We start from the raw sequence: 144,179 nt of genomic DNA, 5'->3' as shown, positions 1-144,179 counted from the left end.
CTATGATGAAACTGTCTCTCATGAGGACCGCCACAGGAAAGAAAGACCCAGAGTCACCTCTGCCGCAGAAGATAAGTTCATTAGAGTTAACTACACCTCAGATTGCAGCCCAAATAAATGTGTCAGAGTTCAAGTAACAGACACATGACAACATCAACTGTTCAGAGGAGACTACAAGCAAATTGCTGCAAAGAAACCACTACTAAAGGACACCAATATGAATAAGAGACTTGCTTTGGCCAAGAAACACGGACAATGGACATTAGACCGGTGGAAATCTGTCCTTTAGTCTGATGAGTCCATATTTGAGATTTTTGGTTCCAACCGCTGTGTCTTTGTGAGGACGCAGAGTAGGTGAATGGATGATTTCTGCATGTGTGGTTCCCACCGTGAAGCATGGAGGAGGAGGTGTGAGGGTGTGGGGTTGCTTTACTGGTGACACTGTAAATGATTTATTTAGAATTTAAGGCACACTTAACCAGCAGGGCTACCACAGCATTATGCAGCGATATGCCATCCCATCTGGTTTGCTCTTTGTGGGACTATCATTTGTTTTTCAACAGGACAATGACCCAAAACACACCTCCAGCTGAGTAAGGGCTATTTGACCAAGGAGAGTGATGGATTGCTGCATTAGATGACCTGGCCTCCACAATCACCCAACCTCAACCCAATTGAGATGGTTTGGGATGGGTTTGACAACAGAATGAAGGAAAAGCAGCAATCAAGTGCTCAGCATATGTGGGAACGCCTTCAAGTCTGTTGGAAAAGCATTCCAGGTGAAGATGGTTGAGAGAATTTCAAAGAAAAGGGTGACTTCTTTGAAGAATCTCAAATATATTTTGATTTGTTTAAAACTTCTTTGGTTACTACATGTTTCCATATGTGTTATTTCATAGTTTTGAGGTCTTCACTATTATTCTACAATGTAGAAATTCGTAAAAATAACGAAAAACCCTTTAACGAGAAGTTGTGTTCTAACTTTTGACTGGTCCTGTAAGTATTCATTCCCTTTACATTGATGAAGCACTTTTGCAAGCAATTACAGTCTCGAGTCTTCTTGGGTATGATGCTACAAGCTTGGCACACCTGTATTTGGGGAGTTTCTCCCATTGTTGCCTGCAGATCCTCTCAAGCTCTCAGGTTGATGGGTAGTGTCACTGCACAGCTATTTTCAGGTCTCTACAGCGATAGATATTCGATCGGGTTCAAGTCCGGGCTCTGGTTGGGCCACTCAAGGACATTCAGAGACTTGTCCTCATGCCACTCCTGCCTTGTCTTGGCTGTGTGCTTAGGGTCATTGTCCTGTTGGAAGGTGAACCTTCACCCCAGTCTGAGGTCCTGAGCGCTCTAGAACAGGTTTTAACCAAGGATCTCTCTGAACTTTGCTCCGTTCATCTTTTCCTCCATCCTGACTAGTCTCCCAGTCCCTGCCGATGAAAAACATCCCCACAGCATGATGCTGCCACCACCATGCTCCACCATAAGGATGGTGCCATTGAAACAATGTTGCCAATGTCAGAGTGACAGACAGAGGTTCATAAAAAATAATGTGAGATAATATATTGATACTTTTTATAGTGAAAATCAAGTTTATAAATTGCCTGGCTGGGCTGATTAGACAGTGGATTGCTTAGTCAGATAGAACAGAGTAAATAGGCTATTTAATGTCAGATTTAGCCGGTGGTAACTTGTGGAATAGACACCGGCTGGAATGCGGTTTTAACCAATCAGCATTCAGGATTGGACCAACCTGTTGTGTAAATATACATACATATGGGACCCATGTCCTAAAAGTTACACTTTTGAGTCATCTGTCCATAGAACATTATTCCAAGAGTCTTTATGATCATCCATGTGCTTCCAGGTGCTTTTTGTCAAACTTGAGTTGACTTTTTGGACAAGATGGGTCCCATTATGTCTGGCGAAAACCAAACACTGCATTCCACAGTAAGAAACTTATACCAACGGTCAAGCATGGTGATGGATTGGGGATGTTTTGCTGCCTCAGGACCTGGATGACTTGCCTTAATAGAAGGAATGAATTCTGCTTTGTATCATAGAATTTTACAGGAGAATGTCAGGCCATCCATCTGTGAGCTGAAGCGCAGCTGAGTCATGCAGCAAGACAATGATACAAAACACACAATCAAGTCTACATGAAAATGGTTTAAAAAAATAACAAATTTGAAGATGAGGACATGTGAGGCGTCCGTTTCTGGAACTAGACACTAATGTACTTGTCCTCTTGCTCAGTTGTGCACCGGGGCCTCCCACTCCGCTTTCTATTATGGTTAGGGCCAGTTTGTGCTGTTCTGTGGAGGGAGTAGTATACAGCGTTGTATGAGATCTTCAGTTTCTTGGCAATTTCTCACATGGAATAGCCTTCATTTCTCAGAAAAATAATAGACTGACGAGTTTCAGAAGAAAGATCTTTCTAGCCATTCTGAACCTGTAATCGAACCCACAAATGCTGATGCTCCAGATACTCAACTAGTCTAAAGAAGGCCAGTTTTATTGCTTCTTTAAATCAGCACAACAGTTTTCAGCTGTACTAACACAATTGCAAAAGGGTTTTCTAATGATCAACTAGCCTTTTAAAATGTTAAACTTGCATTAGCTAACATAACGTGCCATTGGAACACAGGAGTGCTGGTTGCTGATAATGGGCCTCTGCACGCCTATGTAGATATTCCATAAAGAATCTGCAGTTTCCAGCTACAATAGTCATTTACAACATTAACAATGTCTACACTGTATTTCCGATCAATTTTATGTAATTTTAATGGACAAAAATGTTTGCTTTTCTTTCAAGAACAAGGACATTTCTAACTGACCCCAAACTTTTGAACGGTAGTGTACATGATCATTTGTGCCCACAGAGGTCGCCTTTAATGACATCTGGTATGCAGAACATTTCCAGAACGCTCATAGACACAAGTTCGGAAATGTAGCGATGTTTATCTGGTAGTTTGCCATGGGGCTGAGTGATTATTACAGTCTCTCAGACTCATTTAGGGGGCAGACATTTATCACATTCCACTTGATATTCTGGACAAAATGACAAAATATTCAGGGCCAGAAATTACAATTCTCGTTACTACATAATTGTAATTAGTTCTGCCATCCAATGGGTTGTGCCATTAACATGCTGTTTATTAAACTGAACTGTTTGAACTTGATAACCAAAAAAGGTGCTAGAGGATGGATGGTTTGCTATGTAAAATCCTGCAACCTGATTGTCATGTTTATCCCACACCTTGCTCACCGGCTGGGCCCTGCATACCTAACCTAGAACCAGTGTCGATAAGAGGAGCAGATAGCTATTTAAAATTAAAGAAAAAAATTAAAGAAAACCCATAAAAACTTTTGAACCAGACTAACAATTCAAGACTTGAAGTGAAACAATGGTGAGCACAGCAGTCAATCTGTTTGACCAGATTAGTAAAAGATAACTTTGTCACCAACAGCCAAAATGTGCAGTTTGATCAAGAAGCTACTCCAAGGCTAAGTGGAATGAGGGGGTGGGGGTCGAGTGGGTCGACCGACCACGCTGGTTTGAACACGTTGGAACCTGCGGTCCTCTGAAGAAGCGTTAATGATTAATCCCTTGTTTAAATCCGCCTTATCCCACTTCAAACACTATCAGCTCCTCTGGTTCCACGGAAAAGGGGGAATGCCAGCGGTTGTGAATAGAGATTAGAGAGCCCTGTAAGCGGGCATCATGGGGGTGAACAAACATTGTCTGTTCACCTTCCCTGGGGTTCCTGGGTACAGCGTCTAACTGGAGTGGCAGAGCAAGCGCCAAGTGGTCAGAGACACATGGGTGATTCACTGGGCACTCTGACATGACATCAGAGAGATAGTTAGTCAATCATTCTGTTTGCTTTCTCTGATCCATTGCGACGTCATGTTTGACCTTGCCATAATGTGACTCAGCACTGCGTTGGGGTTTGAGCTCAGTGGAAAGGATCAAATGGGTTCTGCCGAATTAGATTAGACGTCAAAATTACCTCAGGATGAGCTGCACAAACCAACATTGCTGGATATAATTCTTTCTCTAATTAAAGGCAAGTCTGTTACGACCCCTAAGGACATGTGTAAACCTAATCTCATGACAGCCTTATGTTGGCATTATGACAGAGTTCAAACACAGCGTCAGCATGAGTTGAAGGCACTCAAAAGGTAGACAAAAAGCTTCCGCCTGCCCTGTACTGGTTCTCTTTAAACTCCTGTGTGTGTGTTGGGGTGCCTGCTTGCGTGTACATTCTGCTTGTACAGTATGTGTGAGTGTCTCCATGTGTTCAACCTCCACCACTCCTCTGGAGCAGGGAAAGCAGAACACAGGAAGTAGTGTGTAATGACGGGGCCGTTCTGCCTGGCTCCCTCCCTCTTCCTCCTCCTCCACTCGGTATAGTGCCAGCGGAGTCCTGGAGGGTGACTGAGGTTTCCCTGCCCAGAGCCATTTAGCTCATGTCTTTTTAACCCTTAATAGAAACAACATTATAACCGTATCCATGTAGCGATAGGGAGGCAGAGCGGAAGGAGAGGAGAGGAGCGTAGAGAAAAAGAGTCGAAAAGAGGAGAACGGCTATATGCGTCTATGGAACAGCGTCACTTGCAGGTTCTTTCCGTCTCGTCGGGTAGGGTTAAAGGGACATTAAAAAACCACATCAAAAGATCGTTTTCAGATCTCCAAAGTAGTCTTAAGTCAAGATGAGTCATCAGTTTTTTAGATCTCAACCCCAAATTAATTGAGAAGATAAGCACAGGAAATCTGGAAATGAAATGGTGCTTATCTTTACCATTTATTGTGGATTGTGGCATATATAGTAGCTGGGTCTACAAAACAGATGGGTTGGCGCATGGATTTATCATCTCAACAGAATACTACTTTTAAAAAGGTATAAAAACATCTGACAAATTTTGGAGTGTAACTTCACTTTAACTCTATCCAGAGCCAGTACAGTGGTGAAATCACAACCAGAAAGATTTTAGTCTTATGTAAACATAGAGAGCCAGGGATGTGGTCAATTCTATTTAAACTCCAGTAAATTGATCGGAATTCAATTCAGGCCTTGACAATTGCCAATTATAATTTATCAGTTGTCAGTAATTGCCCAAACTTAAACCCATCGAACATGTCTGGAGAGAACTGAAAATAGCTGTGCAGCGAAGCTCCCCATCCAACCTGACAGAGCTTGAGAGGATATATAGAAAAGAATGGGAGAAACTCCCCAAATACAGGTGTGCCAAGCTTGGAGCATCATACCCAAGAAGACTCGAAGCTGTAATCGCTGCCAAAGGCGCTTCAACAAAGTACTGAAAAGGGTCTGATTACTTATGTAAATGTGACATCAGTTTTTTATTTTTAATGCAAACATGTTTTTGCTTTGTCATTATGGGGTATCGTGTGAATATTGATGAGGGAAAAAAACTGTTTAATCAATTTCAGAATAAAGCTTTAATTGAACAAAATGTGGAAAAAGTCGAGGGGTCTGAAAACTTTCCGAATGCACTGTAAAACTAATGGCGGTGTTGAATCATCAATGATACAGAACAATGTGGAAAACCGTTAATAAAGTGTCATGAATACAATGAACTAGTCTCTTATAATCAGATTGTAAATCACTTTGGATAAGAGCGTCTGCTAAATTACTAAAATGGCTTTGGGCTTCCGGCTCCTTTTTTTCTTCCCCCCTCCCGGTTTGGAGGAAGAGGGAGCTGCTTGGAAGAATGTCTCTGGCAGCGCTCCAGGGATTTGCATAAAGCTGGCGGGAAACAGTCCCTCCCTTTGTCAGAACTGTACGGCATGCAGGAATTCTTGCCCAGCTGCTAGTTCCCCCCAGCGCTGGCCTCCTATTGGCTATGTCTTCGCGGGCTTTCTCCTGGACAAGACTGGCACAGTAAAGTACAAGAAGGTCAGCAAGGCCACTGCAACCCTCCTCAATCTTACAGTGCATATACAATAGGAAGCAGCATCGCGCAGTGAAACATTGTAAACCATTCACTTTCAATGGAAGAAAAGTGAAACAAGTAGAGTGGGCAGGGGACCGTCGATCAATGTGAGCATGGATGAGGGAGATCAACAGGCTGGGACTAAAGTTGGGGAAGGCTGAGCTTTATGCAAATCCTCCGCGATATCGCAATGGCGATTGACCAATCAAAGCTTACCATAGCTTCCAGCCCCTACTGGATTTGCTGACAATCGCTGTTGATATGTAGTGTCAACTTTTTAGCACCCACATGAGGGATAGGCTAACGTGGCTAGACGAGTGCCGTTTGTATAGTGTAAACGCTCTGTTACAGTTGAAAACCCTTGCAAGATTACGCAAGCACTGGGACAGAAAGAAAGAAAAACAAAGATATACCCAGTCTGGAATTTATTCAAAGGCTGGCAGCATATAGAGTCCTTTCAATTCTTTGTTTTTAACAAATTCTGTCTCTTTTTGCATTTTGGTCCACATTAAAAAGAGTCATAGGGCTATAACTGCCACGGTTGAGTCATGGATGTGTTTGACAGTCAGAGAAAAGCAGGTACAGCAGGTACAGCATGATCTGTGACCCGATTAGCAGCATGACATGGTCACTTTTCAGCCGGACAGCCCCAGTAGCAGGCTGACAGCTCTTTAGGCTATGTGAATTCTCCGGCTGTATATCAGTGACTTTGTACCACAAAGTAACGCAGACAGAAACAAAACACCCCCAGACTAACATTGACGGCATCTAGTGGCTAAGACAAGACATGACACCAAAACCACACATTCCTTTATAAACATACTTTTACTGTGTTGTCCACTCTTTTTAGAGTCTCCCTAAAATCTAAGAAAACAGATATTTCAATGGGCACACATTGGAGCTATTTTATGCAGGGGACATGGCAGAGCATATTTTCAGCTCTGTTTCAAGAGGAAAACCCCTCAGATGGCTTGGAGCAACACAATGTGGCCAGTTACCATGGTGAGAGGGTGAACAGGCTGGCAGAGATTTGGCGGGAAAGTGCCAGCACAAAGTGTTGCCTTTGTTTACTTTGTTTTTGGACTGGAGGAGCCCAGAACGGTTTCCGTCCTGGTTTGTTCAGTCCACTGAACATAACTCCGTTTTATCTGGTTGAGGAGACGTGGCCCGCCTCAATCATTTTTTTAGCATAAATCTCTTTTATTAGGCCTTATGTCATTATAGCGCTCGTGAAAAATGTTTTATTGCGCCATTGTGTGTCACGAAGTGAATGACTCTTGAAATGGTTCATCTTGTTTTAGCTAACTTCATGAACTCCTCCTTTGTCACACTGGATAAAGTCCAAGACAGACTAACTCCCTATCAGTCAAACATATGACTGACTCACATATATCAGAACAAAACATTTTACAAATGGGAAATGTGCTTACAGTGAAAACAAACAGCAGGGTACTCAAAAGAAATAAGGCGAATTATATGTGCTCTGGGCCGACTCCAATGCAATCAGATCCTGATAAGTGTTGTAAACACTTTGAGAACATAAATGTTGAACAGGCAGAACTGGCAGAGATCTTTTCATTGACTTAAAATACCAACTACCCCTCAGGTAAAATGACTGACAAAAAGCATGACAAACCACTGTTGGAGACAAACGGGCTGCTGAATTCTACTGCATAGTAAATTGGAGGCAACATTTCTAGCTAACATAAATTCAGATTATTGGGCTCTCTCTGACATCCTTGCCCTTCCTTTCCCAACATCTTAACTGATCCAATCTGGGCCACAGTCACTCTATCATCAATTATGGCTCACAGTGTGTATCGCTGCCAAGGCTTCTTCCAGTAAGAGGGTTAGCTTGCTCATCTGTTCCATCTGATCTGAGGTTGCTAGTGACTGTGCCATGACAAAGACAAGGATGACAACAGAAACCAAAATAGCCTCGTCCGTTGCTTCCCTGTCCCAGTTAAGTTTATTCAGAAGTAAAATAAACATGGATTTTAAAATCTACTGGAATATACTCACAATAAAACATCAGTTGATATCACAGACAGGCCTACACAGAGGAATAAGGGGAGGTGGGGGGTCATTTGGACAATAAAGAGTCACAACAGAAGAATTTGATGACTGTGGTTTTCAGACCATGCCCGTCTGACTCATCACACACAGAGAGGAGGGGGGGCTTGTCACCTCCCGACCCAGCTAACAACAAATGTTCAGACAACTTTAGAGAACATTCCATTAAGAGTCTCATTAGGTAATTAACGTTTTTATAGGAATGTTCCTGTGATGCGCAAGGATGTTTCCAAGAGACCGTTCCCTTAATGTCAAATAGAACTTACCCAGAATGTGGTTGCCATGTTCTCAGAATTTAAGACATTTTATTGGACGTTGCAAGAACCCTTACGTGTCCAGTTTTCTGACGGTTAGGAGAATATTCCATCAACGTCCCACCAAACACAAACAGGACACAGTTGCCATGGTGACGAATCTGTAGCGAGGGCCAGCCAATGAGAGCATACAGGTCGCAGTGGTGGGTAGTATATGGGGCTTTGGTGAGAAAACGGATGGCACTGATAGACTACATCCAGTTTGCTGAGTAGAGTGTTGGAGGCTATTTTGTAAATTACATCGCTGATGTCAAAGATAGGTAGGATCGTCAGTTTTACGAGGGTATGTTTGGCAGCAAGAGTGAATGAGGCTTTGTTTGCAAAATAGGAAGCCGATTCTAGATTTAATTTTGGATTGGAGATTAATGTGAGTCTGGAAGGAGAGTTTACAGTCTAACCAGACACCTAGGGATTTGTAGTTGTCCGTATATTCTACGTCGAACCGTCCAGAGTAGTGATGCTAGTCGGGGGGGCGGGAGCGGGCAGCAATCAATTGAAGAGCATGCATTTAGTTTTATTTGCATTTAAAAGCAGTTGGAGGCCACGGAAGGAGTGTTGTATGGCATTGAAGCTCGTCTGGAGGTTTGTTAACACAGTGTCCAAAGAAGGGTCAGAAGTATACAGCCCAAGAATTAAACCCTGTGGCACCCCCATAAAGACTGCTAGCGGTCCGGACAACAGGCCCTCTGATTTGACACACGGAATACTATCTAAGAGGTAGTTGGTGAACCAGGCAAGGCAGTCATTTGAGAAACCAAGGCTATTGAGTCTGCCGATAAGAATTTGGTGATTGACAGAGCTGAAAGCCTTGGCCAGGTCGATGAAGACGACTGCACAGTACTGTCTTTTATCGATGGCGGTTATGATATCGTTTAGGTCTTTGAGCGTAGCTGAGGTGCACCCATGACCAGCTCGGAAACCAGATTGCATGGTGGAGAAGGTACGGTGGGATTCGAAATTGTCGGCGATCTGTTTGTTAACTTGGCTTTCAAAGATTTTAGAAAGGCAGTGCAGGATGGATATAGGTCTATAACAGTTTGGGTCTAGAGTGTCTCCCCCTTAGAAGAGGGGGGTGACCGCGGCAGCTTTACAATCTTTGGGGATCTCAGATGATTCGAAAGAGAGGCTGAACAGGCTAGTAATAGGGGTTGCAACAATATCGGCTGAAAAGTTTAGAAAGAGAGGGTCCAGATTGCCTAGCCCAGTTTATTTGTAGGGATCCAGATTTTGCAGCTCTTTCAGAATATTATCTGTCTGGATTTGGGTGAAGGAGAAGTGGCCAGCTGTGGAAAAATGCTTATTGAAATGATCGATTATCATAGATTTATTGGTGGTGACAGTGTTTCCTAGCCTCAGTGCAGTGGGAAGTTGGGTGCTATTATTCTCCATGCACTTTGCAGTGGCCCAAAACTTTTTGGAATTAGTGCTACAGGATGCAAATTTCTGTTTGAAAAAGCTAGCCTTAGCTTTCCTAACTGACTGTGTATATTGTTTCCTGACTTCCATGAAAAGTTGCATATCGCAGGGGCTATTCGATGCTAATGCAGTACGCCACGGGTTGTTTCTGTGCTGGTCAAGGGCAGTCAAGTCTGGGGTGAACCAAGGGCTATATCTGTTCTTAGTTCAATTTTTTTTGGATGGGGCATGCTTATTTAAGATGGTGAGGAAAGCACCTTTAAAGAGCAACCAGGCATCCTCTACTGACGGGATGAGGTCAATGTCCTTCCAGGATACCCAGGCCAGGTCGATTAGAAAGGCCTGCTCGCTGAAGTGTTTTAGGGGGCGTTCAACAGTGATCAGGGGTGGTCGTTTGACCGCAGACCCATTACGGATGAAGGCAATGATGGCTGAGATCCTGGTTGAAGACAGCAGAGGTGTATTGTTGTATTTGGGGATTGAAATTTCAGGATTTTTGGTGGCCTTTGTCATGACGTTGGCCTGTGGGTAAGGTTTATGACTCCCCCATAAATACCTTTCTCCCTTCCCTCTCTCTCTGAATACTGAAGGACTCTTGAATAGCCTTTGTTAAACAGAGTCTGGGAACATAAAACAAGTGGGGGAAAGGAACCATTTTTCGGTAATAGAACCAGTTGAAAATATGCGTTGGTACTTAATGAATATGATGTCAGTTTGGTTGTCATCTGAGACATTATGACCGTGGACAGAACGACAAACTGTATCTGGGAAAGTCTACGCATTCTAGTTATCAGATTCACATGGAATTGTTGTGCAATTTAAATGTTTAAATTTGACACTATTTGTGAAAAGATTCAATGTAATTTTAGCTTCCAAATGAGAGATCTGGGTTTTCATAAAGTTAGAGCTCTGCTCAATCAGTGGCCCGCCCCTGTTAAGAGACATTGGTTATAAACTATGAAACACACCCTTCTCTCCCTCCACTATATAAGCCCTTGACAAAAATGTAACCATCTGTTCCGAGGATGGTAGGACAACATTCCATACGTTGAAAAGGACTAACATGTCAACTACAGAACTAAGCCAACCTCAGTGTGAGCTTTGTTTGCGAATGGTATGAACTCATATTCACTACAGAAGTGATACCTCCTAGCCGTTGAGTTAGCAGCGGCTAGGAGCTGTAAATTTGGGCTAGGAAAGGACGGACAGAGTATCCCCTCTACCAAACAAAGATGACACTACAACGTATCCCGGGCACCAACAGAGAAACTCTTCAAAGGACAAAGGACTCTGTTGGGCAACACGGTCTTCCATCTATCACCAACCTATTGAAGCGCAGCTCAGAGTAAATATTTACTGCATTATCCTTTTCCAAATGGGCGGTAATTTAGAATGCATAAGATTCTGTATTTACGATAGAGTAGCTGCCTACGGCCCGATAGAGACATAGCTTCTCCCTTTGTTCCTCAAGTCTTCCCGCTCTTTCACTCAAACCCAACCCCCGTTCTTTGTGTAACCAGCTGTCATATCTGTTCCATCCGCAAGCAACGTTTCCTTTATGACATAATTTGTAATCAATGTATGATTCATTCTGTGTATACAGTGGGCCAAAAAAGTATTTAGTCAGCCACCAATTGTGCAAGTTCTCCCACTTAAAAATATGAGAGAGGCCTGTAATTTTCATCATAGGTACACTTCAACTATGACAGACATAATTAGAAAAAAAAATCCAGAAAATCACATTGTAGGTCTTTTTATGAATTTATTTGCAAATTATGGTGGAAAATTAGTATTTGGTCACCTAAAAACAAGCAAGATTTCTGGCTGTCACAGACCTGTAACTTCTTTAAGAGGCTCCTCTGTCCTCCACTCGTTACCTGTATTAATGGCACCTGTTTGAACTTATCAGTATAAAAGACACCTGTCCACAACCTCAAACAGTCACACTCCAAACTCCACTATGGCCAAGACCAAAGAGCTGTCAAAGGACACCAGAAACAAAATTGTAGACCTGCACCAGGCTGGGAAGACTGAATCTGCAATAGGTAAACAGCTTGGTTTGAAGAAATCAACTGTGGGAGCAATTATTAGGAAATGGAAGACATACAAGACCACTGATAATCTCCCTCGATCTGGGGCTCCACGCAAGATCTCACCCCGTGGGGTCAAAATGATCACAAGAACGGTGAGCAAAAATCCCAGAACCACACGGGGGGACCTAGTGAATGACCTGGAGAGAGCTGGGACCAAAGTAACAAAGCCTACCATCAGTAACACACTACGCCGCCAGGGACTCAAATCCTGTAGTGACAGATGTGTCCCCCTGCTTAAGCCAGTACATGTCCAGGCCCGTCTGAAGTTTGCTAGAGAGCATTTGGATGATCCAGAAGAAGATTGGGAGAATGTCATATGGTCAGATGAAACCAAAATAGAACTTTTTGGTAAAAACTCAACTCGTCGTGTTTGGAGGACAAAGAATGCTGAGTTGCATCCAAAGAACACCATACCTACTGTGAAGCATGGGGGTGGAAACATCATGCTTTGGGGCTGTTTTTCTGCAAAGGGACCAGGACAACTGATCCGTGTAAAGGAAAGAATGAATGGGGCCATGTATCGTGAGATTTTGAGTGAAAACCTCCTTCCATCAGCAAGGGCATTGAAGATGAAACGTGGCTGGGTCTTTCAGCATGACAATGATCCCAAACACACCGCCCGGGCAATGAAGGAGTGGCTTCGGAAGAAGCATTTCAAGGTCCTGGAGTGGCCTAGCCAGTCTCCAGATTTCAACCCAACAGAAAATCTTTGGAGGGAGTTGAAAGTCCTTGTTGCCCAGCAACAGCCGCAAAACATCACTGCTCTAGAGGAGATCTGCATGGAGGAATGGGCCAAAATACCAGCAACAGTGTGTGAAAACCTTGTAAAGACTTACAGAAAACGTTTGACCTCTGTCCATTGCCAACAAAGGGTATATAACAAAGTATTGAGATAAACTTTTGTTATTGACCAAATACTTATTTTCCACCATAATTTGAAAATAAATTCATAAAAAAATCGTACAATGTGATTTTCTGGATTTAAAAAAATTGTCTGTCATAGTTGAAGTGTACCTATTATGAAAATCACAGGCCTCTCTCATCTTTTTAAGTGGGATAACTTGCACAATTGGTGGCTGACTAAATACTTTTTTGCCCCAATGTATATGGTCTCACTGTCAAGATCCAATTGCCATTTTGAAAACAGAGTGCAGAGGGTTTTGCTAGACATTATGCAAAGCTCTTTCAGAGAATCACATTTCCTGATATGAGACTATATTGTATCCTTTAAAAACCATAAAGGCTTTTAGGTGGGAACTTTGACACCTCCAGTCATAATGAAGTTATGTTCAGGTGTGACAGAAATGATGATATTTATTCTGACCTCAGATTACACGGTCGCATGGTCATTCTGCAATCCAGGTAATCTTTCCAAAAACCATAGAATATTCAGAAATATATTAAATCCACATTTTGCACTGAGGAGTTCCCTCGACATTTTAGCTGCCAGACATTTTGCATTTCCCAACATCTTAGCAGGAACTAGTAGTTTCGATGAGTGTAGAAGTAGATGACAGCGCATCACACAGTGCAGCCAAAACAACGATCTACACACATATAAGAGCCCTTTCTCACTCGATACAAAATGTGGATTTAATATATTTCTGAATATTCTATGGTTTTTGGAGACCCACGTGCAACTGGACACAAGACATTTCTAAGATACACTATTCAAGATCCTAAATGGCCTGGCTCCCCCTCCCTCCACTCAGGATTTTTGTTAAACATAAAACCCAAACATATGGCAGATCCACAAGGTCTGCCATGAGAGGTGACTATAGTTCCCTTAAGGAAAAACACCTTTAGTAAATCCGTTTTCTCTGTGAGAGCATCTCATATCTGGAATACACTGCCATCAGACACATAACTACTTCCGGCGCCGACAGAGATGGCTGCCTCGCTTCGCATTCCTAGGAAACTATGCAGTTTTTTGTTTTTTTTACATTAGTACCCCAGGTCATCTTAGGTTTCATTACATACAGTCGAGAAGAACTACTGAATATAAGATCAGCGTCAACTCACCATCAGTACGACCAAGAATAAGATTTTCACGAAGCGGATCCTGTGTTCTGCCTTTCAACCAGGACAACGGAATGGATCCCAGCCGGCGACCCAAAAAAACGACTCCGTAAAAGAGGGAAACGAGGCAGTCTTCTGGTCAGACTCCGGAGACGGGAACATCGTGCACCACTCCCTAGCATTCTTCTCGCCAATGTCCAGTCTCTTGACAACAAGGTTGATGAAATCCGAGCAAGGGTAGCATTCCAGAGGGACATCAGAGACTGTAACGTTCTTTGCTTCACAGAAACATGGCTCAGTGGAGAGACGCTATCGGAGGCGGTGCAGCCAGCGGGTTTCTCCACGCATCGCGCCGACAGAAACAAACATCTTTCTGGTAAGAAGAGGGGCGGGGGCGTATGCCTTATGGCTAACGAGACGTGGTGTGATCACAGAAATATACAGGAAGTCAAATCCTTCTGTTCACCTGATTTAGAATTCCTCACAATCAAATGTTGACCGCATTATCTACCAAGAGAATTCTCTTCGATTATAATCACAGCTGTATATATTCCCCCCCAAGCAGACACATCGATGGCTCTGATGGAACTTTATTTGATACTTTGCAAACTGGAATCTATACATCCTGAGGCTGCATTCATTGTAGCTGGGGATTTTAACAAGGCTAATCTGAAAACAAGACTCCCTAAATTGTATCAGCATATCGATTGCGCAACTAGGGCTGAAAAAACCTTGGATCATTGTTACTCTAACTTCCGCGACGCATATAAGGCCCTGCCCCGCCCTCCTTTCGGAAAAGCTGACCATGACTCCATTTTGCTGATCCCTGCCTACAGACAGAAACTAAAACAAGAAGCTCCCACGCTGAGGTCTGTCCAACGCTGGTCCGACCAAGCTGATTCCACACTCCAAGACTGCTTCCATCACGTGGACTGGGATATGTTTCGTATTGCGTGAGATAACAACATTGACGAATATGCCGATTCGGTGTGCGAGTTCATTAGAACGTGGTTTGAAGATGTCGTTCCCATAGCAACGATTAAAACATTCCCTAACCAGAAACCGTGGATTGATGGCAGCATTCGCATGAAACTGAAAGCGCGAACCACTGCTTTTAATCAGGGCAAGGTGACTGGTAACATGACCGAATACAAACAGTGCAGCTATTCCCTCCGCAAGGCTATCAAACAAGCTAAGCGTCAGTATAGAGACAAAGTAGAATCTCAATTCAACGGCTCAGACGCAAGAGGTATGTGGCAGGGTCTACAGTCAATCACGGACTACAAGAAGAAAACCAGCCCAGTCACGGACCAGGATGTCTTGCTCCCAGGCAGACTAAATAACTTTTTGCCCGCTTTGAGGACAATACAGTGCCACTGACACGGCCTGCAACGAAAACATGCGGACTCTCCTTCACTGCAGCCGAGGTGAGTAAAACATTTAAACGTGTTAACCCTCGCAAGGCTGCAGGCCCAGACGGCATCCCCAGCCGCGCCCTCAGAGCATGCGCAGACCAGCTGGCCGGTGTGTTCACGGACATATTCAATCAATCCCTATACCAGTCTGCTGTTCCCACATGCTTCAAGAGGGCCACCATTGTTCCTGTTCCCAAGAAAGCTAAGGTAACTGAGCTAAACGACTACCACTAACTTCTACAGATGCACAATCGAGAGCATCCTGGCGGGCTGTATCACCGCCTGGTACGGCAACTGCTCCGCCCACAACCGTAAGGCTCTCCAGAGGGTAGTGAGGTCTGCACAATGCATCACCGGGGGCAAACTACCTGCCCTCCAGGACACCTACACCACCCGATGTTACAGGAAGGCCATAAAGATCATCAAGGACAACAACCACCCGAGCCACTGCCTGTTCACCCCGCTATCATCCAGAAGGCGAGGTCAGTACAGGTGCATCAAAGCTGGGACCGAGAGACTGAAAAACAGCTTCTATCTCAAGGCCATCAGACTGTTAAACAGCCACCACTAACATTGAGTGGCTGCTGCCAACACACTGACTCAACTCCAGCAACTTTAATAATGGGAATTGATGGGAAATGTAAAATATATCACTAGCCACTTTAAACAATGCTACCTAATATAATGTTTACATACCCTACATTATTCATCTCATATGTATACGTATATACTGTACTCTATATCATCTACTGCATCCTTATGTAATACATGTATCACTAGCCACTTTAACTATGCCACTTTGTTTACATACTCATCTCATATGTATATACTGTACTCGATACCATCTACTGTATCTTGCCTAAGCTGCTCTGTACCATCACTCATTCATATATCTTTATGTACATATTCTTTATCCCCTTACACTGTGTATAAGACAGTAGTTTTTTGTTGTTGGAATTGTTAGTTAGATTACTTGTTGGATTATTACTGCATTGTCGGAACTAGAAGCACAAGCATTTCGCTACACTCGCATTAACATCTGCTAACCATGTGTATGTGACAAATAAAATTTGATTTGATTTGAACTGCACCACATATCACACTTTCACAAAATGCATGAAGACATGGCTAAAGGTCAATCAGATTTGTGAACATAATCCCAAACTGTGTATTGCCACTTTCCATGTTGTCTGTAGCTTGTGAGGTGTGGAAACACTTTGTTGCTTTTATGAATTTTGTCTAGCTGCTTTTTGTTCTATGTTGCTCTGTCTGTATGCTACATCTTGCTAGTCCTATGTTGCTCTGCGTGTGCTCACTGCTCAATGATGGTCTGTATTGTAATTGTTTTTAATAACCTGCCCAGTGACTGCGGTTGAAAATTAGCCGGCACTTTTACTGAAACATTGATTAATGTGCACCGTCCCTGTAAAAATAAAATTAACTCAAACTTTACCTAATCGAGAATGAACAAAGTATAGCCAAGAACAGGTTAGCTGAAAAAAATCATTGCGAGGCTTTCCATTGGCTAATTTGTTATGGTATGGAGCATCACATACTTGATTGGGAGATGGGAAACATACTGTACAATAATGTTGAGTAAATCAGCTACTGTGAGGATTTCTGAGACATCAGTCACAATAAATTAACAGATGCACTGGCCACAAGAAACTCAATATGCTGCCAATACAACACTACCCACTGACAATACAATGACACACACACACACCACATTTAGTCATAGCATAATACAGTGCCTGGTGCTCAGAGAGAGCTGAATCACAAGTCAAACAAATAAGGACTAATGTTGTTGGAGTAACACAAATCGGAGTTTGCGTCAGTAGCATTACACGAGTGAGTTAGAGAGAGAAGGAAGGAAAATGCGTTGCCTTCCCGGTTCTGGTGGGGATCTGGAGGAAAGTTCAGAGCCTGTAGCTTTCTCTGCGTGCCTGTGGTTAGGACAGCAGAGGGACTGGGAAGAGAGTATAGATCAGAAACCAAGGGTGTCAGAGTTGACTCACTCTAGGCCGGAGTTGACATGCACAGGCCCACAACAAGGGAGTGACCACACACTGAGTCACCTCTGTTATTAACTTTTTATGGCTGCAGGGGCAGTATTGAGTAGCTTGGATGAAAAGGTGTCCATTGTAAACGGCCAGATCCTCAGTCTCAGTTGCTAATATATGCATATTAATATTAGTATTGGATAGAAAACACTCTAAACTTTAGAGTCTAAAGTTTCCAAAACTGTCAAAATATTGTCTGTGAGTATAACAGAACTGATATTGCAGGCGAAACCCTGAGGAAAATCAAAGCAGGAAGTGGCTTCTATTTTGAAAACTCCATGTTCCATAGCCTCCCCTTGCTCCATTTAAAGGGATATGAACCAGATTCCTTTTCCTATCGCTTCCTCAAGGTGTCAGTCTTCAGACATAATTTCAGGCTTTTATTTTGAAAAAGGAGCCAGAACGATAACATTGTGTCAAGTGGTCACATGAGTTTTGCTCGCGCAACAGAGTTTGGATAGGTATTGCTTTTCCCTCTCCTACTGTGAAAGACATTTGCGGTTGATATATTATCGATTATATATTTTAAAAACAACCTGAGGATTGATTATAAAAAACGTTTGACATGTTTCTGTGGACAATATGGAAACTATTTGGAATTTGTCTGCGTTGTTGTGACCGCTCTTTCCTGTGGATTTCTTAACATAACGCGACAAACCAACTGCGGTATTTTGGATCTAAAAATAATCTTTATGGAACAAAAGGAACATTTGTTGTGTAACTGGGAGTCTCGTGAGTGAAAAGATCCGAAGATCAAAGGTAAATGATTAATTTGATTGCTTTTCTGATTTTCGTGACCGAGCTACCTGATGCTAAGTGTACTTAACGTTTTATAGTGCGATCGATAAACTTACAAACGCTTGGATTGCTTTCGCTGTAAAGCATAATTTCAAAATCTGACACGACAGCAGGATTAACAAAAGGCTAACTTGTGGTTTCCTATATTGCACTTGTGATTTCATGAATATAAATATTTATAGTAATATTTATTGTATGTAGCGCTACGCTATTCAGCGGTTGTTGATGACACTTATCCCGATATCGGGATTGGAGCCATAACAAGTTCTTAAGCAGCTCCAAGAGTAGCAGGCAGTGAGAGCACTTCATCCCCACTTTTACAACTGCAGGGAAAGGGAGGAATGTACCTGGCAAGCGATCAGTTATCATCAAACAGAAACTGACTTCAGAGTGGGTGGAGGGAGAGGAAGGGAACGATCTGCAGTGATTTCGCTCAGATTTGACAAACTGATACCCTTTAAAACAGTGGTTCCAAAACTGTTGGGATCAAACCTGCAAAATGTTCTCTCCGCCAACAAGAGGGGTGTGAACAGTTTGTGTTATGAACAGTGCTTGTGCCCATAGAAATAGATGGGGAGGGCGAGATGTTCCCCATGCTGTCTGTCATCTGCCTGGTATGGATTAAATCGTGATTCATCCGTAGAGCACACTTCTCCAGCCTGCCAGTGGTCATCGAAGTTGAGCATTTGCACACTGAAGTTGGTTAAGACACCAAACAGCAGTCAGGTCAAGACCTTGGTGAGGCCGACAAGCATGCAGATGAGCTTCCCCGAGACAGTTTGTGTAGAAATTCTTCGGTTGTGCAAACCCACAGTTTCATCAACTGTCTGGGTGACTTGTCTCAGACGTTCCCGGAGGTGAAGAAGTTCCTGGGCTGGCATGATTACACGTGATCTGTGGTTGTAAGGCCAGTTGGATGTACTGCCAAATTCTATAAAATGACGTTGGAGGAGGCTTATGGTAGAGAAATGAACATTCAATTCTCTAGCAACAGCTCTGGTGGACATTCCTACAGTCAGCATGCCAATTGCATTGTGTTGTGTGAAAACTGCACATTTTAGAGTGGCCTTGTATTGTCCCCAGCACAAGGTGCACCTGTGTAATGATCATGCTGTTTAATCAGCTTCTTGATATGTCACACCCGAAACGTGGATTGATTATTTTTTGCAAAGGAGAAATGCTCACTAACAGGGATGTAACATTTGTACACAAAACTTGAGAGAAATACGCTTTTTGTGCTTAAGGAAATTATATATTTTTCAGGTTATGAAACATGGGACCAACACTGTGCATGCCGCTTTTATATTTTTCTTCAGTATATATATATATATTCACGAATTGGGTGTGGGAATTGATAAACATTTGACATTTACATTTTGATAATATAGCAGACGCACTTATCAGACGACAGAAGACAATCTTGGCCAAAAGTTGAGAATGACACAAATAATAATATCCAAAGTTTGCTGCTTCAGTGTCTTTAGATATTTTTGTCAGATGTTACTATGGAATACTGAAGTATAATTACGAGCATTTCAAGTGTCAAAGGATTTTATTGCCCCTTCTTTTTCAAGACCTCTGCAATCCGCCCTGTCAATTAACTTCTGGGCCACATCCTGATGGCAGCCCATTCTTGCAGAATCAATGCTTGGAGTTCATCAGAATTTGCGTGTTTTTTTTGTCCACCCTCCTCTTGAGGATTAACCACAAGTTCTAAATGGGATTAAGGTCCTGGGAGTTTCCTCGCTATAGACCCAAAATATTTATGTTTTGTTCCCCGAGCCACTTAGTTATCACTTTTGCCTTATGGCAAGGTGCTCCATCATGCTGGAAAAGGCATTGTTCGTCAAACTGTTCCTGGATGGTTGGGAGAAGTTGCTCTCGGAGGATGTGTTGGTACCATTTTTTATTCATGGCTGTGTTCTTAGGCAAAATTGTGAGTGAATCCACTCCCTTGGCTGAGAAGAAACCCCACACATGAATGGTCTCAGGATGCTTTATTGTTGGCATGACACAGGACTGATGGTAGCGCTCACCTTGTCTTCTCAGGACAAGCTTTTTTCCAGATGCCCCAAACAATCGGAAAGGGGATTCATCAGAGAAACTGACTTTACCCCCAGTCCTCAGCAGTACAATCCCTGTACCTTTTGCAGAATATCAGTCTGTCCCTGATGTTTTTCCTGGGGAGAAGTGGCTTCTTTGCTGCCCTTCTTGACACCAGGCCATCCTCCAAAAGTCTTTGCCTCACTGTGCGTGCAGATGCACTCACACCTGCCTGCTGCCATTCCTGAGCAAGCTCTGTACTGGTGGTGCCCCGATCCCGCAGCTGAATCAACTTTAGAAGACGGTCCTGGCGCATGCTGAACTTTCTTGGGCGCCCTGAAGCCTTCTTCACAACAATTTAACCGCTCCCCTTGAAGTTCTTGATGATCCGATAAAAAGTGTATTTAGGTGCAATCTTACTGGCAGGAATATCCTTGCCTGTGAAGCCATTTCTGTGCAAAGCAATGATGACGGCACGTGTTTCCTTGCAGGTAACCATGGTTGACAGAGGAAGAACAATGATTCCAAGCACCACCCGCCTTTTGAAGCTTCCAGTCTGTTATTCAAACTCAATCAGCATGCCAGAGTGATCTCCAGCCTTGTCCTCGTCAACACTCACACCTGTGTTAACGAGAAAATCACTGACATGATGTCAGCTGGTCCTTTGGTGGCAGGGCTGAAATGCAGTGGAAATGTTTTTTGGGGGATTCAGTTCATTTGCATGGTAAAGAGGGGCTTTGAAATTAATTGCAATTCCTCTGATCACTCTTCATAACATTCTGGAGTATATGCAAATTGCCATCATACAAACTGAGGCAGCAGACTTTGTGAAAATTAATATTTGTTTGTCATTCTCAAAACTTTTGGCCACGACTGTAGTGAGTGCATACATTTTTTTGTACTGGTCCCATGTGGGAATCAAACCCACAACCCTGGCATTGCAAGCGCCATGCTCCACCAACTGAGCTACACAGTACCAACAAATAGGGCACCGACAGCTCTTAGTCAGCTAACTAGCTATTTTTTGCTTTAATTTACATTCATGTATCACATTTCAGAATGATTTCCTTTTACATGTATTACTTTTGTATTTATGTTTTGCTTTAAAATCATTATTTTTGTTCATAGTACTGTTTTTCTCAACTTCAGAAGTTTGCTTAATATTAATAGCACGAAAGTAATTCCATATACTGTGCTAGTTTACATGTTTGCCAATGGTGGTGTGGTGCCCCCCAGTGGCCAGAGTAAGAATACTCATGAGTCATGCAGCAGTGCAATAGCCGTGCAATAGCCGTGCAATCCTGCAATAGCTGTGCAATCCCACTCTTATTACCTGCAGTCACTGTGCAGTGCCTTCTGCTTAGTCACTATTAATATCTAGTGTGTCAGTGTGTGAGAATGTGTGTGTGAGAGTGGATAAGAGTGAGTCTGTGTGTATGAATCAATGAGGGTGTGACGGGGATGATTCATTACCTTAACCCATTCAATGTATAATTTACGTTAGTACACTTGTTCTCTGCGCTTAATGGACAAATTTGAATAAATGTTTTAAATTGTTTGTCTACAATGTCTTTTACACATTTCATGAGTCAAGTCCTGTGAATACATGATCAGATCTTAATAAAATGTTGGTATATACTGTAAATTGTCCAGACCAATATATACCCTGAGTACACCTAACATTAGAAACACCTTCACCCCAAGGATGTTGAAAGCGTTCCACACGGATGCTGGCCCATGTTGACTCCAATGCTTCCCACAGTTGTGTCAAGTTGGCTGGATGCATTTTGGGTGGTGGACCGTTCTTGATACACACGGGAAACTGTTGTGTGAAAAACCCAGCCGCATTGCAGTTCTTGACACAAACTGGAGAGCCTGGCACCTACTACCATACCCCGTTCAAAAGGCACTTAAATATTTTGTCTAGCCCACTCACGCTCTGAATGGCCCACATGCACAATCCATGTCTCAAGGCTTAAAAACCCTTCTTTAACCTGTCTCCTCCCCTTCATCTACACTGATTGAAGTGGATTTAACAAGTGACATCAATAAGGGATCATAGCTTGCACCTGGTCAGTCTGTCATTGAAAGAGCAGGTGTTGTTAATGTTTTGTATCCTAAGTGTATATATTTAAACAATATCTAAATAAATCCACACACACCCCTAGATCACATGGAGTATAAGCAAATCCAATGGAGACTGGACAGTCATTCTAGAGAATTTTCCCGCTTTCTCAGATCTTAAAAACATGTTCACATCTTAATTGTTGGTGTATAGATTCTCCGGACCAATATATAAATATAAAAAACGATATCTAAATAAATCCACACTCTCACACCTAGTGTTCTGTATATGCAGTATAAGCAAATCCATTTGATCCATTTTTTTTCTCTCTCAGATCTTAAGAAAGCCATCACACAGCTTTGTTTACTGTACATACCACTTCTGTAAACAGAAGTTCTTCCACTTTTGAGATAAACAAACAAGCCAATGAGCAACTTTTTGAACGCATTTGTATTTTAAAACCCACATTTATTTTAATATAAGGCTTCAGCATCATTACACAGATGCAATTGTGACATTTGGCGATTTACATTGTACGCTTTTACAAGAGATCAACTCCCTTTACAGAACAGGATGGACAGGAGGAGGGTTGATCAGTTGGAGCTCTATGGGGCAGTTTGGGGTCAAGGTGGGGGGTCAAAGCTTCTAGTCAACACTCACCAAGTCTCAGTCTCTCACACACTGCCGGTGAGTGGCCAACAGTCTATGTCCCAAATGGAACCCTATTCCCGATAGTGCACTAGTTTTGACCAGGGCCCATGGTAGTGCACAAAATAGGGAATAGTGTGCCATTTGGGACTCAGACATAGTGTAGCTGAAGCCAAGGTCAAAGAAAGGAATTGGAAACTGCTTTTTAGAACAGGATACTGCCCTTCACTCTTGCTGATTGTCAGGGTTTGGAGTGGGACTGCAGCAATGTTTGAGAAAACTTATAACTTCATTTAATCTCCGTAGTCTACATAAACATAACTTGGATAATTTATTTCACTCAAACAAACAAAATAAATCTGAGTTCTTCTAGTGGAACACAAATCTTATCGGATTACATACAATTAACCCAACAGAGAAAGGGAACAGTCAGTTCAGCTGCCCCATAATTTTACTATCCCAGACCTACTTTGGGGTTAGGGAGATATGCACGCTGTACTGTAATTACCATTTGGAACCTTGAACTTAAAGCTGTGGCTCAAATGTAGCCTGATATTGCTTCAAATTTGCTCGAGTCAGGAGTTGTGTTGTTGTATAAGCCTATTCTGTAACAAAGTCCTCGATTACAGAGGCCATTGTAGTTTCTCTGGGGGACGGGGGTTACCCCCGGCAACATGAAGAGGCCAGAGAAGAGGTGGGAGTGCGCACAATGGCTAAACCGGCCAATGGGGTCATTCGATGCGTGATGAGTGGTGTCAGGTAAATGGGCCTCCTACACAAACCGGGAGGGAATGAGAGAATAACCCAGTCCAGCTGGGTGCGGAGTCCCGTTTAATATCGGGGAAGAGGCATATGCACTTAGCGGCGTCGTCGCTACTCAAAGTAGCTTCTCTGGTTTCATCGCCCTCTCTATACAGTACGACTAAGGGGATATTTTTAAGAACGAGTAGCTATGTGTAATGGCTAGAAGGCCCAAAACCCCACACATTTAAAGTGGTTCAGTTAAGAAAAAGACAATGGTAAACAAGTTCTAAATACAGTGTCATTTTACTCATTTGCCTTTTATCAAATTATTTCACAACCCCACCCCTCAAAATGCTGTGATTAACAGGGTGCATGAGTGGCACAGCGGTCTAAGGCACTACATCTTAGTGCAAGAGATGTCACTACAGACCCTGGTTCGATTCCAGGATGTATCCCAACCGGCCGTGATTGGGAGTCCCATAGCGCGGTGCACAACTGGCCCAGTGTGGTCCGGGTTAGGGTTTGGCTGGGGTAGGCTGTCAATGTAAATAACTATTTGTTCTTAACTGACTTGCCTGGTTAAATAATAATTGATATGGGGCTCACATTCCAGAAGGATCCCAAAACCACTATAACCTGCAAAACTATTGTCACTGCAGAAACAGCGAGTCTCCTCACGACTTCTATGGTCTGTCCCTTAGTTGATTCGACAGCTTGCATGGTCAGTAACAGTTATTATAAAATCCCTAATATGGCCAGTGAGTGCATCATGTGTAAGTGCAGTAAGTCGGGGGGCGAGGAGGCAGTGCAGGCTGGGATTGGTATGTCACAATAGCACCACATGTTCATAGTAAAAGAGCCGATTTCCCTGAAATAATGCATAAAAACTTGAACATTAACCAGAACTCCAACCTCAGGAAGGTAGGGAGGATACCTATCACTTATGGGGAACAGGGTGATCAGTTGAAAAACTATCCCACATACATCACTAAATCAATGTGCTTGGCAATGTGAAGAAAGTGTTAAAACACATTAGAGCAGGGATTAAGAGCATTGCAGTCCTCCTTGCCCCCCTACACAACGGTGGCTTTACTTTCCAGCTCAAGGTTATGGTACAGTGGTCCTGACCCCTGCTATCAAAAGCCCCACAAAGCCTTTCGTTGACCCTGTGACCCCTCTCTGCCCTTCGGTGCAAGCTTCTGATTGGCTCAAACACTGGTACAGTCAACCTCCATCATGAGAAGCCTGTCACCTTCGCCACAAAGGTGAAGCATGTGTGTTTATAAATAGCAAAGTCAGCTCAAAGCATTTAAAGCCACGGTGGACCTACACTATATGGAGAGTGATTGAGCTTACTTGATCACATCTTGAATGAGATGCAGACTAGAACGGTATATAGGTCTAGTTATGAGTCTTTATTTTCCTCTAGGGGATCATTCATTACACATCCACTGTTTCAGTCTTTGTCATTGACACTGATTAATAATAAAAATACAATAAAGATTTCCGTATAGCACGCTAATATATACATATGTATGGGTTTTTATTGGTTCCAACCATACAGGTGATAAGACTAATAAGTAAGCAAGGCATTTTCCCCTCAACAATATAGAAACATAAGACTTATCATTTATGCGCTCAAATTCTTGTATATAGCCAACACGCATCCTTGTACAGTATGTATAAAAATCTTAAATTACAGAGCGATAAAGAGGCCACATTCATCTACGAGTCCCTCTGAGGGATATTATAACAATCTGTTTAAAACAGTGCTACTGGACATTTGATTGGAGAGAGGGAAACCTTTTACACGAGACAAAATGTCCAAAAAGGAAACATCCTTTCTTTTCTCAGGAGAAATGTAATCAAAACGGGGCTAAAAGAAAAGCAAGAATCGTAAAACAAAACGATGACAGCCTACACTGGTAGGGAAGGGCTCATTTGAATTGGTTGGGCAGGAGGATGAAGGGGGCAGAGCGGTCGTTGGTCAGAGTCCGACGCAGTTTCACTCCCCGGATCATGGTGACCATGTGACCTCCACCACCCGAGGGCTCATCTGCGTCCTGGGTGTCTGGGGCGGCAGGGGGCTGCTGGGGGGGAGGGCAGTGGCCGCTTTCTACCAGCTGGTTGCCAGTCCCAGATGCGTTGTACTGTTGCGGGAGATGAGACTGCCGCTGACACTGTTGCTGCTGCTGCTTTTGATATTGGAGCTTCTGCTGTTGCGGTTGTGGTGTCTGCTGGTACTGCTGTTGTTGTAACTGTTGCTGCTGCTGTAGTTGTTGTTGCTGCTGGAACTGTTGCTGTAGTTGAAACTGCTGTTGTGTCTGGGCTGCTGGTTGCAACTGTTGTGTCTGGGGTGGCTGGAACTGCTGCTGCTGCTGGTTGTACTGTAGGTGCTGGTACTGCTTCTGCTGCTGCTGGTGCAGGGTGTACTGCTGCTGCTTGCTCAGCTGGTACAGCTGCTCTGAGCTGCCCACGGGCACTGGCGCCTGGCCCGGGATCAGAGAGTAGTAGGGCGACGTGGATGATGAGTGGTGCGAGGGCATGGCGCTCAGGCTCTGGGTGGAAGTGCACAGACTGTGCTTGGCGAGGACCAACTCGTGGTCCACCGTTCTGCTCATGACAATCACGCCCTTCCCCACACTGCTCTCTGGAGGCCCCACGTTCTCGCCGCTCCCGCTCTTCCCCCCTCCACCACCGTTGCCTCCACCTACACCTCCCCCCAAGGCTTTGAAGGGAACCTGGGGGGTGCAGATAGGGATAGGTACGCCGCCACTGATGGTGCCACGGCGGTAGGTGGGCTTGGATGAGGGCTTGCGGCGGATGGTGGCAGTGTGCATCTGGCACAGGCCCAGCGGCTCGGGGTCAGCGAGCAGGCTGACGGTCGAGGCGGGCCGCTTGCTCTGGAACATCTTGCGGTACTGCAGGCTGAGGTCGCTGTTGCGCGGGATGGTGGAGGACTTGTCGAAGTCGGGCGGGCTGTGGTGCAACTCCTCGCCCCCGTGCAGGGAGATGTAGTCGTAGTCTGGTGGGTGGAGAAGGAGGGAGAGAGGGATGGATAAAGGAGGGGTGAGGGACAAGAGTAAGACTGTGGTTACTTAGAGCTGAGGAACACAACACATTTCTTTCCTAACTGAAATAAAACATGGTAGGAAAGGAGAAGCTTTGCCTGGGGTGGAAAATCTGACCTGATGCATTCCATTAAAACCAAAAGCAAGAATGTTCCATGGCACAAAGTTTCTCTATACCAAAGTTTATCTTTTTAGCATGTCAGACAGAATTGAATACTTGGTGTAGTCAGTGAGAATCAGACATGGAAAATGTATCAGAGAACCCCAGAAACTAAGACTCCAGATTTGCCCCAAACATAATAACCGAACTATGTCTGTCCCCCAAATGGCACTCTATTTCCCGGGCTCTGGTCAAAAGTAGGGCACTATGTAGGGAATAGGGTGACATTTGGTACACAGGCTGTGTCTCAATGCTGAATCACTGCCCAGTTGAGAAAAAAACAGACTTATCTGAGGAGGAAAAAATGATTAGGGTGTGTGTGGTAATGGAGTGAGTCAGCACAGAGCGGTGACCTGTTATCAGCTGATGATGGTAAACCCACAATTACCTGCCGGTTGCACATACACAAACAAAGACAAAGGAGCGTGTGCTTGTATACCCAATCACTCACACACACACTCAATTGATCTCATAATAACGCAAGAATCATCCCCTCCGATTACATCAAGGTTCTCACACCCACGCACACACAAAACACTCGGCGCTAATGCTCTCCTTTTACTAGCAAAAAGGCCATTGATGTGATGGGAATTCACACAGCACAGATGTCACACTAAATCACTGTGAAGGTCTCTAATTTGACTTGTGAGGAACAGAGGGGGGAAAATCTAAAACAGTAACGGATAAGAAACCTACCATAAAGAGTCGGTTCTTTCTTTACAGCTGAAAAAGAATATAGGATTGCGTTTAACTTGTATACAAATAAAAAGAGCACATTTTCTTTGATCTAAACATGATGTAGTGGGGAGGTGCTTCACAAAGTGACAGTCCAGCACCACAATGCTTTGAGAGGGACCAAACTGGAGTAGAACAACCTTCTCGGGTTGCAGGCTGATATGCTATGTATGGCTTTACATCTCGGCATACAGACTTTTGATCCCACAAACAGGTGGGGTGAGGTGATGTGTGGAGAGAGGTCAAATTCAGACTTGGTTTTCAGGTAGCACTGCAGAAAAAAGCACATTATCCTACCATAGGCTACTTGCACAAACTGGTGTTGTGATAATGCTGTTGAAACAGGCATATGGATTGGGCAGAAGTGTAGACGTCATTCTGTTGTGATAGTGAAATAACTGATGGATACATGCCGCATACTGCAAGACAATCACAGATGTACAGACACACAGACAGATCCAAGCAAACAGACCCAAAAGCACAAATCATGACACACAACCAATAAGACAAGCATGCTGTATAAGATCCCTAACACAGAGACGTAGCTAGAAAAGCAGACAGTGCTGTGACCATGGGGGGATAGTAGGTTTGCGTCCCAAATGGCATCCTTCCCTACAGTGCCTGTTCAAAGGTAGTGCACTAGGTAGCTAATAGGGTGACAATTTGGTCACAACCTAGGAGGGGTGTGGTGGGGGGTTTGGTGAGTGGAAGTCACTACTAACCGTGGGAGGGAATGGTGTCCTCGGAACAGGAGGGCGTGGTGGTCTGCGTGCTGTAGCCACTAGAGCAGTGGAGGGAGTCGCGACTGGTGTGGGGGGCCTCCGAGTTGAGCCCACCGCTCAGGGTCAGGGCCAGCTATGAAAGGGAGTGTAACAGAGAGGGTGGAGTGCGGAAGGGAGGGAGGGATAGTGAGGAAGGGAGAGAATGAAACAGCGTGAGGGGAAGGTGGGAGGGAGAGATATTTGTTGGGGGAGGGGGAGATGTTTATAGCGGAAGAGAATCCTTCCTCAACCTCTTGGCCTCTGCTGCCCCCTGTCAGCTGAACACTAAGAATACACCCTGAAATAGCTCTCGAACTATACTGATCAAAAATATAAATACAACATGAAGGAATTTAAATGATTATACTGAGTTACAGTTCATAGAAGGAAATAAATAAATTAGGCCCTAATTTATGGATTTCACATGATTGGGCAGGGGCGCAGCCATAGGTGGGCCTGGAAGGGCATAGGCCCACCCACTGGGGAGCCAGGCCCAGCCAACCAGCCGGATGTGGAGGTACTGGGCTGGCGTGGTTACACATGGTCTGCGGTTGTGAGTACTGCCAAATTCTATAAAATGACGTTGGAGGCAGCTTATGGTAGAGAAATTAACATTAAATTATCTGGCAACAGCTCTGGTGGACATTCCTGCAGTCAGCATGCCAATTGCACTCTCCCTCAAAACTTGAGACCTCTGTGGCATTGTGTTGTGTGATAAAACTGCACATTTTAGAGTGGCCTTTTAATGTCCCCAGCACAAGGTGCACCTGTGTAATGATGTTTAATCAGCTTCTTGACATGCCACATCTGTCAGGTGGATGGATTATCTTGGAAAAGAAGAAATGCTCACTAACAGGGATGGACATTTCTGGGATATTATATTTCAGCTCATGAAACATGGTAACCAACACTTTACAAGCAGAGTTTATATTTTTGTTCAGTATAGATACAAGAAAATGTAACGTCATAGTAAAACCGGTACATGCAATTATGCTGTTACCACTTATTTAAGCTCTAACAATTTTCTTGGAAAACAAAATTAGGTCATTTATTTTATTTTATTTATTTAACCAGGCAAGTCATTAAGAACAAATTCTTATTTCCAATGATGGCCTACTAAATGTTACTGCCTATATTTAATGTTAGATAACTTTTTGCTATATATTTAGCCTGGAGTAATGCCTATGTAATGCAAAGTGTTGCCATCATTTCCTTGTGGAAATATTTCTTAAGTTATCGTACAATCAATGAATTATTAATGGGTTACAAGAAGGTTGGTTTGTATGTCAATGATTCAGAAACGGTGGAACATACTGCACCAGTGCTTATTTGAATTAATCATTGACCACATATCAAAGTACAAACTGATAAGCATTCTGTGTGTGTGTGTCCGTTTGTGTGTGCTACCTTTCCGGATGTGGACATGGTGCGCGCTCTCTCTCCGTGCTGTGTGTAGGCGTTGTGTGGAGGGGGCATGGCCGTGCCATTCTCTGTGCCCGGCCCGATCTGCCCCGACCACGGCCCGCTCAACTCCTGAAACAAATACCAACAATATCACATTGTGCCACTGCCCACAGATTATATATATTCTATACATATTCTATATATAGATACACCATTAAGTACAAGACACATTCTATAATCACTGTTGGATAATTAGATACAGACACTGTTACACGGTATACCGAAAGTTCGGTACTTTTTCAAAACTAGAACATTTGAGTTACTTTCGGTACTTCTGTGAAATGTGTCTGACAGATCAAGTCTATCAGAGCAGCCGATGTCCCCTATAGCGCAAGTGCAGTGCACCATGCCTGCTCCCCTTAGCCTGCACTGGGAGTCTGGGCAGCATCATGTTAGCTCCCCACTCATGCTGCACAGAAGTTAACATACTTGAATAATGTGAACACGGAATGTAGAAATACAGGCTAGAATGCTTTACAATGCAACAGATAAGGGTAGCTTCCAGCTTTGGCTAGCTTTCCTTGCTAGCTATTCCAAGACGGCAGACTGAACACAGTAGTGCAGATTGCCTCGAGATAAACACGTAATATTCAATATCTGTAAATTAGGCTATATAATAGCACTTCATATTCCCGTGGGTAATAACATTCAATCTGGATAACAAAACAAATCATAAGGCGTGAGAAATGTATTGGCACATATTACAAAAGCAAGCAACACTCAAACAAGACAGAGAGTAAAAAAGGGGAATCAATCTCCAAAAGATAAAGCGACTCCGACGGACAGAGACGATTTATGCTTTCCCGCCACCGGGACTGGTAAGGGTGGAAAGCAATCTGTTAAATGACAAACTGGGCCTACTTGAATTAGTCAGTAAGGATATAAAGAAGTTGAAGGCGAGCCTCGAGATGAGTGACGAAAAAGCTGTGACAATGGAGAAATAAACAGACAAGTTAAAAAGGGTAGTCAATAAGATTGAAACAGACATTAGTGAATTTAAAAAGGAGAAGCCTTAGACATACAGACTAGATCTATGAGAGAAAATCAAGTACCGGTATTCAAGAAAGAGAAGGAGATGTTCCTGAAAGAGTAGCGAAGGAATTCTTTCTTACAGCGCTTCAAATCCCACTCGATGCTGTGGATAAAATCCAACTCGAACATGTACACTGTTTAGGACAGAGATATGAGCGCCCAAGTTCTGTACCCAATCTTCAAGAAGAATAGATTAAAAGGGAAGCGTGTAGCTCTCGTAATCGATAAACTGTATATTGACAACCAAATGTTCCGAGACACAAAGACCACTCCATGGCTGTTCTAAAAATTACAGTCCTCATAGAGGAGTGAAATGGAACACCCAATACTAGCCATGGAAAGGATTGTAATAATAACGTAAAAAAATACCATTCATGATAGGGAATGTTGTAAAATAATTATTTCACTTTCCATTTATAGTATTTTATAAATGGAGAAAACGGCATTAGAAGAAAGGATAACACATCTCCAAATATAACGAACTGGAACACAAAATGACTCAATCAACATGGTGGAGATAAAAACATAGCAAACAGAAGACATAGAAGGCACAGTATGTGGGTATGTATTGTGATGGAAGGTGTGGTGTGTGTTTTTGCGTTTGGAAAAGTGTGGCGTTAAGTGAGTGAAAAAGGAAAACTGTTGCATATCCCAGAACTAATGTGTGTCTGTGAGCAGGGGTTGCGAGATAGCTTCGCATTTTGTGCAGAGGGATATACATTTTAAAATAAATTATAAATTGAATTTCTTGGTCCTATCATGATGAAACGGTCCCCAACCCTAGACACCCATCTGAGCGACCAATCTAAAGTCCTTATCTGTTTAATGGCTTACCGTAAGTTGCCTATATGCAGCCAAAACAGAAAGAGGAATACAGAGACTTACGAGAGCAGCACTGCCCCCTCAATACTCTGAGCCTGCCTGGCAGGGTTGGTCCTACAAAGCCAGAGTGTGTGTTTCAGGGGAACGTGGTGGATCTGATCTCCATCACCTGGACTTGACAATGGTTAATCAAATCCCCCCATTTTTGCGCAATCGTGCACACTTTCTCAAACAGCTGTAACTGTACATACATTCGTAAATCAAGTCCTTGCTTTAGTTGGGATGTAACAACCGTTGAGCATCTGAGCTAACGGTTGATTGTGGGGGAAAGGGGTTGAGTGTGTAAGAGTATATATATATATAAAAAACTTTTACATTACCGTGTAGTTTATCAATAAAATGGTCTGATGGTGATGTGGACATACTCGGTATACACATCCCAAAATAAATAAATTATCTCACTCCAATACATTTTTATAGAAAGTTAGCAAAAATAGATATGATCTTGCTGCCATGTAAATACCTGTTTATTTGTGGAAAATCACCCAGATGAACTATTTAGTCATATCCCAGTTTACCTATTTGCTTATGGTCTTGCCTACACCTAGAAAACAGTTATTTAAATTAAAATTGATTTGGAACGGCATGCCAGACAAAATTGCCAGGCCTATTTATAATGACTATGAATTCAGAGGGCAGAAATGATTAAATATTAAAGCATTAGACTGCTCACTAAAGGCTTCAGTCATACAAGAGCTATACTTGAATCCTAACGGGTTCTCTAGCAAATGAATAAGAATGTCTCACCCCATGTTCAAGAATGGCCTTTTTCCCTTTATTCAAAGGAAAGAAAATCTCCAAAATATATTTATTTTTAAAACAAGCCATGGAAAGTTGATTGCAATTTCAATTTAATCCACCAGAAAAAAAAACAGAACAAAGAATACAACAAATATTGTGGTTGAACTCAAATATACTAATAGAAGAAAAACATATATACCTTAAATAGGACTGGTGTAGTTGTCACACATGCAGCTAACAACTATATGGAAATGTCTGCTCTACCCAAAATTACAACCAACTAATTGCAGCATTACCGCAAAAATGGAAGAGGAAAGTGGAAGGGGGAAAAAGTAGGGAACTTGTCTGTCAGCCCTGTATTAAAGACCATAATTGGTTAAAGAAAATCGTGATAAACAAAAAAGTATACCAGTTTCATTTAAGGACCCCAAAATTTACAGCTGTGCCATATAGATTGCAAAATAGTTAGGAAGAGATTTTCGACCTACCGATTCCATGGCACATGGTTTATGAATTTAATGCAAAACGTCACCGGATTCAAAACTTTGAATTTTTTTTAATTATACAAACTTCTTGCAACAATGTTATATAAACTCAGCAAAAAATAAACATTATCTCAGTGTCAACCGTGTTAATATTCAGCTAAATTAACATGTGTAGATATTTGTATGAACATAAGATTATGGCAACCATGGCATGGAATTCATGACAGGGAGAATTGTCCACCATGCATGATGATGTATACGGGTAAAATAGTCTAGCTAGCTACATTTCCAGATTATACACATTTCTAATTTTGACAGAAAGTGATTTCATTTCAAGCTAAAGTGTCTGGCTGGCTCCCTAGCTAATGTTACGTGTATGATATTATTTGCATCCCAGAGATGTTTGCTTGGGTAGTTAGAGGCTAATGTTAGCTAGCTAACATTGAACCTAGTTGGTTAGCTCCCAGCAGATTCATGCAGGGCGTGGTAATGTTATGAGTTGGCACTATGTTCATTGTTGTTTAACTAGCTAATGTTACGTGTATGATCTTACACATTGTTTACCTAGCTAGGTTCATTCTTTCCTAGCTAGCTATATGTCTTAAGCTAAAGTGTACTGTTAGCTAGCTAGCGAACATTAGCTGGATAGCTCCCTAGTGGACGTTATTATTAATTTCCAAGAGCTGTTTGCTTTTCTAGTTAGAGCCTAATGTTAGCTAGCTAACATTGAACCTGGATGGTTAGCTCCCAGCACTGTGGCCTTGTTGGCACTTTGTTCATTGTTTAACTAGCTAACGTTAGCTGGCTGGCTTGTTAGCAAATGTGACGTGTATGATATTATTCATAACCCAGATCCGCTTGCTTGGCTAGTTAGAGACTAATGTCAGCTAGCTAACATTGAACCTGATTGGTTAGCGCCCAGCAGATTCATGCAGGGTAGTAACAACATGATTTGGCACTATGTTCATTGTTGTTTAACTAGCTAACATTAGCTGGCTTGCTAGCTAACGTTACGTGATGTGTATGATCTTACACGTGGTTTACCTATTTAACATATGTAGCTAGCTTGCAAGCTAACAAAAGACTCCACTATGCAAGTAACCATTTTGGGTGCATTCGTAAATTCAGTCCGAGTATGCCAGAGTGCAGAATAACAGAAGAATTTACAAACGCACAACACCCGTTGAATATGGCCGGTGTGGAAAAAAACATAATGAAATTGTTGCCAGCTGAGCTGGTTAGGCTGTTTTCATGTTATCCAGAGGTAAACAAATCATCCGCCAGAGCGTCAAGTGTGCGCTCTGAACGCCCCGAGAGCGAAACGAGATGGGTGGGGCTAAAGCTTTAAGAGGGTGTGAACGATGCTGAATGGGTGTAGACAAAGAATAGCTCTTCACTAGGTACCAAAACATTCAAAAAAGGCAATTTTCTCAAAAGTGAGTTTACACATTTTTCAACTTTCAAAGCAGAATTACTTTCCCATTGCTCCTCAAAAATGCAGTGTGTGCTATTGTTGCTTTACTTTTATCTAATGTAAAAAACACCATTTCAAATTTTGCTACATTCAACCGATTTGAGCCGGTTGGTCACATTTGAGTGTTATGAAATAAATGTGAACTATACCTGACAAGTATGAGTGGTTTAGGTTAATTTCCCATCCTTTGCAGGCTCTGCGCATTTGCTGATCTACTGTTAGCTGATGTTTATTTTGCAAGCTACCGGTAGAAACTGTGTACAGTTGGCTAAACATATTGGAAAGTTAACCGAATTATACTGTTTTCTTCAACCAACAGTTTTACCTAGCCTACGTTGGTTTAACCATGATTGCTGCTGACAGACATGATAGGCTACATTGACTAATGGACCAAATCAAATTGGCTAGCTAGCAAATAACAGACCCCTTCAATACTGCTAGAAAACAAGTTAACTTTCAGGGGATAAACTAGATGGCTATATCCAAATATTGCTTGATTTGTTTGCCATCTTTAGTGGTGATGACAGTAGTCCGATTAACAACTTGCCAATGTCAAGATCTTTCCAAAAGCCACATTCTATTATAAATACATACACATTTAAGACAGCTCATGCAAAAATAAAACAAGCAGTGGCCTGTTTGATGTGACAGAAGTGAAAGTCATTTTGACAATAAATAATATGGAACAGAGGTGAACATATCCGGGCAGGCCGGCAGGGCCACTTAACACTGAATGAACAGGATGTAGACACAAGGAAGAGCACTGGGAAGGGCAGCGAGACTATCACAGGGACTGGAGGAAGTTAGAGGCACTAAATACTATATATACATAGCACTATATACACAAAGTTATGTGGACACCCTTTCAAATTAGTCGAATTGGCTATTTCAGCCACCCCCGTTGCTAACAGGCGTATAAAATTGGGTGCTGTTATTGTGAAGTGGAAATATCTAGGAGCAACAACAGCTCAGCCGCGAAGTGGTAGGCTACACAAGCTCACAGAACGGGACCGCTGATGCGGGTAAAAATGGTCTGTCCTCGGTTGAAACACTCACTACCAAGTTCCAAACTGCCTCTGGAAGCAATGTCAGCACAATAATTATTAGTCGTGAGCTTCATGAAATAGGTTTCCATGGCCGAGCAGCTGCACACAAGCCTAAGATCACCATGGGCAATGCCACGCGTCGGGTGGAGTGGTGTAAAGCTCGATGCCATTGGACTCTGGAGCAGTGGAAACACGTTCTCTGGAGTGACAAATCATGCTTCACCATCTGGCAGTCCAACGGACAAATCTGGGTTTGGCGGATGCCAGGAGAACGCTACCAGCCTCAATGCATAGTGCAAACTGTAAAGTTTGGTGGAAGAAGAATAATGATGATCTGGGGCTGGATTTCATGGTTAAGGCTGGGGCCCTTAGTTCCAGTGAAGGGACATCTTAAAGCTACAACATACAATGGCATTCTAGACGATTGTGTGCTTCCAACTTTGTGGCAACAGTTTGGTAAAGCCCTTTCCTGTTTTAGCATGACAACACCCATGTACGCAAAGCGAGGTCCATACAGAAATGGTTTGTCGAGATTGGTAATGAAGAACTTGACTGTCCTGCACAGAGCCCTGACCTCAACTCCATCAAACACCTTTGGGATGAATTGGAACGCAGACTGTGAGCCAGGCCAAATCCCCCAACATTAGTGTCCCACACAATCACACATCCTCCTCCATGCTTCACGGTGGGAACCACACATGCGGAGATGATCGTTCACTTACTCTGCGTCTCACAAAGACACGGCAGTTGAAACCAAAAATCTCAAATTTGGACTCATCAGACCAAAAGGACAGATTTCCACTGGTTGAATGTCCATTGCTTGTGTTTCTTGGCCCAAGCAAGTCTCTTCTTATTGTTGGTGTCCTTTAGTAGTGGTTTCATTGCAGCAATTCGACAATGAAGGCCTGATTCACGCATTCTCCTCTGAACAGTTGATGTTGAGATGTGTCTGTTATTTGAACTCTGTCAAGCAGATTTTCCTGTGGCGTTTCTCATGAGCCAGTTTCATCATAGAGCTTGATGGTTTTTGCGACTGCACTTGAAGAAACTTTCAAAGTTCTAGAAATGACTGACCTTCATGTCTTAAAGTAATGATGGAATGGCGTTTCTCTTTGCTTATTTGAGCTGTTCTTGCCATAATATGGATTTGATCTTTTAACAAATAGGGCTATCTTCTGTATACCACCCCTACCTTGTCACAACACAACTGATTGGTCCAACTGCATTAAGGAAGGAAATAAATTCCACAAATTGACTTTGAACAAGGCACACCTGTTAATTTAAATGCATTCCCGGTGACTACCTTATGAAGCTGCTTGAGAAAATGCCAAGAGTGTACAAAGTTGTCATCAAGGCAAAGGGTGGCTATTTGAAGAATCTCAAATATATTTGATATGTTTAACACTTCTTGGGTTACTACATGATTCCATATGTGTTATTACAGAGTTGATGTCTTCAATATTATTCTACAATGTAGAAATAGAAAAAATGAAGAAAAATCCTTGAATGAGTAGGTGTGTCTTTTGACTGGTACTGTACACATACACAAATATACACATATACAGATGAAGTCTGAAGTTTACATACATTTAGATTGGAGTCATTATAACTCGCTTTTTAAACACTCCACAAATTTCTTGTTAACAAACTATAGTTTTGGCAAGTCGGTTAGGACAACTACCTTGTGCATGACAAGTCATTTTTCCAACAATTGTTTACAGACAGATTATTTCACTTATAATTCACTGTATCACAATTCCAGAGGGTCAGAAGTTTACATACACTAAGTTGACTGGCCTCAAGGCCTACCTTCAAACTCAGTGCCTCTTTGCTTGACATCATGAGAAAATCAGAAGAAATCAGCCAATAAAAAAAATTGGAGACCTCAACAAGTCTGGTTCATCCTTGGGAGCCATTTCCAAACAAGTATAAACACCATGGGACCACGCAGCCGTCATACCGCTCAGGAAGGAGACGCATTCTGTCTCCTAGAGATGAACGTACTTTGGTGCAATAAGTGCAAATCAATCCCAGAACAACGGCAAAGGACCTTGTGAAGATGCTGGAGGAAACAGGTACCAAAGTATCTATATCCACAGTAACACAAATCATATATCGACATAACCTGAAAGGCTGCTCAGCAAGGAAGAAGCCACTGCTCCAAAACCGCCATAACAAAGCAAGACTACAGTTTGCTGCACACTGCACACGTGGACAAAGATCGTAGTTTTGGAGACATGTCCTCTGGTTTGATGAAACAGAAATATAACTGTTTTGCAATAATGACCATCATTTAATTTGAAGGAAAAAGTGGGAGGCTTGCAAGCCAAAGAACACCATCCCAACCGTGAAGCACGGGGGTGGCAGCATCATGTTGTGGGGGTGCTTTGCTGCAGGAGGGAATGGTGCACTTCACAAAATAGATGGCACCATGAGGAGGAAACTTACGTGGATATATTGAAGCAACATCTCAAGACATCAGTCAGGAAGTTAAAGCTTGGTCGCAAATGGGTCTTCCAAATGGACAATGACCCCAAGCATACTTCCAAAGTTGTGGCAAAATGGCTGAAGGACAACAAAGTCAAGGTATTGGAGTGTACGTAAACTTCCGACTTCAACTGTATATAAACACACACACACACACACACACATAGAATTACTATATTAGCACAGTAGCTATTATACAGTCAACTGTTACTGTTCTAGGAGCAATGGCTTTTAGACCTTCAGGAGGCAGCTAGTAGGGTTATAGAGAACTTCAAGTTGATCATTTTACTTTTCCAGTGGGCAGCAGGTCAAAGTAAGGACTAATAGTAAATTATCCAAAGCTGTTTATCTCCCTCTCACACAGATATAGTACTCTCACAGATACAGTACTCTCACATACCCACACAGTAACAGACAGACACTGGATACATTCATTTGACACAACTGGACAAATACAGACAACACACATAATGCACACACACGTTTACATGGGGGCCATGAGTGGGGGTTTACGCCACAGTGGGTATACAGGGGGCCAGTAAGGGGGTGTGTGTTCTCACAGTGGTGTCTCTGTGGCTGGTTTGGCTGGCAGAGCGGACATGGGTGCGGTGGGCACCAGAGCGGGCGGAGATGGTTGGCGAGTTGCCCTCGCTGAGGGAGCGCGCAGTACCGTCCCAGCCCTCAAAGCGTGCCAACGGACTGGGCGAGCGGCGCTACCCACGAAGGGACGACGGGAGGAGGGATAGAGAGAAAATGGTTTGTGTTTCAAGCAGCGGAAGTTGTAAAGGGTACTGCATAACTCAGGTTGAGGGAGGGGGCCAGACAGAGCAACGTCTTTCTTTTATACTGTTTACTGGGGTTTAGATAAAACAGTACTCAAGTTAAGGGCAATAGTTTGAACTTTAAATGTAAGAATGATTTAATATACTATGCTGCAGTGGACTGAAGTTTTCTTTCAAATTTGTTGAAATCAAGCCCCCTGGGCGAAAGTGCAGCAATGGGGTGAGATTATGATTGATGCATTTGAAAAATTCAGCAGCCAAAAGAATAAAGGGCACATAGGAGCATTTCAAAATGGATAAAGTCAGTCAGTCTTACCTGTGCTGGGTCCATGGAGGGCAGGCAAAGGTGAATGCTGTCCACCGAGGTAGCGATGGAGTCCAGAGAGGGGACGTACCTAATAGAGTTGTAGTTACTGAGAGAGTGAGAAAGTTTGTGGAAGAGAAATAAATCATATTAATGAAAAAGGTAATAAGAGAAATAGAAAAGGAGAGAAAGACAACAAGTCATACAAACCTGGCACCATTACATCTGAAATGGAGCCAAGCGACAGACAGTGTGTGAACAAACTTCAGAAAAAAATGTAAACTATTTTTTTTTAAGGAACTCAGTCCAGCTTTCAACTTACTCTTGAAAGTTGTAATAGTAGAATGCACAAGGTTCAATCTCGAAATGTAGTGCATCATCAGTTTTCCTCGTCATGTCAGTCATTGCATACCATTGCATACCCCCCGAACGCACGACTTCTATTTCTATGTGCACAAGCACTGTTCATGACAAATTGTTCACCTCTCGTTGGTGGAGAGAATTTTGCAGGGTTAAACTTATTTCCTGCCATTCTACACATTTTGTCATTGGGTGCAAAGAAAATGTTGCAGTTTTAAAGCACATTTTCTTGCAAATCTATACATTTTGCCATGTTTAATGTGTATTCATGTGATATTTGAGTGATACAATTTACAACAATAACTATGGACAGATTATTTATTTTTTGAATCATTAACTGACATGGGCTAGTTGATCTGAAGTTCTAAAGAGTTATAAATAGCTAAGGTATGCAATGACTAACATGACAAGAGGAAGTGGGGCCCTGAGTGAAAAAGTTAACCCTGAAGGAGCTGCAAAGCAAAGCTCCACAGCAGAGATTGGAGTATCTGTCCATAGGACCACTTTAAGCCATACACTCCACAAGGCTGGTTTATGGAAGAGTGACCAGAAAAAAGCCATTGCTTAAAGAACACAATTAAGCGAACACATTTGCCAAAAGGCATGCGGGAGACTCCCCAAACATATGGAAGAAGGTACTCTGGTCAGATGTGACTAAAATTGAGCTTTTGGAAATCAAGGAAAATGTTATGTCTGGCGCAAATCCAACACCTCTTCACACGAGAACACCATCCCCACAGTGAAGCATGGTGGTGGCAGCATCATGCTGTGGGGATGTTTTTTCATCGGCAGGGACTGGGAAACTGGTCAGAATTGAAGGAATGATGGACAGCTCTATATACTATGAAATTCTTGAGGGAAACCTGTTCCACTCTTCCAGAGATTTGAGACCGGGATGGAGGTTCACCTTCCAGCAGGACAATGACCAGGAGCATACTGCTAAAGCAACACGAGTGGTTTAGGGAAACATTTAAATGTCTTGGAATGGCCTAGTTAAAGCCCAGACCTCAATCCAATTGAGAATCTGTGGTATGACTTAAAGATTGCTGTACACCAGTGGTACCCATCCGACTCGAAGGAGCTGGAGCAGTTTTGTCTTGAAGAATGGGCAAAAATCCCAGTGTCTAAATGTGCCAAGCTTATAGAGACATACCCCAAGAGACTTCCAGCTGTAATAGCTGCAAAAGGTGGTTCTATAAAGTATTGACTTTGTTTCACAAGAAAACATATTTTGCATCTTCAAAGTGGTAGGCATGTTGTGTAAATCAAATGATACAAACCCCCAACAATTCCAGGTTGTAAGGCAACAAAATAGGAATAATGCCAAGGGTAGTGAATACTTTTGCAAGACACTGTAGTTCTGTTCTGTTTCATGTTAATGAAGAGTAGCTGCTGCTTTTGCAACAGCTAATGGGGATCCTAATAAAATACCATCCTCTGACATGTAATGAACAATTTCTTCTGAAATTAACTTATTGAGTCGGTGGATAACTGATGTATTGGAAACTGCACACAGACACCGTGGTCCTTTTTTCTGATATAAAGAGATGCACATTTTGATGTGTCTTACTACATTGTATGTTTTCTGGTTAATGTATTTTTGAAATTGTACGTTAGGTTGTCTAGTCATAACATTCAGATTCAGTAGATGGTGTAGAATACAGTATACACACATATGAGTAGTGTAGGATATGTAAACATTATATAAAGTGACGTTATTTAAAGGTTATTTAAAGTGACTAGTGATACCTTTATTAAGTCTATTTAAGTGGCCAGAGATTTGAGTCTATGTTGGCAGCAGCTATGTTAGTGGGAAACTGGTTAGTGATGTTAAACAGCCATCACTATGTTAGTGATGGCTGTTTAACAGTCTGATGGCCTTGAGATAGAAGCTTTTTCCGTCTCTTGGTCCCAGCTTTGACGCAACTGTACTGACATCGCCTTCTGGATGATAGCGCGGTGAACAGGCTGTGGCTCGGGTGGTTGTTGTCCTTGGTGATCTTTTTTCCTTCCTGTGACATCGGGTGCTGTAGGTGTCCTGGAGGGCAGGTAGTTTGCCCCCGGGGATGTGTTGTGCAGACCGCACTACCCTCTGGAGAGCCCTGCGGTTGTGGGCGCGGTAAGCCAATTGGATGGGGTCTAGGGTATCAGGTAGGGTGGAGGTGATATGATCCTTGACTCGTCTCTCAAAGCACTTCATGATGACAGAAGTGAGTGCTACAGGGCGATAGTTATTTAGTTCAGTTACCTTAGCTTTCTTGGGAACAGGAACATCTTGAAGCATGCGGGGACAACAGACTGGGCTAGGGATGATGTCTGTAAACACACCAGCCAGCTGTTCTATGCATGCTCTGAGGACGTGGCTAGGGATGCCGTCTGGGCCGGTAGCCTTGTGAGGGTTAACAAGTTTTAAATGTTTTATTCACGTTGGCCACGGAGGAGGAGAGCCCACAGGCTTTGTTAGCGGGCCGTGTCAGTGGCACTGCATTGTCCTCAAAGTGTGCAAAGAAGTTATTTAGTTTGTCTGGAAGCAAGACGATGTCCTCGACGGGGCTGGTTTTCTTTTTGTAATCTGTGATTGACTGTAGACCCTGACACATTTGTCTCATGTTTGAGCTTTTGAATTGTGACTCTACTTTGTCTCTATACTGATGCTTTGCTTGTGTGATTGCCTTGCGGAGGGAATAGCTGCACTGTTTGTATTTGGTCATGTTTCCGGTTGCCTTGCCATGATTAAAAGCGGTGGTTCGCACTTTCAGTTTTGCGCCAATGTTGCCATCAATCCACGGTTTCTTGTTAGGTAAGGTTTTAATGGCCTGCATTTGCCTCATGCAGGGCGACGCAGCAGAACACATCTTCATCGATCCAGAGCATCTCAAACATGCTCAATGGGTGACATGTCAAGTGAGTATGCAGGCCATGGAAGAACTGGGACATTTTCAGCTTCCAAGAATTGTGTTCAGATCCTTGCAACATGGGCCGTGCATTAGCATGCTAAAACACGAGGTGATTGCAGCAGATGAATGGCAATGATGAATCACAGTATCTGTCCATTCAACTGGCCATAGATAAAATGCAATTGTGTTCTATGCCTGCCCATACCATAACCCCACAATGGGGCACACGTTGACATCAGGAAACCACTCTCCCACACAATGCTATACAACGCTGTCTGCCATCTGCCCTGTACAGTAGAAACCGGGATTCATCCGTGAAGAGCACACTTCTCTAGTGTGCCAGTGGCAATAAAAGGTGAGCATTTGCCCACTGAAGTCGTTGAGGACAACGAGCACACAGATGAGCTTCCGGTTGGACGTACTGCCAGATTCCCAAATGACATTGAAGGCGGCTTATGGTAGAGAAATTAACATTCAATTATCTGGTAACAGCTCTGGTGGACATACCTGCAGTCAGCATGCCAATTGTAAGCTCCCTCAAAACTTGAGACATCTGTGTCATTGTGTTGTGTGACAAACCTGCACATTTTAGAGAGAGGACTTTTATTGTCCCCCAGCACAAGGTGTACCTGTATAATTATCATGCTGTTTAATCAGCTTCTTGATATGCCACACTATCAGGTGGAAGGATTATCTTGGCAAGGAGAAATGTGCACTAACAGGGATGTACATTTCTGGGATCTTTTATTTGAGCTCATGAAACACTTTACATGTTGAGTTAATATTTTGCTCAGTGCACAAGTCAGAAGTATGATGAAGATATAAAGCGGGGACTCTAGCAAGCCCCATTAATAAAGCCTCTTCTTCTTTTGTAGCTCCCAAGGCAGCACCCTGAATACCATGTTGACAGAGGTATGCAGTCACACTCATCATGTTTTGCAGTTAGGTGTAGTTTTGCAGTTAGGTAATGTTCCAAATGGCACCCTATTCCCTATATAGTACACTACTTTCGGCCCATGGGGCTCTGGTCAAAAATACTGCACTATGTAGGTAGAAGGGTGCCATTTGGGACACATACTAAATCAAACTGTGTGAATCCAATCATGGACTTTGGTGTACTGGCCATGCAAATAGCTAAAAGTAGAAGGCCTGGTTTGAATGTGTAAATGATCTGCTACATCAACACACTGCAGGTCTTGAGCCTAGTAGTAGTTTTGAGCAACATTTGACTGCTTAAGTGGAAACTGAGCTCTGCCAGTGGAGAGTTGTCAGAACAGACTGTAGTGGAAACTACCGCTCTAAATGACTATCCCAAACAGGCTGGACCAATGAGGGCTGTGGTGTGTGTGTATGCGTGCTTGTATGAGTTCCAAAGAGAGGACTGCAAAGCCAAGTTGACAGGAAACCCACTAAGCCAACTCAACCTCAAACTGTTGCAATTTTTTATACTGTAGTTTGATACTTACTGTACATTATAGAGGTCTTGTTGACACCTTTAGCTAACCAAAGAGCGTAATGAATGTCATACATCATCAATTACAATAGCAATACATATAATCACATTCAAATAAACTTTGACTCCTACTTAGCTGTGTTTAGGTGCTTTGGACAAGGGTTCGGATGAGGTACACTTTGGAGTTTTATTTGAAGAGTACCCCATGAAGACTGGAGATCTAAGCCTAGTCATTCTCCCACTTGCCTGCTCACCCTTCTACCCTCTCTATGATGGAGGAAGTCATCCACCCACCCTCCCTACCCCAATCAGCTCCTGGGGGACGTGCGTTTTGGCTGTGGCATGGACGACCAGTATACCCCTCCCGCCACCATGGGATACACACACACACATTCCCCTCTTATACACACCGGAACATGTGTTTGAGTCTGCACACAGTAGAGGCTTGCTGCAGACATCCTGAGTGAGATGAAGCCAAGTGTGTGTGTGTGCTCCATGCATGCGTGTGTGTGTCATCCCAGGCCATTCCATGGTAAGCAGACAGGACACATGGGTGACAGACTGTCTGCAGCCGCCACGCCCCACTATTCTTCCCTTCCCTTGGCTCCACTTCACATGTCCCCTCGGAACTTTACTCAGTCACCTGCTCTCTTTATCATCCCTCCCCTATCTCCCCCTCCTTCATCCCTCTCCAAGGCTGCGTTCCAAATGGCACACTATTCCCTACACACTGCACTACTTTTGACTTGGCTCTGGCCAAAAGTAGTGCAGTATTTAGGGAATAGGGTGCCATTTAGGGATCAAATGTTTAACTAAACCCTATTACGGGAGCACACTTCCTGAGCTGGCTCCAGTCAGTGGAACTGTGATAGCACAGACACACTGAACTTCACTTATCTGCTCCTACTATCCATTTGATCCAGTTTCTCTTCCTGCACCGCCCCAATTTGGTAAGCTCTCTAAATATCAAGACGGCCCCCATGCAGTGTCAAAGGCAGGGACTTTGGTGTGAAGCAGTGTGCGTATGTGTGCCCATACTTAGTACCTGAGTACTTAGTGTAGTGTGTGTGTACACAAGTGTTGGTAAGTTTGTGTATGAGTAAGAATGTGTGAGTACGTGTGTGTGATTTGTGTTTTTGCGTGTGTGTGTGTTTAGCTACCTGCTGATGCTGCTCTTGCGGGACAGCGTGTTGCTGGGGGAGGCAGGGGGCGTCTGGTAACTGTAGCTGTATTCAGATCCCTTCAGATCCAAGATCACCTGATGAGTGGGGAGAAAAAAATAATGTGTGAGAATGAGTACATGGAACAGTGGGAATATCTAACACTGTGTGTGTGTGTGTGTGTGTGTATGTGTGCAAGTATGTGGTTAAGTGTATTTGGGAAGGTATATTGATGTCTCTGTGTGTGGTGCGAACAAGTGTGTGTGTGTGTGTGTATCATCCAGCTTACCTGTTCGCTGGCGAGGGGCAGTTTGCTGGGCTCGGCCGTCAGGCTGCTCAGGTCTTCTAGGATGGTCTGCAGGTGGGTCACTTCTCCCAGCATGCTAATCTCATGATTCTATACACACATAACCACAGATCAGACACACACAACCAATCCATAACCACAGATCCCAGACACAACTATCAGTTACAAATAGCCCCTAGTAACAAGGCTTGGGCGGTATATCAGGGTAATTGGTTTTTCAATACCGTCAAAACTATTACTTTCAAGTTTTTCCAATACATGTGTATATTTGTAGCTATTTATTTAGTAAATACCAGCAGTCAACTTGTGCAATACGTTAGGAGATAAAGCAGATCACGTTATTTTGCATTTTGAAGCTTACTTAGTTCCCCAGAACAGTTGAGCCAGTCACATATTTGTAAATAAGACAAGGAGACAAAGCGGGAGCAGGTGAGTCCAGCTGCGTATTGACACGGGTGACGTTTTATATTGAAAGTGACTTTTTTTGCTTCAATAGAGTGATCCGGGTGGTGCAACTATACTTTTCCTTCACAGAACGTACATCACTGCAAGACATTCAGCTGAAAATATCTTAATTTTCATCAGATGACAACAGAAGTGCAAAGCTATTTCACTGGCAGCCACACAAGTAAATGAGCTTACAATGAAAAAGCAAGGTCTGCTTGACAAAAATGATACATGGCCATCACATTTCTCCTCCCTCATCTTCATCTGCCCTAGTCCATTCAGGAGACCAGGTAATCTGTTTACAAATTGTATCATTAGACGGTTCTACAGCTGTTTTTTTCCATGGAACTCCATAGGCCAGTATAGCTGACCTAAGCTGAAGATGAAAAAAAGAGTTACCTGGTGATATAAATGCTTCTTATAGTTCCTGGAATGTCCTTATACCATTACATCGCCAAGGGCATGGATTCCACATTTGGACCATTGGGGCGACGTGAAAGGCAGTCCTCCAGATCGCAAGGCATTATTGTTAAATATTGGAGTCTGGGCGTGCGATTAAGTTTCCCAGTTGCATAGTTTTTTTACATTTTATGCCAAACAGATTTTGTGAGAGCAATAATAGGGCCAAAGCATAATTTACATAGTTTGAGATAGATCAATGAACATCACTTCTTCCAGGGCAATGGGAGCCACCATATTTCTCAATTCTCCGCCAGGGAGCGGAAGAGTTGTGTCTAAACCAATTTATACATTCGGCGAAATAAAGCTTGGAAATATAATTAAGAGTTTGGAACGGATAGCCCTCCAGCATCTTTCCCTCTGAGTAAATGTGTTAATTTATTCTGGGATCTCTTACCTTTCTATTTACATTCTGAACATTCACTGTGGAGTTTATCCCAATAGCCGGAAGGGGGAGACATAGGAAGCATTGAGCTCACAAAATTTAACCAAGGCAATATATTAACTTTCACAATAGAAATTCTGCCGGGTTAGAGCGACTGGAATGTTAAGCCATCTACTGTGGTCTGATTGAATTGATTTGAGCGATCTGTTTAAGTTTTGGGCAATGGTTTTATCTCAAATAAATATATTGATTCCTACATTTTTAAAATGGGAAATGATTGGGATTACATAAGAAGAGATGGGGTCCTGTGCTGGGTTCTTAAGGGGGAGTAGGGCAGATTTATTTAAAAATGTGAAATGGAGCTGAATTTGTCTATAATCTTCAAAGCATTCGGGAGAGATTGAGATACAGTGTCTAGATGAAGTAAGATATCGTCGGCGAATAATGAGATGACGTGATCCATATAATTTAGAGATATTGGTGTAATTTCTTTCAAATTGTAGCACCCATTCTCCCTCAGGAGGTTGAAAGGATTTGGCATGGCCCCTCAGAACTTTTACAGCAGCACCATCGAGAGCATGGTTGTATCACTGTACTGGTTGTATCACTGTCTGGTAACTACACTGCCCTCGACCGGAAGGCCCTACAGAGTGTGTCGCGGGCAGCCCAGCACATCACTGAGGGTAAGTTCCCAGGATGTACATGGCAGGCAGTGTCGGAGAAAGTCCACCAAATATTGCCAGGCTCCAGCCACCCGAGAAATTGCCAGACTCCATGCTCTCGTCTGGCAGGCGGTACCAGTGTATCAAGGCTCAGAACAACAGACTCCTAAACAGTTTCTATCCCCTGACCATAAGACTGTTAAATGGCTAACAGCTACTGCTCTCCCACAGTCTATCCCCAGTCTACCCACTAAGACAGCTTACACATGTTTTTTTTCTCTCTCTTATTTTTCTATTTTGATGTTGGGAAGGACTTGCAAGTTAAGCATTTCAATGTACTTGTGCATATGACAAAACTTAAAATACTGTCTACGTCACAAATGGAAGCCTATTCCCTACATAGGGCTCTCGTCAAAAGTAGTGCGCTATGTGGAACTGAGGCCTTGAGGCACTGACCGTCCAATCACCATCAAACATTGCCAGATTCACTCAAAATAGACTCTCATGTCAACAGCGTAAACAGTGTTGAACTTGCATGGTGTTACATCATGGGGTTCTGGGGCCTCCAACTTGTTCCAATCACTTAAACAGAAGCCAGAGACTTTTTATATGAAAATGGATCAACTTCAGCAGCTGAGCGTTCCAACTAGATCCTTGGGCCAGTCTAGGCCTAGGTAGTACTGACTGAGTCAGGGTCAGATGAGAGTATAAAGCCCTCATACACACAGTTTTCGCATGAATCATAAAGACTGATTCTGGATTATAATAATATCCACACCAAAAATACATATTTGGCATGGACACTGATTCTAGATGAGAGGATAACCCCAGCGCAGGTTTGATGTGAATACTGACTGATTCCGGATCAGATGAGACTATAACTAACTCATGAACACATATTTGTCATGAACATAGACTGATTGTAGATCAGATCATAATGATAATATTATTATAACCTACTCACCAGCACAGGTTTGAGCATGCTGACAAAGGCACAGTAACGGCCCCTCTCTTCGATGAGCGCCCGGCATACAGCCCTCTTCTCAGTCTCCTCCAGCACAGCATAGCGCACGTTCACCTCCTGCAGGGCGCTGTCCAGCTGCCCGCGCACCTCGTCCTTTCCTAGGGAAACACAGGGGGGAACCAAAGTTGACAGGCAGAGCAGACTGGCAAAATAACAGGCAAACAAAGCCAGCGGGCTGGTATAGCAAGTTAACAAAACTCAGGGTACAAAAACGATGCCCGAAACACGTTTGTTGAGGGGTGTGCATTTACGTGATAATGCACGAGAAGACAGTGTTTGGAGGATATCCTGGCACAGGTGTTGCTAGGCCCGAAACCATGTCGAGGGCAGGGAAACAGTGCCAATATATCCTTCAAACAACGGCTTCAAGGGCATTATCACTTTTATACAACTGGTTACCAATATATCCAAATAATGATTCACATTTTAATTAAAAAAGTTATTTTGATGAATTTATTAATACCATTTCATCCTTCCAAGAGATATAGTCCCGACACAAATCTAGGGTTGCTGGTCGTTCGTTCAATTGGGTCCGTTTCCAGAGACGCGACCCAGTCTTTTTGTTCTGTATCTATGGACGCGACCCAGTCGTTCGTTCTAAATGTTCTACTGCCATACTGTTAGGCAACGTTCTCATCGCTTGCTAGCTTGCCAACTACGGCTAATTTACGGTCATGTCAAACAGTGCAGCCAGAATAACGGCAAAGTAGCTGCATTTGCATTAGTTTAAACTGTTTTCTAGTGACATTTAACAATGAGCTAATGATGCGTGATTTCACCTGGCATAGAAAATGTGCTCTCTTGTCAGGACACTGTTGTTCAGAGGAACTAGCCAACAACACAGTTAACACAATCACTTCAAACTGAAGCTGGAAAGACTCCAAACTAGCAGCATTTCGTGTTCCCTGTTTGACATGGTATCCATAAAAATGTGGCCTATTCAGGATTTTGACTGGCAGAGAAAAGCTGCCTGCCTGTCTCGTTCAGACTCCTACACTTTCATTACTATGGAACAGCTGGAGATATAATTCTGTATTGAAACGGAGACAGACAGCAAGGTTTATACAAGTCTCTGCTATTGAAAACCAATTGCTAGTCTAAAAAAAAGGGAGATCATGTCTAGATGCTTTATCAAATTAAATCACATTTTATTTGTCAAATGTGCCGAATACAACAGGTGTAGTAGACCTTACAGTGAAATGCTTACTTACAAGTCCTTAAATAGCCAACAACGCAGTTATGAGAAATACGTGTTAAGTAAAACATAAAAGTAACAAATAATTAAAGAGGAGCAGTAAAATAATAATAGCGAGGATATATAGAGGGGGTACTGGTAGAGTCAATGGGCAGGGGGCACCGGTTAGTCGAGATGATATGTACATGTACAGTAGGTTGAGCTAAAGTGACTATGCATAGATTATAAACAGAATAGCAGCAGTTTAAAAGAGGGGGGCAATGCAAATAGTCTTGGTTACCAATTGATTAACTGTTCAGGAGCCTCTTGGACCTAGACTTGGCACTCCTGTACCGCTTGCTGTGTGGTAGTAGAGAGAACAGTCTATGACTAGAGTGCCTGGAGTGACAATTTGTAGGGGGTTATACCGCCTGGTAGAGGTCCTGGATGGTAGGAAGCTTGGCCCCAGTGATGTACTGGGCCGTAAGCACTACTTTCTGTAGTGCATACTGTACTGCATTGCGGTCGGAGGCCGAGCAGTTGCCATACCAGGCAGTGATGCAACCAGTCAGGATGCTCTCGATGGTGTCGCTGTAGAACTTTGAGAGTCTGAGGACCCATGCCAAATCTTTTCAGTCTCCTGAGGGGGAATAGGTTCTATTGTGCGCTCTTCACAACTGTCTTGGTGTGTTTGGACCATGATAGTTTGTTGATGTGGACCAAGAAACTTGAAGCTCTCAACCTGCTCCACTACAGCCCCGTCGATGAGAATGGGGGCGTGCTCGGTCCTCCTTTTCCTGTAGTCCATAATAATCTCCTTTGTCTTGATCAGTGGATATCAAGTTTATGAATTGTCTGGCTGGGCTGATGAGACAGTGGACTGTGCAGTGAGATGGGACAGAGTAAAACAGGCATTTCAACATCATCGCTTTAGCCAGTGGTAACTTGTGGAATAGACACCAGCTGGAATGCAGTTTTAACCAATCAGCATCCAGAATTAGGCCCACCCATTGTATAATCTATACATTTAATGAATAATGTACAAATATTTTGAGATCAACTTTCCTCTTAGTATCCGATTCAAATTGCTGGTCAGAGGTGTCTGTTATTTATCCCAAAACCTTTGAAGAGAAATTCAGACCGTGATTGAGAAACTAAAAATACATAAGCTTGAGATAGCCAAAGCATAGTACCTGCTATTGCATACTTTTGCCACAAGAAAGCAGTATAACCTTGAAAATCACTTTGTTTTGAATATCCTGTGTTTTCTTTACACTGAGCATACAACACATTGAGAACACCTGCTCTTTCCATGACAGACCTACCAAGTGAAAGCAATGATCCCTTATTGATGTCACTTGTTAAATCCACTTCAAATCAGTGTAGATGAAGGGGAGGAGACAGGTTAAATAAGGATTTTTAAGCCTGGAGAAAATTGAGACATGGATTGTGCATGTGGGCCATTCAGAGGGTGAATGGGCTAAGACAAAATATTTAAGTGCCATTTGAATGGGGTATGGTAGTAGTTGCCAGGTGCACCGGTTCTAGTCAAAAACTGCAACGCTGCTGGGATTTTCACACTCAACAGTTTACAGTGTGATTCAAGACTGGTCCACCACCCAAAAGTCCTCCAGCCAACTTGACACAACTGTGGGAAGCATTGGAGTCAACATTTACCAACATGCCTGTGGAACACATTCAACACCTTGTAGAGTCCATGCCCCAACACCAATAAGGATGGAGCACCTATGTAACAGGATACTACATAAGATACCACTCCTCTCCTCTTCAACTGTTGTGTCAGTGTGCTGCTCTCTGGGAAGATGCATGCTGCAGGCCTGTCGAGAGCAGGAGATGAACCGGAGTGAAGGCCAATGGCGAGCAGCAAAACAGATGTGTGTGTTGACAAACGCTATGTGGTATGCAGGGGTCTATAAAGAGACTCTAGAGGGCACGTGACTGCCTACTCATTTGTGTCCAGCTGCTATGACAACAGATTCCACATACAATTGGCTGTCCGGAAGAAAGGGAAATACAAAAGCTGTTGGAAAGAGGGATCCTAAGTCCCTATATAGTGCACAACTTTGACCACCATCATGATCCCTGATTTCCTATTATGTGCTATAGTACCCAAAGCAGACAGCTCACAAGCCCTACACCCTCCAATAATCCTCTCAAAGACCAAGGAAATGGGTTCCAAATATAAAACGCAAATGCGCTGGATCTAACGTTTCCAAAACACACACTTCTTTCTAAATCTTGGTTGTAGTCACTGATATTTTCACTGTTAGACTGGTAAAATAGGCAAGGGTGAAGGTGCAAGGTCAGATCAGATATGTTTTTGAGAGTTAACGGAATAAAAGACACCTCCATTTTACATTCGAATCATTTTGCAGATGCTCTTATTCAGAACAAATTACAGTTAGTGCATTCATCTTAGGATGGCTCGGTGGATAACCACATATCACAGGCATAGCAAGTACACTTTTCCTCAATAAAGTAGCTTTCAGCAAAGTCGGAGCTAGAAAGTGGGGAGAGGGATTGAGGTGAGAAGGGATTATTTAGGATACTCTAAAAAGGAGGTAGGGTTTCAGGTGCTTTCGGGAAGATGGGTTGCGAATCTGCGGTCCTAAATTCAGGGGGAAGCTGGTTCCACCAGGGTGTCAGAACGGAGGAGAGCTTGGACTGGGCTGAGTGGGAGCTGGGATGGGAGGGCCAAGAGACCAGAGATGGCAGAACGGAGTGCTTCAGTTGGAGTGTAGGGTTTGAGCATAGCCTGAAGGTAGGGTCGGGGCAGTTCCTCTTGCTGCTCTGTAGGCAAGCCCCATGGTCTTGTAGTGGATGCGAGCTTCAACTGGAAGCCAGTGGAGTGTCCGGAGGAGCGCGGTGACATGGGAGAATTTACTACGGTTGAAAACTAGGCGGGCTGCAGTATTCTCTATTAGTTGCAGGGATTTGATGGCACAAGCAGGGAGCCCAGCCAACAGCAAGTTGCAGTAGTCCAGACCGGAGATGACAAGTGCCTGGATTAGGACCTGCACCGCTTCCTGTGTGAGGTAGAGTCGTACTATACAGATGTTGTAGAGCATGAACCTGCAGGAGCGAGTCACTGCTTTGAAGTTGCCCTGAATGACAGGGTGTTGTCCAGCATGAATCCAAGGTTCTTTGCACTCTCAAAACCGTGATGGAGAGATCTTTGAGCGGGCAGGCCTTCCCTAGGAAGAAGAGCAGCTCTGTCTTGTCAAGGTTGAGCTTGAGATGGTTGACCAACATCCAAGCTGAGACATCTGCCAGGCATGGAGAGATGCATGTCGCCACCTGGATGTCAGAAGGGGGAAGGAGAAAAGTAGTTGAGTGTCATCCGCATTGCAATGATAGGATATGATGGAGATGAGTGACTTGGTGCCTAGAACCGAGCCCTGGGCGACACCTCTTGCGAGAATATGTGGTGTAGACAGATCCTCTCCACGGCACCTTATATGGAGCGGCCTACCGGGTAGGATGCAATCCAAGAGTGTGCACAGCCCTGAGAGGGTGGAGAGGAGGGTCTGAAGGTTCACGGTATCAAAGGCAGGGGATAGGTCTAGGAGGATGAGAAGAGAGGAGAAAGACTCAACTTTGGCAGCGCTGAGAGCCTCTGTAATACAGAATAGAGCAGTCATGGTTGAGTGAACTCTCTTGAAGACTAACTGGTTAGGGTCAAGAAGATTTGTTTTTGCCCTCAGAACAGAGACCGCACTCTCAAGTGTTTTGGAAAGAAAAGAAAGGGATACAGGTCTATAGTTTTTGACGTCAGATGCGCAGAGTGTTTGTTTCTTGAGGAGCGGAGCGACTCGGGCCATTTTGAAGTCAGAGGGGACACAGCCAGTGGTCTGTTGATAAGGGAAGTGAGGAATGGGAGGTCTCCAGAGATGGTCTGGAGAAGGGTGGAGGATGGGATGTGGTTGAGTCGCAGAATTTCTTCTGGAGAGAGAGAAAAAAAAAGTCAAGGAGTAGGGCAGTTCTGTATGAGTGAGACCAGTGGACTCAATAGGCTGAGAGAATGAGGAGCGGATGTCAACCTTCTTTTCAAAGTGATTGACAAAGTCATCCACAGAGAGAGAGGAGAGGGGGTGGAGGATTAAGGAGGGAGAAGAGTTTCCTAGGGCTAGAGGCAGAAGCTTGAAATTTAGAGTGATAGAAAGTGGCTTTAGTAGCAGATACAGTGGAAGAGAAGGTAGAGCGGTGGGAGTGAAAGGATGATCGGTCCTCCAGAAGTTTAATTTTCCTCCATTTTCGCTTAGCTACCCCGCAGCCCTGTCCTGTAAGCTCGCAAAGAGTCACCGAGCAGGAGGGGAGGGCTGAGCCCGCTGGAGGAAAGGTGACAGTGCGAGTCATATGATGCGGAAAGACAGGAGAGTAGGGTTAAATAGGCAGAATCAGGAGAAGGATAGAGATAGAGATGAGAATTGTGACTGCGCATGACCCACTGGGCATGGAATTCAAATGAGCAGATGGACAGGTGAGAAAGGGAGATAATAGAAAATCTCCAGTTTGGAGAAATGAGGAACCCTGTGCCACCATCACAACCACCAGATGCTCTTGGACTATGAGAGAAAATGTAGCCAGATGAAGAGAGTGCAGCAGTGTTCTCTGGGGAGATCCATGTCTCCGTGAGGGCCAAAATGTCAAGGGACTGAAGGGAAACACAGGCTGAGAAACTCAGGCTTATTTACCGCAGATCAGCAGTTCCAAATGCTGCCAGAGACCCCTAATTCCACAGGGGTTGTGCGTGCAGGGTACACTAAATTTGAAGGGTTGCCGCTAACGGGTGGGGAGCGTTTGTAAAGCCTACAGGGAGAAGGGCGAAACAGGTATAGAAAACACACATTTGCCAAATAACTAGGTAAGATACTCAATTGAGAGAGTGGTGTGGAGCCTTCCTCTATTTTCTTCCTCAAATAACTCTGCAGAATAGTCTTTGTTTCGGTGACGGTCTTAGTTTTGCCAACGAGCCCTCCACTGACACAACCGCCACTTACAGCTGCAGCTGAGAAACCAGGTCAGACTGAAATATTAACCCTAATTGCTAAATGCCTAGCATAGGTTGAGAGCACACCTCCATGTACTAATTGCCTGGAGAAGAGAAATCACTCGCCCTCCAATACAGCGACTGATTACCAAAACAAGTCACAAATTGCCCTGCTCCTTGATCCTGGTTGATGTGTCAACAACTATCTGCAAATGATGAGCAGTCAGCAGTTCACACACCAAGTAGTAGGCTACTGGGAAGACAGGCCGCACTTAAAGTAGATGGCCCTAGCTAGCATAAAGACAGTACTAGACAACAGATGATACTTATCACTCCTGGAGATATCAGTAGTCCTCCAGCTATAAAATGAAACACACGCCTAACGTCCCCGACACCCTCTCTGTACTTCGTAGCTCTGACAGAGCAGCGCAAATGGCTAGGTCATGTTCATTGGGGCATAGAGCAGAAAACATTGAGACATTTCTGTTTCACAACGGAAAGTGAAAATGTGCCTTTCTTATTGGGCAAGTCCAGGTAAGTCACTTCCACGTTTAAATCTGTTTTATTCCGTTTGGTGCATAATGAACACGACCCTGTTAATGGGAGGCAGGATAGCACTTATTAGCCAAACACAGAAGAAATCCAGGTTCTGATCCGATTTAAGACTTTAAAAAGGACCTTCGGGCCAACCAGTTGTCAGGTGAGGAGAGATTTGGCCATCATATGACGCCGCCTTCTGAGAGAGGGAAGGGAAAATAATACCTCTTCCTCTCTCCACTTTCCAGCCACGCCATCCAAAACAAAGTATTCTGAATCTCTCCTCCCGTTTCTCTTTTGTTCAAATAAGAAACAGCTTTCGGCTGCAGATACCTGGTCTGCGTCCCAAACTGCACCCTATATGTGACCCGTTTCAGGAAACTAGGCATATGTCATGGGTCACTACTTCATAGGGGAGCCGTTTCAATGTAAACTTTTTTACTATTTTTTTTTAAAATCAAGGGCTGGACATCCCGAGAAATCAAATCAAATGTATTTATATAGCCCTTCGTACAGAAAGCAATGCACGTGTAGAAGCACAGATGAGTTTGGATTGGTCTGCCATATAGCACGCTTCTGTCTATTTGAGCTGGTCAGTATGTGTAGGTAATCTTGTCGAACATAGTTTTTTTTTTAAATGTATCGCATAGTAAAACTTAGCAAAATCCATTTCAATAGAATGGCACTGCAACAACTGTATCAGAGCACTCTCGTCTGAGTGTACCAGAGCGCAGAATAACTTATGAATTTACAAACGCTCAACACCAGTTGAATATGGCCGGTGTCAGTAAACATTGGCAAAAAAGCATAATTAAATTGTTGCCAGGAGCACAGTTACTGGATAACATGAAAACAGCCTAACCAGCTCTTCTAGAGCGAGAAAAATGGTCAGAGTTTGTGTGAGGGCTAAAGCTTAAGATGATTCTTATGGCACACGGTATGAACCAGAATGAACAGGCAAAGCAACCTGTACAAACAAAACGGAGACAGAGGAAGTCTTATTTAATTGAAAGTGTTTGCAATCTGCCGTGAAGCATTCATCCATGTATACTGGTAAGAGTCCAGCTACAGATATTATACGTTTCTAATTTTGTCAGAAAGTTTATTTAATTGCAAGTTAAAGCTAACTGTTAGTTAGCTGACGTTAGATGGCTGGCTCGCTAGCTAACATTACGTTTATGATCTGTGTGTAGTAATGTTCTCAGAATGCCATTTCGCATTGCTAGTTATAGCCTAATGTTAGCTAGCTAACTAACATTGAACCTGTTTGGTTAACTATAGCTAGCTATGACAATTTGTTTGTATTGCTCGTACTCTATGGATTGAGATTATGGTTCGTTGTTTAGCTAGTTAGCTATATGTCTAAACAAAAGACCAAGTGAAAGCTTTATGTTAGCTAGCTGATGATCTGACAGTGATTACGGCTATGTATTGTATACTAATGCTAAAATATTTGTATCTGGAATTTCAGCATCAGTAGAACACGCCCATCTCTCCTCCACCAGTCAAACAAGAAAAATGGTCTAATGCCTCCCATCAAAAAGGGGGGGCTCCTGAGTGGCGCAGCGGTCTAGCGGTGTCACAGCAGTCCCTGGTTCAAATCCAGGCTGCATCACATCCGACTGTGATTGGGAGTTCCATAGGGCGGCGCACAATTGGCCCAGCGTCATCCAGGTTTGGCTGGGGTAGGCAGTCATTGCGAATAAGAATGTTTTTAACTTACTTGCCTAGTTAAATAAAAAGAGAGCTGGCCCAAGCAAGCACAGGTTACACCTGAAGTATGAGGACTTGCAGCAAGTGGTGAACTTCAACAACTACGCAGAGGATAGTGCAATAGTATTACCAGGACGCCACCCTGGACACAAACACTTGGTGGAAAGCTGCCGCCATCCCATGTGACAAAAGCAGTATCAGTGTGGTGTGTCTACAAGGAATCGATGACAACACTTGGTAAGAAAAGCAGAACAACACGTTTTGATTATTTAATTGACCTCCAACATGATTGGCACTGAGATTGCTTGTGGAGGATAGTTCGGTGCTGGTGGAAAGCTATGGCTGGCAACAACACCTGACTCCGTACTTCAGACTGCTGCCACAGTTCAAGCAGTACCAGCACTTCAGCTGAGTATCATTTTCATTGTACAAGGTTATTCTTCTTATCTAAACTTGGGAGGTGAATTGATGTTGTGCAACGCTGTAATGTCTTAATTTTCTGTTTGTTATTTCCTGTTTAACAACTGATGCTCTGGAGCTGTTGTCGCCAAGGAGCGTTCAGACTCAGTCGGGACCAGGTTTCAGCTGCTGCACAACGCTGACATCATTCCTCCCATAGATGGTCTGCCTGTACAAGCACCACCTGGAATGGACACAGCTAGAAAAATCTTCTTGAGATCATCATGAAGTTTTGCGAAAAAGAGGCTATGGACATCGCACCAAAGTCAAGGGCAGGACAGAAACAGGCTCTCCGAATACAGATTACCCATGTTCATGCGTGGTTCGGATGGACCAGTCATCAGCATTATCTGCAGTGCCTTTATTCAAATGACTCTCTCCTAACACACATGCAATTCATTGCTGCCATAATTTTTTTTATGCTGCTGCTCACCCACGTTGCCTCTGATCATATGCATATAACTTCCCCATCTATCACTGATATTGTTCTTGTACATACTGTATATTTAATTTATATTGACACTATCTTTCTGATATTTCTACTATGCATGTAACCATTTCGCTGTACTGATTACACCTTCTGTAGAGACCCATCCACTTAACCTCTCCAGGGTATGTGGGCTAGCGTCCCACCTGACCAACATCCAGTGAGATTGCAGAGCCCCAAATTCAAATACAGAAATACTAATTATAAAAATTCAGAAAGGACACAACTATTTTACATAGGTTTAAAGATGAACTTCTTGTGAATCCAACCACGGTGTCAGATTTTAAAAAATGCTTTACGGCGAAAGCATACCTTACAATTATTTGAGAACATAGCCCAGCAGACAAATCATTACAAACAGTAACCAGTAGAAGAGTTACACAAGTCAGAAACAGAGATAAAATTAATCAATTACTTTTGATGATCTTAATATGGATTGCACTCAGAAGACATTCATTTATTCAATAAATGTTCCTTTTGTTTGATAAAGTCTCTTCATATCCAAAAACCTCAGTTTTCTTCAGTAATCCACAGGCTCAAACGCAGTCACAACAGGCAGACAAAGAATCCAAATTGTATCTGTAAAATTCATAGAAACATGTCAAACGATGTTTATATTCAATCTTCAGGTTGTTTTTAGCCTAAATAATCAATCATATTTCAACCGGACAATAACGTTGTCAATATAAAAAGGTAAACAGGGCACTCTCTTGGTCGCGCGCATGAAAAAGCTCTGACCCGGCAGGGTCCACTCATTCCGACTGCTCTTACTTCCTCATTTTTCAGAATACAAGCCTGAAACAATTTCTAAAGACTGTTGACATCTAGTGGAAGGCATATGAACTGCAATTTGAGTCCTAAGCCAATGGATACTGTAATGGCATTGAATAGAAAACTACAAACAAAATAAATCCTACTTCTTGAATGGATTTTTCAGGTTTTTACCTGCCAAATCAGTTCTGTTATACTCACAGACATTATTTTAACAGTTTTGGAAACTTTAGTGTTTTCTATCCAAATCTACTAATTATATGCATATCCTATCTTCTGGGCCTGAGAAGGCAGTTTAATTTGGGCATGCTGTTCATCCAAAATTCCAAATGCTGCCCCCTACCCTAGAGAAGTTAACAAGATGTGGCTGGAGCTTATATAGCATTTCTTTCACATGACCCATCAATTTAGACAAGTGTGTCTGGATAAGCGTCATTAATATTTGCAACATATATATTTTTTTATCTAGACACTTTGTTTACCTGGAATTTTTCCTTATTGTAGGCTACTACTTTTAGTCTTACTAAAATACTCACTGTTAAGCACATGACGTCACATGTGAATCCTTAACAAGATGGGTGAGGCTGGCTTAAGAGGGTGAACAATGCTGAATGGGTGTAGAAAAGGAGGACTCTCCAGTAGGTACCAAAACATTCAAAGGCCATTTTCTCAAAATTGAGGTTACAACAACGGGAAAGCAGAATTCCTTTGTTACTCAAAAATTCAGTGTATGATATACCATTTTGTAGCCGTGTCTCTGCTTTTATCCAATGTAAAAAAACACAATTTCAAATCTTGCTACATAAGACTGAATCACGGTGGTCGGTCACATATACAGAAGTGCACTACTTTTGACCAGAGCCGTAGTGCACTACATAGGGAATGGGGTGCCATTTGGGAGGCAGAACTGGGCTTTTCGGAGTGCAAGCTTTTGAAAATAAAATGACACTGGGAATGCGTTTCCAACATTCCAATGTGTAGAGGAAAACACGGAAGCTGGGTGCAAGAGGCAACGGGGCCAGACGGTATTGTGTTCTCAGAGCATGCGCAGAACAGATGGCAGGCATATTTAGTTATTTTCAACCGCTCCTTGTCCCAGTCTGTAATCTCCATGTCTTAAACTGACCACCATCATTCCTGTTCCCATGAACACTAAGGCTTCCTGCCACAATGACTACTGCCCTGTAGCACTCACATCTGTAATCCTGAAGTGCTTTGAAAGGCTGGTTATGCCACATCAACTTGAATATCCCAGACCCAATTCAATTTGCATACCGCCCCAACAGATTCATGAGACGACACAATCTCAATTGCAGTCCACACTGCCCTCAACCAACTAGATAAGAGGAATACCTGTGATAATGCTGTTCATTGACTACATGTCAACGTTAAACAATATTTGCCTCTCCAAGCTCGTCACAAAGCTTAGGACCCTGGGACTGAACCCCTCCCTATGTAACTGGATCCTGGACTTCCTGACAGGCCGACCCGAGGTGGTGAGGATAGGCAACATCCCCTCTACCACACTGACCATTAACACAGGGACCCTACAGGGGTGTGTGCTTAGTCCCCCTCTTATACTCCCTGTTCACCCATGACTGATTGGCAAAATACGACTCCAACATCAAGTTTGCTGACGACGCGACAACGACTGATCACCTGCGATGACAAGACAACCACAGGGAGGTGGTCAGTGTGGTGTTGGGACAACAACCACTCCCTCAACGTCAGTATGAACAGGGAGCTGGCAAGCACTCAAGGCTACACTGGTTGAGGTCTCCCAGTATTATGACTGGTGCATCTGGGTGTTTTTGCTGGCAAGCATGATACTGGGAGACCTCAACCATGCTTGCCAGCAAAAACACCCAGACACACCAGTCATAATACTAGGAGACCTCAACCAGTGTAGCCTTGAGTGCTTGCCAGGCTTCTGCCAAATCGTCGTAGGCAACAACAGGATGGGGAATATTTTGGGCAAGTGCTATGTCAACATCAGACTCCTACACCACCCGTTTTAAACCACCGATCTCCAACTCTGACCACAACGCTATCCAGATCACCCCTGTCTACAGGACAAAGCAGACCAGTGAGAAAGACAGAGTGTGATGCTAGGTGCATTTGCTGTTTTGTAATGAGGGACATAGGTAACAGTCAAACTCCCTTGGGAGATGATGATCTAAGAGTAAGGTACAGAACCTCCATCCATTTGGACAGCAGGTAGCCTAGTGGTTACAAGTGGAGCTGCAGTGGAGCAGGACGAGAGCTTCAAGTTCCTTGTTTTCCAAATCATTCACAGCCTTGTGATTCACTGTGGCTGAGCTCCCTGCTACCCAAACCATAGACTTGTCTCTACTTTAACACAGCAAGCGGTACATCAAGTTTGACACCAACAGGCTCCTGAACAGCTTCTATCCCCAAGCCTAAATTAATTTATGAATTTGCTTCTTACAATTATTGATAAGCATTCACCTGTTAAGAAACCAACTTAAAATTATTAAGGCTCCATGGATTACTGAGGATTTGAAACATTTTATGGTTGGAAGAGTGGCTAATAAGTCTGGCTGCACATCTGACTGGCTGTCTTACTGCAAATTGAGAATTTATGGGACTAAACTCAACAAAAAGAATAAACTGTATATGAAGCCAAGATCAATGATGTAAAGAATGGAAAAACAGAGCACTTTAAATTAAATTATGGGCAGAAAGACAAATTCAACACCATCTTTTCATCAAATCAGATGGCTGATTCATCACAAAACCATTTGATGTTGCCAATTATTTTAACGATTACTTAATTGGCAAATTTAGGCAGGAAATGCCAACAACGAACAGTGAGCCATTGTACTCATGCATAAAACATTTAAATAATGAAAGAAAAACATTAAGTTGTAATTTTGTTAGTGTGGGAGAGGTGGAAAAATAATTGTTATTGATCAATAATGACACCTGGCATTGACAACTTAGATGGAAAGCTACTGAGGATGGTAGCTGACTTTATAGCCACTCCTGTCATATCTTTAATCTGAGCCAAGAGGAAAGGCTTTGTCCTCAGGCCTGGAGGGAAGCCAGTCATTCCACTACCAAAGTGTTTTTTTGACACTACACAAAGCAAGTCCTGCAGGCTCTCCTTTTATCTTATCTTGATTATTGTCCAGTCATATGGTCAAGTGTTGCAAAGACAGACCTAGTTAAGCTGCAGCTGGTCCAGAACAGAGCGCACGACTTTCTCTTTATTGTCATCAGATGGCTAATATTAATACTATGCATGCCATTCTCTCTTGGCTAAGTTGAGTAAAGACCACATTACTTCTTGTTTTTATAAGAAACATTAATTTCTTGGAAATTCCAAATTGTTTGCGTAGTCAACTGACACAGTACTGACACACACATTTACCCACCAGACATGCCACCAGGGGTCTTTTCACAGTCACCAGGTCCAGAACCAGGTCCAGAACAAATTCAAAGAAACAGTATTATACAGTATTATTACAGTATTATACAGAGCCATGAGTGTATAGAACTTCGATCTCATATAGAGCAAGTGAACAGCAAACCAAATAAACCTAATAAAGCAACACCATGTGACCTACTGGTTGTGTGTATTTACTTATTTTATTTCCCCTTTATTTAACCAGGTAGGCAAGTTGAGAACAAGTTCTCATTTGCAACTGCAACCTGGCCAAGATAAAGCACAGCAGTTCAACACATACAACAACACAGAGTTACACATGGAGTAAAACAAAACAGTCAATAACAATAGAAAAAAAGAAAACAAAAAGTCTATATACAGTGTATGTACTGACATGTATGTGTAATTGATGCACGCACACACGTTAATGTTTTTGAAATGTAAATTGTAAAGTCTTTTGTCTGTCTTTTTCATAATGTGTCGGACCCCAGTAAGACAAGCTGTCGCCATTGCCATCGGCTAATGGGGATCTCAATAATCAAATCAGTCTCCCAAATTGTGAGTGAGGTATTTCAGACATAATTATGCACCATAGCGGTATTTTAAATATTCATGCAGAATTAAACCGATGACACCATCAGTTGATTGAACCTGCTGTCCAATCTAAAAATGAACGGAGTCATGTTTTGTAGCAATTATTGTGGCATGTGTGTTTTGCCGATTGCACCATCACGCTAGCAGCGAGTAGATATGATTGCCCTTGTTCATTAGAAACATCGTTAAGACAAGTCTAATGGCTCTATCTGCCATGACATTACAGGCTATCTAGGTTGACTCATTTTCCATGGCTGTGTAAAGACTACAGCCTGATGGGAGCCCTACTTCCTTGTCCAATTGTGTTCCCACCCTCACTCAAAGTTAGGCTTTTCAAAAAGCTGGCGGTACTAGTTTTTACAGGGTCACGGGAGCTATGTTACTGTGCAATGTCTGTCTGAGATTGCTAAATAATTACAGTGGCTGCTTTTTCCAAGAAGAGTATACACTGAAGAAGAGTTGAGACAGTGAGAATAAGAATTGTGAGACCAGCAAGCAGCGGCCGCTACAACCGCCGCTCCTGAACCTGGGGAGCCACAGTCAGACGCCGACTGGTGGTGAGCACCTATGCGGGTTCTGTACAGCCACGCCAACAGAAGAGGAATGTCTGTGCTGCAACAAATTCGACCGCGGACTGTTCTTACTGGAGAAGTTCACTTCAGACACCATGGATCATGTGTGTGTGACAGACCATCGAAGTTTATACGCACAGATAGAGGGGTGCTGGAGACATTCTTCAGAACCTCCAAGTTCAAGTGGCGGTGGCAGCCAACACAATTTGAACCAGGAGGGCAAATGACAAATGAGTAAGTGGCTTTGCTGTCAGTAGATGGCTAGCAATATAAGCTCTCTTTTTACAAGTCAGTGTTGTTCAGTACAACTTTGATAGAGTCGGCCATAATGGGGCTTGCTAGTACCACAAGCCAAGCTAGCTAGCTTTGTTTGCTATACCCAAAATGTACTATAGCCTAATTTTAAAGCTAGCGAGCAAGCTTAGCTAGTCCGGTAGCTAGCTTAGTTAGCCTCCAATATTTTGACGACTCATAACTAATAACGTAAACTCACTTTTGTACATCGCCTTGGTCCGTACAATTTACCTTCTTTTTGCGCCCAAAAAACGTAATACTTCCAGATCAACTGCAATATCAATACCATTGTAAAGTACAATTTCTCCCCTTTCAAACTAAATTAATGATGAGACCTTCATGATGCCCATCTCTGCATAATTCAAGGTGGCAATGATCTCCGCCGGGTCTTTTTTTATTTTTATTTTTAAATGTCATTTGGTGAGGGAAGGCTACGAAGTTGAAATTCATTCAATTGAAATTAATTCACTAGGACCTAATCTACGGACTCTCAGCGCACTCGTTACAATAGGCTAGATGTTATATCATCCAGACAGTTCCCTTTTGAAACAACCTGGTTTAAATCTCCTCTCCCAGATGAACATCATGGCACTGGTCTTCGGGCTATAAAGAGAGGACCTTCTAAACCAGGGGTCTCAAACTCACGGCCTGCAGGTCAAAAGCAGACCGCAAGCCAATTTAAAGCGGCCCGTGGTTGGCCCTGGCTGTAAACCAAGGTCGTGGCTAAGGAAGCTAGTTTGGTTAGAGGAGCAAAGAGATTAGAGAGCGGTTAAAGGGCACCCTGACCCAGCTGATGTACATCTCACCCTCATGGCTCATTCAGACACATGGCCTATTTCTACAAGAGGAATGACGCTGGAGTTCAAGAGTCAGGGCTAAACATTGTTGGATTTTATTGCGCTTCTCTTTTTTAACTTCAAAAGGACAGTAGTTAACTAGTCAGTGTGTCTTTAAACATTGCATGTGACAGAGACTCATCCTAGAAAGACAAAGCCTTGAACTATAACGTGGCCTTCCTTAAATGGACACTTAACTTTATTTCTATCGCTTTGACAGTGAGTCTTGGCTGTTGCTGGTGGGGTCATTTGCTGAAGCTCGCCTGACCATTAGCCTCTTTTTCCAGAGAAGCGCTCCGTTTCAACGCCCCTCAATTAATCCTTTTTAGGGCTAGGCAGGGAGCGAGAGATGTACACTGCCAAGAAGAATCATGGGACCAACAGACTAACCACGCTACCGAGAGAGAAGACACAAAATGCAAGAAACAGTAAAAAAAAGCACAGGGAAGGCAATAAGTATTCATTCAGTTCAGGCGTGATGGTGATCATATCAGCCGGCCTTGAGTTGTCAAACACCTTCGGACTTCAGAGGAGTTAGAATCAAGCATTGTGAGGGTTTGTGGGTTCAGGGTAGAGGTCTTCAACTTGGGCCCGTTCCAAAATGGACCTGGGGCTTTCCCACCCGGATCCGATATGCATAATTTAGAGATAGATAGACACATCCCGAAAGGACCGGAGGACAACTAGACCCATTCCATTAAGACCTGGTAGGTTCTCGACTCGGTCCGATCAGAGTGAGGGAACCAGCAGAAAAGGAATTTAAGTGGATAATGCACAAGGAGGGAGAGGGGCCATACTGTGAGCGAGGCTGTAGCAGCAAAATGTGGAGAAATTAAAGTGCCGTGAATACTTTCTGAAGGCACTAGTTTGCCATCCCTCGCTGCCACCCCTTGTGGCACTGGTGCCATAACTTTTTCAGTGGGTGGCACCAGCCCATGATTTGGTCACACCCCCACGCAATAGAAAACATTTGTTATCATCTTATAAAGTAATTCACAGTGCTTAAATTAGAGGTAATAGACTACTGAGACTGCATTCAAAAAATAACATGTCTATGCAGGAATGCTTGATTCAAGATTTTGTTGCTACCTAATCCAGTGATTGTCATTAATAGTTGGTTGTTATATGACTGAATTTTCTGAATATTGTTGTTTGTTCAATACAGATGAATTTGCCTACCTATTGTGCACTAATATCATAAGGTAATTTATTTGGGGCTAATAACCCTACCAGAGTAAGAGAAAACTCAAAACATATTAGCTAGATTGCTAACTTTAAACATAATACCCACTGCTGGTAGCTATGTATTGATTTAAAAGTAAGTTCAATGTGCTAAAAAAAAAAAAAAAAAACAGTTTTGGCTACCTAGGCCAGTGGATCCCAACTGATGGCCTTGAGAATCTCAGGTGTGCCGTAAAACTTTTCCTCATTTTGATAATTTTTTTGAACACACTTCTAAATGTGACCTGTGGAATGCCCATGGAATTTTATCTTGGGAGCACTAGTGCTGGTCAGATAATACAGATGTAACCATGTTCCATTTAATGTATCGTTGTTTCAAGTCTAGTATGCTCAGGCTGTTACATTTATCATTTGAGGGGCGCGCATCACAAGCAAAGTCATTTGTATAATTTGACTTGGTCTGTGGAAATCATTAGCACAGGCAAGTCTGATTAGGCTTAGCCAGAGTCATTTACTTCTTATGGATCTAGGCTTAGCTACACCACAGCCTCTGCCATAGAAACAAACAGAGCATGGCTTTGGGTCTGTGGTTGTACCTTTCCAATGCAGAAAACCACTCGTCTGTAAAGACTTATTTTAACGGAGCTATATTTTCTTTCCGTATCTCAAAGCCATATCAAATACACTACATATACAAAACTATGTGGACACCCCTTTTCCTTTCAACGTGGCACCGTCATGGGATGCCACCTTTCCAACAAGTCAGTTCGTCAAATTTCTGCCCTGCTGGAGCTGTCCCGGTCAACTGAAAGTACGGCTATTGTAAAGTGGAAATGTCTAGGAGCAACAACAGATCAATCGCGAAGTGGTAGGCCACACAAGCTCTCTGGAGTGATGAATCACGCTTCACCATCTGGTAGTCCGAGGTCTTAGAGAAAATAAATGTTACGTGGTGGTACAAATATTCCAGAAGGGGGGCCCATTTCAAACGTAACCAGGATGTAAGTTATTGCAAAAAAATAAAAAATACCTGCCATAATAGCTGGTATTTGACAATAAAACTGTTATGCAACAGATAAATGTATGACATTTGGTACAAACACCCCTCAGAGGATATGAACAAATCCTAGAAGCAGTGGTCATTGCAAACTTAACCAGGAAGCAGAATTCTAAATGGCCCTAGTCATGTTTAAAATAGCTCATTAAGTGACATTTTCATAGAATAACATAACATTAAGTAATAATACATAAGGTGTAAACCTTGAAGCGGCAATCAGAAGTTGAAACCAAGTGTCTTCCACGCCCGTTTCAGTAAAAAAGCGGGATGGGGCTGGATGCAAGGACTGACCATACATGATACAAAAATGTAAGTTTTAACAATGTTTTGAGGCTGTACTTTTACTTTGTTTGCAAACATTGGAGTAAAACAAGCTTATATTTTGGGTTCTGATGGGGTATGACAGTTGAACTTGAGGCATTCATCAGTTTTATTCTCCAAGAATCAAAAATAGATGTAGCAGATTGATTAGTGGAGAAAAAGACTTTGCGCCCTGGTTGACATGTTCTATCACAATGGCATAATGCAGTGCATGATAATCCAGCATCGTGGCATCGACCCTTCCGAAATCAGAGGGGCAACCTTTGGCAGCCTTTAGAGTGTCCTTAAAGATGTCCAGGAATAAACTGTTTTAGCCCCTCCAAATATTTCTGGTGAAGGTGGATTCTATGGTTTTCAGACTTGTTGACCAAATGCTTGTTTGGTACACTGCTCGGTTTGAATGTTGCAGCAGTGCAGCCTGTGTTGTGGGGAGGGATGAGGGGGTGTTCTCCATTGAGAATGGCCTCTTGGAGAAGAGATACTTTCTCAAATTATTGACAATGTGAAAGTGGACAAAATCCAGACCAAGGGGTTGCAATGGTTCAGCTGCACAAAGGCAGTAACCTCTCGAAATAACTTCCATGCCTTTAATAACCTCTTAAGACTAGGGGGCAGTATTTTAATTTTTGGAAAAATAACGTTCCCAAAGTAAACAGGCTATTTCTCGGGACAAGATGCTAGAATATGCATATAATTGACAGCATAGGAAAGAAATCTCCAAAGTTTCCAAAACTGTAAAAATATTGTCTGTCAGTATAACAGAACTGATATTGCAGGTGAAAGCCTGAGAAAAATCCAATCAGGAAGTTAATCTTATTTTGAAACCTCTGCGTTCCTATGCCTCCCTATTGAGCATTGAAAGGGATATCAATCAGATTCCTTTTTCTATGGCTTCCCTAATGTGTCTACAGTCACAAGACATAGTTTCAGGCTTTTATTTTGAAAAATTAGCGTGAACGACAACATTGCGTCAGTGGTCAGCTGGTGGCTCTCCGAGTGCTTTGTGTGTAATAGACAAAAGGCGGCCATTGCTCCTCTCGCTCCTACTAAGAAGCCAATTGTCCCGGTTGATATGTTATCGAATAGATATTTGAAAAACACCTTGAGGATTGATTATAAAAAATGTTTGCCATGTTTGTCGATATTATGGATCCAATTTGGAATATTTTTCGGCATTTGTTATTGACCAAATACTTATTTTCCACCATATTTTGCAAATAAATTCGTTAATAATCCTACAATGTGATTTTCTGGATTTTTTTTCTCATTTTGTCTGTCATAGTTTAAGTGTACCTATGCTGAAAATTACAGGCCTCATCTTTTTAAGTGGGAGAACTTGCACAATTGGTGGTTGACTAAATACTTTTTTGCCCCACTGTACATATGAGATGAGTAATGCAAGATATGTAAACATTATTAAAGTGACATTATTAGTGACTAGTGTTCCATTTATTAAAGTGGCCAATGATATCAAGTCTGTAGGTAGGCAGCTGCCTCCCTCCCTTAACAAAAGCTGTTTTTCAATCTCTCTGTCCCAGCATTCATGCACCTGTACTGATCTCACCTTATGGATGGAAGCAGGGTATACAGGTAGTGGCTCGGGTGGTTGTTGTCCTTGATGATCTTCTTGCCCTTCCTGTGTGATCGGTGTTGTAGGTGTCCTGGGGGGGCAGATGGTTTACCCCCCGGTGATGCGTTGTGCAGACCGCACCACCCTCTGGAGAGCCCTGTGGTTGTGGGAAATGCAGTTGCTGTACCAGGCGGTGATACAGCCCGACAAGACGCTCTCAATGGTGCACCTGTAAAAGCGTGAGGGTTTTCGGTAACAAGCCACATTTTTTCAGCCTCCTGAGGTTGAAGAGGCGCTGTTGCGCCTTCTTCAGCACAGTGTGTGCATGGACCATTTCAGTTTGCCGGTGATATGTACACGAGGAACTTAAAACTTTCCCCCTTCTCCACTACTGTCCCGTTGATGTGGATAGGGGGGTGCTCTCTTTGCTGTTTCCTGAAGTAAACAATCATCTCTTTTGTTGACATTGAAAGGTTACTTTCCTGACACCACACGCCAAGGGCCCTCACCTCCTCCCTGTAAAAATATTGTCTGTCAGTATAACAGAACTGATATTGCAGGCGAAAGCCTGAGAAAAATCCAATCAGGAAGTGAATCTTATTTTGAAACCTCTGCGTTCCTATGCCTCCCTATTGAGCATTGAAAGGGATATCAATCAGATTCCTTTTTCTATGGCTTCCCTAATGTGTCTACAGTCACAAGACATAGTGTCTCATCGTTGTTGGTAATCAAGCCTACCACTGTAGTGTCATCTGCAAACTTGATGATTGAGTTGGAGGCGTACATAGCCACGCAGTCGTGGGTGAACAGGGAGTACAGGAGAGGGCTGAGAACGCACCCTTGTGGGTCCCCAGTGTTGAGGATCAGCGGAGTGGAGATTGTTTCCTACCTTCACCACCTGAAGTGGCCCGTCAGGAAGTCCAGGACACAGTTGCACAAGGTGGGGTTGAGACCAAGGGTCTCAATCTTAATGATGAGTTGAGGGTACTATGGTGTTGAATGCTGAGCTGTAGTCAATGAACAGCATTCTTAGATAGGTATTCCTCTTATCCAGATGGGATAGGGCAGTGTGCAGTGTGATGGCGATTGCGTCGTCTGTGGACCTATTGGGGTGGTAAGCAAAATGGAGTGGGTCTAGGGTGTCAGGTAAGGTAGAGGTGATATGATCCTTGACTAGTCTCTCAAAGCACTTCATGATGACAGAAGTGAGTGCTATAGGGCAAAAGTCATTTAGTTCAGTTACCTTGGCCACCATTGTTCCTGTCCCAAGAAAGCTATCTTGAAGCATGTGGGGACAGCAGACTGGGATAGGGATTGATTGAATATGTCCATAATCACACCAGCCAGCTGGTCTGAGCATGCACTGGAGACGCGGCTAGGATCGGCAGCCTTGCGAGGGTTAACACGTTTAAATGTTATACTCATGTCGGCCAAGGAGAGGCCACACTCTTCGGTAGCGGGCTGTGTTGTGTTGTGTCGAGGACACTGCATTGTCCTCAAAGCGCGCAAAGAAGTTGTTTAATTTGTCTGGGAGCATGATGTCGATGTCCACGACAGGGCTGGTTTTCTTTTCGTAATCCGTGATTGTCTGTAGACCCTGCCACAAACGTCTTGTGTTTGAGCCGTTGAATTGCATCTCCACTTTGTCTCTATACTGATGCATTGCTTGTTTGATTGCCTTGCGGAGGGAATAACTACACAGTTAGTATTCAGCCATGTTTCCGGTCGCCTTGCCATGATTAAATGCGGTGGTACGTGCTTTCAGTTATGCGCAAATGCTGCCATCAATCCACAGTGTCTGGATAGGGAAGGTTTTAATAGTCACTGTGGGTACAACATCTCCTATACACTTCCTTATAAACTCGCTCACCGAGTCAGTGTATACATCAATGTTATTGTCTGAGGCTACCCAGAACATATGGATTGAAGCAATCTTGAAGCGTGGAATTTGATTGGTCAGACCAGTGTTGGATAGACCTAAGCACGGACGCTTCCGGTTTTAGTTTCTGCCTATAGGATGGGAGCAACAAGATGGAGTCATGGTCAGATTTGCCAAAAGCAGGGCGGTGGAGGGCCTCGTATGCATCGCTTTGGAAAAGTCGTAATGCTGGTAAGTGCTGACATCCAATAGTTCTTCCCGGCTGCATGTAAAAACACTTAAGGTTTTCTGGACTAACAATGTATGAAACAATACATAAAAACATTGTACAGTTTCCTAAGGACTTGAAGCAAAGTTTTTTCAACTGGTGCTCAGGTTAAGCATTTACAGTGCCAGGGTGCCAAAGACTAATGTTTCAACACAGCCCAAAATCTCTAGTTCTTTGTTCAATAGACAAAAATTGTTATTCTGTCAAATTCAAGAACAATGTTCTAGAATTTGTTGTAGAATATTGTAAAAGCCTATATTAGAATGACCATCTCCAGTTAAAAGTAATTCTGTAAATTACCAATGTCCTCAATAAATTAGCTAGATAATGTACCGTGCGCACCTTCAGAAACAATTCACACCCTCACATTTTGTTGTGTTACAGCCTGAATTAAAAATTAAATTGCTAATCAAAGTGGAATCTTTTTTGAAACGTTGAAAGAGTCAATAAGTCTTCAACACCTTTCTTATGGAAAGCCTAAATAAGTTCAGGAGTAAAAATGTGCTTAGCAAGTCCCACAAGTGGTATGGACTCACTCTGTATGCAATAGTGTTAAACATGATTTTTGAATGACTACCTCATCTCTGTACACCACACATATAATTATCTGTAAGGTCCTTCAGTTGAGCAGTGAATTTCAAACACAGATTCAATCACAAAGACCAGGGAGGTTTTCCAACACCTCGCAAAAAATGGTATCTACTGGTAGATTGGCAAAAAAAAGCAGAAATTGAGTATCCCTTTGAGTTTGGTGAAGTAATTAATTACACTTTGGATGGTGTATCAAGTCACTACAAAGATACAGGCATCCTTCCAAACTCCGTTGCCGGAGAGGAAGGAAACCGCTCTGGGATTTCACCATGTGGCCAATGGTGACTTTAAAACAGTTATAGTTTAATGGCTATGATAGGAGAAAACTGAGGATGGATCAATTTAATCAATTTTGAATTCAGGCCGTAACACAACAAAATGTGGAATAAGTCAAGTGGTATGAATACTTTCTGAAGGCAACATCTAGGCATTTTTTATTTTTAAGCTTGATAACATATTTTTAACCTTTCAAAATCCATTTGTTAAGGTGAATCATGTAGTAGTTAAAAACATGTTTTTGAATGGTTTACATGTAGATGTTTGGTGTTGTAAGGCCATTTTTGCTACTTTATGCAGGTTTACTTATGGAATATAATGGTACATTGATAAATACTGGTCCATTAGTCACAAATACACAAGATTTGTATTGTATATGGCAACAAATTCAACAGTAATATCACCTTTCCAAAATCGGATTCAGTATCGGCGGCCATATTGGAGAATGTAAAAAGCAAAATGAGTGCGTGCCAGTTTTGGGCACCTCTTCTAATATCAATTAATACATTACAAAGAGAAGCACTACAAAATGTGATGCTTTAATACACTACGTAACGGTTTCTTCACTTTTTGACATTAAGGCCCCAGAATACAGTTTGACCAAATCATGGTTTTAGTAGCCAAAAATATTTTGAAGTTTGGAGTGAGATTAGCTTGTAGAATGTGCAGCTCGTATCTATGCAACCAATACAAACTTTACTCATCCAAGTCACACGGTTAATAAAATGTGACTAAATGGTCGCAGTCTGGAGCCCTGGGTATCCATATATTCATATGCTAGTACTGCTTTGCGATACCAATAACTTTCTCAGTCGTCATGGTGTGGTCTTGTAGAGCAACACTTGAGGAATGAACAAAGACTTCAATTCTCAAAGAAGACTGAAGCTCAATTCATAGTTCAGAGCTGCAGATCTGCGAGTCTTGACATCATTACTGGCTATGCATTTAAAAGTCATAACGGGGAGGTGGATTATCACGTTTAAGCTTTTTGCTAACTAACAAGGTAAGATTGTTGTTATTGTCATAGAATTTTACATCTGGGAAAAATGTATTTATCTTTACAGCCTCTCACTACGGAGACCTCAGCTAGAGCTACACAACCATAACCTGGCTGAAACGATACCATGTACGGAAGAGGAACATTGAAGGTGTGGTGAGATGGATTGGCGAAGAGGGGCACCGTAACAGCTGCGGGTGTGGACAAACCACATTGTCTCCTTTCACAAAGCCAGCTGTGTTAAGGTAACCTGAACCTCGATAATGACTATTCCAGTGCTCACTGCTGAGAATCACACTTTCTATTTAGGTGTAATCCCCCCCCAAACACTTAGGCCACATTGCCAAGGGTGTTGTGACACTCTCTCCCAGGTAAGAGACATCACACATTAGAGAGTTAGAAACAGACACCCTTACCTTTCTTAACCTTCTTCTGCAGCTTGATTGTATCTGAGGATTTCTTCTTTATGTCTGCTCTGGCCTTCTTGTATTCTGCATTGGGAAGCAATGAGGAGATTATGTCTCAGTGAACTGAGTCGGATAACTCAGACTTGTCATAATTGTATGTATGTATGCCTATTTGTGTATGTACGGTCTCCTACCTTTGGCATGGTCCTTGTCCAACTGACTGGCCACCTTCTTCCACTCCTCAATCTTCAGCTCCAGGGGGTTGATCAGGGTATCTGTTAGTGCCCTACAGTGGAAGCCAATAGACCAGCCGTTACATTACAGTGAAAAATACAGAATCTTCTACAGACTGGTTGATACGATACAACTTCTGAATTATCAATGGAAACAAAGCGGAGCTTTTTTCAGGTCGATGACCGATCCATCTACGTAATTGTTATTGATAGGCGGGTGGTCATAAACTAGATAAACCAGGTCATCAAAATTGGGAAGCAAAGCAATTAGACTGAGCATAGTCTCAGGTAGGCGGTGAACTCCCATCTTCACATTCCCGACATAACTATGTCATGAAGCCTGAGCTGATCAGCCATGACAGGTTAGCACACAATGTGTTTAAACTTGTGAGATGGCACGGTTAACACTTTCACATCACTGCGTCCAACACACAGGGTGACTGGTGAAAATTAGGCCAAGCTGATGACGATAAGAAATCTTAGTAATAAATCTTATAGGTTAAATCAGAAGTCTGTTCGTTTCCCTTCCCTCTACTGTCTAACGGCCTATTCAGAGCTGAGCCCCTATCTGGGTTGGGCCTATGTACAGTAAAGGTCAATGGGATCATTGGGATTTTGGTGTCAGTCCTTGTTAATTTCAACTGAGGCTGGGCGGTCAATGAGTTGACATTGTGTAATCCATTCAAATAAAGACAATTAACCATGTCTAATGGAAATTAGAGGGAGAAATAAGAAAATATGTAACGAGACACTGCCAGGACTTACACCAAAACCTAAATCTGCAACAGTGTTTAAAAATTTCACTTCAGGTGTAGTGAGCCTCGTTAAATAAAAAATAAAAATGAAGAGTGAAAAAGAAAAGCTAGCAAATTATCCTAAAGTAGCAGCTCAGAAGAGGGGGAAAGTAGGCTGCAGCCTGGGCTAGCGTATAGGCACACCCTTTTCACAGTACCATCTTGACCCGAACCATACTCTGCTGGCTCTGATATTTTATTTCACATTGTCAATTCCGGGCATGGTTCCAGCAACTATGGTTAATGTGTAATCAGGCCAGCTCAGCAGAGCTTGGCCCGGCTTAGTACCGTGCAAACGGTACCAGAGCAACAATCCAATCTCTCATCCATCCACAGCCGAAGTACCATTATAGCCATGTCTCAGGCTTCGAGAGAGCACTGGCTGTAGTACAATCAATTCTCAGGTGATTTAGAGCTGGAAAAAATGTTAATTTGTCTGTCTCATCAGTGTACTGAGAGCAACAGAAGGGACCCTAAGCAGAGCCTGAATGGATTTGCTGGGGCTGAAGTATGTAGGGGAAATTGGGTTCAGGATAGAAGGGGAGCGTGAGACGAGCCTGCTGTTATCCACTTGGGTTTTAATTGCAGAGTTAGCCAGGGTCATAATCCTAGAAAGGGACAGCGCGCTGTGGTTTCTGGAGGAATGCCCGATATAATGCCTTCAGAAAGGATTCACACTCCCTGATTTTTTAAATTTAATGTGTTACAGCCAGAGTTTAAAATTGATTTAAATGAGATGTCATCACTGGCCCACACACACACACTATCTTCATATGTTCAAAGTGGAATTATGTCGTTTTTTTATTAAATGTTTTGAGTCAATAAGTATTGAACCCCTTTCTTATGGCAAGCCTAAATAAGTGCAGGAGTAAAAATTTGCAATAGTGTTTAACATAACTATTGAATGACTACCTCATATCTCTGTACCCCACACATGTAAAGCCTTTCAGTTGAGCAGTGAATTTCTAACACAGATTCAACCACAAAGACCAGGGAGTTTTTTCCCAATGCCTCAAAGGGCATCCATTGGTAGATAAAAAAAATATAAAAGTAAAAATAAATAAAAAGCAGGCATTAAATATCTCTGAGCACAGTGAAGTTAATTACACTGGATGGTATGCATCAATACACCCAGTTACTACAAAGATACAGGCGTCCTTCCTAACTCAGTTGCCAGAGGAAGTGCTTTATTCGCATGACGTTTTAGATGTCCAAGAGAGAATTACATGGCTAAGTTGAGAGACAAGGAAGCCCAGCTAGCTTAGCTAGCCTATAGCCTCAAACGGAGGATGCTAACAAACATTTTCAACGCTGCAGGATTTGAGTTAATTTTGCTTTATGACAATGTGGAAAGCCTGAACTTTCAATGTAGCAACTGTTTGCTTTCAGAGGACTATAGGGGCGAAGTAGCTACTCTTAGCAAAAAAAGTAGCGAACTTACACAAGCTATTGGGAATTTACGCCCGCCTATCTTTTCCTCTCTCTTCGACCCCAGTAGCCGGACGCCTCTCTGGCCTGATGGAAGTGTCGCCACCGTGCCTCTGCATGGATCCTTCCCTTCCTTGAAGAATGGAGTTAATAGGATGCTCCTGTCCTGGATGACTTGGTCGAAGTTCCTGCTCTCAGTCCTACAAACTAGCCATAGAGATATGTCTCTCGCCATGGACGTCGAACACAGCTGGGGCCTCCTCTGTGAAGGTAAGCCCGGACACAGACGAGAAACAGCTTCACCGCACTGGATCCAGAGGTTCCGGAGCCTTTTCCCCTGGGGGCTTTTGATTTGAGATCGGATCCAGCGGTACCTGCGCCTTTGTCCTCTATTCTGTCTCCATCTCTGGTGGCTTCTACCTCGGGTTCAGATCTTCAGAGCTCACCCCCTCATTAGGACAGTGAGGCTGTCTTAAGACTCTGGCACATTCCTCATCCACAATGGATACTAGAGCTGTCTCAGGTCCATTGGGCCCCACCGCCCTTCAGTCATCAAGGGGTTTATGAAACCCCTGGAGGCGAAAGAACGGCTGGACCTCCTCAGCAATTGCACCAGCAGCTCAAGTGTAAGAAAAATCTTGATTCCCGGGGCAAAAACCCTGTGCAATCCTGGAGCATGACTACAAGACATTACAGGGATGCTTCCGACTGTTCTGTGACAGCTGCCGGGAGCTGACGCTGTCGTAGTCCATGTGGGGTCAAACGTCATTAAGAGGGCTAGCTCGGAACAGCTGAAAATGAATTTTAAAGAACTGATTCTAGCTCTGAAAGATTCCAGAAAGTGGCCAATTATTTGAGGTCCGGTACCATCGTTGGGCCGCAGGTGTGAAGGATTCAGCAGGCTACTGGCATTTTACACCTGACTAAAATATAGCTCTTTTTGAATAACTTCTATGGGAAACTTTGACACCTTCTGGAAACAGAAAATGCTCTACAGGAATAACGGAGTATATCAAAATAATCTTGGCTCCTGAATTTGATAGCCCAGTTTAGATAATCCCGACCATTGTGTCACTGCATTGTCATACTGCTGTAGCAAATGTATATTATCCCATGGGCGTTGGCAGTCACAATATAAGTAACCTAATTTATGTCCCTCTAACTCCCTTGAATGCCTTTGTCATTCCTACAGCTAATGTATACAGCAATCATGTGCCTATGAACCAGATTTATACTGTTAGCACTGAGGTGGTGTGCACTAGTAGAAAGTCCACTGTGTGCAGCTATCACTGCACTATCAACTCAAAAATAAATAAATATATAAACATAACACTGTCATGTCTTCTTCTGATAAGCTTCCCAGTAAGGCAATAAAAACAATCAAGCATTGCAGAAAAGTGCAAAAAAATAGCCCACATTGAACAAGGTGCCTGAAATCAATAACTTGCTAGTAACAGATGAAATTCATATTCTGTCTCTCCCCGAAACCCGCTTAGATAATACAGTGGTAGCAATACATGGTTATAACATCACAGAAAGCGGTGTTGCGATCTATATTCAGAGCCACATTCCTGATAGGATATGTTAAATAGTGTTGAAGTAATTTGGCTACAGGTTCACCTGCCTCACCTAAAGCCCATTCTGTCTGGGAAGCTGCTATAGACCACCAAGTGCTAACAGTCAGAATCTGTGCAATGTGTGAGAAATGCATTATAATGTATGCGATATCAACAGAGGGGAATATTTTCTGGGTGACCTTAATATTGACTTGCTTTTCTCAAGCTGCCCACTCAAGAAAAAGCTTAAAAATGTAACCAGTGCCTGCAACCTGGTTCAGGTTATCAGTCAACCTACCAGGGTATTTACAAACAGCACATGAATGAAATGTATTGATCACATCTGTAGCAAAATGTGAAATTGTATTTTTTTAAATTTTTACATTGGATAAAAGTAGAGACTCAGAGACACAAAATGTTATATCAGACACTGCATTTTTGAGGAACAATGGGATAGTAATTCTTTGAAAGTCGATAAACTTGTAACCTCACTTTTGAGAAAATGGCCTTTTGAATGTTTTGGTACCTACTGGAGAGCTCTTCTTTGTCTACGCCCATTCAGCATCGTTCACACCCTCACCCTAAGCTTTAGCCCCAACCATCTTGTTTAGGTATCGAAGCGCACTTAACGCTCTTGCCGATGATTTGTTTATCTCTGGATAGCATGAAAACAGCCTACCCAGCTCTGTTGACAACAATTTAATTACGCTTTTTTGTAGACTTTTACTGACATAACTTTGCACACACACTGGACTCTACCCACACACTTACAATAACCCCACCACACACACACACACACACACACTGACGCCACACTTTCTCACTTGCCACATACGCTGCTGCTAGTCACTTTACCCTTACCTACATACACTACATAATCAAAAGTCAGTGGACACCAGCTCGATGAACATCTCATTCCAAAACCATAGGCATTAATATGGAGTTGGTCCCCCCTTTGCTGATATAACAGCCTGCACTCTTCTGGGAAGGCTTTCCACTAGATGTTGGAAGGTATTTTCTTCCATTAAGCCACAAGAGCATTAGTTGGGCGATTAGACCTGACTCTCGGTCGCAATTCCAATTCACCCCAAAGGTGTTCGATGAGGTTGAGGTCAGGGCTCTGTGCAGGCCAGTCAAGTTCTTCCACACTAATCTAGACAATTTCTGTATGGACTGAACTTTGTGCACATGGGCATTGTCAAGCTGAAACAGGAAGGGCCTTCCCCTAACTGTTGCCACAAAGTTGGAAGCACAGAAACATCTAGAATGGCATTGTATGCTCTACTAGCGGGCCTAACCCCAACCATGAGAAAACAACCCCAGATCATTATTCCTCCTCCACTAAACTTTAAATTTGGCACTAAGCATTCAGACACGTAGCATCAATCTGGCATCTGCCAAACCAGATTGTCCGTCGGACAGCCAGATGGTGAAGCGTGATTCATCACTCTAGAGAACGTGTTTCAACTGTTCCAGAGTCCAATGGCGGCAAGCTTTACTACACCTCTCCAACCGACGCTTGGCTTTGCGCATGGCGTTCATAGGCTGTGTAGGGCTGCTCAGCCACGGAAACCCCTATCATGAAGCTACCGACAAACAGTTATTGTGCTGACGTTGCTTCCAGAAGCAGTTTGGTAACTCAGTAGTGAGTGTTGCAACCGAGGATAGACAATTTTTACACGCTACGCTCTTCCACACTCACAGTCCCATTCTGTGAGCTTGTGTTGCCTACCATGTCATGGCTGAGCCGTTGTTGCTCCTAGACGTTTCCACTTCACATTAACTGCACTTAAAGTTGACAAACTGACTTGTTGGAAATGTGGTATACTATGATGGTGTCACATTGAAAGTCACTGAGCTCTTCAGTAAGGCCATTCCACTGCCAATGTTTGTCTATGGCGATTGCATGGCAGTGTGCTTGATTTTATACACGTATAAGTAACAGGTATAGCTGAAATAGCCAAATCCACAAATTTGAAGGGGTGTCCACAGACTTCTGTACATATATAATGTAGCTACCTCAATTACCTCATACCCCTGCACATCGACTCGGTACTGGTACTCCCTGTACAGTGTATTCGGAAAGTATTCAGACCTCTTGACATTGTCAACAATTTGTTACGTTACAGCATTATTCTAAAATGGACTAAATAAAAAGCCCTCAATGTACACACATTAACCCATAATGACAAAGTGAAAGAAGTTGACATTTTTTCAAATGTATTGAAATACCTTATTTACATAGTATTAAGACAATTTGCTATGAGACTCAAAATTGAGCTCAGGTGTATCCTGTTCACACTGATCATCCTTGATGTTTCTACAATTTGATTGGAATCTACCTGTGCTAAATTCATTTGATTGGACATGATTTGGAAAAGCAGACACCTGTCTATATAAAGGCCCCACAGTTGACAGTGCATGTCAGAGCAAAAACCAAGCCATGAGGTCAAATAAATAGTCCATAGCGCTCCAAGACAGGATTGTGTTGAGGCACAAATTTGGGAAAGGGTACCAAAACATTTCAGCAGCATTGAAGGTCCCAAAGAACAGTGGCCCCCATCATTCTTAAATCAGCCAAACTGAGCAATCGGGGGAGAAGGGCCTTGGTCAGGGAGGTGACAAAGAACGTGATGGTCACTCAGACAGAGCTCTAGAGTTCCTCTGTGCAGATGGGAGAACCTTCCAGAAGGGCAACCATCTCTGCAGAACTACACCAAATCAGGCCTTTATGGTAGAGTGGCCAGACAGAAGCCACTCCTCAGTAAAAAAGGCACATGGCAGCCCACTTAGAGTTCTCCAAAAGGCACCTAAAGACTCTCAGACCATGAAAAACAAGATTCTCTGGTCTGAGGAAACTTGGAGGAAACTTGGCACCATCCCTACTGTGAAGCATGATGGCAGCAGCATCATGCAGTGGGGATATTTTTCAGGGATAGGGACTGGGAGACAAGTCAGGATGAAGGTAAATATGAATGGCACAAAGCACAAAGTGATCCTCAGACTGGGGCAAAAGTTCACCTTCCAACATGACAATGACCATAAGCACACAGCCAAGACAATGCAGGAGTGGCTTCGGGACAAGTCTCTGAATGTCCATGAGTGGCCCAGCCAGAGCCTGGACTTGAAGCCAATCTAACATCTCTGGAGGGACCTGAAAATAGCTGTGCAGCAGCACTCCCCCTCCAACCTGACAGAGCTTGAGAGGATCTGCAGGGAACAATGGGAGAAACTCATGTGCCAAAATTGCAGTGTCATACCCAAGAAGACTCAAGGCTATAATCACTGCCAAAAGAGCTTCAACAAAGTCATGAATAAAGGGTCTGAATACTTACAGTACCAGTCAAAAGTCTGGACACACCTACTCATTCAAGGGTTTTTCTTAATTTTTACTATTTTCTACATTAATAGAATAATAGTGAATACATCAAAACTATGAAATAACACATGGAATCATGTAGTAAGCAAAAAAGTGTTAAAAAAATAGTTCTTGTTTTGTTTTTCTACAAAGTAGCTATCCTTTGCCTTGACGGCTTTGAAACTCTCATTCTCTCAACCAGCTTCACCTAGAATGCTTTTCCAACTGTCTTGAAGGAGTTTGCGTACATGCTGAGCACTTGTTGGCTGCTTTTCCTTCCCTCTGCAGTTCAACTCATCCCAAACCACCTCAATTGGCTTGAGGTTGGGTGATTGTGGAGGCCAGGTCATCTGATGTAGCACTCCATCACTCTCCTTGGTCAAATAGCCCTTACGCAGCCTGGAAGTGTGTTTTGGATCATTGTCCTGTTGAAAAACAAATGAGTGGGACTAAGCCCAAACCAGATCGGATGGCATATCGGTGCAGAATGCTGTGGTAGCCATGCTGGTTAATTGTGCCTTGAATTTAAAAAATTATAATTTTAGTGTCACCAGAAAAGCAGCCCCAGACCATCACACCACCTCCTCCATGCGTCATGGTGGGAACCACACATGCAGAGATCATCTGTTCTCCTACACTGTGTCTCACAAAGACACTACAGTTAGAGCCTCAAATTTGGACTAATCAGAACAAAAGGGCAGATTTCCACCTGTCTAATGTCCATTGCTTGTGTTTCTTGGCCCAAGCAAGTCTCTTCTTATTATTGGTGTCCAATAATAAGTTGTGTAGTGCTTTCTTTGCAGCAATTCGACCATGAAGGCCTGAATCACGCATTCTCCTCTGAACTGTTGATGTGTCTGTTACTTGAACTTTGTGAAGCATTTATTTGGGCTGCAATCTGAGGTGCAGTTAACGAATGAACGTATCCTCTGCAGCAGAGGTAACTCTGGGTCTTCCTTGCATGTGGCGGTCCTCAAGAGAACCAGTTTCATCATAGCGCTGGATGGCTTATGTGACTGCACTTTGAGAAACATTCAAAGTTCTTGACATTTTCCGGACTGACTGACCTTCATGTCTTAAAGAAATGATGGCCTGTCGTTTCTCTTTGCTTATTTGAGCTGTTCTTGCCATAATATGGACTTTAACCAAATAGGGCTATATTGTGTACCACCCCTACCTTGTCACAACACAACTGATTGGCTCAAATGCATTAAGGAAAGAAATTCCACAGATGAACTTTTAACAAGGCGCACCTGTTAATTGAAAAGCATTGCAGCTGACTATCTCATGAAGCTGGTTGAGAGAATGCCAACAGTGTACAAAGCTGTCATCAAGGCAAAGGGTGGCTACTTTGAAGAATCTCAAATATATTTTGATTTGTTTAACACTTTTTTTGGATACTAAATTATTCCATAGTTGAGATGTCTTCACTATTATTCGACAATGTAGAAAACAGTAAAAATAACAAAAACCCTGGAATGAGTAGGTGTGTCTAAACATTTGACTACTGAACATCAGTCACAGGCTTCATTACTGCATGTAAGTGTGATATTTCAGTTTTCTATTTTTAATACATCTGCCAAAATGTCTAAAAAACAGCTTTTGCTTTGTCATTATGGGGTATTGTGTGTAGACTGATGAGGAAAACAAAATATTGAATCCAGTTGAAAATAAGGCTGTAATGTAACAATGTGGGAAAATTTAAAGGTTCTGTATACTTCCTGAATGCACTGTATAAAGTAATGTTATTTCTACAGTGGTTTGCGAAAATATTCTCCCCCCTTGGCATTTTTCCTATTTTGTTGCCTTACAACCTTAAATTAAAATAGATTTGGGGGGGGGGTTGTATAATTTGATTTACACACAACATGCCTACCACTTTGAAGATGCAAAAATGTTTTTTTATTGTGAAACAAACAAGAAACAAGACAAAACTGAAAACTTGAGCGTGTATAACTATTCCCCCCAAAGTCAATACTTTGTAGAGCCACCTTTTGTAGCAATTACAGCTGCATGTCTCTTGGGGTATGTCTCTATAAGCTTGGCACATCTTGCAACTGGAATTTTTGCCCATTCTTCAAGGCAAAACTGCCAAGAATTTCCCTGTATTTAGCAACATCCACCATTCTGACCAGTTTCCCAGTCCCTGCCGATGAAAGGTGTTCTCAGGGTGATGAGGTGTTGGGTTTGCTCCAGACATAACGTTTTCCTTCATGGCCAAAAATATACATTTGTCTCATCTGACCAGAATACCTTTTTCCATACGGTTGAGTAGTCTCCCACATGTGGAGCGTTGCAGCTCCTTCAGGGTTATCTTTGGTCTCTTTGTTGCATCTCTGATTAATGCCCTCCTTACCTGGTCTGTGAGTTTTGGTGGGCGGCCCTCTTGGCACATTTGTTGTGTTGCCATATTATTTCATTTTTAATTAATGGACATGATGCTGCTCAGTGGGATGTTCAAAGATTCTGGTATTTTTTTTATAACCCAACCCTGATCTGTACTTCTTCACAACCTTGTCCCAGACCAGTCTGGAGAGCTCCTTGGTCTTCATGGTGCCGCTTGCTTGGTGGTGCCCCTTGCTTAGTGGTGTTGCAGATTCTGGGGTATTTCAGAACAGGTGTATACAGTTGAAGTTGGAATTTTACATACACCTTAGCCAAATACATTTAAACTCACTTTCACAATTCCTGACATTTAATCCAAGTAAAAAAATCCCTGTTTTAAGTCAGTTAGGATCACCACTTAATTTTAAGAATGTGATATGTCAAAATAGAGAGTGATTTATTTCAGCTTTTATTTCTTTCATCACATTCCCAGTGGGTCAAAAGTTCACATACACTCAATTAGTATTTGGTAGCATTGCCTTTAAATTGTGTAACTTAGGTCAAACGTTTCGGGTAGCCTTCCACAAGCATCCCACAATAAGTTGGGTGAATTTTGGCCCATTCCTCCTGACAGAGCTGGTGTAATGAGTCAGCTGTGTAGGCTTCCTTGCTCACACACTATTTTTCAGTTCTACACAAACATTTTCTATGGGATTGAGGTCAGGGCTTTGTGATGGCCACTCCCAATACCTTGACTTTGTTGTCCTTAAGCCATTTGCCACAACTTTGGAAGTATGCTTGGGGTCATTGTCATTTTGGAAGACCCATTTGCAACCAAGCTTTAACTTCCTGACTGAGATGTTGCTTCAACATAATCTTCCTTCCTCATGACGCCATCTATTTTGTGAAGTGCACCAGTCCCTCCTGCAGCAAAGCACCCCACAACATGATGCCACCACCGTGCGTCACAGTTGGGATGGTGTTCTTCAGCTTGCAAGACTACCAAACATAACAATGGTCATTATGGCAAAACAGTTCTATTTTTGTTTAATCAGACCAGAGGACATTTCTCCAAAAAGTACGATCTTTGTCCCCATGTGCAGTTGCAAACCGTAGTCTGGCTTTTTTTAATGCCGGTTTTGGAGCAGTGGCTTCTTCCTTGCTAAGCGGCATTTCAGGTTATGTCGATATAGGACTCGTTTTACTGTGGATATAGATACTTTTGTACCCGTTTCCTCCAGCATCTTCACAAGGTCCTTTGCTGTTCTGGGATTGATTTGACCTTTTCGCACCAAAGTACGTTCATCTCTAGGAGACAGAAAGAGTCTCCTTCCTGAGCGGTATGACAGCTGCGTGGTCCCATGGTGTTTATACTTGTGTACTATTGTTTGTACAGATGAACGTGGTACCTTCAGGCACTTGGAAATTGCTCCCAAGGATGAACCAGACTTGTGGTCTACAATCTTTTTTCTGAGGTCTTCGCTGATTTCTTTTGATTTTCCCATGATGTCAGGCAAAGAGGCACTGAATTTGAAGGTAGGCCTCAAAATATATCTACAGGTACACCTCCAATTGACTCAAATGATGTCAATTAGCCTATCAGAAGCTTCTAAAGCCATTACATCATTTTCTGGAATTTTCCAAGCTGTTTAAAGTCAGTCAACTTAGTGAATGTACACTTCTGACCCACTGGAATTGTGATACAGTGAATAAGTGAAATAATCTGTCTGTAAACAATTGTTGTAAAAATTACTTGGTGTCATGCACAAAGTAGATGTCCTAATCGACTTGCCAAAACTATAGTTTACTAACAAGAAATTTGTGAAGTGGTTGAAAAACGAGTTAATGACTACAACCTAAGTGTATGCAAACTTCTGACTTCAATTGTTTATACTGAGATCATGTGACAAATCCTGTGACACTTAAATAAAGTGTGTGCAATCGAACTCATTCTGTAACTTCTGAAACTTCTGAAGGTAATTGGTTGCACCAAATCTTATTTAGGTGCTTCATAGCAAAGCGGGTGAATGAATACATATGCACGCAGCACTTTTCCGTTGAATTTTTTGCACTTCACCAATTTGGACTATTTTGTCCATGTCCATTACATGAAATCCAAATGAAAATCAATTTCAATTAAATTACAGGCTGCAATGCAACAAAATAGGACAAAAGGGGAATGAATACTTTTGCACGGCACTGTATACTCCCTATACATAGCAATGTTAGTTTTACTCTTTATTGATATTTGTTATTCAATGTCACTATGTCAATTGTTTTATTTTATCTTTAACTCTGCATTTTTTGAAAAATAACTAAGTAAGCATTTCACTTTTAGTCTGCAGCTGTTTGTCTACGAAGCATGTGACAAATAAAATTTGATTTGGTCTGAAATGTTAAAGATGGCACTATTACGCACTAACCGCATATGAAAGATCTCAAACAAATAGGAAACTGACATTGGAGGTGTTTTGCTTTGCCCCAAGACTGTTGTAATACCCAATCAATGTCTTCCAGAAACCATGATTCACAGTTCCATTACTTACGTGGTGAAGAGCTTCAGTTTGGACTCGATGCTTCTGTGCCTCATGCACATTCTCGTCAAGGCTGAGCCAATCTCTTTTGTCGCCCCTGGAAAACAATGGAACAAAAGACAATAAACATATCAATTATTAACAAACCTTGACAACAACAATGCCATATCACAAGTGTGTTGAAGCAAGGAAAGCTAAGCATGGACTCAAATGACAAACCCATTTAAGAAGAATCCACAGCTTTTTCTATGCCATCATGGTCTTACAAAAGCTTCAAATGTTTATTTGCAATGTGCACAGGATACAACAGTGAGAGATCTTTCCCAACAAGGCAGCGATGATGATAATCAAAATAAAAGATACCGTGATAACAACACATAAAAACCACACAGGAACTATGACGCGATTTAGAAACACGAGAATGAGTATATACAGGTCAATGCCTGTACCTAATTCAATGTGAAGGGGTACCAGAATGGTTGAGGTGGGTTTATACATTTGGGTGGGTTTATAAGTGACTGGTAGTAGGATCTAACTGTAAACAGCTGAAAAGTGAATGGTAGCAGGAGTATAAAAATACTTTGTTAATGTCAGGGCTCTAAAGAGCCACAATTTTACTTGAAAATGTGTCTAAATATACACACAGTTGAAGTCGGAAGTTTACATACACGTAGGTTGGAGTCAATAAACTCGTTTTTCAACCACCACACACATTTCTTGTTAACAAACTATAGTTTAGGCAAGTCGGTAAGGACATCTACTTGACACAATCCTGCAGGTGAAGAAGCTGGATATGGAGATCCTGGGCTGGTGCGGTTTAATATAGTCTACAATTATTAGGCCGATTGGACGTTCTCTAAAATGACCTTGGCAGAAACATGAACATTCAATTCTCTGGCAACAGCTCTGCCAATTGCACACTACCTCAAAATTTGAGACATCTGTGGCATTGTGTTGTGTGACAAAACTACACATTTTAGAGTGGCCTTACATTGTCCCCAGCACAAGGTGCACCTGTGTAATGATCATGCCATTTAAATCAGCTTCTTGATATTCCACACCCGTCAGGTGGATGGATAGTCCTGGCAAAGGAGAAATGCTCACTAAACAGGGAAAAAACTATATTGTGCACAACATTTGAGGAAAAATAAGCTTTTAGTGCTTATGGAACATTTCTAGGATCTTCTATTTCAGCTCATTAAACATGGGACCGACACTTTACATGTTACCTTTTATATTTTTTGTTCAGTGTATATTCTGCCCTATGGGACAAACAAAAATCTATTTCCTTAAACCACTGCTGAGATATAAATGGTCACACTGCAAATTGAACATCAAATTATGACCTAGTATGTCTTCCTTGCATCATTAGGATGAGTCCAGTTTAATGATGAAAGCAAGCAACCCTGTTGTCAGTTTTCATTGCAGCAGCATCAGGTCCCCCTCTAGACTACTCATTAGGAGGTTAAAGACTCCAGCTATTAGCTCAATCAACCATATGTTTTTTTGACAGCTACATAAAAGAAAAATAAGAGGCTTGAGTGAGTGACAGACTTTCACTTCAATTGCTTGTCATATCAAGCTTAGACTTTCTGGACATCATTATCTAAGATATCCATTGAAGAAATCAGACAAATGGATGCTGCAAATAAAATGTGGTCCTGCTAACAAAACTGTTGCAGGCTAGATAAGTCTGGAAGCGGTCCACTGCAGCACTTAAAATACATTGGGTAAAATGGCACATCAAACATTTCACAGCACCAGATCTATTTCTGCAGGGGGCTGTTGTGATGTATAGAGCGAGAGAAATCACACAGGACCCAGTGTGGCTTATCCAGCCCAGCCCTAAACCCCAGAGCCCTTGACCTGTGCCTCTAACAAATAGGCCATTGTAGCATCCTGTCACTGAATACAGAGCACTTCCTATGAGACGGCCCAGCTCACCAAGCTGAAAGAGAAGATAATACCCCTTTCTGTGATAGATTAAAACAGTGTGTGTGTGAGATGAGGGACAAGGCAAGAGGACAGCGATTCTCCACAATCCCGAGTGGTGATATTCCTCCCTCCACCCTACCCTGGGCAGGACTGTGTCCATAGAAATAGAATTTTGAAAGTTATACATTTTGAAAACTTGATTGCTGACATGCAAAACATTTTGGGACTATATCAACAATGGAATAATGAAACAAATACCAGAAGACAGTTTTGGTGTGGAATTAGCTTTTAAAAGGGGAACGGACAGCATTTGAACTACTTTGCAGATATGAAAGAAACAGAATCATAATATCAGTCAAAAATATCAAAATCCCTGTTTGTGCTTCAAAACCAACTTCATAAGTTTTAAAAATAGGTTCTATTTGACTCAACATTCCATGATGTATAGTAAGGCATTGTTGGCAGAATAGATGGATGCTGTTCAATGCATGATTAATATAATTCACCAATACATTTCTTGGTAGTCCAAAATATATTGCTATCAGGTCATTTACGGCTGGCCTGGTTCATTGCTGCCGCCACCCAATAGGGATGGCACGGTTTCAGTTTCAATGACTCAATGTTTTTAACAAAAACAAACAATTTAAAGTCTGGGAATGCAATACAATGAAACTAGCAAGGGCAATAATCACAAGTCTGTCATAGCATGGCTAATAGGCAAGCACACACATAATGAGTCAACAGTTGAGTCATCTACTTTATGAAATTGCAACCTGATGCACACGCATCAGTGAATTCAACTTAACTTGCACTACTTTGTTGTGTCCCGTTTACAGCGCGCAATGGAAGGAAAGTGGACAGACATGCCACTGCTAGTTAGGCTACTAAAACGTTGCAGTCTGGCTTTGGTTTTTATAGCTTTACAAGGAATAACCCCAAAACAAAACACCATGCAAAGGAGAAACATGTAGGCCTATTGCAGCAATATTTGCGCAGTAGCCTAGGCTGGCTACTCAACTACAACATGTTGAGTGCACCATACAGCAATGCTGCATTCAACCGCACCGGTGACCCATTCAATGCAACAAAAAACATGTTTTTTAATTATTTGGATACTTTTTGATTAGGGTTGCAGCATATTATGCACATCTGCAAGCATAGCAGCAAAGGATGGACAAATATTATCTATTTTGTTTTAATATTTTAATGCTACATACACAGCATCCTATGTACAGAAGTGAACAGAGTCATTTTTCTAAAACAATAGCCAGTTTGGGTCACAGTCGCAAATATTTTTGTAAAAACCAAGGCTATGTCTGGCCAGCGAATTCCTTGTGTTTTTTCAATATGACACTCCTGGGCTAGAGTATCTATGTTGCTAGCTCTTTATTTAGCAAGCTAAAAACACAGAGCAGAACGTTAGCTAGCTGCTGCGGGATGTCATTTGTTTTTGGCTACAGATGCACGTTTCATTTGGTTAGTTAGCAAGACATTTGAATCGCTTCGCTAACTAGCTGTGCTGAACAGTCAGCATATCTCAGAAGTCAATCAAATGGTTTTGGCATCGATCAAATGGGTGGGCAGGCACGATCCCATTCAGTTGTCAAAACGTGGGTTGAGACTGAACAAGTTTGAGAGAGTTTATCTAATGTCCCCTAGTTAGACTTTACCTCGTCTGGCTAGCATTAGCTGTTGATGTGCATAGGCAACAGAGAGAGTTTGTTTGATCAATAGGACTGTGGAGTAGGTGAACGTTGGGAGCCGGCTCGCATATAATAAGAGCCAAATCTCTCTCTTTTTTTTTAAATATATATATATATATATATATGAATAATCAAAAGATTTAAACGAGTAGAATTAACGAACCAATGAACCAAAAGACGCGTGAGGGAGGGCCGAGCCAACTCACTCACAGTCACACACTTAGCAGCCGAGGAGAGGAAGGACAGCTGTGAAAACAGTAGCATTTGGATGCATTTTAACCTCTTGAAACTAGGGGGCACTATTTTTATTTTTGGAAAAATAATGTTCCCAAAGTAAACCGCCTATTTCTCAGGACCAGATGCTAGAATATGCATATAATTGACAGATTAGGATAGAAAACACTAAAGTTTCCAAAACTGTCAAAATATTGTCTGTGAGTATAACAGAACTGGTATTGCAGGCGAAACCCTGAGGAAAATCCAATCAGGAAGTGCGTCTTATTTTGAAACCGTTGTTTTCCTATTCACCCCTATTGGCCATTGAAAGGGATATCAACCAGATTCCTTTTTCTACGTATTCCCTAAGGTGTCTACAGTATTTTGACGTAGTTTCACGCCTTTATGTTGAAGAATGAGCGTAAACGACTACATTGCGTAAGTGACCAGCTGAGGGCTGTGAGTGATTCTTGCGGAAAAGACAGAGGTAGTCATTTTTCCTCTCGCTCCTACTGAAAAGTCAATTGTCCCGGTTGATATATTATCGAATAGATATTTGAAAAACACCTTGAGGATTGATTATAAAAAACGTTTGCCATGTTTCTGTCGATATTATGGATATGTGACCGCTATTTCCGGTGGATTTCTGAACATAACGTGACCAACAAACGGAGGTATTTTGGGTATAAAAATTATCTTGATGGAACAAAAGGAACATTTGCTGTCTAACTGGGAGTCTCGTGAGTGAAAACATCCGAAGCTCAAAGGTAAACGGTTCATTTGATTGCTTTTCTGATTTTCGTGACCAAGCTTCCTGCTGCTAGCTGGACATAATGCTATGTTAGGCTATCGATAAACTTACACAAACGCGTGTCTTGCTTTGGCTGTAAAGCATAATTTCAAAATCTGAGATGACAGGGGGATTAACAAAAGGCTAAAAGCTGTGTTTCACTATATTTCACTTGTGATTTCATGAATATTTTCTAGTGAAATGTTTTGACCGTTGCGCTATGCTAATTAGTGTAGTTGATGACAATTCTCCCGGATCCAGGATGGGTAGTTCCAAGAGGTTAATAATGTAGACAATGTTAGAGCACAGTGTAGAATCTCTTACATGTCACTTCATTGAAGATTTTTCTATGTCTAGGTGTCTTCTGGACTGCTTTGAGCTAAGCGACAGACACCTCAGAGAACTTGGCAGAGGAACTGTTGAGTGGCAAGTAGATGGAAAAGTGGTCTGTTGTGTTAGCGACAATGCAGCTAACAATCAAAGCCACGAAAATGTTAAAATGGACCCATCATCCATGTCTTGCCCACACAATCAACCTGATCATAAGAGATGCTCTGAATGTTATGAAGCCCACTGTGGACAATGTGAAAGCAGCTGTGGAATACTTCCAAAGGAGCAAAGTAGGTGCTGAAAAACTCAAGTCTACACAACGCCGGATGGGGATGCCTGAGCTGAGGCCTAAACAAGACTGCACTACAAGGTGGAATTCAACATTTTATATGTTGAAGCGGTTTCTTGAGTCAAAAGGATGCCATCATCTCTACCCTGGCCATTGTCAATGCACCTGTTGATGCTCTGACCCAAGAGGAGTGGGAGGTGGTGGTGGAGGTGTGCAGTTCTGGAACCCTTTGAGCAGGTCACTGTGGAGATAGGTACAGTAAGCAGTTATTACTACATCATTATTTAATCCAGTATTATATATGAGCAGTGATGAGAATGAAGTATCAGTAGACAAAAACATGAACCTGAACTAATACGTTACTGTTCTCTTTTCAGCTATGCGACAGCCTAAAAAATGATACTCATGTGCAAGGGTCTGCAGCGAATCATAGCCAGCCGACAGAGAGAAGCAAATGTAACCACAGGACATGTGACAGAGTTGATGGACACCCTGTTCATCAACGGACAGGAAGTTACACAGAATGGAATATAATCACGTGCTATCAGAAACCGCTGCACTTGACCCCAGGTTTAGGAAGTTAGCCTTCAGTGATGCCAGAGTGATTGATGAGGCTCTTGAAGAATAAACTCAGAGGCAGGGAGGGACAGCCCCAGCAGTCAGCTGGCTCAGACACCAGGAAGAAGAGGGATCAGATGGAGTAGAAGCACCAGCAGTAGTGCCACAAACATCTGCTGTTTGGATGCTGTTTGAAGAGAGAGCAACTGGGGATGCAGCATGAAGGAATCCCTCAGTAGATGCTATAAATGGAGGTCCGATCCTATTTGGAGGAGTCCCTCCAAAGATCTGCAGCTCCTCTGAGCTGGTGGAAGAACAAGGCCTCTGTCTACCTACGGCTTACTAAAGTCATGTCAGGGAGACTCTGCATAGTGGCCACATCCGTTCCCTCTGAGGGTCTTCTCGAAAACGGGACAAATAATTACTGAGAGAAGAAACCGAATCAGCCACTCGAAAGTGAGGCAGCTTGCATTTCTGAATGCAAATCTCTCATAAAAGCAAAATATGGTCAGCATTGCTGTGTGCTGCTGGTTATAACATGGCAATGAAGGAGAGAAGAGAGGGACCAGTCTAACGTTTTAAGTGGAATGCTGCAGTTTTGCACATTATTTATTTTTCTTTGATATGGTGCAATATTATATTATGTTGTTCAGATTGTATTAGTTTTGAATTGTTACATTTATATGCACTTTGTTTATATACATTTAAAAGTTATGTTTAAATGCAAATTTTTTCATAATAAACCAAAGCATTTTTAAATACATTGTGGTTAAGGTAGAGTATGATTTCATTTAATAATTTAATTAGAATGGTGTTAAAACAAAATCATAGTCAAACTATCGCAAACTGTTTGACATGAAAAAAAAATACAATACATATATTTTTTTTAAAGTGCCATTTGGGAGCCAAAAGAGCAGTCTCTTTTTGGTGAGCTGAGCCGTATGAGCCAGCTCACTGAAAAGAGCCGGAATGCCCATCACTACTGTGAAGTTCCCAAATGTAAGAGGACTACAGTGGTATTTACATAAATCCATTCAGGTGCATTTTCTGGCTTTTGGCAGATGCATTCTAATGATCTAAAGTCACACTGTTGCTACTGCCTAGAAACACACAGTCCAGTAAAAAGTGAATGATGGCAGGCCCGTGTGGCAAATGTCTTATTTGCATATAGGCCTACTGTAGCTCTGATTGGCTATGGTGTACCAGTCTGCGTAGACTCCAGTCTTGGACAAGACAGGTGTTTTTATTAGGTTTTATTTAGCGCAGTGTCTATTAAATTTTCCAAACGCACTGCAGTTTTTCCACTCTATATTGCTATAGAATATTCACAAATGTCTTACTCTACGTCATTCCAAAACATGGCCATAGAATATCTTAGTACAAGTAGTCTTGTCAGAGTATATTTTTTTAACAATTTAAAAAAGGGCAATTTTTCCTGAGGGGTATATATAGTCCTCTGTATGAATGTGTCCCAGTCATCCCAACTCTAATCCCTGCTAATGCTGGATCACCTGGGCCTCTTGCTGGCTCACTAAGGCAATTAGTAGCCCTCCACACAGCCTCCACTGGCCACCCCCATCAGAGAGGTATGGATTATGACAACCAAACAGACCCTCCTTAGTTTACCCACGCCAACTTTCACAACAAGGCAGGCTGGCAACATTTGCAAAGGTTAAAATGGGTGCACATGAACTCTATGATCTTGTGAGATATTTGTTACGTCAGACAAACAGTATGATAAAGTAGCGTGTTACGTTCCCCAGCAGGAAAACTAAAAATGTTGCTCAAACAGAAGCAGGAACTAACAAAGAGTCACTGATCAACAAACAAACCAGGTGGGGTTTTAGGAGGGGCTCCCGAAAGACACTCATGGGGGTGTCAACTGAATGTCGACTATAGCAACAACTACTAGAACCTAAAAATTCAATCATGGGGGTGTCTTTTTAGGTTCTAGTAGTTGTTGCTCGTCGACATTCAGTTGACACCCCCATGAGTGTCTTTCGGGAGCCCCTAAGAGGTAAACAAAAGAAAAACAAACTTAAAGACAGGAGGCAAATCAAAAAGTTGGAGCAAAACAAAAATCACATGAAGGATTGTTTGTCTAGAACTAAAAATAGGGAGCACCAACTAAAGGTGTTAACCCTCATCTAGCAAGACAACTGGAGCATTGGGCCAGCCACTTAAATAGCACCTGGGCCAGCACAGGTGAAACACCTTCCCACTAATTAGATGGCAACCAGCACAGGTCTAAAAACCCAAACCTGTAACAAGCGCAAATGTGAACGCTTTTTTTGACCAGGCCTACTTATCATTCAAATTCTCCTAAGACCATGCGTTGCAGCTTTGGTCGACAAATGGTAATACCCATAGCATCATAGCAATGCAATTTGCCACAGGTGGCACTTTATAGGACATTGAAAGTTTGTTTAATTTGAAACTCTCCTGGGAAAAAAAGGATCAGTGCTCAGAGAAATCAACACCAGCAGAAGGAGACAGTATTGCTACAGTCACTTAAGTATTCCCTGGTCTTCAGTGTATTTTATTCAAGTCTGGGAGATCACATTGGATTTCTTACAGAGGTCTGTGAGTGAACCTGGGCATCGGCACAACATAAGCAAATTAGTTAATTGCTGGGGAAAACAGTTTGCTCTGTGAAATCACATCAAGGTAATCCGGCGCCATCAAACTGAGGACGTGCATGACAAAAGACACTTGTTTGAGGAGAGAAGCAGACGTTTTGACAAACCAGTGCTGCAGTCAAAACATCTGTTTGTTTTGGCTGGTAGGACAGTGCTGAGGTAAAAAGTTCACTCAGGGTTAAGGAACCAACTGAATGAAGTCCAGAAACAGACAGACTTCTGCAATAACCTAAACAGAGATGCCACTGGACTTCAAACTGCCTACATTCGATGCTGACATTTTACCCAAAACAGTGAGGGTTGCAAAACAAGCACAAAACACAGATAGGCCCATTCTCTGCACATCAAGTCTACGGTCTCTAAATGCCCATGTGTATGTGTTTCCGGTGGGGTGAACAGTGTCCCATTCATTAACTAATTATGTGCGAATGTGACAGTGCAGTTCACAGGTTCATTTTGCACTTGGCCGAAATGCTTTGCACTCAGAAACATGTTACTAGAGCTGAGCCGATAAAAACGGAAATTATTGTGAAGACAGAACCAGCCACTTATAGAGGACATTTGACTGATCTTGATAATTACAATAGGTAGCCTACACTAGAGAAATGTGAAATTTAAATGTAAATCTGCAAATATAGGCGATTGCCAACAGGACAATTGATAGCTACGACATTCCAATTAATAGTTAGTACTTTTAAGGATAATACTACAAAGTAAAGAGGTGTACATTAACATATATATTTATTGTTAGTGATAATTCAGTCAATTTATCGTGATAAGGATTTGTCTATCGCACAGATGTACACCTCACCAATTGTGTGGGAGCACTCAGTCCTCAGTACTAGAGAATATGAGGATGCAAATTACCTACTGAGAAACAAACATTTGAATTTGACACTTAAAAATGCCTTAATTGTTGAATACACTTGGTGTGGGTTTGAAGTTTGAGGATGAGCAGAGGCTAGCCTGGTGGGTAGGGAGTGACGTGCACACTAAAACACCGACTAAGCTAAGTAGCAAGACTCAGGTACTACGGTGTCAGTAATATCAGTCAGTGTATCGTCGCACACATCTTATGCTAACAGACAATTCCAATAGTTCATGTTCTTCCTTCTTCCTCTAGTTTAGTTCTAATGTAGTGGTGCGTCGGCCTACCTGTAGAAAGCGATGGATAAACAGACAGCCTGCTGTTGGGACCGTACAACACCATATGTTCTTATACCATCAGCATCCTTTAGCTCAACATCGAAATGTGCTTTTGAATCATGTGGAAATTCTCAATGCATGACTTATCTAAAATGGTGACATTGGATTTCATCAGGTTTCTCAGGTTTATTATACACAGATGATTCACATCCTTGCACTAATTTGTGTTACTTTGTCTGTTTGATCCCTTTGTTTGAGCGTTGTTTGAAAAGCCTCTCAAATCAAATTTTATTGGTCACATACAAGTGTTTAGCAGATGTTTTTGCAGGTGTAGTGAAATGTGCGTGTTTCTAGCTCCGCCAGTGCAATAATATCTTACAAGTAATATCTGACAATTTCACAACAAATACACACAAATCTAAGTAAAGGAATTAAGAACATATAAATAATGGACGAACAATGTCAGAGAGGCATTGTAGAATAGAAGAGTATATACACACACATGAGTAATGCAAAATATGTCAACATTATTAACGTGACTAGTGTTCCATTTATTAAAAGTGGCCAGTGATTTCAAGTCTACATACAGTTGAAGTTGAAAGTTTACATCCACTTAGGTTAGTCATTAACTCGTTTTTCAACCACTCCACAAATTTCTTGTTAACAAACTATAGTTTTGGCAAGTCAGTTAGGACATCTACTTTGTGCATGACAAGTAATTTTTAAAACAATTGTTTACAGACAGATTATTTCACTGTATCATAATTCCAGTTGGTCAGAAGTGTAAATACACGGAGTTGACTGCCTTTAGCTTCACTAGGGTAGGGGACAGCATTCGGAATTTTGGATGAAAAGCGTGCCCAAATTAAACGGCCTGCTACTCAGGCCCAGAAGATAGGATATGCATATAATTAATAGATTTGGAGTTAAAATAATGTCTGAGTATAACAGAACTGATTAGGCAGGCGAAAACCCGAGGAAAATCCAACCAGGAAGTACTATTATTTTGAAAGGCCGTTTTTCCATTGAAAGCCTATCCACCATACAAAGACTCAGTTCACGAGCTCTATGGCTTCTTCAACATGTGACCAGTCTTTAGGCATCGTTTCAGGCTTTTACTCTGAAAAATGAGGGAGATACAGCACTCTCAATCAGTGGCCTGTGGAAATTTCCATTCATCAGCCATGAGTCTGATCGTGAACACGCCTTTCTTGTTTCTCCTTTCCTATTGACAAAGCTTTTGTCCATTTGAAATATTGATTATTTATGACAAAAACAACCAGAGGATTGATTTTAAACATCGTTTGGCATGTTTCTATTAACTTAGTTATTTTTAAAAACTTTGTCTGGAATAAGTGCACGCGCCTTCTGCATTCGGATTACTGGACAAAAACGCACAAACGAAAAGGAGTTTTTTGGTTATAAAGAGGACATTATCGAACACTTGTCTATTACGGAGACCTGGGAGTGCCACCAGATGAAAATCAAAAGGTAAGTGATTAATTTTAATGCTATTTCTGACTTTGAATCCTCTGCTTGCTTGGAAAATGGCTGTATGGGTTGCTGTGGCAAGGAGCTGACCTAACAATCGCAAAGTGTGCTTTCGCCGGAAAGCATTTTTGAAATCTGACTCAGCGGTTGCATTAAGGAGAAGTTTATCTATAATTCCATGCTTAACACTTGTATCATTTATCAAAGTTTATGATGAGTATTACTGTTATTTGATGTGACTCTATGCAATTTGTTTGTTTGAGACGATGCATGTCTGACCATAACGCTCCAGTGTAAACTGAGATTTTTGGATAGAAATATCAACTTTATCGAAAAAAAACATACGTGTATTGTGTAACGTGAATTCCTATGAGTGCCATTTGATGAAGATCGAAGGTTAGTGATTACATTTTCTCTATGGTGAATAATACCTGTATGTTTGAGGAATTTTAATTATGGGATTTCTGATGTTTTGAATTTGGCGCCCTGCAATTTCACTGGCTGTTGTCGAGGTGGGATGCTAGCGTCCCACTTGTACCAGAGAGGTTAAACAGCTTGGAAAATTCCAGAAAATGTAATGACTTTAGAAGCTTCTCATAGGCTAGTTGACAACATTTGAGTCAATTGGAGGTGTACCTGTGGATGTATTTCGAGGCCTACCTTCAAATTCAGTGCTTGACTCTTTGCTTGACATCATGGGAAAATGAAAAGGAATCTGCCAAGACCTCAGAAAAAAAAATTGTAGACCTCCACAAGTCTGGTTCATCCTTGGGAGCAATTTCCAAACGCCTGAAGGTACAACATTCATCTGTACAAACAATAGTAAGCAAGTAAAAACACCATGGGACAGCCGCCATACCGCTCAGTAAAGAGACGCGTTCTGTATTTTGGTGCGAAAGGTCAAATCAATCCCTGAACAACAGCAAAGGACCTTGTGAAGATGGAGGAAACGGATACAAAAGTATCTATATCCACAGTAAAACGAGGCCAATATCGATATAACCTGAAAGGCCGCTCAGCAAGGAATAAGCCACGGCTCTAAAACCCCCATAAAAATAAGACTACGGTTTGCAACTGCACATGGGGACAAAGATCATACTTTTTGGAGAAATGTCCTCTGGTATGATGAAACAGAAATACAACTGTTTGGCCATAATGACCATTGTTATGTTTGGAGGACGAAGGGGGTGGCTTGCAAGCCAAAGAACACCATCCCAAGCGTGAAGAACGGTGGTGGCAGCATCATGTTGTGGGGGTGCTTTGCTGCAGGAGGGACTGGTGCACTTCACAAAATAGATGGCGTCAAGAGGAGGGACAATTATGTGGATATATTGAAGCAAGTGTCAGGAAGTTAAAGCTTGGTCACAAATGGGTCTTCCAAATGGACAATGACCCCAAGCATACTTCCAAAGTTGTGGAAAAAGGGCTTAAGGACAACAAAGTCAAGGTATTGGAGTGGGCATCACAAAGCCCTGACCTCAATCCTATAGAAGATGGTGTGGGCAGAACTGAAAAGGTGTGTGTGACCAAGGAGGCCTACAAACCTGGCTCAGTTACAGTACATCAGCTCTGTCAGGAGGAATTGGCTAAAATTCACCCAACTTATTGTGGGAAGCTTGTGGAATGCTACCTGAAACATTTGACCCAAGTTAAACAATTTAAAGGCAATGCTACCAAATACTAATTGAGTGTATGTAAACTTCTGACCCACTGGGAATGTGATGAAAGAAATAAAAGCTGAAATAAATCTCTACTATTATTCTGACATTTCACATTCTTAAAATAAAAGTGGTGATCCTAACAGATCTAAAATAGGGTATTTTTTACCAGGATTAAATGACAGGAATTGTGAAACTGAGTTTAAATGTATTTGGCTAAGGTGTATGTAAACTTCTGACTTAAACTGTGTATAGGCAGCAGCCGCTCTGTGGTAGTGATGGCTAATTAACAGTCTGATGGCTTTGAGATAGAAGCTGTTTTTCCAGTCTCTTGGTCCCAGCTTTGATGCACCTGTACTGACCTCACCTTCTGGATGATAACGGGGTGAACAGGCAGTGGCTCGGTGGTTGTTGTCCTTGATATTTTTGGCCTTCCTGTGACAGCGGGTGCTGTAGGTGTCCTTGAGGGCAGGTAGTTTGCCCCCGGTGATGCGTTGGGCAGACCGCACCACCCTCTGGAGAGCCTTGCGGTTGCAGGCGGTGCAATACCAGGCAGTGATACAGCCCGACAGCATGCTCTCATCTGTAAAAGTGTGTGAGGGTTTTAGGTGACAAGCTAAATATCTTCAGCCTCCTGAGGTTGAAGAGGCGCTGTTGCGCCTTCACTACACTGTGTGGGTGGACCATTTCAGTTTGTCAATGATGTGTACGCCAAGGAACTTGAAGCTTTCCACATTCTACACTACTGTCCTGTTGATGTGGATAGTGGGGTGCTGCTCCCTCTGCTGTTTCCTTAAGTCCACGATCATCTCCTGTTTTGTTGACGTTGAGGATATTTTCCTGGCAACACACTCCCAGAGCCCTCACGTCATTGTTGGTATTCAATGAATACCACTGTTGTGTCTGTAAACTAATGATTGGAGTTGGAGGCGTGCGTGGCCATGCAGTCATGGGTGAACAGGGAGTACAGGAGGGGGCTGGGCACGCACGCTTGTGGGGCCCCAGGGTTGAGGATTAGCGAAGTGGAGGTGTTGTTTCCTAACTTCACCACCTGGGGTGGCCCGTCAGTAAGTCCAGGACCCAGTTGCACAGGTTGGGGTACAGACCCAGGGCATCGAGCTTATGGTGAGCTTGGAGGATAATATGGTGGTGAATGCAGAGCTATGGAATGAACAACATTCTTACAAAGGTATTCCCCTTGTCCAGATGGGATAGCGCAATGTGCATTGAGATGGCGTTCTATTGGGGTGGTAAGCAAATTGGAGTGTCAGGTAAGGTAGAGGTGATATGATCCTTGACGAGTCTCTCAAAGCACTTCATGATGACAGAAGCGAGAGTCATTTAGTTCAGTTACCTTTGCTTTCTTGGATACAGGAACATAGGTGGACATCTTGAAGCATGTGGGGACAGCAGACTGAGATTGAATATGCCCATAAACACAACAGCCAGCTGGTCTGTGCATGCTCGGAGGACGCGGCTAAGGATGCCGTCTGAGCCAGCAGCCTTGCGAGGGTTAAATATCTTACTCACATCGGCCACGGAGGAGAGCCCACAGTCCTTGGTAGCGGGCCTCTGATGAGTTCGATGGGGAAAACGCTGTCATAATGTATATTGTGGCATACTTGCTCTAGTGTAGTGCAAGTTGGCAGACAGACACCAAGTCGACAACACCCTTCTTTAACATTGGGGCTGTAGTGAGAAAGGAATGAGCACATGTCCAAGAAATGCCCTCCAGATGGTGTATGAAAGCATTTGAAGTGACAACTTAACTAATTCCCAATGTTGCAACTGTCTGCAAAACACATGGAAAAATACACAGTATGGGATACAGAGCTTGACAACGGGAGGTTTCTCTTACAATAGCCCCACAACAGGGTGGGTGAAATTAGAGCCAGCCCCCTCTTCCAAAAGGGGGAGGAGTCGAGTGTAAACCACAAGGGTTTGGTGCTGGATTAGGGGAGGCCTGATTTGGGTGTGTCTGCAACTGTGGGGGCAGGAAAACAGCGCAGGACGGAACAGGTTGGTAAAGTAATGCTTTGACTGCAACCTGGCAACAGGTGATGAGTGCATAGTTAACGAGAGGAAAGATGGAGAAAGAGGAGATGCCGATTCCTTCATAAAGGTTGCACATGTCCTAACACCTAGGACCTAGGCAGTGAGGTGTATGGCCAAGCCTTGTTATTGGGGGGAAGCTAAGCACTTCATCCAACTGGCATACATCAACATTACTCAGTCAGACAAGCCCTGGGGCACGATGGGTGTAGCCCTGCACTTGGAGCAGTTGGGGAGGGGATAGGCTACACCACTCACACCTGAGTCACGCTGCACAATAGCATAGGAATGGTACCTGCAGCACAGTCCAGACATGTCAGGTCCTGTGTCTAAATTGAGAGTGGTGGTGGAGAATAAAGATACTGCAACAAGAGATGTGTTGCATTTGAAATGTTAAGGGTTCAAGTAACTTTTAGCAGTATTTAAAGCTACATTGGACTCTTAAAATGGTTTAATACTGAGACGCAAATAGTTATACAAGACCCTTTATCAGTCCTGCAATTAGACAATTAAATGAATCATTTTCTATTCAGATCTGCCAGTCAAGCTTTAAGAGCGAGGCACCTCTTGTTCCAGTCAGTGTGAACTGTGATCAAATAAGTCGTGGGCCAGGTTCTGTGTGTCATTCTTCATTCACTCCCAGATGCATATTCTGTGAGTCAAATTGAATAGCCCTGACATTTCTTAAATAAGCCTCTCCATAGAGCATAAATATACATGTATTACCTTCGGGACACAATTCACAATTACATAAATATTCACAATTACATAAATATATTAAACACAAATAGGTTACAAATAATACTTGCATTAGTGAAACCAAATACTCCCAAGGTTGTCTATATTGAATCCTAGTTTGGGAAACACAATTATGGTACTTCAGAGTGGTTATATAAAACATAGCCAGGCTTAAAAAAAATTGGTAAAATCAGTTTTTGAACCATAACACTCAAGTCATACAGACAAAAATGAACAATGGGTTTTTACTGACTTGTGCTTGACGTGTCCTCCATTTAAACATTTTCTCAATTGTTCCCTGAGGTATTAACAGTGATAAGGGGCTGGGCTGATATGGATTGAGGGGTAATAACAGAGGATGAGTCCCAAATGGCTCCCTATTCCCTACATATTCAAGCATGTCTCAAAATAAGTCTATAAAATATTGCAGCACTACAATTACAACTAAATACTTGTGTCTTTATAAAAATAATTCCCTCCAGGTGCTCGAAAATAAAGTGAGTTTCAAAACTGACTCTGGGCAGTTCTGGGATGACAGAACCACTGCAAATAAATAAAATGTAAAAAAGCTAAATTAGGCTAATGCAACAGACGTGCCCATTCATCTTAACATTTTCATAGTTTAATTTCTTCATTATAAGCTCAACAATGGGCACATGGCTGTAGGCTACGTGTGAATGTTCCAAAATGCAATTAGCAGGAAAAAAATTCAAAAGCGCACCGCAGGCACGAGCGGTTTAATGTGACAGAGATTAAATCTTCCCTGTCTTTTGAAAGGATATTTTAAAGACGCACCAACTAGCATGGGTTACTAACAGGACAACGATTATGCCTTTGGCTGCTGGACAATAAGATAGTGGATTTGAAAATCACTAGAACATGAGAAAATATGCCAAAATTCTGCTTTAGTTATTTTAATGTTGTTTCGATCGAGGCCTTTTGGGCCTTCATTTGAAATCACTAAATGTCTCCCTCAGTCATTTTATGTAGATACGTTTTTAAAAGAGGCAACAAAAAAAAGTCACTTGAGTGCATGTGGCCTAGTTCTTTAGGACATGACTCAGGAGAACAATCTCCTGGCCGTAATGCACCATCTCACCCATTTACGTAAGATTTGTGAAAGGGTCCAAATGAAAAGGGTATGTTCAAGAAATCAACTTATTCCAAGGAAAGAAAACGTTTCCAACAATTTAATTTCTTTCCAATTTCCTTCGTCATATCGCCATAAGGCATAGAGAGAGCATTTCTGTCAGTGTGTTCAACACAGCATTTCATTCGCGCAGCCCTGGCCTAACCAATATTACGAGACATGCAAGACTGAGCTGCGACAGAAGGGAGAGGTAGGCTAGTCTGTAGCTCCAACCATATTTTCCCCTCAAACTGTTCCTTTCTTTTTCATACAAGATTCATGTCGGTAAAAAAAAGCTAATTGTATTTTTTTTAAAGTGGAATTGCATTTTCTCCTGCGTGGGTACACATCTACACTACATAGTCAGAAGTATGTGGACACCCATTCAAATGAGTGGATTTGTCTATTTCAGCCACACCCGTTTCTGACAGGTGTATAAAATCGAGCACAGCCATGCAATCTCCATAGACAACCATTGGCAGTAGAATGGCCCGTAATGAAGAGCTCCGTGACTTTCAACGTGGCACAGTCATAGGATGCCACCTTTCTAACAAGTAAGTTTGTCAAATTTCTGCCCTGCTAGAGCAGTTTCGGGTCAACTGTAAGTGCCGTTACTGTGAAGTGTAAAAGTCTCGGAGCAACAACTGTTCAGCCACGAAGTGGCAGGCAACACAAGCACACAGAACGGGGAAAAAAAGAGTCTGTCCTCGTTTACAACACTCAGTACCGAGTTCCAAACTGACTCCGGAAGCAACGTCCGCCAAAGAACTGTTCATTGAGAATCTTCATGAATTGGGTATCCATGGCTGAGCAGCTGTACACAAGCCTAAGGTTGCAAGCATCGACTGGAGTGTTGGAAAGCTTGTCGCTATTGGTCGCTGGAGCACTGGAAACGCATTCTCTGGAGTGATGAATCACACTTCGCCATCTGGCAGTCCAACGGACAAATCTGGGGTCGGAGGAGGAATAATGGTCTGGGGCTGTTATTCATGGTTCGGGTAGGCCCCTTAGTTCCAGTGAAGAAAAATCTTAACGCAACAGCATATGATGACATTCTAGACGATTCTGTGCTTCCAACTTTGTGTCAACAGTTTGGGGAAGGTCCTTTTCTGTTTCACTATGACAATGCCACAATGCACAAAGTTCGGTCCATACATAAATGGTTTGTCGATCGGTGTGGAAGAACTTGACTAGGTTGCTGAGCCCTGACCTCAACTCCATTTAACAAGTTTGGGATGAATTGGAACGCCGACTGTGACCCAGGCCTAACACCCCAACATCAATCCCTGACCTCACTAATGCTCGTGGCTGAATGGAAGCAAGTCCTCGCAGCAATGTTCCAAAATCTAGTGGAAAGCCTTCCCAGAAGAGTGGAGGCTGTTATAGCAGCAAACGGGGGAGCAACTCAATATTAATGCCCATGATTTTGGAATGAGGTGTTAACGTGCAGGTGTTCACACTGGAAATGATCTCAAATGAGCACAAGAAATGCAGAACGTTTAAATTAACTGTATAAAACAATCAGAATGGAGAAAGACCCATTAAAATGACTTAGAATGTATGTGCTGCCACCCTAGGGTCACACACACACACTACTCAAAGCAAATGTAGAACTTATTTTTCAATAACAAAATACTGTCCACTTTTTTTATTTTTTATTCCGTGGTATGATGTTTTGACCATATCGCCCAGCCATAACAGCCGCTGCTAAGCTAAATAAATAGGGAAAATACTCAGCCATAAGAACTTGAAGTGTGACCTGGCTGGAAGAGACCCGATGTGTTTCCTTTTGAAGAAGGCAACCAAAGTAAATTGAAAACCAAACTATGAGACTGCACATGGCCACAATCACTTTGAAGCAAAATCTTCGATGGGTAGATCCCGATTCAGGGGGCATCTTCAATGGAAGACGGAATTAACGTAAGCTAATTCTAAATAAAACTTAGCATCATCAGCAAAGCACAATTACACCTCCTCCTCCATGCATCATGGTGGGAACCACACATTGTGGAGCTCATCCGTACACACACTCTGCGTCTCACAAAATGTGAACTTATTTGCCTACCATCAGACATTCCTTGTCTGTCCCCTGGTCGACATCTAAAATGGCACGCTACACCCGATTAATTATAGTGCACAAATTTTGATCAGGGCCCACAGGGCTGTTTACAGGTAGTGCACTTGATAAGGAATAGGGTGCCATTGTGGATACACATCACCAGGTTGACCTGACACGACACTTAGGTGTGGCAAGGAAGTGATTTGGATATTTAGTATGAGATTATCAGGTCCAGCACCTGTGACAGACACATCTCAGAGGACAGAGACACTGAATCAACTAGCTAGATAGATATCTAAAAAAAATATTATACTTCATTTTGAATTTGAATCTCAATTGATATAGATTGATCTAGCGTGTAAACTAAAACAAGATTTTAAAAAATATTTAAGCTGAATATTAACAATTTATGAAGATGGACACATCTTGATATTTTGTCATGTTTACAAAGTATCTCTAGTGCATATAGTATCTACAAAAGAGTGTGAGACATCTTTCTTAATTTAGCTTTATCAGGTGTTTTTTGTATGCTTTGTGATTCTAACTAGGCTGCCCACCTAGTTGACGGCACTCAGCGTTTCACATATTTTTCAAACGGTAAAAACATGTCTTTAACAGAGTAATACCTAACACCCTATTGGAGTGGTTACATAATTATTTTATGTGCATATACAGTTGAAGTCAGAATTTTACATACACCTTAGCCAAATACATTTAAACTCAGTTTCACAATTCCTGACATTTAATCCTAGTAAAAATTCCCCATTTTAGGTCAGTTAGGATCACCACTTTATTTTAAGAATGTGAAATGTCAGAATAATAGTAGAGTGATTTATTTTAGCTTTTATTTATTTCATCACATCCCCAGTGGGTCAGAAGTTTACAAACAATTTAAAGGCAATACTAATTGAGTGTAACTTGGGTCAAACAGTTTGGGTAGCATTCCACAAGCTTCCCACAATAAGCTGGGTGAATTTTGGCCCATTCCTTCTGAGAGAGCTGGTATAACGGAGTCAGGTTTTAGGCCTCCTTGCTTGCACATGCTTTTTCAGTTCTGCCCACACATTTTCTATGGGATTGAGGTCAGGGCTTTGTGATGGCCACTCCAATACCTTGACTTTGTTATCTTTAAACCATTTTGCCACAACTTTGGAGGTATGCTTGGGGTCATTGTCCATTTGGAAGACCCATTTGCGACCAAGCTTTAACTTCCTGACTGATGTCTTGGTGTTTATACTTGCGTACTATTGTTTGTACAGATGAACGTGATACCTTCAGGCACTTGGAAATTGCTCCCAAGGAGGAACCAGACTTGTGGAGGTCTACAAGAGGCCCTGAGTTTGAAGGTAGACCTTGAAATACATCCACAGGTACACCTCCAATTGACTCAAATGATGTCAATTAGCCTATCAGAAACTTCTAAAGCCATGACATCATTTTCTGGAATTTTCCAAGCTGTTTAAAAAGGCACAGTCAACTTAGTGTATGTACACTTCTGACCCACTGGAATTGTGATATGGTGAATTATAAGTGAAATAATCTGTCTGTAAACAATTGTTGGAAAAATGACTTGTGTCATGCAAAGTAATGTCCTAACCGACTTGCCAAAACTATAGTTTGTTAACAAGAAATTTGTGGAGTGGTCGAAAAACGAGTTAATGACTAACCTAAGTGGATGTAAACTTCCGACTTCAACTGAAACATCTGAAATATTGTATGAAAGTAAACTAAGTGATGAAAAGTTGCAAATTGGGATATTATTTTTGGACGATATGTATCGTTTTTACAATATCGCAATTTTGTTTGTACCAAAATTTCCCTTCCTAACTTGTTCTCCGTATTTCTAAATAATGAGCAAATTTGTTTTCAGCACTTATGACTGATTAAAACTTCTCATATTTCTCTTGTCCCTCTGCAGCAGACATACGGTAAGCAGTATATAATCGCAATACATATAGAATCATGAGAATTGTGAGAGTCACAAAACATATCAGCACCAAAGCATTGTGAGATCGTATAGTGAGGTCCCTGGCAATTACCAGCCCTATAAAGTCATGTGAATAAATGGTTACAAGCAGTAAATGGGCAAAAGCGTCAGACAGTGGAAATGACCCAATGCAACCACATTAGCAAGCTAAAAAATAAGCTAGGTCGGCATCAGATTAGAGGGGCTGTGGAAGCTCCTGCTGTGTGCAAAACTAGATCAGGCTGAATATAGGCCTCTGGAAAAGGCCTGATGCAACTTCCTCATTATAGTCACCCCTACTTCCCCTAATAGGAACACCTTACTCCTTCCATATTTAACAGACTAAGTCCTGCAATTCACCGGTGTTTGTAGTGTTTTATGAAGTTATAATAAACATAATACATTTAAAATGTTCCTTTTTTACTATAAAGAGAATACATTTTTTTTATGTCATTGGTTTTATTTGACACCAACAGTGAAATCGAGCCTTCCATGCAAATGTGGTATACAGCAACCCTTCATCTAATTTCTTAATGAAAGACATTGCCCTCCTCCCCCTGTCTTCAGTTTGAACTGAGATATTCTTCAGCCCGCAAATAAGTCTGTCAAATACATCAACAACCTTCCAGGTAACGCTATCCCTGTCCAAATCAATCTTTATGACCGTAATTAACTATCGACATGGATTAAGCAGACTCGTATGAGTGTATAATAACTGAAAAACGGAATAATTGTTTTTTCTCAAGGCTCATCTGAGCGATTTCTCATGAGGCTGCCAACATTTCAGTTCCTGCGACATTGAGAGGCTTGTCAGTAGGGCATGGCAGGCTGGTAATGTGGTCTGGCTGGGATGGGGGTCAGTCAATGGAAAGGGGAATGGGCGGAAGGGATGTCCACTGTAGTCAAGAATTGTTCTCCAACTCCGTTTGGGGACAAACTTCCTCTCCTGGTAGCTTAGCTCCATCCTAAGGCACCGTCAAAAAAGGCGACAGACACTCCCACACACTTCACACTGAATGGACTTCGTCTGGTTTCCTGAACGGCCTGCCTGCCCGTCTTTCCTTTGAAAGGAGTGCGTGAGCTTTCCTCTCCAGTTCATGCCGAGTAGAATCATCCTCAGTAAACTCACTCCACATGGCCACTCTCCATGGACTGCCCTAAACAGTCTGCACCACCTGAAAAGAGGCATGTTACTTAAGCCAAAACAGCACACCGCTGAGAGGCCAGGCTTGAGCAGTTGTAAAATCCTCCTCCTCTGATGGTGGACGAGCGTTTGATGGTTGTGGTTGTTTTTGTACAAAATGGACTCCTTGTGTGCGTCACGCAGTGCTGTTTAGGCACAGGTCACAATAATAGATACAAGCTGTGAGCTCATGCTCCAGGTGGGGCCAATGCCTGTAGAAACATGACCCAGCTTTTCCTGCACCACTCCAATGCAAAGTGGTTTCAAATGGATCAAATTCAAATTGACCAGACTCAAAAAAAAAAAGAAAGACAGGTCAGACCTCATTTATTCCACCCTACCCGTGAGCCATCTTCAGTTTGATAAGTCTCTGGTGGTGCAACTGCCGGTATAGCTGGAGCGCATTATTCAATGGAAACCTTGTAAAACACATGTAATTAACTTCTGCTCTGTTCATAAGTAGCTGCCTAGCTAGACACCTTTGACTCTGGAGATAAAACTGGCACAGCCATCGTGGGAGGACAATGTCACAAAATGTATTACGAAATGAATCCCAATTTGTTGATAACCTTTGTGGCACACTGGGGCGGCAGGTAGCCTAGTGGTTAGAGCGTTGGACTAAAAACCGAAAGGTTGCTAGATTGAATCCCCGAGCTGACAAGGTAAAAATCTGTCGTTCTGCCCCTGAACAAGGCAGTTAACACCTTGTTGCTAGGCCATCATTGAAAATAACTTTGTTCTTAACTGACTTGCCTGGTTAAATAAAAGGTAAAAGCCATGTAGTTCACCAGTAGCCTCCTTGTCCAACAATGCCAAATTCTCACCAGCACTTTCACACATTAGCAACGTGTTCTGTGTGGGTTGGTGGGCAAACCAAGCCGTGTTCTGTCTCGCTCTTAAACACATCCCAGAATAACTGGTGCCCACATCTCACCACTGCACAAAAGCACTCAGTGTCTCTCAGCACAAGAGTGGGGCTCTGTTCACACCTACTCAGTTTACTCAGACGCCCCCTCCTCGCAGCGGTCTGCTGCTGTGGTGGGCCACTGGACTGTGTTGTGCTGTGTTCCAGACAGGTCTCAGTGCTTTGACTAGTTAAGATTCCACCTAAGGTAAAAGTAGAATATATCCTGGGGACAGCCCTCCATACAACTCTATTCACACACTTATTTTGGGTCAGAACAATCCAACAATGCTCTTCATGTTTTAGCTTTTCCTTTTATTAACTTCAAATCATACTATGCTCCTTCAAGTCTAAAACTGTAGATCACTACATTTTTCAGCTGATTCGGTTTGAATTAGTAGCTCTGACAGAACCTCCCTTGTCTTGTGGATCGCTGTTGCGAGTCTTGTGATGTTTGATGCACTGGAGAAAGAGTCTGCCTCATACAACACGTTTAAAAAATAAATAAATGCATCCTCATGGTAACCAGTCATGAGGATCCACAGATTAGTCAGATCATGCTGTTGACAACAGCATAATATTGAGCCTCTTACATTAACAGATTTCACAAATGATTCTAAACCCCCAAGTAAAAATAGAGCAATCTAAACATTTATCTGTTCTGAGGCAACCACAGAATACAAGGTCAAAAAGGAGCAATGCACATTTTATACAGCCAGCTCAATTTTTATAAGACATGTTTCCCCTGAGTGCAATACTATTACATTGTTAGTGTGTCACGAGTCAACTGATCACGCAAAGGTAAGACGTGAAGCCCGCACTGTCGAAACCTAGCATAGAAACTTGGGGAAGCCAAAATACTAGTTATTGATGGAGTAGTACTGAGGAATGGACTGGCAACTTAGAAAATTAAAAAAACGGGGCTGGAAATCCCTAATAACCCAAAACAAATTTCCCTGTAGCTCACAAGAGGGAAATGTGCAGCGAAATCAAAGACTGTTTGAACATGTGCTGTCATCACCACTAAGGAGACCGAGGGCTGTGCTCCCACCACACTCTTCCCATTCAGATACACAGACATCTCCCCCTCTCTCCTTCCCTTTGTTTAGAATATATACATTTCCCCTTTTCTAAACGGATTTCCATGAGCTCAATGCTGGGAGCGGGGAGGGGGCATGTGGCAGTGCAAATTTGCTTATAGAAAGCACGTGTCACAGGAATATTTAACAGACGCAGGAACTCTAAACACTTCGTCAAAATGTTCCCAGTGATAAATATAGCCTAGTCCTCAAGTCATGTTGCGAATAACAGGTTGGACGTCAGTCAACGTACTGCCTTTTCCCAGACAAATTGTTATTTTTTTTTTAAACATATGAGGCACTGGGGAGTATATGTTATACCACCCTGCATACCACAGCTGGCTTGCTTCTGAAGCTGAGCAAAGTTGGTCCTGGTCAGTCCCTGGACGGGAGACCAGATGCTGCTGGTAGTGGTGTTGGAGGGCCAGTAAGCAGGCACTTTTTCCTCTGGTCTAAAAAAATATCCCAATGCCCCAGGGCAGTGATTGGGGACATTGCCCTGTGTAGGGTGCTGTATTTCGGATGGGACGTTAAACAGGTGTCCTGACTGGTCACTAAAGATAGTATGGCACTTATGGTAAGAGTAGGGGTGTTAACCCTGGTGTCCTGACTAAAGTCCCAATTTGACCTTAATGCCACCTAATCATCCCCAGCTTACAAATGGCTCATTCCTCCCCCCTCCCCCCTGTAACTATTCCCCAGGTCGTTGCTGTAAATGAGAATGCTTTCTCAGTCAACTTACCTGGTAAAATATGGGTAAAAAATAAAAAATAAATGTCAGCTAAAAACAAGCCTACATTGTAACAATGTGATGCAGTACTTTCACAAAGTGAGATTGAAAAACATCACCCTCTATTAAGAATGTCATGATGCATAAGTACAGAGGCTTGAATAACCAATGTGGTTAAACAAGAGACAAAAACAAAAGTGATTGCACTATCAAAACGATTTCAAATGTACAGTACCAGTCAAATGTTTGGACACACCTACTCATTTCGAGTGGCGCAGCGGTCTATGGCACTGCATCTCAGTGCAAGAGGTGTCACTGCAGTCCCTGGTTCAAATCCAGGCAGCATCACATCTGGCCATCATTGGGAGTCTGATAGGGCGGCGCACAATTGGCCCAGTGTCATCCAGGTTTGGTCAGGGTAGGCAGTCATTGTAAATAAGAATTTGTTCTTTATTTAACTAAGGCAAGTCAGTTAAGATTACATTTTTACTTTCTACATTGTGGAATACAAGTGAAGACATCAAAACTATGAAATAACACACATGGAGTCATGTCGTAATCAAAAAAAAAGTGTTTAACAAATCAAAATATATCTTCAAAGTAGCCACCCTTTGCCATGACAGCTTCGCACACTGTTGGCATTCTCTCAACCAGCTTCATGAAGTAGTCACATGGAATGCATTTCAATTAACAGATATGCCCTGTTCAAAGTTCATTTCTGGAATTTCTTAATGTGTTTGAGCCAATCAGTTGTGTTGTGACAAGGTAGGGGTGGTATACAGAAGATATCCCTATTTGGTAAAATCCCAAGTCCATATTATGCCAAGAACAGTTCAAATAAGCAAAGAGAAACAACAGTCCCTCACTACTTTAAGACATGAAGGTCATTCAATATGGAAAATTTCAAGAACTTGTTTCAAGAAAAGTTTCTTCAAGTGCAGTTGCAAAAACCATCAAGCGCTATGATGAAACTGGCTCTCAGGAGGAATGCCACAGGGAAGGAAGACCCAGAGTCTGCTACAGAGGATTATTTCACTAGAGAGTTACCAGCCTCAGTAATTGCAGCCCAAATAACAGACATATCAAAATCAACTGTTCAGAGGAGACCGCGTGAAAAATCAGGCCTCCATGGTCAAATTGCTGCAATGAAACCACTACTAAAAAGGACACCAATAAGAAGACTCCAAATTGTCTTTGTGAGACCCCGAGTAGGTGAACGGATGATCTCCGCATGTGTGGTTCCCAACGTGAAGCATGGAGAAGGTGGTGTTAATGTGTGGGGGTGCTTTGCTGGTGACACTGTGTGATTTATTTAGAATTCAAGGCGCACTTAACCAGCATGGCTACCACAGCATTCTGCAGCAATACATCATCCCATCTGGTTTCTGCTTAGTGGGACTATAATTTGTTTTTCAACAGGACAATGACCCAACACACCTCCAGGTTGTGTAAGGGTTATTTGACCAAGAAGGAGATTGGAGTGCTGCATCAGATGACCTGGTCTCAATCCCCCAACCCAATTGAGATGGTTTGGGATGAGTTGGACCGCAGAGTGAAGGCAAAGCAGCCAACAAGCGCTCAGCATATGTGGGAACTTATTCAAGAATTATTCCAGGTGAAGCTGGTTGAGAGAATGCCAAGAGTGTGCAAAGCAGTCATCAAGGCAAAGGGTGGCTACTAAAATCTAAAAAATACATTTAGATTTGTTTAACACTTTTTTGGTTACTACATGACTCCATGTGTGTTATTTCATAGTTTTGATGTCTTCACTATTCTAAAATGTAGAAAATAGTACAAATAAAGCAAAACCCCTGAATGAGTAGGTGTCCAAACTGGTACTGAATATAACATTTCAGACCAAAAAAAATTGGTCAGGGGAGTGGGTCAGAGCTGAAGGTGAGACTTTGTGGGTCACCACACACAAGCACGACCAGCACACAAAGACACCTGTGTGCACACACAGCGACTCAAACCCAGTCAGGAAAGTGTCCAGTGGTGTCTGCTGTGGCAGAGGGGACAGCTGGCTCTCAGAGAAGATAATCTGTGCCCCCCCCTCCCCTACATCCATCATTATACAGCTGAGTGAGTGAAGTGGGATGCAAGGAGGGGGATCTGGGGTGTCAGCTGCCAGGCCAGTCTCTCCCCAAACAGGTGCATCAACAAGACACCCCACTCTCCCCTTCCACCCACGCCCACTTTGGAATGTGCCGCTTCCACCGAGTGCATAACACTAAATAAGCTACCCCTCTCTTTAGAATACAAATGCATACTAAAAACAGACTCCACCAACACCTGTGATACCAGACACTGTCACATTGCATTACCTGTGTTACAGTTTTACACGCAACTTTGTTTTACCTTTTATGCAGGCATCTACATAAATACCGAACTCAATATAACAGTGCTATCCCTGAATCATTTGATTTCCGTTGTGCATGAAACGAAGTGACAGGAGCAGTGCTTTCCCTTTATAGAACAGCCCAGTGATTTAAAAAAATTTAACTAGGCAAGTCAGTTAAGAACAAATTCTTATTGACAATGACTGCCTACCCCAGCCAATCCCTAACCCTGATGACGCTGGGTCAATTGTGCACCGCCCGACTGATAAAGGCATTTCCATGGTAAATCAAAGTGTTGCGTTATAAAGTATGTCTTGGCGTCACACTGTTTATCATGCTGTGTAACAGACATGAATAATGGCCTTCGAGCTGACTGGCATTCTGCCCAGAGGGAAGACCTTTACAAATGAAGGGAACTGGGTCACATGGAACTGGGTCACATGGAAATTTACAATGAAAATGATGTAAATCAGAGATTGGCTGAGTGAGAGGTTTAATTTATTTGAGGCAACAAATTACACAGGTGTTTGTGTGTTATAACTTCAAATGCTTATTCAATCTGAGGTTGTCTTCAAAAACGCTTATGCGTGAGACTGCACTGATTCAGTTATCCTCAAGAAATTAAATGTTGTATCAAGGTTTCTCTCACATATCATGTGTGAGATATTTTTATCTGAGGGGATTCTGCAATTACTGTGTCCAAAATACCAAAGTCGACTGCACTTTTATTACGTTTGTCAGGCAGGATCAATATCGGTTGATTGAGTGGAGTCAGTAGTAGACCCCATCCGATATAGGATGGGTCGGATACAGATTTTAGGGAGCCAAAAGTCACTGATAGGATTTTTAGAGTTCTCTTAAGGCAGTAATAAAGGTTTGTTATCCTGTTACCCTCTTTATTAGCTTCCTGTACAAGGATTGGAGAGAAAGGGGAGTGTCTTAAATAGGATGTATATAACTGAAGTGAGAAATGTTTTGCTGTCCGATTACAGCTGTACAGAACCTTCGGGAAGAACTCAACTTGGTTATAAAGCTTCTCTAGAGCCCGTAGGTCATTTACTCTGAAAAATAAGAACCTAACAGTTGGAAAGAAAATATATATTTTTTTAAATGTATATGCACCACCAGTCAAAAGTTCAGACACACCTACTCATTCAAGGGTTTATTTATTTTTACATTGTAGAATAATAGTGAAGACATCAGAACTATGAAACGACACATATTGAGTCCTGTAGTAACCAAAAAAAGTGTTCTATCAAAATACAGTATATTTTAGATTATTCAAAGTAGTCACCCTTTACCTTGATGACAACTTTGCACACTCTTGGAATTCTCACCTGGAATGCCTTGTTAAAAGTTCATTTGTGGAATTTATTTTCTTAATGCGTTGGCTCAGTTGTGTTGGCTCAAATGTTACTAATGATGTGATACCACAGGGTTTTCCCCACCCCAGGACACCTGCTTCTGTTCTCTATATGTTATGCAAGTGTGCTGCACAAAAACCTGTCCCTGGTATTCACACCTGTACTCAATACAACACATTGAATTTAACTTCACACTTATTACTGTATAATAAATAGAAAAGGCTACTGAATTATTTTGGGGGGGGGGGATTTCCTCTTATCCAACCTGTGATTGGGCAGGAGGAATGTAGTAAAGAATATGAAATGCATAATGATCTTTCCATTGTGTCATAAGGTAAAAACACATTAGGCCTACATGAAACACTCCCTCTGTTCCTCCCTCTCCCACACCAACCCCCCCCCACACCACACCACCTCACCCTCCCTTTCCCCCCCACACCCCCTTTCCCACACAAACCCTTTCCCACACATCCCCTGTCAATACTTAAGTAAATAAGGTTTGCAAAAATGTATAAAACCTAATGTGTGTAGATTGAGTAGTATCATTTGTTTTCATGTAGTCCTTTTTAGAACAAGGCTGTAACATAAAATGTGGAAAAAGTCAAGGGGTCTGAATACCTTCCACGATTCACGTGGATGACCTATTTTGAGATCAAAATGGTGAATATCGCCGAAAGGTTATGAGTTTGCATCCCTGAGCCCCATCCATAGAGAACAATGGTGAAATGTGAGAGGGGGGGCCTCTGCACATGTTGTATAACAGCAATGATAATTTCATTAATAATGGATTGTGTCACTTGATCGCTAGGGAGAGAGGGGGGAGTTTGGTCACAGTATCACAACAGATAACCTACACCGATACTGTATTGTGCTTCAGAGCCATGTTCTTAACTGAAAGCACATGAGCCGAAAACAAGCGCACACACAAATTCCAAACAGTCCTGCAAATCCTCAGATGTCCTGCCCTATGGGCATTCTCAGCCAGTGAGTGGACCCATCCTCTGTTGCTCATCCGACAGCCCCGTTGTACTTCTTAGATGTACACAGAATCGCAGACAAATACTTAGTCAGTAGTAGCTTATTAAAGCACCATAGAGCAAAAAAATATATACAATTCGACTGACCTACTCTGCACCATATTGAAAGAGCAATTCATGCCACATGACAACAGTTGACTCCCCTTTCACAAACTAGAATTGTCTATGTCACCTACTGTGGCTTAAAGAAGCGATGAACAATAGATTCACATCTTTGCCTTTACCTCTTGTTCCAGTCGCCATATCTGCCACCTTCTGAAAGGCATCCAGGAAAGAGCTCGTGACGATGACGGTTGCCCTGAAAGATAAAACAAAAAAAGTAATGGAGAAACATTCAATTTAAACCACTCGTGTACACAATAAAACTAGCCTTAGAAGAAACCCTAGACAGGTTTCAGATAAGAATATGTTATTGCATCATCAGGCTTGAAATCAGTTCACTGTTTGCGTGAGCATACTGATTACAATCATTCCAGCTAACATTTTTAAGCATATTGTTTCTAAATCACAGAGTCAAAGAAAGTCCATCACTACTGGGGAGACAGTGACTGTTTCGATCACAAGACTCAAATCTCATTTAGGAAAACCCCTACAAGACTATGTCCTAGACCTACTGAATTTTCTTATTGCCCTTCAGATTTCAGTTTCTGGATTTAGAAATTCATAACATTGACTTTGAACTGAGATGTGTTCCCCTAGTGGGTTGGCTTGGGCAGTATACTGGGGTATTTTGAAATACCAACAGTATCATTTTAAATATACTGTAAAATTATTTTATATTCGTAAAAAGTACAGTTGAAGTCAGAAGTTTACATACTTAGGTTGGAGTCATTAAAACAAATCTTTCAACCACTCCACAAATGTCTTGTTAACAAACTACAGTTTTGGAAAGTCAGTTAGGACATTACTTTGTGCTTGTCACAAGTCATTTCTCCAACAATTGTTTAGACAGATTATTTCACTTATAATTCACCATACCATAATTCCAGTGGGTCAGAAGTGTACATACACTAAGTTGACTGTGCCTTTTAAACACCTTGGAAGGTTCCAGAAAATAATGTCATGGCCTTAGAAGCTTCTGATAGGCTAATTGACATCATTTGAGTCAATTGGAGGTGTACCTGTGGATGTATTTCCAGGCCTACCTTCAAACTCAGTGCCACTTTTCTTGACATCATGGGAAAATCAAAAGAAATCAGACAAGACATCAGAAAAATAAATGTAAACCTCCACAAGTCTGGTTCATCCTTAGGAGCAATTTCCAAATGCCTGAAGGTACCACGTTCATCTGTACAATAGTATGCAGGTATAAACACCATGGGACCACGCAGCTGTCATACCGCTCAGGAAGGAGACACGTTCTGTCTCCTAGAGATGAACGTACTTCGGTGCGAAAAGGTCAAATCAATCCCAAATCAATCCCAGAACAACAGGACCTTGTGAAGATGGTGGAGGAAACGGGTACAAAAGTATCTATATCCACAGTAAAACAAGTCCAATAGACCTAACTTGAAAGGCTGCTCAGCAAGAAATAAGCATCATGTTGTGGGGGTGCTTTGCTGGAGGAGAGACTGGTGCACTTCACAAAATAGATGGCAACATGAAAAAGGAAAAGTATGTGGATATATTGAAGCAACATCAAGACAGTTAGGAAGTTAAAGCTTGGTTAAAAATGAGTCTTCCAAAATGGACAATGACCCCAAGCATACTTCCAAAGTTGTGGCAAAATGGCTTAAGGACAACAAAGTCAAGGCATTGGAGTGGCCATTACAAAGCCCTGACCTCAATCTTATAGAAAATGTTTGGGCAGAACTGAAAAAGCATGTGCGAACAAGGAGGCCAACAAACCTGACTCAGTCACACCAGCTCTGTCAGGAGGAATGGGCCAAAATTCACCCAACATATTGTGGGAAGCTTGTGGAAGGCTACCTTAAACATTTGACCCAAGTTAACCTCTCTGGGATCGTTCGGGAAGCTAGCGTCCCACCTCGCCAACAGCCAGTGAAATTGCAGGGCGCCAAATTCAAAACAACAAATCTCCTAATTAAAATTCCTCAACCATACAAGTATTTTACACCAAAAGTAAACAGTGCCCCAGTGGCCTAATGGATAAGGCACTGGCCTCCTAAGCCAGGAATTGTGGGTTCAAGTCCCATCTGGCGTGGTTCAAACATAGTGGCGCATTGGAAGTGTGCTGGGTCCATAACTCAGAGGTTGATGGATCAAAACATTTTCTGCTAACCAGCTTTTTTAGCATTGAAGTGCGAACAAATATTTTAAAAAATGCGTAGTTTCATTCCATGTGTAAGTGCCATTATACATTTTTTTATACCTCTTCCATCAGTTCGTATTTGTCATATTGATTACAAAGAACCCCAGTGGCCTAAGACACTGGCCTCCTAAGCCATGGATTGTGAGATCTAGTCTTTTCTGAAGTGGCTAAAAGCAGAGTTGTGCAGCGGATGCGTGCTGGGCCCATAACCCAGAGGTCAATGTATCGAAACCATCCTCTGCTAACCAGTCTGTTTTTAAAAATGAACCGCGAACAGAAATAAGAAAGCGGAATTTCATGGGCATGTGTCAGTGCCATCCATTAGACATTGTTTTTGCTGCTTCTATCAGTTCGTACTGGTTGTGAAACGTAAACAGTGCCTCAGTGGCCTAATGGATAAGGCACTGGCCTCCTAAGCCAGGAATTGTGTGTTCAAGTCCCATCTGGGGTGGTTGAAATATAGTGGCGCATTGGAAGTGTGCTGGGTCCATAACCCAGAGGTTGATGGATCAAAAACATTTTCTGCTAACCAGCTTTTTTAGCATTGAAGTGCAAACAAATATTTTAAAAAATGCGTAGTTTCATTCCATGTGTAAGTGCCATTATACATTTTTTTTTTTTAATCTTCCATCAGTTCGTATAACAACTTTCTAAAGACTGACATCTGCTGGAAGCCTTGGGAAGTGCAATCTGGCCCCATAGACACAGCATATTGGATAGGCAATCACTTAAATACCGCCCCAGTCACCAAGAAGTTAAACAATTTAAAGTCAATGCTACCAAATACTAATTAAGTCTATGTAAACTTCTGACCCACTGGGAAAAAAATAAATGCTGAAATTAATCACTCTTATTCTGACATTTCACATTCTTAAAATAAAGTTGTGATCCTAACTGACCGAAGACAGGGAATTTGTACTAGGATTAAATGTCTGGAATTGTGAAAAACTGAGTTTAAACGTATTTGACTAAGGTGTATGTAAACTTCCAACTTCAACTGTATATCCTGCCAATCATGTGATATGTTTGTTTAGAATGAGCACATGGAGCAAACGGGATGTGATTATCCACAGTTGAGCAACACAAGGGAGTTGATCAAGTTACATTCGAAAAGCACAACTAATGTTTGCCAGCTAAATATCTCCTAAAGTACAAGTTACCTAAGATGTGCCAAATACAATTCTCAGCTCAGGGCTACAGCTATGCATTTGGTTGCAACCCCTATTACTAGCTTTCACCTGGAATGCTTTTCCAAAAGCCTTGAAGGAGTTCCCACATATGCCAAACCCAGACGATGCTGGGCCAATTGTGCGCCACCCTATGGGACTCCCAACCACGGCCGGATGTGATACAGCCTGGCTATCGCATCTATACACGAGGAATAGCTATGTAAGAATGCTGTTCCTTGACTACAGCTCAGCCTTCAACACCATATTACCCTCCAAGCTCATCATTAAGTTCAGGGCTCTGGGTCTGAACCCCGCCCTGTGCAACTGGGTGCTGGACTTCCTGACGGGCCACCCATAGGTGGCGAATGTAGGAAACCCTTCTACCATGCTGATCCACAACACAAGGGTTCTTAGCCCCCTCCGGCTACCACCCAGTTACTCAACCCTGCACCCTATGTACATAGAGTCACTGGTCACTAATAATGGAACACTGTTCACTTTAATGTTTAAATACCGTTTTACTCATTCCATATGTATATACTGTATTTTAGTCAATGCCATCCTATTTAAGTGTTGTATATACACACTATCGTAAGTATTCTAAAGATATACTAAATATTCTATCCACATACTGACCATGTTTATATCACACACATCCCAATTTCATTATTTTACTTTTAGATGTCTATTGTTAGATATTACTGCACGAGCTAGGAACACAAGGATTTCGCTACGTCAGCAATAACATCTGTTAAATGTGTGTATGCGACCAATAAACTTTGATTTGATTCGTGACAATGCTGTTGTTCAAAGCAGCAAATCACATTGGGAAATTACCGTTAAATTCTGTTCTGCCTAGTGGCGCTGAACCGGCAAGTGTGGAAAGGTAAGGGGAAAAATAGAGCATTGTCCTATATTTTCAATGCTTGTCGCTTTAAGATATGTGCTCTGATCAAGTGTTTCCATTAATGTTTATTCTCAGCCAACCACAGACCTCTCAACCTAAATGTAGTAGGCAGGGTGGGAAGGAAAAAAAACACTTGATTCTAATTGGAGATTTCACAACGTCAGTCAAACTGTAGCTGCGCTATAAACACTAGCTGTAAATCATTTGGATGGCCTTTCTATTAGTAATGACGATTCAAAAGTAAATTATGTGGGCCAATGTACTGTACTAGTAGGCAAATTGCAAGGAAAACCAAAAATATAGCCAGAATTAAAGAATTGCATTGAAATAGGTATAAAACACTTAACTTTTGACTTGGGCTCTCGAACTTGCCCATTATTACTTAAGACTTGCTAAATTGTGACTTGGTCCCATCTCTGCCGTTGACACACTTGTTTATGGCGAATGCTCAAATTAATTGGGTGTGTGTTCATCAGTCCTTACTAAAATAATATAGGCCTAAGAAGAAGTCGGGAAATTCAAATCTTATTCTGTTGTCTTTTTATTTGACACATGCACACAGATCCTATTAGCTAATAAATGGATATTCACTGAGAGGGGTTGCAGAGGCCAGGGTTAGCTCTTACCTTAGCTGGGATTGCAGCTTAACTCCTTTGGTTACAAAGTCCTCCCAGGCTGGATAACTAGCCTGCAAAGCAAACAGACAGACAACGGGTGGTTACTTAAGTTTAAATACATTTAAACTCAGTTTCACAATTCCTGACATTTAATCCTAGTAAAAATTCCCTGTTTTAGGTCAGTTAGGATCACCACTTTATTTTAATGTAAAATGTCAGAATAATAGTAGAGTGATTTATTTTAGCTTTTATTTATTTCATCATATTCCCAGTGGGTCAGACGTTTACATACACTCAATTAGTAGTTGGTAGCATTGCCTTTAAATTCTTTAACTTGGGTCAAATGTTTCAGATAGCCTTCCACAATAAGCTGGGAGAATTTTGGCCCATTCCTTCTGACAGAGCTGGTGTAACTGAGTTAGGTTTGTAGGCCTCCTTGCTCACACACACACTTTTCAGTTCTGCCCAAATATAGAAAATGTTCAGGTCAGGGCTTTGTGATGGCCACTCCAATACCTTGACGTTGTTGTCCTTAAACCATTTTGCAACAACTTTGGAAGTATGCTTGGGGTCATTGTCCATTTGGAAGACCCATTTGCGACCAAGCTTAAACTTCCTGACGTTGCTTCAACATAATCTGCCTACCTCATGATGCCATCTATTTTGTGAAGTGCACCAGTCCCTCCTGCAGCAAAGCACCCGTGCTTCACGGTTAGGATGGTGTTCTTCGGCTTGCAAGCCTCCTCCTTTTTCCTTAAAACATAACGATGGTCATTATGGCCAAAAAAATAATTGTTTCATCAGAACAGAGGACATTTCTCCAAAAAGCATGATCTTGGTCCCCGTGTGCAGTTGCAAAATGTAGTCTGGCGGTTTTGAAGCAGTGGCTTCTTCCTTGCTGAGCGGCCTTTCAGGTTTTAATTTTACCTTTATTTAACCAGGCAAGTTAGTTAAGAACAAATTCTTATTTTCAACGACGGCCTAGGAACAGTGGGTTAACTGCCTGTTCAGGGGCAGAATGACAGATTTGTACCTTGTCAGCTCGGGGGTTTTGAACTTGCAACCTTCCGGTTACTAGTCCAACGCTCTAACCACTAGGCTACCCAATATAGGACTGGTTTTACTGTGGATAGATACTTTAGTACCCGTTTCCTCCAGCATCTTCACAAAGTCCTTTGCTGTTGTTCTGGGGATTGATTTGCACTTTTTGCACCAAAGTACGTTCATCTCTAGGAGACAGAATGCGTCCTCTTCCTAAGCGGTATGACGGCTGCGTGGTCCCATGGTGTTTATACTTGCATACTATTGTTTGTACAGATGAAAGTGGTACCTTCAGGCGTTTGGAAATTGCTCCCAAGGATGAACCAGACTTGGTCTACAATTTTCTTTGAGGTCTTGGCGGATGTCTTTTGATTTTTCCATAATGTCAAGCAAAGCGGCACAGAGTTTGAAAGTAGGCCTTGAAATACATCCACAGGTACACCTCCAATTGACTCAAATGATGTCAATTAGCCTATCAGAAGCTTCTAAAGCCATGACATCATTTTCTGGCACAGTAAACTTAGTGTATGTAAACTTCTGACTCACTGGAATTGTGATAGTGAATAAGTGAAATAATCTGTCTGTAAACAATTGTTGGAAAACATGTCATGCAAAGTAGATGTCCTAACCAACTTGCCAAAACTATAGTTTAACAAGAAATGTGTGGAGTGGTTGAAAAACGAGTTTTAATGACTCCAACTTAAGTGCATGTAAACCTCCGACTTCAACTGTATGTGTGGAAAGTAAATAGGTCATCTTTGTTCAACTAAATCTTTATTTTCTCTGCCCCACTCTGAAAGCACCTCATTGCAGCTTATTTTAAATGAAAGTCACGTTTCCAATCATGTTGAGTGAAAAACAATGAACGCCAACTCTGTCAGGGTGGAAAGGACCATTATTATGAACCAGTCTGTGGGTGAGTAATGACAGTTAAGATGAGGAAAAACGCCAATTATTTTAATATGACAATAAATTAATCAATCATCTTTTCTAGAATAGTAGTTAGCTGTATGGATTAATTAACTTTTTTGGATGCCTTTGTCAACAATGTGTACGCAACACAGGCACAGTGGATGGAGGGGGTACATTTATGATAACTAGTATTATTTTTGTAAATTATGCCCTGCTCACAAATTACGCCCCTTGTTGGTGTGAGGCCTGAGGCAATTGCCTCTCCTTAAATAATGGTAAGTCCGCGACTGGTTATGTCATAGCTAATTATAAAAATATTGATACATTCCTGGCTCAAAACACTTAAATCTGCAAAGATTACAATTAGTGGGTGATGGTCATTTTATAACCAAAGCGGAGGGGACAACAAACATTGGCCCCCCCATAATCTGGTAGTGGGTTGGTAGATACCTATACATCATTTACACACTCACAAGTCAGCTCCAACTCATGAGCTTCATCAGCTGCAGATTTTTTATTTAGAATGGAAAATGAATGTGTTTATGCAGCAAACGTCAGTCGAGCCCGAACGACAAGGCATTTTTGGATCCGATACCGATTTTAGAGTGGAAATATTCACCGGCAAATATACACTGCTCAAAAAAATAAAGGGAACACTAAAATACCACATCCTAGGTCTGAATGAATGAAATATTCTTATTAAATACTTTTTTCTTTACATAGTTGAATGTGCTGACAACAAAATCACACAAAAATGATCAATGGAAATCAAATTTATCAACCCATGGAGGTCTGGATTTGGAGTCACACTCAAAATTCAAGTGGAAAACCACACTACAGGCTGATCCATGTAATGTCCTTAAAACAAGTCAAAATGAGGCTCAGTAGTGTGTGTGGCCTCCACATGCCTGTATGACCTCCCTACAACGCCTGGGCATGCTCCTGATGAGGTGGCGGATGGTCTCCTGAGGGAACTCCTCCCAGACCTGGACTAAAGCATCGGCCAACTCCTGGACAGTCTGTGGTGCAACGTGGCGTTGGTGGATGGAGCGAGACATGATGTTCCAGATGTGCTCAATTGGATTCAGGTCCAGGGAACGGGCGGGCCAGTCCATAGCATCAATGCCTCCCTCTTGCAGGAACTGCTGACACACTCCAGCCACATGAGGTCTAGCATTGTCTTGCATTAGGAGGAACCCAGGGCCAACCGCACCAGCATATGGTCTCACAAGGGGTCTGAGGATCTCATCTTGGTACCTAATGGCAGTCAGGTTACCTCTGGCGAGCACATGGAGGGCTGTGCGGCCCCCCCAAAGAAATGACACCCCACACCATGACTGACCCACCGCCAAACCGGTCATGCTGGAGGATGTTGCAGGCAGCATAACGTTCTCCACAGCATCTCCAGACTGTCACGTCTGTCACATGTGCTCAGTGTGAACCTGCTTTCATCTGTGAAGAGCACAGGGCGCAGGTGGCGAATTTGCCAATCTTGGTGTTCTCTGGCAAATGCCAAACGTCCTGCACGGTGTTGGGCTGTAAGCACAACCCCCACCTGTGGACGTCGGGCCCTCATACCACACTCATGGAGTCTGTTTCTGACCGTTTGAGCAGACACATGCACATTTGTGGCCTGCTGGAGATCATTTTGCAGGGCTCTGGCAGTGCTCCTCCTGCTCAACCTTGCACAAAGGCGGAGGTAGCGGTCCTGCTGCTGGGTTGTTGCCCTCCTACGGCCTCCTCCACATCTCCTGATGTACTGGCCTGTCTCCTGGTAGCGCCTCCATGCTCTGGATACTATGCTGACAGACACAGCAAACCTTTTTGCCACAGCTCGCATTGATGTCCCATCCTGGATGAGCTGCACTACCTGAGCAACTTGTGTGGGTTGTAGACTCCGTCTCATGCTACCACTAGAGTGAAAGCACCGCCAGCATTCAAGTGACCAAAACATCAGCCAGGAAGCATAGGAACTGAGAAGTGGTCTGTGGTCACCACCTGCAGAACCACTCCTTTATTGGGGGTGTCTTGCTAATTGCCTATAATTTCCACCTGTTGTCTATTCCATTTGCACAACAGTATGTGAAATTGATTGTCAATCAATCAGTGTTGCTTCCTAAGTGGACAGTTTGATTTCACAGAAGTGTGATTGACTTGGAGTTACATTGTGTTTGTGTTCACTTTATTTTTGTTGAGCAGTGTATATCTGTTGATATTTATTGTTATCATAATAGCTGGAATAAAAATAACATCTGTATCGATTGCGCTTAAAAACAGACCTACAAAAAAAAAAAAAAAAAAGATACGCCAGAAGCTTGTTTCTTAAATTGGAGGGAAAAAAACAAAAAAAAAATGTAAGCAGCACACAATTTAGGAGCACCAGAAAGACATGCTTTTTTTAAATGGAAAAACTGTGTTACTCTAGTGAAAGTAAGAAACTGCACAGATTCCAGCAAAATAATTGCCTCTGAAGACTGAGCTGCCTCATGCTAGCCAGCTGGAAACCAATGACAATACATTTAATTTATAGGTATTTATTTATACTATACAAAAATCTCAACATGTAAAGTCCTTCATGAGCTGAACGAAAAGATCCCAGAAATGTTCCATACATAGAAAAGGCATATTTCAAATTGTGCACAAATTTATTAACATCCCTGTTAGTGAGCATTTACTTTTTGCCAAGATAATCCATCCACCTGACAGGTGTGGCATATCAAGAAGCTGATTAAACAGCATGATCATTACTCAGGTAAACCTCTTGCTGGGAACAATAAAATGCCACTAAAATGTGCAGTTTTGTCACACAACACATCTCAAATTGAGGGAGCATGAAATTGGCATGTTGACTGCAGGAATGTCCACCAGAGCAGTTGCCAGAGAATTTAATGTTAAATTTCAATACCATATCCCACCTCCAGCGTCATTTTAGAGAATTTTTCAGTACATCCAATAAGCCGCAGACCACATGTATGGCGTTGTGTGGGTGAGTGATTTGCTGATGTCAACGTTGTGAACAGAGTGCCCCATGGTGGCTGTGGGGTTATGGTATGGGCAGACAAAGAACCGCCATTGCATGTTATCGATTGTGGCACGCTGCGTGAGGCAAATGGTGGTCATGCCAGATACTGACTGGTTCTCTGATCCACAACCCTACTTTTTTTATTTTAAGGCATCTGTGACCAACCGATGCATATCTGTATTCAGTCTAATTTCATTTGTCACATGCGCCAAATACAACTTACCCTGTGTTGGGTTCTGAGAATATGAAATATACTTATTCATGTCACTGAGGGAGAGAGGGTAATGTATAACACTTACATTATATCAGGTGTCCTATTGAAAAATTGAGTGCAGGGAAGCGATCATGTGGCAGGCATTGATAGGTGGAGAGCACATTGGATTAGTGATGGGGGGGGGGTTTTATCCTGCCTAGCAGTAAAGATACAATGTTTGTTCAGATGTGTAGGAGGAGACTCAGTCTAGGAGGAAGGGTTAAATATCAGTGCTTGTGTTTAAATGTGTTTGTCTAATGTAGCTGTATTGACCCTCTGGGATGAATAAACTTGGTTAAGCTTTCATAAAAAGCTTTTTCGTAAAAAACTGACACTAAGAATCAGAACCTAACACCTGAAATGCTTACTTCCAAGACCCCAATTCTTCCTTCAACTGCATTGTTGGTTAACTTCTCTAGGATAAGGGGCAGCATTTGGAATTATGGATGAAAAGCATGCCCAAATTCAACTGCCTGCTACTCATCCCCAGAAGATATGCATATTATTAGTAGATTTGGATAGAAAACACTGAAGTTTCTAAAACTGTTTGCATCATGTCTGTGAGTATAACAGAATTTATGTAGCAGGCAAAACCCAGAGGACAAACCATTCAGATGTATTTTTTTGGGAGGTCACTCTTTTCAATGGGTTTTCATTGGGAATCCAGATTTCTAAGGGACTTGCTTGCAGTTCCTACCGCTTCCACTGGATGTCACCAGTCTTTAGAAATTGGTTGAGGTTTTTCCTGTGTAATGAAGAAGTAGCCCTGTTCAAAACGAGGGTCACTTCATGTGTACTGTTTGATAGAGGTGCATGACCGGAAAGCTAGCGTCAGTTTGTTTTCTTTCTGTATTGAACATAGATCTTCGTCTTCAATTTTATTGATTATTTACATTAAAAAAATACCTAAAGTTGTATTACAAAAGTTGTTTGAAATGTTTTGGCAAAGTTTACATTTAACTTTGATATATTTTGTAGTCACGTTGCGCAAGTTGGAACGCAAGTGTTTTTCTCGATTTTTTATTTCTGCATTTTGTGTCGCGCCTGCAGGGTTGAAATATGTTCTCTCTTTTGTTTACGGAGGTGCTATCCTCAGATAATAGCACCGTTTGCTTTCGCCGAAAAGCCTTTTTGAAATCTGACATGTTGGCTGGATACACAACACATGTAGCTTTAATTTGGTATCTTACATGTGTGATTTCATGAAAGTTAGATTTTTATAGGAATTTATTTGAATTTGGCGCTCTGCATTTTCTCTGGCCTTTGGCCAAGTGGGACGTTACCGTCCCACATATCCCAGAGAGGTTTTAAGAAAACACATTTACTAAATAAACTAAAGTTTTAAAAAGTACACGGGCTATGTACAGGGGGAACAGGTACAGAGTCAATGTACAGGTTAGGTTAGTCGAGGTAATTTGTATATATTGGTAGGGGTAAAGTGACTATGCATAGATAATGAACAGTGAGTAGCAGAGGGGGGTCCGGTTCAAAAACAGAGGGGGGTATGTATTGACTGACCTTCATGTCTTAAAGTAATGGACTGTCATTTCTCTTTTTCTTATTTGAGCTGTTCTTGCCATAATATGGACTTGGTCTTTTACCAAATAGGGCTGTCTTCTGTATACCACCCCTACCTTGTCACAAAACTGACTGACTCAAACGCATTAAGGAAAGAAATTCCACAAATTAACTTACGGCACACCTATTAATTGAAATGCATTCCAGGTGACTAGCGCATAAATCTGGTTGAGAGAATCCCAAGAGTGTGCAAAGCTATCATCAAGGCAAAGGGAGGCTACTTTGAAGAATCTCAAATACATTGATTTGTTGAACACTTTTGATCACGACATTGTAGTATCCTAAGAGACTTCTTAGATTGATGACTCATTACAGGCAAGTACGGTTTAGTATTTAATTGGAACTTAGAATAACATGCTCTAATGTACCTGGCTTAAGCTACCTGAAGCTTTCTTAAATCACAGTTATATAGGCAGACATAGGAAACGGCCATCTATTGGTAAACAAATATACCAGGTTACTACATGCATTACTCCATGTGTTATGTCATAGTTTGTCTATATTATTATTCTACAATGCAGAAAATAGTTTTTTTTAAAACCCTTGTCCAAACTTTTGTCTGGTACTGTAGGTACCAGCTGTAGTCAAACAGCACTCACATAGTTCCTTATGTCTGGCCCTTCTTTGGACACTGTGTTGACAAACCTCCAGGCAAGCTTCAATGCCATACAACTCTCCTTCTGTGGTCTCCAATTGCTCTTAAATAAAAGTAAAACTAAATGCATGCTCTTCAACCGATCGCTGCCTGCACCTGCCCCCCTGTCCAACATCACTACTCTGGACGGCTCTGACTTAGAATACATGGACAACTACAAATACCTAGGTGTCTGGTTAGACTGTAAACTCTCCTTCCAGACCCACATCAAACATCTCCAATCCAAAGTTAAATCTAGAATTGGCTTCCTATTTCGCAACAAAGCATCCTTCACTCATGCTGCCAAACATACCCTTGTAAAACTGACCATCCTACCGATCCTCGACTTCGGCGATGTCATTTACAAAATAGCCTCCAATACCCTACTCAACAAATTGGATGCAGTCTATCACAGTGCCATCCATTTTGTCACCAAAGCCCTATATACTACCCACCATTGCGACCTGTACGCTCTCGTTGGCTGGCCCTCGCTTCATACTCGTCGCCAAACCCACTGGCTCCATGTCATCTACAAGACTCTGCTAGGTAAAGTCCCCCCTTATATCAGCTCGCTGGTCACCATAGCATCACCCACCTGTAGCATGCGCTCCAGCAGGTATCTCTCTCTGGTCACCCCCAAAACCAATTCTTTCTTTGGCCACCGCTCCTTCCAGTTCTCTGCTGCCAATGACTGGAACGAACTACAAAAATCTCTGAAACTGTAAACACTTACCTCCCTCAATAGCTTTAAGCACCAGCTGTCAGATCAGCTCACTGCACCTGTACATAGTCCACCTATAATTTAGCTCAAACTACCTCTTTCCCTACTGTATTTATTTTATTTTGCACCCCATTATTTTTATTTCTACTTTGCACATTCTTCCACTGCAAATCTACCATTCCAGTGTTTTACTTGCTATATTGTATTTACTTTGCCTCCCTGGCCTTTTTTCCCCCTTTACCTCCCTTATCTCACCTCATTTGCTCACATCGTATATAGACTTGGTTCTACTGTATTATTGACTGTTTGTTTTACTCCATGTGTAACTCTGTGTCGTTGTGTCGAACTGCTTTGCTTTATCTTGGCCAGGTCGCAATTGTAAATGAGAACTTGTTCCCAACTTGCCTACCTGGTTAAATAAAAGGTGAAATAAATAAATAAAATGTCCAGGTGGGAAAGGGAAGTATTCCTAGTCATGTAAAATCCATAGATTTGGGCCTAATGACTTAATTTAAATTGACCAATTTCCTTATAATGAGCTTGGTCAGTAAAATCATTGAAATTGTTGCATCATGTTGCATATATTTTTGTATAGGTCAAGCTTATATCAAAGGGGGCATAAGGGTTCACTGTAAAAATAGAATCTAGAAGGGAGGTACGTAGGCGTGATGGGAAGTGACTAGAGTATGAAGATACAAAACTACGCAATTGCAGGTAACTAAAGAAACGTTCAAAATATGCAAAATCCATATCAAAATGTACAAGTCGTTCATTGAGGAGATCCCTTTTCCAGACCAGATATGAAACGTCCGTTCTAATAATGATGGAGAGAAGGTATGGTTCTCTAATAATGGGGCAGAAGTTAAATTCACCGAGACCAAGCGATCGACTGAACTGTTTCCAGATTTTTAGAGTGTTTCACAATAGGGTTTTTAGTGTATTTGGAAAAAGGCTCAGGTAATGCAAGTTGACCTGAACAAGGCAGCTAAGGCGGTGGGGCCACAGGATGAGCTCCAAGGTCAACCATTTCAGGCCTGTAACATCAGGGATTTTTGCCATCGAATATAGAATGAGTCTAATAGCTGCCCAGTAATAATAGTGAAAGTTCGGCAGTGCTAGACCACCCTGGGGACGAGATCTCTGCAATGCGCTCTTATTTATCCAAAGTTTTTTCTTGTTCCAGATAAACTGAGATCTGTTTTTACCTATGAGATAAAAGATTGTCAGAAAGATAGGTATACATTGTAATGTATAAAAACTTAAGTAATACATACATTAAGTGTTGATTCTTCCGCTCAAAGAAAGGGAAAGTAAATCCCAGCGTTCAAGATCCTGTTTCAGACGGAGTATAAAGGGACCCAAATATTTCTGTGTAGTCACTGAAGGGCACATGACTAAAATAAGATTGCACAAGGATTAATAGGCATCAATTCTCTTTTGTAAATAAATCTTATACCCAGATATTTTACCAAATGTCTTTAATAGAACCTGGATCTTTTGAAGACCAGTTAAAGGGTCAGACATAATAGCATGTCATCCGCATAGAGTGAAACTTTATGCACTAAGCCCCCTCTTCGAATACCTTTGATAGTGGTGTTATTACATATTGCTATGGCTAAAGGCAAAATTTCAATGGAAAACAGCTGAGGGGATAGAGGAATACCCGGTCTTGTCCCACGTTGAAGTTGGAAATAGGATGAAAGGTTATGTGTGCGTGCACACTGCACCCATAGGGGAGGAATAAAGGACTTTGAACCATAAAATTGGGACCGAATCCCAAATGTTTTAGAGTATAAAATAGATAAGCCCACTCCACCTGATCAAACAAACACCTTCTCAGCATCAAGTGATAATATCTCTGGAGTGTCAGATGAAGAGGGATTATGAAGTACATTACAAAAAGACGTCTGATGTTGAAAAATGACCATTTTTAATGGAACCAGTTCAATATGTAGAGATAAGAGGGAAGAACTGACCCAAAATGGCAGGCAATCATCTTAAAAGTATCTTTACGTCGCAACTCAGTTAAGAAATTGGCCTATGTGAACCACACAAGGATTGTTCCCCTTTCTCAGAATAAGTGAAATACATGCTTGTCTCATTGTTGAGGAGAAGAGAGTTTGAGGAGATGAGAGTTTGAGGAGAATGATTTCTCAAATACGGAAAGCAAGGAGAGAGAGTTGAAAAAATCTGTCAAGTCGGAAATCCGTCAAGTCCAGGGGATTTACCACACTGAATACATTTAATTGCCAACACAATATCTTCAACAAAGAACTATTCTTCTAATTAAGCAGCAATCTCAGGTTCAACTGTAGTCATATCTAAGTTCTCAAAGAAGGTGTCAAGTAAGGTAGCATTACCAGCAGATTTCAAAGTGTATAATTTTGAGTGAAAGTTAAAATCATGAATTGACTTCTAAATTATCAATACATTTGTTAACCAGCTCATCAGTTCTCAGGTATGATTTGATTTGCGGTTGTCTAAAGCAGTTGGTGTGCTAGCATTTTCCCTGATTTCTCTCCATGTTCATCATTTTTGTAATGAGATTTACTAATTACATTTGTGGCTTGTCGATTTGAAAGATCAAACTGTCTTTAGTGTCTAACGTTGTTTTAGTAAATCTGCGGATGAATATGCCATATCCACATTTTTATTTGCAAGTTCCCCTAGACGCTGAATATTGCACTTCCTTAATCTTGCGCTGTACAAAATAATTTGGCCCCTTAGATAAGCCTTCATTGGTTCACATACTGTTGTAGGAGACCTTCCAGGGGTTTGATTAAGCTCGAGAAATAGCTCAATTTGAGATAAAAGCAAAGGTTTCTTCTAAAAGGAGTAGTGCCTCCAAGGGCGATAATTAGGCTATGTATTTGGTATAAGCAGTTTCATTTTAAGCGGAGAATGATCTTAAATGACTATAGCTTGGTAAATCACACTCCATGAGAAGTGGCAGAAATCCATTGTCTAGGAAAAAGTAGTCTACACGTGAGAAGGTCTTATAAACTGTTAAGAGAAAAAAAAAGGAAAGAAAGGAAAAAAAATAATACACCCTAGCTGTGAGATTGCAGAAACCAATTTGGTGCATAAATGTTAGCCAACAGTCTTCCTACTACAATAATGAAACTGCCTCTACACTTGACATTGCGAATGGTATGTTTTTACTAATTAAAATGGCTGCTTCTCTAGTTTTAAAATCATGATTGACCGATACATCCTTTTAAACTAGAGTGGTCAAAAATGCGGAGCTGTGTCTCCTGAAGGCAATATCTACTTTAAGATGATTTAAATGAGAAATAAGCCTTTCACGTTTCACTGTGTGACTTAAAGAGTTAACATTCCAGCTAGCAAAAGTGACTGCGCAACCATCTGTTCCTCTCATGATATTAGGCCTAGCCATATAAAGTCAGGTGGGAAAGGGAGGTGGGAAACCTATCGAATAGAGAGCCCTGCTGAAAGTGTGAAGTATATAAAACAAGTTGAGCATAATAAATACTTATTTACAACCCAAAACTAGGCAATTTTAAAAGTATAAAACATTTTATAAATCACCTTACAGCAATACCACTAAGTTAACAGCAACGTCTTTAAAGAAATTAGGTAAACTAATAATAGAACTGTGCTTCATATACCCTGGATACGGGTACCATCATTAAATAGAAACAAGCAGCTTCATGGTAATAACATAAAATGTTACAACAAAAGGAGATTTGACTCACCAGATCTAAGGCACTAATGTTAACAATATCAACTGATACTGTATAGCATTGCCAGTGGTATCTACAAAAAAGTGAGTCTGCAGTGGTAGACATTTGTCCATTACCCTAATCGTCAAATAGGTGAACATTCAGCCATTTACTTCGTCCGACCTCGCTAGAATGTTTGCCTTTATGAAGGCCATCGCCTTATGAGGGTCTTGGAACTCTTTCTCGGTGCCGATGTGTTATACGGAGCCGGGCAGGAAAAGTCACACCATTCCGAGGTCCGTCCACAGAGCAGACCTTTGACATCGATAGCGGCAGGGTGAAGAGCAACGCTGGGGGCAAACTCTTGGAAGATAAACATATGTGTTCTGCTGCATCGAAGTGGGCCAAATTCTCTTGCATGCCAAAGAATATCAATACTATCCTGATAGTGTAGTTTAGCCACAATGACGCAAGATTTTCCACCAGGCTTTCTTGCTTGAGAGCCCCGATGTGAGCGGTCTACAAGGACGTCTTTATCCAATTTGAGCGCTTCCTTCAATAACTTTGAGGCCGATGAAGGAGAGCTTGAGCCCAGGTCCTCAACTACCCCATGATCCTGATATTGGATCATAACATATAACCTTGTAAATATATGCATTGTTCCTTAAGGCTAGATACATCAGTTTCAAGCTTCTTAACCGTGGTTTGAAGCGTAGTCGTGTTGTCTGAGCATGTTGACAAGCCTTGTTCAATGTCGGAGACAGTTTTCTTAACTGTATCCAGTTCAGTACAAAACATTGCTGGATGCTTGCGAGTTCATTCTTGACTGCTTGTAACTCAGACTTAATAAAATGTAAGTTGTCACTGAGCGCCTCCTTGAGCATAGAAGAAATGCCCGCTCTGAGGGCAGCAAAAATCTCGGCCTGCAAATCCTCAGTGTTAATTTTTTCGCTGAGCCGAGGGGAGGAGCCGCTGCTTCCACTTGTTAAAGAACTTGAGCCGAGTGTGCTCGTGTCAGTTCTCCGCTGAACTTAAACTTTTTATTTTAATGCGTAAATGGTGCAATACCTGCAAAAGTTTAACAAAGTAAAGCATGTCATTCAAAGTCTGTGATTCCTAGTTTTCGGGTGAAAGCGCAAGGAAAGTATTAAATAAATGCAATTTCAGCAGGAGCTCAGAAAAACGTGACCTACCCCATGGCTTGCTCACTAGCACTCCCGTGTTTTAATTTTTTGCCATGGAAAAGTGTATTAAATAATTCCCTCATTCAATGAACTAGGGATCAAATGGCTACGGTGTTTATATAATGTATATCTATTTGTAAAAATATTCCATGTTCAGGGGAGATCTAGACAGTATAGGAGTTACTTTTCAATTAGACTAGTCTAAGATACATTTTTAACAATGTAACTGTCAATTAGGCCAGTATTGAATAGCAGAGAATTTTGAGCGCTTGAGAGATGGTTTTACAACTGGAGTTTTATTTATTTTACCTTTATTTAACTAGGCAAGTCACTTAAGAACAAATTCTTATTTTCAATGACGGCCTAGGAACAGTGGGTTAACTTCCTGTTCAGGGGCAGAACGACAGATTTGTACCTTGTCAGCTCGGGGATTTGAACTTGCGCACTCTGCAGAGATTGAGGACAGTGAGCAAAACATTGCTGCCGGAGGACATTTTGATCCAATTCAGATTATGAGCAGAGTATCCTAATTTTTTGATAGTGATGTGATTTTTTTTTTACTTGTCCATTCAGAGAATTTAAAATCTATAATCTGGTTGTTCAACAACTTGTGTTTACTTGCCCCGGGCAAGCAGACGAGTAAATGTCGAAGTGGGGAGTGGCATAAAGCATCTGGCAACAGCACCCACCAAATTACTAGCATGGCAGAATATCACCGGGCCATTCCCACCATCTGGCCATATATTCCACACATATTCATATACAAATGTACTTACGAGCAGCTAGGCCTACACCTGGATGAAACCTATAGGCTTGGCCTTGAGCATGATACTAGGATTAAAACCAATGCCCTCTTATTAATGGGGTAAATTGAGTAGGCTATTTCACGTTAAACCTAGGCCTATCTGCGCACAGCTTCCCCCTCTAGATTGTGCCCCCACTCCTTAAAGTTGCACACTGTTTATGCAATGCCAGGTATTAGTTGAAGGGACTAAATGTCCATGTTCTACCGCCAAGCTCTCAAACATGCTATAGAATTATGACCAAAGAAAAGATGGGATCCTTTTAACCAGGAGAAGACAGTCTTCCCTTCGCACTACTGCTACTCTTCAGTAGTTGTTTCAGGTAAACATCAGGTCTATTGTAACCCCCTCAATGGTGTTGTTTACAAACACAAGAGTGGCCTGTCACATTGACAAAGACCAATCCAATGCGGACATTTCTAATGTGCATGTGTGCAATTGTATTCAGTCGCATGTGCAAATAGTTGTCATTTTAGCACGTAAACATCACAAGTTCCTATGATGAACACTTTCGGGAAAAGCTGGGATACCATCCAATGGTGTTACGATAAAATTCAAAATACAAGGGGTGATTTTATAATTCAGCTAACGTTCACTAGTTGGAAGAACATCTGACCAGGGGCGATAGGTAAAATGGATGGCCCATTTGATTTATTTCAGTTTGGGTTAGCTAGCCAACTAAATCCTGTTGGTTTAACAGCAAATTGGCTAACTTTAACTTTGTGAAGCTAGCCACAATATCGATTAGCCACACTAGTGGAATTTGCGGCTTGCCTTCAAAATAAAAATGTCCCTCGCCGAAAGTGATGGAAACAGATACAAATAATGGAATAAGTTGAGAATGTTATGAATGCAACAAAAGACAATAGGTTAATAATAATAAATAATATATAATATATATAATTATATAATAATAATAATATATAATAATAATAATTAATAATAAAAAATGTAATCTGATGAAATCGCACGGGGGGATGTATCAGACTTCAGAATTGCATTGGGGGGCATACTTATTTCTCACTGTACAGCCTTACCTATGGATTGTGGAGCCATGAAATGTATCATTCTATTCAGTGACACCCACTGAACACTACTATGAAGTGTTTACACAGAGAAATCAGATCAAGAATGACCTGTGCGACATAGTAGGGAGTTGTAGTTTCCAACAGGCGAAAATTCTACAGTTGTGTAGAAAACATGGTCACTAAATCACTACAATGACCGTAATCAATTGCATGCCTACTTGTCCATTCTGTTTCTTTTACACCTGCTACCTAAAAGAGAGACTGTTGAGAAGGATAGAAAAGTTGCTTCATGAGTTATAGTGGCAAGAAAAAGTGTGTGAACCCTTTGAAAATACCTGGATTTCTGCATAAATTGGTCATACAATTTGATCTGATCATCTAAGTCACAATAGACAGTCTGCTTAAACTAATAACACACAATTATACGTTTTCATGTCTTAATTGAAGACACCGTATAAACATTCACAGTGCAGGGTGGGGAAAGTATGTGAACCCTTCGATTTAATAACTGGTTGACCCTCCTTTGGCAGCAATAACCTCAACCAAACATTTTCTGTAGTTGTGGATCAGACCTACACAACGGTCCGTAGGAATTTTGGAACATTCTTATTAAAAAAACTGTTTCAGTCCAGCAATATTCTTGGGATGTCTGGTGTAAACTGCTCTCGAGGTCATGCCACAGCATCTCAAATCAGGTTGAGGTCAGGACTCCAGAAGGTGTATTTTCTGTTGTTGATTCCCTTCTGTGTTTTGAGTCGATGTCCTGTTGCGTAACCAAACTTCTGTTGCGCTTCAATTGGAGGAGAGTTAGCCTAACATTCTCCTGCAAAATGTATAAATGACTTCAAGTTTTCCGTCGATGATAGCAAGCTGTCCAGGCCCTGAGGCAACAAAGCAGCCCCAAACCATGATGCTCCCTTCACCATACTTTACAGTTGGGATGAGGTTTTGATGTTGGTTTTTTGTGTTCTTTCCAAACAACTCAACTGTAGTTTCATCTGTCCACAGAAAATTTTGCCAGTGGCGCTGTGAAACATCCAGGTGCACTTCAGCTAACTTCAGACGTGCAGCAATGATCTTTTTTGGACAGCAGTGGCTTCTTCCACAGTGTACTCCCATGAACACCATTATTGTTTAGTGTTTCACATAGTAGACTCGTCAGAGATGTTAGCATGTTGCGAGATTTCTGTAAGTCTTTAGCTGACACTCCAGGATTCTTCTTAACCTCATTGAGCATTCTGCACTGTGGTCTTGCAGCCATTTTTGCAGGACAGCCACTCCTAGGGAGAGTAGCAACAGTGCTGAACTTTCTCCATTTATAGACAATTTGTCTTACCGTGGACTGACGAACATCAAGGCTTTTAGAGATACTTCTGTAACCCTTTCCAGCTTTATGTAAGTCAACAATTCTTAATCTTGGGTCTTCTGAGAACTCTTTTGTTCGAGGCATGGTTCACATCAGGCAATGCTTCTTGTAAATAGCAAACTCAAATTTTGTGAGTGTTATTTATAGGGCAAGGCATAAAAAATCCTAAAATTTGATTTTCTGGTTGAAGTGTACCTGTGATGAAAATTACAGGCCTCTCATCTTTTTAAGTGGGAGAACTTGCACAATTGGTGGCTGACTAAATACTTTTTTGCCCCACTGCACTTGGGTGCAAAATAAATAAAATAACAGCATGGGGATGAGGTAGTTGGGCTATTTACAGACGGGCTATGTACAGGTGCCGTGATCTGTGAGCTGCTCTGACAGCTGGTGCTTAAATCTACTGAGGGAGATATGAGTCTCCAGCTTCAGTGAATTTTGCAGTTCGTTCCAGTCATTGGCAACAGAGAACTGGAAGGAAAGGCGGCCGAAGGAGGAATTGGCTTTGGGGGTGACCAGTGAAATATACCTGCTGGAGCGCGTGCTATGGGTGGGTGCTGCTATGGTGACCAGTGAGCTGAGATAAGGCGGGGCTTTACCAAACAAAAACTTGTAAATGACCTGGAGCCCAGTTTTCTGACAGTTAGGAGAATATTCCATCAACGTCCCACCAAACACAAACAGGACACAGTTGCCATGGCGATGAATATGAAGCGAGGGCCAGCCAACGAGGACATACAGGTCGCAGTGGTGTGGTATATGGGGCTTTGGTGACAAAATGTATGGCACTGTAATAGACTGCATCCAATTTGCTGATTAGAGTGTTGGAGGCTATTTTGTAAATGACATCGCCGAAGTCAAGGACCGGCAGGATAGTCCGTTTTACGAGGGTATGTTTGGCAGCATGAGTGAAGGATGCTTTGTTGCGAAATAGGAAGCCGGTTCTAGATTTCAATTTGGATTGGAGATGCTTAATGTGAGACTGGAAGGAGAGTTTACAGTCTAACCAGACACCTAGGTATTTGTAGTTGTCCACATATTTTAAGTCAGAACCGTCCAGAGTAGTGATGTTGGACGAGCGGGCAGGTGCGGGCAGCGATCGGTTGAAGAGCATGGATTTATTATTTATTATGTATTACTTGCATGTAAGAGCAGTTGGAGGCCACTGAAGGAGTTGTATTGCATTGAAGCTTGTCTGGAGGGTTGTTGACACATTGTCCAAAGAAGGGCCAGAAGTATACAGAATGGTGTCGTCTGCGTAGAGGTGGTTCAGAGAATCACCAGCAGCACGTGCAACATCATTGATGTATACAGAGAAGAGTCGGCCTGAGGATTGAACCCTGTGGCACCCCCATAGAGACTGTCAGAGGTCCAGACAACAGACCCTCCAATTTGACACACTGAACTGTGTCTAAGAAGTAGTTGGTGAACCAGGTGATTGACATGGTCGAAAGCCTTGGCCAGGTCGATGAACACGGCTGCAAAGTAATGTCTCTTATCGATGGCGGTTATGATATAATTTAGGACCTTGAGTGTGGCTGAGATGCACCCATGACCAGCTCGGAAACCAGATTGCATAGCGGAGAGGGTACGGTGGGATTTAAAATGGTCGGTGATCTGTTTGTTAACTTGGCTTTCGAAAACCTTAGAAAAGGCAGGGTAGATATAGGTCTGTAGCAGTTTGGGTCTAGAGTGTCTCCCCCTTTGAAGAGGGGGTTGACCGCGGCAGCTTTCCAATCTTTAGGGATCTCTGACGATACGAAAGAGGTTGAACAGGCTAGTGATAGGGGATGCAACAATTTGGGGCTGATAATTTTAGAGAGGGTCCAGATTGTCTAGCCCAGATGATTTGTAGTGGTCCAGATTTTGCAGCTCTTTCAAAACATCAGCTATCTGGATTTGGGTGAAGGAGAAATGAGGGAGGCTTGGGCAAGTTGCTGTGGGGGGTACAGGGTTGTTGACCGGGGTAGCGGTATCGCGGGGGTTATTCAATGCTAATGCAGTACACCACAGGTTGTTTTATGCTGGTCAAGGGTAGTCAGGTCTGGAGTGAACCAAGGGCTATATCTGTTCCTGGTTCTACATTTTTGAATGGGTTATGCTTATTTAAGATGGTGAGGAAAGCACTTTCAAAGAAAAGCCAATATCCTTCCAGGATACCCGGGCCAGGTCGATTAGAAAGGCCTGCTCGCTGAAGTATTTTAGGGAGCGTGTGACAGTGATGAGGGGTGGTCATTTGAACGCAGGCCATTACAGACGCAGGCAATGATCAGTGATCGCTGAGATCCTGGTTGAAGACAGAGGTATAATTGGAGGGCAGGTTGGTTAGGATGATATCTATGAGGGTGCCCGTGTTTACGGATTTGGGGTAGTACCTGGTAGGTTCATTGATAATTTGTGTGAGATTGAGGGCATCAAGCTTAGATTGTCAGATGGTCGGGGTGTTAAGCATGTCCACGTTTAGGTCACCTAAAAGCACGAACTCTGAAGGTAGATGGGGGGGCAATAAATTCACATATGGTGTCCAGGGCAAAGCTGGGGGCAGAAGGTGGTCTATAGCAAGCAGCAACGGTGAGAGACTTGTTTCTGGAAAGGCGGAATTTTAAAAGTAGAATCTCAAATTGTTTGGGCACAGACCTGGATAGTAAGACAGAACTCTGCAGGCAATCTCTGCAGTAGATTGCAATTCAGTTTTATCTTGTCGGAAGATGTTATAGTTAGGCATGGAAATGTCAGGGTTTTTGGTGGTCTTCCGAAACCAGGATTCAGACACGGCCAATCTCGTCTCATTGATTGGACTCCAGGTTATCTGACTCCTAGCTTTTGGCAAAGTCACTAGCCTAGGGGTTCACATAATTTAAACAATCAGTGTAGGTTGTAAAAAGTATGTATTCAATATAGACAAGAAAAACTAATAACACACAAATTGTATTTAAGCACGCTATGTTTGTCTATTGTTGTGACCTAGATGGAGATCAAATCAAATTTGATGACCAATTTTAGCAGAAATCCAGGTAATTCCAAAGGGTTCACATACTTTGCCACTGTATCTCTAGCTGAAAATACATGATCTAAGTGATTGACTGTTGGTATTCAGAAGTCATTAAAAAGTATGCCTTATATACTTTATAGAACTCATAAAATTGTGATTTTTGTCAGACAGCAGCTCTATTAGAGATGATGACTTGTTATTAAATAATAAAGTCATAAAATAAAACAAATACAATATACACAATTGAAACGTTTCATGTATATTTCCGGAGGCAGGTAGCCTAGCGGTTACGAGCATTGTGCCAGTAACCGCTGGTTTTAATACCTGAGCAGACTAGGTGAAAAGTAAGTCGGTGCCCTTGAGCAAGGCAATTAACCCTAATTGTTCCTGTAAATTGCTCTGAATAAGTGCATGACACTTTTTAATGGGCAGTGACTTATCGCGGTACTTTTACTAATAGTTTTATTCTGTGTTACAGCTTCCAATATCATCAAAACCTTAATCCGTTATTTAAATAAACGAACCTATCTGAAAAAGCACCAATTGTTCAACACTAACAGGGTGTCATTTAGACTGACACCCCATTTCATTCAGCCACAATCCATATATATATATGTGCGATACATCCACAGAGCGAGTTAAAATTTGTCAAATTTAACCAATTGTCTTCATTTAAAAATCACGTTACAAACTTGTTTAACATATTCTACTCCAAATATGGCACTATTCCACTATTTGTATCCGTTTTACTTCCCTTTCAAATTAGGAACTTTTATTTTAAATGCGAACCGCAAATTCCACTATTGTGGCTAATCGTTAGTGGCTTGCTTCACATAGGTGCTAAAGGCAGTTAGCTAGCCTGTTACAAAGTACACCATTCATTTTGTCAACCCAAATAGTGACGAAGACGAGCCGTGACAACTTGGCAAATTCTAGTTAATAGCATGCTTGATAAATGATGGTTCTCACCAGATAAATGTGAAAGGGTTGAGTTCTACCTACTAAGAAAGGTATTTATTGTAAATGCATCTTACCTTCATGTCGTTCATGATGATCTGGAAGAGCCCTCCCAGAGCGCTGCATTCCTTTTCAATACCCGCATCCATTTTCCAAATCGAACAACACTAGCTAGCTATAGTAGCTTTTAAATTAATTCGTTTATAAATATAGCTGTTGAGGGAAATCTCGGTGTAAAGTTTCAAAGGTATTGGCCCAAAGATATCTATAACTAAGTACTGTTAATGTTCTAGTAAAATAAATCCAAATTCCTGGAGGGAAACAATACGGTAGCTAGCAACGTGGAATATTATAATCCCGTCCGACTCGGTGTTTGGCTAGCTAGCTCGTTAACTAGCCAGCCAATTTGATACACCTCCGAGTAAACATGGAATGGATGAATGTAGCTAGAATGGGTAATCCGTCCAATTGACCTGATTGTTGTATCCGAGCCTAGTATGCTATAGTTACAACCACAGCCAATCCAAATACCTATAGGACCTTGGCAATGCAGCTGGCCAGAAATTCCGGAATATCTACCTGCTAACTAGCAGTCCGTGATCAATGATTCATTCAGTAGTCAGCAAATACAAACAAAAAGAAGCATATCTCTGTGTCCCATGAAAATAATTATGCTCGTGTCGAGTCATCTGTCCTCTTACGCGGTTTCAGTTTGTTGGTAAATTTGTGTCACCATGGGCTTTCACCCAGCCACGAGCCATACAATTATTCAATGAGAATCCACGTATCCTTTGAGTTTGCTGATGTGTGTTTCTGCCATTGAGCTATAATAAGAAGGTTGCTACCACCACCGTGCGTGCTCCAAATGACATATTTCCCAAGATCCGCCTGGTACTTGGGTGGAGCAAGTAAGATTCGGATTTACAAGCATCACAAGAACATGGCTATTTTAATTCAATGTAAATGCTAATGTGATTAAAACATCACAATGAGGCCATTAATCTCTCTACAAAGAAATAAAATAAAAAATTAACCGCAATGCAGAGTTTATCAGACATCGTATGAACTGCAAAGGTAGGAAAATGTTGGGGTCAATGACATTTTAATAAACAAATGCATTTAAATGACCTATGAATTAAATGTCCTTATATGGAGGTGAACAAGACGACGTCACAGTCTGTAAAGCCAGTGGCGAACCTCGCGAGACTCCGGGAATGCTAGTGAAACAGACCAAACAGGACGGGGTTTGAGAAGGCAATGAGAGAAGAGAAACATTCTCCCTTAGTTGTTCATTTTCTCAAAAGCTATACGCAGAACCTAGATTCGAGCAAATGTCTTAAGTAGTTGAACATGTTATCACTTCAACCTCGTGAAAGTGACAAACTGACACGATTTCATTTTCGTTAAAAACTACTTTATATCGCGAGCTCGGCGCGAGACGACCATTGGATCCGATGACGTTTCTACGCATGGCCTTAGCTAGCCAACGTCGCCATGACATCGCCTACAAGTGTGATCGGGGATTTCTATTGGAGAAGCAGCTTTTAATACAGAGTTTCAAAACCAAGAGGCGCAACATCGCAAGACTTCCGGGAACGCTTGCGAGGCAGAACAGGCGAGGGGTTGGGGTTAGAAGTCAATGAGAGAAAAACAAATCAAATGTATTTGACACATGTGCCGAATACAGACATTACAGTGACATGCTTACTTATAAGCCCTTAACCAACAATGCAGTTTAGAAAAATTGTTAAGTAAAAAAACATAAAATAAAAATAGTAAGAGTAGCAGTAAAATAACAGTAGCGAGGCTATAAACAGGGGTACCGGTTAGTCGAGGTAATATGTATATGTTGGTAGAGTTAAAGTGACTATGCATAGATAATAACTAGAGAGCAGCGGCAGTGTAAAAGGAGGGGGCGGGGGTGGGGGCGGAAATGCAAATAGTCTAGGTAGCCGTTTGATTAGCTGTTCAGGAGTCTTATGGCTTGCGGTCGGAGGCCAAGCAGTTGCCATACCAGGCAGTGATGCAACCAGTCAGTAGGGCTCGGCGATATGGCCAAAATATCATATGCTATTTTTCAAATTTGACGGTATGACGATGTTTTATGTTTTTGATTAATAAAAGTTCTAAATTTGCTTAATGTGTAGTGTGTGACCCTAGGGTGTCAACACATACAGTGGGGCAAAAAAGTATTTAGTCAGCCACCAATTGTGCAAGTTCTCCCACTTAAAAAGATGAGAGGCCTGTAATTTTCATCATAGGTACACTTCAAAAATGACAGACAAAATTAGAAAAATAAATCCAGAAAATTGTAGGATTTTTAATGAATTTATTTGCAATTTATGGTGGAAAATAAGTATTTGGTCACCTACAAACAAGCAAGATTTCTGGCTCTCACAGACCTGTAACTTCTTCTTGAAGAGGCTCCTCTGTCCTCCACTCGTTACCTGTATTAATGGCACATGTTTGAACTTGTTATCAGTATAAAAGACACCTGTCCACAACCTCAAACAGTCACACTCCAAACTCCACTATGGCCAAGACCAAAGAGCTGTCAAAGGACACCAGAAACAAAATTGTAGACCTGCACCAGGCTGGGAAGACTGAATCTGCAATAGGTAAGCAGCTTGGTTTGAAGAAATCAACTGTGGGAGCAATTATTAGGAAATGGAAGACATACAAGACCACTGATAATCTCCCTCGATCTGGGGCTCCACGCAAGATCTCACCCCGTGGGGTCAAAATGATCACAAGAACAGTGAGCAAAAATCCCAGAATCACACGGGGGAACCTAGTGAATGACCTGCAGAGAGCTGGGACCAAAGTAACAAAGCCTACCATCAGTAACACACTACGCCGCCAGGGACTCAAATCCTGCAGTGCCAGACGTGTCCCCCTGCTTAAGCCAGTACATGTCCAGGCCCGTCTGAAGTTTGCTAGAGAGCATTTGGATGATCCAGAAGAAGATTGGGAGAATGTCATATGGTCAGATGAAACCAAAATAGAACTTTTTGGTAAAAACTCAACTCGTCGTGTTTGGAGGACAAAGAATGCTGAGTTGCATTCAAAGAACACCATACCTACTGTGAAGCATGGGGGTGGAAACATCATGCTTTGGGGCTGTTTTTCTACAAAGGGACCAGGACGACTGATCCGTGTAAAGGAAAGAATGTATGGGGCCATGTATCGTGAGATTTTGAGTGTAAACCTCCTTCCATCAGCAAGGGCATTGAAGATGAAACGTGGCTGGGTCTTTCAGCATGACAATGATCCCAAACACACCGCCCGGGCAATGAAGGAGTGGCTTTGTAAGAAGCATTTCAAGGCCCTGGAGTGGCCTAGCCAGTCTCCAGATCTCAACCCCATAGAAAATCTTTGGAGGGAGTTGAAAGTCCGTGTTGCCCAGCAACAGCCCCAAAACATCACTGCTCTAGAGGAGATCTGCATGGAGGAATGGGCCAAAATACCAGCAACAGTGAGTGAAAACCTTGTGAAGACTTACATAAAACGTTTAACCTCTGTCATTGCTAACAAAGGGTATATAACAAAGTATTGAGATAAACTTGTGTTATTGACCACCGTAATTTGCAAATAAATTCATTAAAAATCCTACAATGTGATTTTCAGGATTTTTTTTCTCATTTTGTCTGTCATAGTTGAAGTGTACCTATGATGAAAATTACAGGCCTCTCTCATCTTTTTAAGTGGTTGGTTGCTGACTAAATACTTTTTTGCCCCACTGTATATTCCAAATTCTTTCAAAGGGTCTTTCTCCATTCGGATTGTTTTAGCCTTTTCAATTCTACTTCAACCTAAAAAAATGTCCTGCATTTCCATCAATCTCTGCATTTCCTGCACTCATATGTGAGATCATTTCCACACTGCCACAAAATGGGCAAAAATACTAGACCTGATTTTTTTTTTACCAAAGCCAGCTAACTAGCAATTAGCATTAGTGTCTCAAGTTTTAGGGCAACTTGCTAAGAAAATACAAACTAGCTGTTTGCAGATGTAAGAAACACAAACTAATATTGTAATTATAGATCTGTCGTGGATTTATATTAAGATCAAAGTGGAAACATCGTTATCAACATTGTTGCATGTGCTGCATTGACCATGCATGTCTCGTGGTCAAGCAACAACAAATGTGCTCCTTGAGTGACATGGGGTGTGATTAGGTCTGTGTGGAAAGCGGCATGGAGAGAGGGAGAGCTGAGAGGGATGACTCAAGTAGCAGAGTAAACTATAAAAATGGATGTTACATGGTGCATCACATTTAACAAACCAAAAATTAAAATACCGTTGTAGAAGGTAAAGTAAAACCCAAACCGGTCCTTGCATAAATACCGGTATATAGTAAAATACAGTATACCGCCCAGCCCTACCAGTCAGGATGCTCTCGATGGTGCAGGTGTAGAACTTTGAGGACCCATGCCAAATCTTTTCAGTCACCTGAGGTGGAATAGGATCCAGTTGCAGGTGTTTCATCCCAGGGTCCTTAGCTTATTGAGCTGCCAGTTGAGGACATGTGAGGCATATGTTTCTCAAACTAGACACTAATGTTCTTGCTCAGTTGTGCACCGGGGCCTCCCACTCCTCTTTCTATTCTGGTTAGAGCCAGTTTGCGCTGTTATGTGAAGGAAGTAGTACACAGCATTGTACGAGGTCTTCAGTTTCTTGGCAGTTTCTCACATGGAATAACCTTCATTTCTCAGAACAAGAATAGACTGACGAGTTTCAGAAGAAAGTTCTTTGTTTCTGGCTATTTTGAGCCTGTAATCGAACCCACATATGCTGATGCTCCAGATACTCAACTAGTCTAAAGAAGGCCAGTTTTATTGCTTC

At 42.2% G+C, this 144,179-nt stretch overlaps 1 protein-coding gene across 4 annotated transcripts; it reads right to left on the bottom strand.

Annotated features, from left to right (window-relative positions):
- Nucleotides 1-25,043: 25,043 nt before the first annotated feature.
- LOC112254111 (protein MTSS 2) lies at nt 25,044-140,450 on the bottom strand. Of its 4 annotated transcripts, XM_024426339.2 has the most exons (15): nt 139,412-140,450; nt 119,170-119,231; nt 114,420-114,493; nt 84,873-84,957; nt 72,827-72,918; nt 72,642-72,716; nt 48,168-48,325; nt 45,233-45,340; nt 44,944-45,041; nt 39,086-39,182; nt 38,548-38,700; nt 29,784-29,909; nt 28,338-28,470; nt 27,577-27,603; nt 25,044-26,674 (listed from the first exon to the last, which is right to left on the bottom strand). In XM_024426339.2, exons 1-15 carry the CDS (start codon nt 139,481-139,483, stop codon nt 25,587-25,589), a joined length of 2,448 nt encoding a protein of 815 aa, XP_024282107.1. In that variant the 5' UTR covers nt 139,484-140,450; the 3' UTR covers nt 25,044-25,586. The 4 variants fall into 4 exon arrangements, with proteins under 4 accessions (XP_024282107.1, XP_024282110.1, XP_024282112.1 ...); XM_024426342.2 differs by lacking the exon at nt 27,577-27,603; XM_024426344.2 differs by lacking the exon at nt 38,548-38,700 and having other exon boundaries at nt 139,412-140,447.
- Between the last annotated feature and the right edge of the window lie 3,729 nt (nt 140,451-144,179).

This window comes from Oncorhynchus tshawytscha, linkage group LG07 (assembly GCF_018296145.1).
Source record: "Oncorhynchus tshawytscha isolate Ot180627B linkage group LG07, Otsh_v2.0, whole genome shotgun sequence".
Lineage (NCBI taxonomy): Eukaryota > Metazoa > Chordata > Actinopteri > Salmoniformes > Salmonidae > Oncorhynchus > Oncorhynchus tshawytscha.
Note: the sequence above shows the minus strand (reverse complement) of the source record. Positions and strands in the feature narration are given on the sequence as shown.

Coding starts and splice junctions, on each gene's coding strand:
- LOC112254111 (XM_024426339.2), bottom strand. CDS start 139,483: ATGGATGCGGGTATTGAAAAGGAATGCAGCGCTCTGGGAGGGCTCTTC. Junction 119,232..139,411: donor TCATCATGAACGACATGAAG/GTAAGATGCATT, acceptor TTTGCTTTGCAG/GCTAGTTATCCAGCCTGGGA. Junction 72,717..72,826: donor GGACAAGGACCATGCCAAAG/GTAGGAGACCGT, acceptor TTCCCAATGCAG/AATACAAGAAGGCCAGAGCA.